The following is a 144179-nucleotide window of genomic DNA, read 5'->3' on the forward strand; positions in this document are numbered from 1 at the left end:
CAGTTTATCTCTACACCCAAAAACAGAACTCTGGCAAACTGTGTCGAACTACAAGCACGATACAGAACTCCAATAAGCTGCATCTGCCACATTCAGCATACAGAAAACCCGCGTATAGCGAATACATGCCCATAGGCTACAGAATTCTTGGAAACAGCTTGTCCCTACATTCTGATACAGAACTTCGGTAAACTGCGTCTCTCTAATTCTAGGTTACAGATCTCCCATAAGCTGCGTCGGCTACACTCAGGCTACAGGAATCCCATATACAGCGTATGCCTACTCTCAGACTACAGAACTCTTGGAAACAGCTTCTCTCTACATTCAACATACAGAACTACTGGAAACTGCATCTCTCTACACTTAGGGTATAGAACTCCCGAATGCTGCATCTGCTACAACGCAGTATACAGAATACCCACATATAGCGAATGCCTAATTCCAGGACACAGAACTCCTGGAAACAGCTCCGCTCTACAACAAGGATAAGGAACTCCGGTAAACTGATTCTCTCTCTATCCAGGTAGCAGAGCTCCCAGAAGCGCCGTCACCTACACTCAGCATAGAGAAAACCCGCATATAGCGAATGCCTCATTCCAGGCTACAGAAATCCAGTAAACAGCTGCTTTCTACACAAAGCATAGAGAACTCCAGTAAACTGGTTCTATCTATATCCAGGTAGCAGAGCTCCCACAAGCGGCGTCTCCTACACTCAGCATACAGAAAACCCGCATATATGTAATGCCTCATTCCAGGCTACAAAACACCAGTAAACAGCTGCTCTCTACACAAAGCATAGAGAACTCTGGTAAACTGCTTCTCTCTATATCCAGGTAGCGGAGCTCCCATAAGCGGCGTCTCCCACACTCAGGATACAGAAATCCCAATGACTGCGTATGCCTCTTGCCAGGCTACAGAACTCTTGGAAACAGTTTCTCTCTACACCCATATACAGAACTCTGGCAAACTGTGTCTCACTACATTCAAGATACAGAACTTCCATAAGCTGCGTCTGCCACACTCAGCATACAGAAAACCCGCATATAGCGAATACCTGCTCATACGCCGCAGAATTCTTGGAAACAGCTTCTCCCTACACTCTGATACAGAACTTCGCTAAAATGTAACTTTCTAATTCAGGGTTACAGAACTCCCATAAGCTGAATCGGCTACACTCAGGCTACTGGAATCCCATATAGAGCGTATGCCTACTCTCAGACTACAGAACTCTTGGAAACAGCTTCTCTCTACATTCAACATACAGAACTACTGGAAACTGCATCTCTCTACACTTAGGGTATAGAATTCCCAAAAGCTGCATCTGCTACACTCAGCATAGAGAAAACCCGCATATAGCGAATGCCTCATTCCATGCTACAGAACTCCAGTAAACAGCTGCTTTCTACACAAAGGATAGAGAACTCCGGTACACTGCTTCTATCTATATCCAGGTAGCGGAGCTGCCATAAGCGGCGTCTCCTACACTCAGGATATAGAAATCCCAATTACTGCGTATGCCTTATGCCAGGCTACAGAACTCCTAGAAACAGTTTCTCTCTACACCCAAAAACAGAACTCTGGCAAACTGTGTCGAACTACAAGCATGATACAGAACTCCAATAAGCTGCATCTGCCACATTCAGCATACAGAAAACCCGCGTATAGCGAATACATGCCCATAGGCTACAGAATTCTTGGAAACAGCTTGTCCTACATTCTGATACAGAACTTCGGTAAACTGCGTCTCTCTAATTCTAGGTTACAGATCTCCCATAAGCTGCGTCGGCTACACTCAGGCTACAGGAATCCCATATACAGCGTATGCCTACTCTCAGACTACAGAACACTTGGAAACAGCTTCTCTCTACATTCAACATACAGAACTAATGGAAACTGCATCTCTCTACACTTAGGGTATAGAACTCCCGAATGCTGCATCTGCTACACGCAGTATACAGAATACCCACATATAGCGAATGCCTAATTCCAGGACACAGAACACCTGGAAACAGCTCCGCTCTACAACAAGGATAAGGAATTCCGGTAAATTGATTCTCTCTCTATCCAGGTAGCAGAGCTCCCATAAGCGGCGTCTCCTACACTCAGCATAGAGAAAACCCGCATATAGCGAATGCCTCATTCCAGGCTACAGAAATCCAGTAAACAGCTGCTTTCTACACAAAGCATAGAGAACTCCAGTAAACTGCTTCTATCTATATCCAGGTAGCAGAGCTCCCACAAGCGGCGTCTCCTACACTCAGCATACAGAAAACCCGCATATATGTAATGCCTCATTCCAGGCTACAAAACACCAGTAAACAGCTGCTCTCTACACAAAGCATAGAGAACTCTGGTAAACTGCTTCTCTCTATATCCAGGTAGCGGAGCTCCCATAAGCGGCGTCTCCCACACTCAGGATACAGAAATCCCAATGACTGCGTATGCCTCTTGCCAGGCTACAGAACTCTTGGAAACAGTTTCTCTCTACACCCATATACAGAACTCTGGCAAACTGTGTCTCACTACATTCAAGATACAGAACTTCCATAAGCTGCATCTGCTACACTCAGCATACAGAAAACCCGCATATAGCGAATACCTGCTCATACGCTGCAGAATTCTTGGAAACAGCTTCTCCCTACACTCTGATACAGAACTTCGCTAAAATGTAACTTTCTAATTCAGGGTTACAGAACTCCCATAAGCTGAATCGGCTACACTCAGGCTACTGGAATCCCATATACAGCGTATGCCTACTCTCAGACTACAGAACTCTTGGAAACAGCTTCTCTCTACATTCAACATACAGAACTCCTGGAAACTGCATCTCTCTACACTTAGATGACAGAACTCCAGAAAGCTGCATGTGCTACACTCAGCATACAGAATACCCACATACAGCGAATGCCTAATTCCAGGATATAGAACTCCTGGAATCAGCTCCTCTCTACAACAAGGATAGGGAACTCCGGTAAAATGCTTCTCTCTATATCCAGGTAGCAGAGCTTCCATAAGCGCCGTCTCCTACACTCAGCATAGAGAAAACCTGCATATAGCGAATGCCTCATTCCATGCTACAGAACTCCAGTAAACAGCTGCTTTCTACACAAAGGATAGAGAACTCCGGTAAACTGCTTCTATCTACATCCACGTAGCGGAGCTGCCATAAGCGGCGTCTCCTACACTCAGGATATAGAAATCCCAATTACTGCGTATGCCTTATGCCAGGCTACAGAACTCCTAGAAACAGTTTCTCTCTACACCCAAAAACAGAACTCTGGCAAACTGTGTCGAACTACAAGCATGATACAGAACTCCAATAAGCTGCATCTGCCACATTCAGCATACAGAAAACCCGCGTATAGCGAATACATGCCCATAGGCTACAGAATTCTTGGAAACAGCTTGTCCTACATTCTGATACAGAACTTCGGTAAACTGCGTCTCTCTAATTCTAGGTTACAGATCTCCCATAAGCTGCGTCGGCTACACTCAGGCTACAGGAATCCCATATACAGCGTATGCCTACTCTCAGACTACAGAACACTTGGAAACAGCTTCTCTCTACATTCAACATACAGAACTAATGGAAACTGCATCTCTCTACACTTAGGGTATAGAACTCCCGAATGCTGCATCTGCTACACGCAGTATACAGAATACCCACATATAGCGAATGCCTAATTCCAGGACACAGAACACCTGGAAACAGCTCCGCTCTACAACAAGGATAAGGAATTCCGGTAAATTGATTCTCTCTCTATCCAGGTAGCAGAGCTCCCATAAGCGGCGTCTCCTACACTCAGCATAGAGAAAACCCGCATATAGCGAATGCCTCATTCCAGGCTACAGAAATCCAGTAAACAGCTGCTTTCTACACAAAGCATAGAGAACTCCAGTAAACTGCTTCTATCTATATCCAGGTAGCAGAGCTCCCACAAGCGGTGTCTCCTACACTCAGCATACAGAAAACCCGCATATATGTAATGCCTCATTCCAGGCTACAAAACACCAGTAAACAGCTGCTCTCTACACAAAGCATAGAGAACTCTGGTAAACTGCTTCTCTCTATATCCAGGTAGCGGAGCTCCCATAAGCGGCGTCTCCCACACTCAGGATACAGAAATCCCAATGACTGCGTATGCCTCTTGCCAGGCTACAGAACTCTTGGAAACAGTTTCTCTCTACACCCATATACAGAACTCTGGCAAACTGTGTCTCACTACATTCAAGATACAGAACTTCCATAAGCTGCATCTGCTACACTCAGCATACAGAAAACCCGCATATAGCGAATACCTGCTCATACGCTGCAGAATTCTTGGAAACAGCTTCTCCCTACACTCTGATACAGAACTTCGCTAAAATGTAACTTTCTAATTCAGGGTTACAGAACTCCCATAAGCTGAATCGGCTACACTCAGGCTACTGGAATCCCATATACAGCGTATGCCTACTCTCAGACTACAGAACTCTTGGAAACAGCTTCTCTCTACATTCAACATACAGAACTCCTGGAAACTGCATCTCTCTACACTTAGATGACAGAACTCCAGAAAGCTGCATGTGCTACACTCAGCATACAGAATACCCACATACAGCGAATGCCTAATTCCAGGATATAGAACTCCTGGAATCAGCTCCTCTCTACAACAAGGATAGGGAACTCCGGTAAAACGCTTCTCTCTATATCCAGGTAGCAGAGCTTCCATAAGCGCCGTCTCCTACACTCAGCATAGAGAAAACCTGCATATAGCGAATGCCTCATTCCATGCTACAGAACTCCAGTAAACAGCTGCTTTCTACACAAAGGATAGAGAACTCCGGTAAACTGCTTCTATCTACATCCACGTAGCGGAGCTGCCATAAGCGGCGTCTCCTACACTCAGCATAGAGAAAACCTGCATATAGCGAATGCCTCATTCCATGCTACAGAACTCCAGTAAACAGCTGCTTTCTACACAAAGGATAGAGAACTCCGGTAAACTGCTTCTATCTACATCCACGTAGCGGAGCTGCCATAAGCGGCGTCTCCTACACTCAGGATATAGAAATCCCAATTACTGCGTATGCCTTATGCCAGGCTACAGAACTCCTAGAAACAGTTTATCTCTACACCCAAAAACAGAACTCTGGCAAACTGTGTCGAACTACAAGCACGATACAGAACTCCAATAAGCTGCATCTGCCACATTCAGCATACAGAAAACCCGCGTATAACGAATACATGCCCATAGGCTACAGAATTCTTGGAAACAGCTTGTCCCTACATTCTGATACAGAACTTCGGTAAACTGCGTCTCTCTAATTCTAGGTTACAGATCTCCCATAAGCTGCGTCGGCTACACTCAGGCTACAGGAATCCCATATACAGCGTATGCCTACTCTCAGACTACAGAACTCTTGGAAACAGCTTCTCTCTACATTCAACATACAGAACTACTGGAAACTGCATCTCTCTACACTTAGGGTATAGAACTCCCGAATGCTGCATCTGCTACACGCAGTATACAGAATACCCACATATAGCGAATGCCTAATTCCAGGACACAGAACTCCTGGAAACAGCTCCGCTCTACAACAAGGATAAGGAACTCCGGTAAACTGATTCTCTCTCTATCCAGGTAGCAGAGCTCCCAGAAGCGCCGTCACCTACACTCAGCATAGAGAAAACCCGCATATAGCGAATGCCTCATTCCAGGCTACAGAAATCCAGTAAACAGCTGCTTTCTACACAAAGCATAGAGAACTCCAGTAAACTGGTTCTATCTATATCCAGGTAGCAGAGCTCCCACAAGCGGCGTCTCCTACACTCAGCATACAGAAAACCCGCATATATGTAATGCCTCATTCCAGGCTACAAAACACCAGTAAACAGCTGCTCTCTACACAAAGCATAGAGAACTCTGGTAAACTGCTTCTCTCTATATCCAGGTAGCGGAGCTCCCATAAGCGGCGTCTCCCACACTCAGGATACAGAAATCCCAATGACTGCGTATGCCTCTTGCCAGGCTACAGAACTCTTGGAAACAGTTTCTCTCTACACCCATATACAGAACTCTGGCAAACTGTGTCTCACTACATTCAAGATACAGAACTTCCATAAGCTGCGTCTGCCACACTCAGCATACAGAAAACCCGCATATAGCGAATACCTGCTCATACGCCGCAGAATTCTTGGAAACAGCTTCTCCCTACACTCTGATACAGAACTTCGCTAAAATGTAACTTTCTAATTCAGGGTTACAGAACTCCCATAAGCTGAATCGGCTACACTCAGGCTACTGGAATCCCATATAGAGCGTATGCCTACTCTCAGACTACAGAACTCTTGGAAACAGCTTCTCTCTACATTCAACATACAGAACTACTGGAAACTGCATCTCTCTACACTTAGGGTATAGAATTCCCAAAAGCTGCATCTGCTACACTCAGCATAGAGAAAACCCGCATATAGCGAATGCCTCATTCCATGCTACAGAACTCCAGTAAACAGCTGCTTTCTACACAAAGGATAGAGAACTCCGGTACACTGCTTCTATCTATATCCAGGTAGCGGAGCTGCCATAAGCGGCGTCTCCTACACTCAGGATATAGAAATCCCAATTACTGCGTATGCCTTATGCCAGGCTACAGAACTCCTAGAAACAGTTTCTCTCTACACCCAAAAACAGAACTCTGGCAAACTGTGTCGAACTACAAGCATGATACAGAACTCCAATAAGCTGCATCTGGCACATTCAGCATACAGAAAACCCGCGTATAGCGAATACATGCCCATAGGCTACAGAATTCTTGGAAACAGCTTGTCCTACATTCTGATACAGAACTTCGGTAAACTGCGTCTCTCTAATTCTAGGTTACAGATCTCCCATAAGCTGCGTCGGCTACACTCAGGCTACAGGAATCCCATATACAGCGTATGCCTACTCTCAGACTACAGAACACTTGGAAACAGCTTCTCTCTACATTCAACATACAGAACTAATGGAAACTGCATCTCTCTACACTTAGGGTATAGAACTCCCGAATGCTGCATCTGCTACACGCAGTATACAGAATACCCACATATAGCGAATGCCTAATTCCAGGACACAGAACACCTGGAAACAGCTCCGCTCTACAACAAGGATAAGGAATTCCGGTAAATTGATTCTCTCTCTATCCAGGTAGCAGAGCTCCCATAAGCGGCGTCTCCTACACTCAGCATAGAGAAAACCCGCATATAGCGAATGCCTCATTCCAGGCTACAGAAATCCAGTAAACAGCTGCTTTCTACACAAAGCATAGAGAACTCCAGTAAACTGCTTCTATCTATATCCAGGTAGCAGAGCTCCCACAAGCGGCGTCTCCTACACTCAGCATACAGAAAACCCGCATATATGTAATGCCTCATTCCAGGCTACAAAACACCAGTAAACAGCTGCTCTCTACACAAAGCATAGAGAACTCTGGTAAACTGCTTCTCTCTATATCCAGGTAGCGGAGCTCCCATAAGCGGCGTCTCCCACACTCAGGATACAGAAATCCCAATGACTGCGTATGCCTCTTGCCAGGCTACAGAACTCTTGGAAACAGTTTCTCTCTACACCCATATACAGAACTCTGGCAAACTGTGTCTCACTACATTCAAGATACAGAACTTCCATAAGCTGCATCTGCTACACTCAGCATACAGAAAACCCGCATATAGCGAATACCTGCTCATACGCTGCAGAATTCTTGGAAACAGCTTCTCCCTACACTCTGATACAGAACTTCGCTAAAATGTAACTTTCTAATTCAGGGTTACAGAACTCCCATAAGCTGAATCGGCTACACTCAGGCTACTGGAATCCCATATACAGCGTATGCCTACTCTCAGACTACAGAACTCTTGGAAACAGCTTCTCTCTACATTCAACATACAGAACTCCTGGAAACTGCATCTCTCTACACTTAGATGACAGAACTCCAGAAAGCTGCATGTGCTACACTCAGCATACAGAATACCCACATACAGCGAATGCCTAATTCCAGGATATAGAACTCCTGGAATCAGCTCCTCTCTACAACAAGGATAGGGAACTCCGGTAAAATGCTTCTCTCTATATCCAGGTAGCAGAGCTTCCATAAGCGCCGTCTCCTACACTCAGCATAGAGAAAACCTGCATATAGCGAATGCCTCATTCCATGCTACAGAACTCCAGTAAACAGCTGCTTTCTACACAAAGGATAGAGAACTCCGGTAAACTGCTTCTATCTACATCCACGTAGCGGAGCTGCCATAAGCGGCGTCTCCTACACTCAGGATATAGAAATCCCAATTACTGCGTATGCCTTATGCCAGGCTACAGAACTCCTAGAAACAGTTTCTCTCTACACCCAAAAACAGAACTCTGGCAAACTGTGTCGAACTACAAGCACGATACAGAACTCCAATAAGCTGCATCTGCCACATTCAGCATACAGAAAACCCGCGTATAGCGAATACATGCCCATAGGCTACAGAATTCTTGGAAACAGCTTGTCCCTACATTCTGATACAGAACTTCGGTAAACTGCGTCTCTCTAATTCTAGGTTACAGATCTCCCATAAGCTGCGTCGGCTACACTCAGGCTACAGGAATCCCATATACAGCGTATGCCTACTCTCAGACTACAGAACTCTTGGAAACAGCTTCTCTCTACATTCAACATACAGAACTACTGGAAACTGCATCTCTCTACACTTAGGGTATAGAACTCCCGAATGCTGCATCTGCTACACGCAGTATACAGAATACCCACATATAGCGAATGCCTAATTCCAGGACACAGAACTCCTGGAAACAGCTCCGCTCTACAACAAGGATAAGGAACTCCGGTAAACTGATTCTCTCTCTATCCAGGTAGCAGAGCTCCCAGAAGCGCCGTCACCTACACTCAGCATAGAGAAAACCCGCATATAGCGAATGCCTCATTCCAGGCTACAGAAATCCAGTAAACAGCTGCTTTCTACACAAAGCATAGAGAACTCCAGTAAACTGCTTCTATCTATATCCAGGTAGCAGAGCTCCCACAAGCGGCGTCTCCTACACTCAGCATACAGAAAACCCGCATATATGTAATGCCTCATTCCAGGCTACAAAACACCAGTAAACAGCTGCTCTCTACACAAAGCATAGAGAACTCTGGTAAACTGCTTCTCTCTATATCCAGGTAGCGGAGCTCCCATAAGCGGCGTCTCCCACACTCAGGATACAGAAATCCCAATGACTGCGTATGCCTCTTGCCAGGCTACAGAACTCTTGGAAACAGTTTCTCTCTACACCCATATACAGAACTCTGGCAAACTGTGTCTCACTACATTCAAGATACAGAACTTCCATAAGCTGCGTCTGCCACATTCAGCATACAGAAAACCCGCATATAGCGAATACCTGCTCATACGCCGCAGAATTCTTGGAAACAGCTTCTCCCTACACTCTGATACAGAACTTCGCTAAAATGTAACTTTCTAATTCAGGGTTACAGAACTCCCATAAGCTGAATCGGCTACACTCAGGCTACTGGAATCCCATATAGAGCGTATGCCTACTCTCAGTCTACAGAACTCTTGGAAACAGCTTCTCTCTACATTCAACATACAGAACTACTGGAAACTGCATCTCTCTACACTTAGGGTATAGAATTCCCAAAAGCTGCATCTGCTACACTCAGCATAGAGAAAACCCGCATATAGCGAATGCCTCATTCCATGCTACAGAACTCCAGTAAACAGCTGCTTTCTACACAAAGGATAGAGAACTCCGGTACACTGCTTCTATCTATATCCAGGTAGCGGAGCTGCCATAAGCGGCGTCTCCTACACTCAGGATATAGAAATCCCAATTACTGCGTATGCCTTATGCCAGGCTACAGAACTCCTAGAAACAGTTTCTCTCTACACCCAAAAACAGAACTCTGGCAAACTGTGTCGAACTACAAGCATGATACAGAACTCCAATAAGCTGCATCTGCCACATTCAGCATACAGAAAACCCGCGTATAGCGAATACATGCCCATAGGCTACAGAATTCTTGGAAACAGCTTGTCCTACATTCTGATACAGAACTTCGGTAAACTGCGTCTCTCTAATTCTAGGTTACAGATCTCCCATAAGCTGCGTCGGCTACACTCAGGCTACAGGAATCCCATATACAGCGTATGCCTACTCTCAGACTACAGAACTCTTGGAAACAGCTTCTCTCTACATTCAACATACAGAACTACTGGAAACTGCATCTCTCTACACTTAGGGTCTAGAACTCCCGAATGCTGCATCTGCTACACGCAGTATACAGAATACCCACATATAGCGAATGCCTAATTCCAGGACACAGAACTCCTGGAAACAGCTCCGCTCTACAACAAGGATAAGGAATTCCGGTAAATTGATTCTCTCTCTATCCAGGTAGCAGAGCTCCCATAAGCGGCGTCTCCTACACTCAGCATACAGAAAACCCGCATATAGCGAATGCCTCATTCCAGGCTACAGAAATCCAGTAAACAGCTGCTTTCTACACAAAGCATAGAGAACTCCAGTAAACTGCTTCTATCTATATCCAGGTAGCAGAGCTCCCACAAGCGGCGTCTCCTACACTCAGCATACAGAAAACCCGCATATATGTAATGCCTCATTCCAGGCTACAAAACACCAGTAAACAGCTGCTCTCTACACAAAGCATAGAGAACTCTGGTAAACTGCTTCTCTCTATATCCAGGTAGTGGAGCTCCCATAAGCGGCGTCTCCCACACTCAGGATACAGAAATCCCAATGACTGCGTATGCCTCTTGCCAGGCTACAGAACTCTTGGAAACAGTTTCTCTCTACACCCATATACAGAACTCTGGCAAACTGTGTCTCACTACATTCAAGATACAGAACTTCCATAAGCTGCATCTGCTACACTCAGCATACAGAAAACCCGCATATAGCGAATACCTGCTCATACGCTGCAGAATTCTTGGAAACAGCTTCTCCCTACACTCTGATACAGAACTTCGCTAAAATGTAACTTTCTAATTCAGGGTTACAGAACTCCCATAAGCTGAATCGGCTACACTCAGGCTACTGGAATCCCATATACAGCGTATGCCTACTCTCAGACTACAGAACTCTTGGAAACAGCTTCTCTCTACATTCAACATACAGAACTCCTGGAAACTGCATCTCTCTACACTTAGATGACAGAACTCCAGAAAGCTGCATGTGCTACACTCAGCATACAGAATACCCACATACAGCGAATGCCTAATTCCAGGATATAGAACTCCTGGAATCAGCTCCTCTCTACAACAAGGATAGGGAACTCCGGTAAAACGCTTCTCTCTATATCCAGGTAGCAGAGCTTCCATAAGCGCCGTCTCCTACACTCAGCATAGAGAAAACCTGCATATAGCGAATGCCTCATTCCATGCTACAGAACTCCAGTAAACAGCTGCTTTCTACACAAAGCATAGAGAACTCCAGTAAACTGCTTCTATCTATATCCAGGTAGCAGAGCTCCCACAAGCGGCGTCTCCTACACTCAGCATACAGAAAACCCGCATATATGTAATGCCTCATTCCAGGCTACAAAACACCAGTAAACAGCTGCTCTCTACACAAAGCATAGAGAACTCTGGTAAACTGCTTCTCTCTATATCCAGGTAGCGGAGCTCCCATAAGCGGCGTCTCCCACACTCAGGATACAGAAATCCCAATGACTGCGTATGCCTCTTGCCAGGCTACAGAACTCTTGGAAACAGTTTCTCTCTACACCCATATACAGAACTCTGGCAAACTGTGTCTCACTACATTCAAGATACAGAACTTCCATAAGCTGCATCTGCTACACTCAGCATACAGAAAACCCGCATATAGCGAATACCTGCTCATACGCTGCAGAATTCTTGGAAACAGCTTCTCCCTACACTCTGATACAGAACTTCGCTAAAATGTAACTTTCTAATTCAGGGTTACAGAACTCCCATAAGCTGAATCGGCTACACTCAGGCTACTGGAATCCCATATACAGCGTATGCCTACTCTCAGACTACAGAACTCTTGGAAACAGCTTCTCTCTACATTCAACATACAGAACTACTGGAAACTGCATCTCTCTACACTTAGATGACAGAACTCCAGAAAGCTGCATGTGCTACACTCAGCATACAGAATACCCACATACAGCGAATGCCTAATTCCAGGATATAGAACTCCTGGAATCAGCTCCTCTCTACAACAAGGATAGGGAACTCCGGTAAAACGCTTCTCTCTATATCCAGGTAGCAGAGCTTCCATAAGCGCCGTCTCCTACACTCAGCATAGAGAAAACCTGCATATAGCGAATGCCTCATTCCATGCTACAGAACTCCAGTAAACAGCTGCTTTCTGCACAAAGGATAGAGAACTCCGGTAAACTGCTTCTATCTACATCCACGTAGCGGAGCTGCCATAAGCGGCGTCTCCTACACTCAGGATATAGAAATCCCAATTACTGCATATGCCTTATGCCAGGCTACAGAACTCCTAGAAACAGTTTATCTCTACACCCAAAAACAGAACCCTGGCAAACTGTGTCGAACTACAAGCATGATACAGAACTCCAATAAGCTGCATCTGGCACATTCAGCATACAGAAAACCCGCGTATAGCGAATACATGCCCATAGGCTACAGAATTCTTGGAAACAGCTTGTCCCTACATTCTGATACAGAACTTCGGTAAACTGCGTCTCTCTAATTCTAGGTTACAGATCTCCCATAAGCTGCGTCGGCTACACTCAGGCTACAGGAATCCCATATACAGCGTATGCCTACTCTCAGACTACAGAACTCTTGGAAACAGCTTCTCTCTACATTCAACATACAGAACTACTGGAAACTGCATCTCTCTACACTTAGGGTCTAGAACTCCCGAATGCTGCATCTGCTACACGCAGTATACAGAATACCCACATATAGCGAATGCCTAATTCCAGGACACAGAACTCCTGGAAACAGCTCCGCTCTACAACAAGGATAAGGAATTCCGGTAAATTGATTCTCTCTCTATCCAGGTAGCAGAGCTCCCATAAGCGGCGTCTCCTACACTCAGCATACAGAAAACCCGCATATAGTGAATGCCTCATTCCAGGCTACAGAAATCCAGTAAACAGCTGCTTTCTACACAAAGCATAGAGAACTCCAGTAAACTGGTTCTATCTATATCCAGGTAGCAGAGCTCCCACAAGCGGCGTCTCCTACACTCAGCATACAGAAAACCCGCATATATGTAATGCCTCATTCCAGGCTACAAAACACCAGTAAACAGCTGCTCTCTACACAAAGCATAGAGAACTCTGGTAAACTGCTTCTCTCTATATCCAGGTAGCGGAGCTCCCATAAGCGGCGTCTCCCACACTCAGGATACAGAAATCCCAATGACTGCGTATGCCTCTTGCCAGGCTACAGAACTCTTGGAAACAGTTTCTCTCTACACCCATATACAGAACTCTGGCAAACTGTGTCTCACTACATTCAAGATACAGAACTTCCATAAGCTGCATCTGCTACACTCAGCATACAGAAAACCCGCATATAGCGAATACCTGCTCATACGCTGCAGAATTCTTGGAAACAGCTTCTCCCTACACTCTGATACAGAACTTCGCTAAAATGTAACTTTCTAATTCAGGGTTACAGAACTCCCATAAGCTGAATCGGCTACACTCAGGCTACTGGAATCCCATATACAGCGTATGCCTACTCTCAGACTACAGAACTCTTGGAAACAGCTTCTCTCTACATTCAACATACAGAACTCCTGGAAACTGCATCTCTCTACACTTAGATGACAGAACTCCAGAAAGCTGCATGTGCTACACTCAGCATACAGAATACCCACATACAGCGAATGCCTAATTCCAGGATATAGAACTCCTGGAATCAGCTCCTCTCTACAACAAGGATAGGGAACTCCGGTAAAACGCTTCTCTCTATATCCAGGTAGCAGAGCTTCCATAAGCGCCGTCTCCTACACTCAGCATAGAGAAAACCTGCATATAGCGAATGCCTCATTCCATGCTACAGAACTCCAGTAAACAGCTGCTTTCTACACAAAGGATAGAGAACTCCGGTAAACTGCTTCTATCTACATCCACGTAGCGGAGCTGCCATAAGCGGCGTCTCCTACACTCAGCATAGAGAAAACCTGCATATAGCGAATGCCTCATTCCATGCTACAGAACTCCAGTAAACAGCTGCTTTCTACACAAAGGATAGAGAACTCCGGTAAACTGCTTCTATCTACATCCACGTAGCGGAGCTGCCATAAGCGGCGTCTCCTACACTCAGGATATAGAAATCCCAATTACTGCATATGCCTTATGCCAGGCTACAGAACTCCTAGAAACAGTTTATCTCTACACCCAAAAACAGAACCCTGGCAAACTGTGTCGAACTACAAGCATGATACAGAACTCCAATAAGCTGCATCTGGCACATTCAGCATACAGAAAACCCGCGTATAGTGAATACATGCCCATAGGCTACAGAATTCTTGGAAACAGCTTGTCCCTACATTCTGATACAGAACTTCGGTAAACTGCGTCTCTCTAATTCTAGGTTACAGATCTCCCATAAGCTGCGTCGGCTACACTCAGGCTACAGGAATCCCATATACAGCGTATGCCTACTCTCAGACTACAGAACTCTTGGAAACAGCTTCTCCCTACATTCTGATACAGAACTTCGGTAAACTGCGTCTCTCTAATTCTAGGTTACAGATCTCCCATAAGCTGCGTCGGCTACACTCAGGCTACAGGAATCCCATATACAGCGTATGCCTACTCTCAGACTACAGAACACTTGGAAACAGCTTCTCTCTACATTCAACATACAGAACTAATGGAAACTGCATCTCTCTACACTTAGGGTATAGAACTCCCGAATGCTGCATCTGCTACACGCAGTATACAGAATACCCACATATAGCGAATGCCTAATTCCAGGACACAGAACACCTGGAAACAGCTCCGCTCTACAACAAGGATAAGGAATTCCGGTAAATTGATTCTCTCTCTATCCAGGTAGCAGAGCTCCCATAAGCGGCGTCTCCTACACTCAGCATAGAGAAAACCCGCATATAGCGAATGCCTCATTCCAGGCTACAGAAATCCAGTAAACAGCTGCTTTCTACACAAAGCATAGAGAACTCCAGTAAACTGCTTCTATCTATATCCAGGTAGCAGAGCTCCCACAAGCGGCGTCTCCTACACTCAGCATACAGAAAACCCGCATATATGTAATGCCTCATTCCAGGCTACAAAACACCAGTAAACAGCTGCTCTCTACACAAAGCATAGAGAACTCTGGTAAACTGCTTCTCTCTATATCCAGGTAGCGGAGCTCCCATAAGCGGCGTCTCCCACACTCAGGATACAGAAATCCCAATGACTGCGTATGCCTCTTGCCAGGCTACAGAACTCTTGGAAACAGTTTCTCTCTACACCCATATACAGAACTCTGGCAAACTGTGTCTCACTACATTCAAGATACAGAACTTCCATAAGCTGCATCTGCTACACTCAGCATACAGAAAACCCGCATATAGCGAATACCTGCTCATACGCTGCAGAATTCTTGGAAACAGCTTCTCCCTACACTCTGATACAGAACTTCGCTAAAATGTAACTTTCTAATTCAGGGTTACAGAACTCCCATAAGCTGAATCGGCTACACTCAGGCTACTGGAATCCCATATACAGCGTATGCCTACTCTCAGACTACAGAACTCTTGGAAACAGCTTCTCTCTACATTCAACATACAGAACTCCTGGAAACTGCATCTCTCTACACTTAGATGACAGAACTCCAGAAAGCTGCATGTGCTACACTCAGCATACAGAATACCCACATACAGCGAATGCCTAATTCCAGGATATAGAACTCCTGGAATCAGCTCCTCTCTACAACAAGGATAGGGAACTCCGGTAAAATGCTTCTCTCTATATCCAGGTAGCAGAGCTTCCATAAGCGCCGTCTCCTACACTCAGCATAGAGAAAACCTGCATATAGCGAATGCCTCATTCCATGCTACAGAACTCCAGTAAACAGCTGCTTTCTACACAAAGGATAGAGAACTCCGGTAAACTGCTTCTATCTACATCCACGTAGCGGAGCTGCCATAAGCGGCGTCTCCTACACTCAGGATATAGAAATCCCAATTACTGCGTATGCCTTATGCCAGGCTACAGAACTCCTAGAAACAGTTTCTCTCTACACCCAAAAACAGAACTCTGGCAAACTGTGTCGAACTACAAGCACGATACAGAACTCCAATAAGCTGCATCTGCCACATTCAGCATACAGAAAACCCGCGTATAGCGAATACATGCCCATAGGCTACAGAATTCTTGGAAACAGCTTGTCCCTACATTCTGATACAGAACTTCGGTAAACTGCGTCTCTCTAATTCTAGGTTACAGATCTCCCATAAGCTGCGTCGGCTACACTCAGGCTACAGGAATCCCATATACAGCGTATGCCTACTCTCAGACTACAGAACTCTTGGAAACAGCTTCTCTCTACATTCAACATACAGAACTACTGGAAACTGCATCTCTCTACACTTAGGGTATAGAACTCCCGAATGCTGCATCTGCTACACGCAGTATACAGAATACCCACATATAGCGAATGCCTAATTCCAGGACACAGAACTCCTGGAAACAGCTCCGCTCTACAACAAGGATAAGGAACTCCGGTAAACTGATTCTCTCTCTATCCAGGTAGCAGAGCTCCCAGAAGCGCCGTCACCTACACTCAGCATAGAGAAAACCCGCATATAGCGAATGCCTCATTCCAGGCTACAGAAATCCAGTAAACAGCTGCTTTCTACACAAAGCATAGAGAACTCCAGTAAACTGGTTCTATCTATATCCAGGTAGCAGAGCTCCCACAAGCGGCGTCTCCTACACTCAGCATACAGAAAACCCGCATATATGTAATGCCTCATTCCAGGCTACAAAACACCAGTAAACAGCTGCTCTCTACACAAAGCATAGAGAACTCTGGTAAACTGCTTCTCTCTATATCCAGGTAGCGGAGCTCCCATAAGCGGCGTCTCCCACACTCAGGATACAGAAATCCCAATGACTGCGTATGCCTCTTGCCAGGCTACAGAACTCTTGGAAACAGTTTCTCTCTACACCCATATACAGAACTCTGGCAAACTGTGTCTCACTACATTCAAGATACAGAACTTCCATAAGCTGCGTCTGCCACACTCAGCATACAGAAAACCCGCATATAGCGAATACCTGCTCATACGCCGCAGAATTCTTGGAAACAGCTTCTCCCTACACTCTGATACAGAACTTCGCTAAAATGTAACTTTCTAATTCAGGGTTACAGAACTCCCATAAGCTGAATCGGCTACACTCAGGCTACTGGAATCCCATATACAGCGTATGCCTACTCTCAGACTACAGAACTCTTGGAAACAGCTTCTCTCTACATTCAACATACAGAACTACTGGAAACTGCATCTCTCTACACTTAGGGTATAGAATTCCCAAAAGCTGCATCTGCTACACTCAGCATAGAGAAAACCCGCATATAGCGAATGCCTCATTCCATGCTACAGAACTCCAGTAAACAGCTGCTTTCTACACAAAGGATAGAGAACTCCGGTACACTGCTTCTATCTATATCCAGGTAGCGGAGCTGCCATAAGCGGCGTCTCCTACACTCAGGATATAGAAATCCCAATTACTGCGTATGCCTTATGCCAGGCTACAGAACTCCTAGAAACAGTTTCTCTCTACACCCAAAAACAGAACTCTGGCAAACTGTGTCGAACTACAAGCATGATACAGAACTCCAATAAGCTGCATCTGCCACATTCAGCATACAGAAAACCCGCGTATAGCGAATACATGCCCATAGGCTACAGAATTCTTGGAAACAGCTTGTCCTACATTCTGATACAGAACTTCGGTAAACTGCGTCTCTCTAATTCTAGGTTACAGATCTCCCATAAGCTGCGTCGGCTACACTCAGGCTACAGGAATCCCATATACAGCGTATGCCTACTCTCAGACTACAGAACACTTGGAAACAGCTTCTCTCTACATTCAACATACAGAACTAATGGAAACTGCATCTCTCTACACTTAGGGTATAGAACTCCCGAATGCTGCATCTGCTACACGCAGTATACAGAATACCCACATATAGCGAATGCCTAATTCCAGGACACAGAACACCTGGAAACAGCTCCGCTCTACAACAAGGATAAGGAATTCCGGTAAATTGATTCTCTCTCTATCCAGGTAGCAGAGCTCCCATAAGCGGCGTCTCCTACACTCAGCATAGAGAAAACCCGCATATAGCGAATGCCTCATTCCAGGCTACAGAAATCCAGTAAACAGCTGCTTTCTACACAAAGCATAGAGAACTCCAGTAAACTGCTTCTATCTATATCCAGGTAGCAGAGCTCCCACAAGCGGTGTCTCCTACACTCAGCATACAGAAAACCCGCATATATGTAATGCCTCATTCCAGGCTACAAAACACCAGTAAACAGCTGCTCTCTACACAAAGCATAGAGAACTCTGGTAAACTGCTTCTCTCTATATCCAGGTAGCGGAGCTCCCATAAGCGGCGTCTCCCACACTCAGGATACAGAAATCCCAATGACTGCGTATGCCTCTTGCCAGGCTACAGAACTCTTGGAAACAGTTTCTCTCTACACCCATATACAGAACTCTGGCAAACTGTGTCTCACTACATTCAAGATACAGAACTTCCATAAGCTGCATCTGCTACACTCAGCATACAGAAAACCCGCATATAGCGAATACCTGCTCATACGCTGCAGAATTCTTGGAAACAGCTTCTCCCTACACTCTGATACAGAACTTCGCTAAAATGTAACTTTCTAATTCAGGGTTACAGAACTCCCATAAGCTGAATCGGCTACACTCAGGCTACTGGAATCCCATATACAGCGTATGCCTACTCTCAGACTACAGAACTCTTGGAAACAGCTTCTCTCTACATTCAACATACAGAACTCCTGGAAACTGCATCTCTCTACACTTAGATGACAGAACTCCAGAAAGCTGCATGTGCTACACTCAGCATACAGAATACCCACATACAGCGAATGCCTAATTCCAGGATATAGAACTCCTGGAATCAGCTCCTCTCTACAACAAGGATAGGGAACTCCGGTAAAACGCTTCTCTCTATATCCAGGTAGCAGAGCTTCCATAAGCGCCGTCTCCTACACTCAGCATAGAGAAAACCTGCATATAGCGAATGCCTCATTCCATGCTACAGAACTCCAGTAAACAGCTGCTTTCTACACAAAGGATAGAGAACTCCGGTAAACTGCTTCTATCTACATCCACGTAGCGGAGCTGCCATAAGCGGCGTCTCCTACACTCAGGATATAGAAATCCCAATTACTGCGTATGCCTTATGCCAGGCTACAGAACTCCTAGAAACAGTTTCTCTCTACACCCAAAAACAGAACTCTGGCAAACTGTGTCGAACGACAAGCACGATACAGAACTCCAATAAGCTGCATCTGCCACATTCAGCATACAGAAAACCCGCGTATAGCGAATACATAGGCTACAGAATTCTTGGAAGCAGCTTGTCCTACATTCTGATACAGAACTTCGGTAAACTGCGTCTCTCTAATTCTAGGTTACAGATCTCCCATAAGCTGCGTCGGCTACACTCAGGCTACAGGAATCCCATATACAGCGTATGCCTACTCTCAGACTACAGAACTCTTGGAAACAGCTTCTCTCTACATTCAACATACAGAACTACTGGAAACTGCATCTCTCTACACTTAGGGTCTAGAACCCCCGAATGCTGCATCTGCTACACGCAGTATACAGAATACCCACATATAGCGAATGCCTAATTCCAGGACACAGAACTCCTGGAAACAGCTCCGCTCTACAACAAGGATAAGGAATTCCGGTAAATTGATTCTCTCTCTATCCAGGTAGCAGAGCTCCCATAAGCGGCGTCTCCTACACTCAGCATACAGAAAACCCGCATATAGCGAATGCCTCATTCCAGGCTACAGAAATCCAGTAAACAGCTGCTTTCTACACAAAGCATAGAGAACTCCAGTAAACTGCTTCTATCTATATCCAGGTAGCAGAGCTCCCACAAGCGGCGTCTCCTACACTCAGCATACAGAAAACCCGCATATATGTAATGCCTCATTCCAGGCTACAAAACACCAGTAAACAGCTGCTCTCTACACAAAGCATAGAGAACTCTGGTAAACTGCTTCTCTCTATATCCAGGTAGTGGAGCTCCCATAAGCGGCGTCTCCCACACTCAGGATACAGAAATCCCAATGACTGCGTATGCCTCTTGCCAGGCTACAGAACTCTTGGAAACAGTTTCTCTCTACACCCATATACAGAACTCTGGCAAACTGTGTCTCACTACATTCAAGATACAGAACTTCCATAAGCTGCATCTGCTACACTCAGCATACAGAAAACCCGCATATAGCGAATACCTGCTCATACGCTGCAGAATTCTTGGAAACAGCTTCTCCCTACACTCTGATACAGAACTTCGCTAAAATGTAACTTTCTAATTCAGGGTTACAGAACTCCCATAAGCTGAATCGGCTACACTCAGGCTACTGGAATCCCATATACAGCGTATGCCTACTCTCAGACTACAGAACTCTTGGAAACAGCTTCTCTCTACATTCAACATACAGAACTCCTGGAAACTGCATCTCTCTACACTTAGATGACAGAACTCCAGAAAGCTGCATGTGCTACACTCAGCATACAGAATACCCACATACAGCGAATGCCTAATTCCAGGATATAGAACTCCTGGAATCAGCTCCTCTCTACAACAAGGATAGGGAACTCCGGTAAAACGCTTCACTCTATATCCAGGTAGCAGAGCTTCCATAAGCGCCGTCTCCTACACTCAGCATAGAGAAAACCTGCATATAGCGAATGCCTCATTCCATGCTACAGAACTCCAGTAAACAGCTGCTTTCTACACAAAGCATAGAGAACTCCAGTAAACTGCTTCTATCTATATCCAGGTAGCAGAGCTCCCACAAGCGGCGTCTCCTACACTCAGCATATAGAAAACCCGCATATATGTAATGCCACATTCCAGGCTACAAAACACCAGTAAACAGCTGCTCTCTACACAAAGCATAGAGAACTCTGGTAAACTGCTTCTCTCTATATCCAGGTAGCGGAGCTCCCATAAGCGGCGTCTCCCACACTCAGGATACAGAAATCCCAATGACTGCGTATGCCTCTTGCCAGGCTACAGAACTCTTGGAAACAGTTTCTCTCTACACCCATATACAGAACTCTGGCAAACTGTGTCTCACTACATTCAAGATACAGAACTTCCATAAGCTGCATCTGCTACACTCAGCATACAGAAAACCCGCATATAGCGAATACCTGCTCATACGCTGCAGAATTCTTGGAAACAGCTTCTCCCTACACTCTGATACAGAACTTCGCTAAAATGTAACTTTCTAATTCAGGGTTACAGAACTCCCATAAGCTGAATCGGCTACACTCAGGCTACTGGAATCCCATATACAGCGTATGCCTACTCTCAGACTACAGAACTCTTGGAAACAGCTTCTCTCTACATTCAACATACAGAACTCCTGGAAACTGCAATTCTCTACACTTAGATGACAGAACTCCAGAAAGCTGCATGTGCTACACTCAGCATACAGAATACCCACATACAGCGAATGCCTAATTCCAGGATATAGAACTCCTGGAATCAGCTCCTCTCTACAACAAGGATAGGGAACTCCGGTAAAACGCTTCTCTCTATATCCAGGTAGCAGAGCTTCCATAAGCGCCGTCTCCTACACTCAGCATAGAGAAAACCTGCATATAGCGAATGCCTCATTCCATGCTACAGAACTCCAGTAAACAGCTGCTTTCTACACAAAGGATAGAGAACTCCGGTAAACTGCTTCTATCTACATCCACGTAGCGGAGCTGCCATAAGCGGCGTCTCCTACACTCAGCATAGAGAAAACCTGCATATAGCGAATGCCTCATTCCATGCTACAGAACTCCAGTAAACAGCTGCTTTCTACACAAAGGATAGAGAACTCCGGTAAACTGCTTCTATCTACATCCACGTAGCGGAGCTGCCATAAGCGGCGTCTCCTACACTCAGGATATAGAAATCCCAATTACTGCATATGCCTTATGCCAGGCTACAGAACTCCTAGAAACAGTTTATCTCTACACCCAAAAACAGAACCCTGGCAAACTGTGTCGAACTACAAGCATGATACAGAACTCCAATAAGCTGCATCTGGCACATTCAGCATACAGAAAACCCGCGTATAGTGAATACATGCCCATAGGCTACAGAATTCTTGGAAACAGCTTGTCCCTACATTCTGATACAGAACTTCGGTAAACTGCGTCTCTCTAATTCTAGGTTACAGATCTCCCATAAGCTGCGTCGGCTACACTCAGGCTACAGGAATCCCATATACAGCGTATGCCTACTCTCAGACTACAGAACTCTTGGAAACAGCTTCTCTCTACATTCAACATACAGAACTACTGGAAACTGCATCTCTCTACACTTAGGGTCTAGAACTCCCGAATGCTGCATCTGCTACACGCAGTATACAGAATACCCACATATAGCGAATGCCTAATTCCAGGACACAGAACTCCTGGAAACAGCTCCGCTCTACAACAAGGATAAGGAATTCCGGTAAATTGATTCTCTCTCTATCCAGGTAGCAGAGCTCCCATAAGCGGCGTCTCCTACACTCAGCATACAGAAAACCCGCATATAGCGAATGCCTCATTCCAGGCTACAGAAATCCAGTAAACAGCTGCTTTCTACACAAAGCATAGAGAACTCCAGGAAACTGCTTCTATCTATATCCAGGTAGCAGAGCTCCCACAAGCGGCGTCTCCTACACTCAGCATACAGAAAACCCGCATATATGTAATGCCTCATTCCAGGCTACAAAACACCAGTAAACAGCTGCTCTCTACACAAAGCATAGAGAACTCTGGTAAACTGCTTCTCTCTATATCCAGGTAGCGGAGCTCCCATAAGCGGCGTCTCCCACACTCAGGATACAGAAATCCCAATGACTGCGTATGCCTCTTGCCAGGCTACAGAACTCTTGGAAACAGTTTCTCTCTACACCCATATACAGAACTCTGGCAAACTGTGTCTCACTACATTCAAGATACAGAACTTCCATAAGCTGCATCTGCTACACTCAGCATACAGAAAACCCGCATATAGCGAATACCTGCTCATACGCTGCAGAATTCTTGGAAACAGCTTCTCCCTACACTCTGATACAGAACTTCGCTAAAATGTAACTTTCTAATTCAGGGTTACAGAACTCCCATAAGCTGAATCGGCTACACTCAGGCTACTGGAATCCCATATACAGCGTATGCCTACTCTCAGACTACAGAACTCTTGGAAACAGCTTCTCTCTACATTCAACATACAGAACTCCTGGAAACTGCATCTCTCTACACTTAGATGACAGAACTCCAGAAAGCTGCATGTGCTACACTCAGCATACAGAATACCCACATACAGCGAATGCCTAATTCCAGGATATAGAACTCCTGGAATCAGCTCCTCTCTACAACAAGGATAGGGAACTCCGGTAAAACGCTTCTCTCTATATCCAGGTAGCAGAGCTTCCATAAGCGCCGTCTCCTACACTCAGCATAGAGAAAACCTGCATATAGCGAATGCCTCATTCCATGCTACAGAACTCCAGTAAACAGCTGCTTTCTACACAAAGGATAGAGAACTCCGGTAAACTGCTTCTATCTACATCCACGTAGCGGAGCTGCCATAAGCGGCGTCTCCTACACTCAGGATATAGAAATCCCAATTACTGCGTATGCCTTATGCCAGGCTACAGAACTCCTAGAAACAGTTTCTCTCTACACCCAAAAACAGAACTCTGGCAAACTGTGTCGAACTACAAGCACGATACAGAACTCCAATAAGCTGCATCTGCCACATTCAGCATACAGAAAACCCGCGTATAGCGAATACATGCCCATAGGCTACAGAATTCTTGGAAACAGCTTGTCCCTACATTCTGATACAGAACTTCGGTAAACTGCGTCTCTCTAATTCTAGGTTACAGATCTCCCATAAGCTGCGTCGGCTACACTCAGGCTACAGGAATCCCATATACAGCGTATGCCTACTCTCAGACTACAGAACTCTTGGAAACAGCTTCTCTCTACATTCAACATACAGAACTACTGGAAACTGCATCTCTCTACACTTAGGGTATAGAACTCCTGAATGCTGCATCTGCTACACGCAGTATACAGAATACCCACATATAGCGAATGCCTAATTCCAGGACACAGAACTCCTGGAAACAGCTCCGCTCTACAACAAGGATAAGGAACTCCGGTAAACTGATTCTCTCTCTATCCAGGTAGCAGAGCTTCCAGAAGCGCCGTCACCTACACTCAGCATAGAGAAAACCCGCATATAGCGAATGCCTCATTCCAGGCTACAGAAATCCAGTAAACAGCTGCTTTCTACACAAAGCATAGAGAACTCCAGTAAACTGCTTCTATCTATATCCAGGTAGCAGAGCTCCCACAAGCGGCGTCTCCTACACTCAGCATACAGAAAACCCGCATATATGTAATGCCTCATTCCAGGCTACAAAACACCAGTAAACAGCTGCTCTCTACACAAAGCATAGAGAACTCTGGTAAACTGCTTCTCTCTATATCCAGGTAGCGGAGCTCCCATAAGCGGCGTCTCCCACACTCAGGATACAGAAATCCCAATGACTGCGTATGCCTCTTGCCAGGCTACAGAACTCTTGGAAACAGTTTCTCTCTACACCCATATACAGAACTCTGGCAAACTGTGTCTCACTACATTCAAGATACAGAACTTCCATAAGCTGCGTCTGCCACACTCAGCATACAGAAAACCCGCATATATCGAATACCTGCTCATACGCCGCAGAATTCTTGGAAACAGCTTCTCCCTACACTCTGATACAGAACTTCGCTAAAATGTAACTTTCTAATTCAGGGTTACAGAACTCCCATAAGCTGAATCGGCTACACTCAGGCTACTGGAATCCCATATAGAGCGTATGCCTACTCTCAGACTACAGAACTCTTGGAAACAGCTTCTCTCTACATTCAACATACAGAACTACTGGAAACTGCATCTCTCTACACTTAGGGTATAGAATTCCCAAAAGCTGCATCTGCTACACTCAGCATAGAGAAAACCCGCATATAGCGAATGCCTCATTCCATGCTACAGAACTCCAGTAAACAGCTGCTTTCTACACAAAGGATAGAGAACTCCGGTAAACTGCTTCTATCTATATCCAGGTAGCGGAGCTGCCATAAGCGGCGTCTCCTACACTCAGGATATAGAAATCCCAATTACTGCGTATGCCTTATGCCAGGCTACAGAACTCCTAGAAACAGTTTCTCTCTACACCCAAAAACAGAACTCTGGCAAACTGTGTCGAACTACAAGCATGATACAGAACTCCAATAAGCTGCATCTGCCACATTCAGCATACAGAAAACCCGCGTATAGCGAATACATGCCCATAGGCTACAGAATTCTTGGAAACAGCTTGTCCTACATTCTGATACAGAACTTCGGTAAACTGCGTCTCTCTAATTCTAGGTTACAGATCTCCCATAAGCTGCGTCGGCTACACTCAGGCTACAGGAATCCCATATACAGCGTATGCCTACTCTCAGACTACAGAACACTTGGAAACAGCTTCTCTCTACATTCAACATACAGAACTAATGGAAACTGCATCTCTCTACACTTAGGGTATAGAACTCCCGAATGCTGCATCTGCTACACGCAGTATACAGAATACCCACATATAGCGAATGCCTAATTCCAGGACACAGAACTCCTGGAAACAGCTCCGCTCTACAACAAGGATAAGGAATTCCGGTAAATTGATTCTCTCTCTATCCAGGTAGCAGAGCTCCCATAAGCGGCGTCTCCTACACTCAGCATAGAGAAAACCCGCATATAGCGAATGCCTCATTCCAGGCTACAGAAATCCAGTAAACAGCTGCTTTCTACACAAAGCATAGAGAACTCCAGTAAACTGCTTCTATCTATATCCAGGTAGCAGAGCTCCCACAAGCGGTGTCTCCTACACTCAGCATACAGAAAACCCGCATATATGTAATGCCTCATTCCAGGCTACAAAACACCAGTAAACAGCTGCTCTCTACACAAAGCATAGAGAACTCTGGTAAACTGCTTCTCTCTATATCCAGGTAGCGGAGCTCCCATAAGCGGCGTCTCCCACACTCAGGATACAGAAATCCCAATGACTGCGTATGCCTCTTGCCAGGCTACAGAACTCTTGGAAACAGTTTCTCTCTACACCCATATACAGAACTCTGGCAAACTGTGTCTCACTACATTCAAGATACAGAACTTCCGTAAGCTGCGTCTGCCACACTCAGCATACAGAAAACCCGCATATAGCGAATACCTGCTCATACGCTGCAGAATTCTTGGAAACAGCTTCTCCCTACACTCTGATACAGAACTTCGCTAAAATGTAACTTTCTAATTCAGGGTTACAGAACTCCCATAAGCTGAATCGGCTACACTCAGGCTACTGGAATCCCATATACAGCGTATGCCTACTCTCAGACTACAGAACTCTTGGAAACAGCTTCTCTCTACATTCAACATACAGAACTACTGGAAACTGCATCTCTCTACACTTAGATGACAGAACTCCAGAAAGCTGCATGTGCTACACTCAGCATACAGAATACCCACATACAGCGAATGCCTAATTCCAGGATATAGAACTCCTGGAATCAGCTCCTCTCTACAACAAGGATAGGGAACTCCGGTAAAACGCTTCTCTCTATATCCAGGTAGCAGAGCTTCCATAAGCGCCGTCTCCTACACTCAGCATAGAGAAAACCTGCATATAGCGAATGCCTCATTCCATGCTACAGAACTCCAGTAAACAGCTGCTTTCTACACAAAGGATAGAGAACTCCGGTAAACTGCTTCTATCTACATCCACGTAGCGGAGCTGCCATAAGCGGCGTCTCCTACACTCAGGATATAGAAATCCCAATTACTGCGTATGCCTTATGCCAGGCTACAGAACTCCTAGAAACAGTTTCTCTCTACACCCAAAAACAGAACTCTGGCAAACTGTGTCGAACGACAAGCATGATACAGAACTCCAATAAGCTGCATCTGCCACATTCAGCATACAGAAAACCCGCGTATAGCGAATACATGCCCATAGGCTACAGAATTCTTGGAAACAGCTTGTCCCTACATTCTGATACAGAACTTCGGTAAACTGCGTCTCTCTAATTCTAGGTTACAGATCTCCCATAAGCTGCGTCGGCTACACTCAGGCTACAGGAATCCCATATACAGCGTATGCCTACTCTCAGACTACAGAACTCTTGGAAACAGCTTCTCTCTACATTCAACATACAGAACTACTGGAAACTGCATCTCTCTACACTTAGGGTATAGAACTCCCGAATGCTGCATCTGCTACACGCAGTATACAGAATACCCGCATATAGCGAATGCCTCATTCCATGCTACAGAACTCCAGTAAACAGCTGCTTTCTACACAAAGGATAGAGAACTCCGGTACACTGCTTCTATCTATATCCAGGTAGCGGAGCTGCCATAAGCGGCGTCTCCTACACTCAGGATATAGAAATCCCAATTACTGCGTATGCCTTATGCCAGGCTACAGAACTCCTAGAAACAGTTTCTCTCTACACCCAAAAACAGAACTCTGGCAAACTGTGTCGAACTACAAGCACGATACAGAACTCCAATAAGCTGCATCTGCCACATTCAGCATACAGAAAACCCGCATATAGCGAATACATGCCCAAAGGCTACAGAATTCTTGGAAACAGCTTGTCCCTACATTCTGATACAGAACTTCGTTAAACTGCGTCTCTCTAATTCTAGGTTACAGATCTCCCATAAGCTGCGTCGGCTACACTCAGGCTACAGGAATCCCATATACAGCGTATGCCTACTCTCAGACTACAGAACTCTTGGAAACAGCTTCTCTCTACATTCAACATACAGAACTACTGGAAACTGCATCTCTCTACACTTAGGGTCTAGAACTCCTGAATGCTGCATCTGCTACACGCAGTATACAGAATACCCACATATAGCGAATGCCTAATTCCAGGACACAGAACTCCTGGAAACAGCTCCGCTCTACAACAAGGATAAGGAATTCCGGTAAATTGATTCTCTCTCTATCCAGGTAGCAGAGCTCCCATAAGCGGCGTCTCCTACACTCAGCATAGAGAAAACCCGCATATAGCGAATGCCTCATTCCAGGCTACAGAAATCCAGTAAACAGCTGCTTTCTACACAAAGCATAGAGAACTCCAGTAAACTGCTTCTATCTATATCCAGGTAGCAGAGCTCCCACAAGCGGAGTCTCCTACACTCAGCATACAGAAAACCCGCATATATGTAATGCCTCATTCCAGGCTACAAAACACCAGTAAACAGCTGCTCTCTACACAAAGCATAGAGAACTCTGGTAAACTGCTTCTCTCTATATCCAGGTAGCGGAGCTCCCATAAGCGGCGTCTCCCACACTCAGGATACAGAAATCCCAATGACTGCGTATGCCTCTTGCCAGGCTACAGAACTCTTGGAAACAGTTTCTCTCTACACCCATATACAGAACTCTGGCAAACTGTGTCTCACTACATTCAAGATACAGAACTTCCATAAGCTGCATCTGCTACACTCAGCATACAGAAAACCCGCATATAGCGAATACCTGCTCATACGCTGCAGAATTCTTGGAAACAGCTTCTCCCTACACTCTGATACAGAACTTCGCTAAAATGTAACTTTCTAATTCAGGGTTACAGAACTCCCATAAGCTGAATCGGCTACACTCAGGCTACTGGAATCCCATATACAGCGTATGCCTACTCTCAGACTACAGAACTCTTGGAAACAGCTTCTCTCTACATTCAACATACAGAACTCCTGGAAACTGCATCTCTCTACACTTAGATGACAGAACTCCAGAAAGCTGCATGTGCTACACTCAGCATACAGAATACCCACATACAGCGAATGCCTAATTCCAGGATATAGAACTCCTGGAATCAGCTCCTCTCTACAACAAGGATAGGGAACTCCGGTAAAACGCTTCTCTCTATATCCAGGTAGCAGAGCTTCCATAAGCGCCGTCTCCTACACTCAGCATAGAGAAAACCTGCATATAGCGAATGCCTCATTCCATGCTACAGAACTCCAGTAAACAGCTGCTTTCTACACAAAGGATAGAGAACTCCGGTAAACTGCTTCTATCTACATCCACGTAGCGGAGCTGCCATAAGCGGCGTCTCCTACACTCAGGATATAGAAATCCCAATTACTGCGTATGCCTTATGCCAGGCTACAGAACTCCTAGAAACAGTTTCTCTCTACACCCAAAAACAGAACTCTGGCAAACTGTGTCGAACTACAAGCATGATACAGAACTCCAATAAGCTGCATCTGCCACATTCAGCATACAGAAAACCCGCGTATAGCGAATACATGCCCATAGGCTACAGAATTCTTGGAAACAGCTTGTCCCTACATTCTGATACAGAACTTCGGTAAACTGCGTCTCTCTAATTCTAGGTTACAGATCTCCCATAAGCTGCGTCGGCTACACTCAGGCTACAGGAATCCCATATACAGCGTATGCCTACTCTCAGACTACAGAACTCTTGGAAACAGCTTCTCTCTACATTCAACATACAGAACTACTGGAAACTGCATCTCTCTACACTTAGGGTATAGAACTCCCGAATGCTGCATCTGCTACACGCAGTATACAGAATACCCGCATATAGCGAATGCCTCATTCCATGCTACAGAACTCCAGTAAACAGCTGCTTTCTACACAAAGGATAGAGAACTCCGGTACACTGCTTCTATCTATATCCAGGTAGCGGAGCTGCCATAAGCGGCGTCTCCTACACTCAGGATATAGAAATCCCAATTACTGCGTATGCCTTATGCCAGGCTACAGAACTCCTAGAAACAGTTTCTCTCTACACCCAAAAACAGAACTCTGGCAAACTGTGTCGAACTACAAGCATGATACAGAACTCCAATAAGCTGCATCTGCCACATTCAGCATACAGAAAACCCGCGTATAGCGAATACATGCCCATAGGCTACAGAATTCTTGGAAACAGCTTGTCCTACATTCTGATACAGAACTTCGGTAAACTGCGTCTCTCTAATTCTAGGTTACAGATCTCCCATAAGCTGCGTCGGCTACACTCAGGCTACAGGAATCCCATATACAGCGTATGCCTACTCTCAGACTACAGAACACTTGGAAACAGCTTCTCTCTACATTCAACATACAGAACTAATGGAAACTGCATCTCTCTACACTTAGGGTATAGAACTCCCGAATGCTGCATCTGCTACACGCAGTATACAGAATACCCACATATAGCGAATGCCTAATTCCAGGACACAGAACACCTGGAAACAGCTCCGCTCTACAACAAGGATAAGGAATTCCGGTAAATTGATTCTCTCTCTATCCAGGTAGCAGAGCTCCCATAAGCGGCGTCTCCTACACTCAGCATAGAGAAAACCCGCATATAGCGAATGCCTCATTCCAGGCTACAGAAATCCAGTAAACAGCTGCTTTCTACACAAAGCATAGAGAACTCCAGTAAACTGCTTCTATCTATATCCAGGTAGCAGAGCTCCCACAAGCGGTGTCTCCTACACTCAGCATACAGAAAACCCACATATATGTAATGCCTCATTCCAGGCTACAAAACACCAGTAAACAGCTGCTCTCTACACAAAGCATAGAGAACTCTGGTAAACTGCTTCTCTCTATATCCAGGTAGCGGAGCTCCCATAAGCGGCGTATCCCACACTCAGGATACAGAAATCCCAATGACTGCGTATGCCTCTTGCCAGGCTACAGAACTCTTGGAAACAGTTTCTCTCTACACCCATATACAGAACTCTGGCAAACTGTGTCTCACTACATTCAAGATACAGAACTTCCGTAAGCTGCGTCTGCCACACTCAGCATACAGAAAACCCGCATATAGCGAATACCTGCTCATACGCTGCAGAATTCTTGGAAACAGCTTCTCCCTACACTCTGATACAGAACTTCGCTAAAATGTAACTTTCTAATTCAGGGTTACAGAACTCCCATAAGCTGAATCGGCTACACTCAGGCTACTGGAATCCCATATACAGCGTATGCCTACTCTCAGACTACAGAACTCTTGGAAACAGCTTCTCTCTACATTCAACATACAGAACTACTGGAAACTGCATCTCTCTACACTTAGATGACAGAACTCCAGAAAGCTGCATGTGCTACACTCAGCATACAGAATACCCACATACAGTGAATGCCTAATTCCAGGATATAGAACTCCTGGAATCAGCTCCTCTCTACAACAAGGATAGGGAACTCCGGTAAAACGCTTCTCTCTATATCCAGGTAGCAGAGCTTCCATAAGCGCCGTCTCCTACACTCAGCATAGAGAAAACCTGCATATAGCGAATGCCTCATTCCATGCTACAGAACTCCAGTAAACAGCTGCTTTCTACACAAAGGATAGAGAACTCCGGTAAACTGCTTCTATCTACATCCACGTAGCGGAGCTGCCATAAGCGGCGTCTCCTACACTCAGGATATAGAAATCCCAATTACTGCGTATGCCTTATGCCAGGCTACAGAACTCCTAGAAACAGTTTCTCTCTTCACCCAAAAACAGAACTCTGGCAAACTGTGTCGAACGACAAGCATGATACAGAACTCCAATAAGCTGCATCTGCCACATTCAGCATACAGAAAACCCGCGTATAGCGAATACATGCCCATAGGCTACAGAATTCTTGGAAACAGCTTGTCCCTACATTCTGATACAGAACTTCGGTAAACTGCGTCTCTCTAATTCTAGGTTACAGATCTCCCATAAGCTGCGTCGGCTACACTCAGGCTACAGGAATCCCATATACAGCGTATGCCTACTCTCAGACTACAGAACTCTTGGAAACAGCTTCTCTCTACATTCAACATACAGAACTACTGGAAACTGCATCTCTCTACACTTAGGGTATAGAACTCCCGAATGCTGCATCTGCTACACGCAGTATACAGAATACCCGCATATAGCGAATGCCTCATTCCATGCTACAGAACTCCAGTAAACAGCTGCTTTCTACACAAAGGATAGAGAACTCCGGTACACTGCTTCTATCTATATCCAGGTAGCGGAGCTGCCATAAGCGGCGTCTCCTACACTCAGGATATAGAAATCCCAATTACTGCGTATGCCTTATGCCAGGCTACAGAACTCCTAGAAACAGTTTCTCTCTACACCCAAAAACAGAACTCTGGCAAACTGTGTCGAACTACAAGCATGATACAGAACTCCAATAAGCTGCATCTGCCACATTCAGCATACAGAAAACCCGCGTATAGCGAATACATGCCCATAGGCTACAGAATTCTTGGAAACAGCTTGTCCTACATTCTGATACAGAACTTCGGTAAACTGCGTCTCTCTAATTCTAGGTTACAGATCTCCCATAAGCTGCGTCGGCTACACTCAGGCTACAGGAATCCCATATACAGCGTATGCCTACTCTCAGACTACAGAACACTTGGAAACAGCTTCTCTCTACATTCAACATACAGAACTAATGGAAACTGCATCTCTCTACACTTAGGGTATAGAACTCCCGAATGCTGCATCTGCTACACGCAGTATACAGAATACCCACATATAGCGAATGCCTAATTCCAGGACACAGAACACCTGGAAACAGCTCCGCTCTACAACAAGGATAAGGAATTCCGGTAAATTGATTCTCTCTCTATCCAGGTAGCAGAGCTCCCATAAGCGGCGTCTCCTACACTCAGCATAGAGAAAACCCACATATAGCGAATGCCTCATTCCAGGCTACAGAAATCCAGTAAACAGCTGCTTTCTACACAAAGCATAGAGAACTCCAGTAAACTGCTTCTATCTATATCCAGGTAGCAGAGCTCCCACAAGCGGTGTCTCCTACACTCAGCATACAGAAAACCCGCATATATGTAATGCCTCATTCCAGGCTACAAAACACCAGTAAACAGCTGCTCTCTACACAAAGCATAGAGAACTCTGGTAAACTGCTTCTCTCTATATCCAGGTAGCGGAGCTCCCATAAGCGGCGTCTCCCACACTCAGGATACAGAAATCCCAATGACTGCGTATGCCTCTTGCCAGGCTACAGAACTCTTGGAAACAGTTTCTCTCTACACCCATATACAGAACTCTGGCAAACTGTGTCTCACTACATTCAAGATACAGAACTTCCGTAAGCTGCGTCTGCCACACTCAGCATACAGAAAACCCGCATATAGCGAATACCTGCTCATACGCTGCAGAATTCTTGGAAACAGCTTCTCCCTACACTCTGATACAGAACTTCGCTAAAATGTAACTTTCTAATTCAGGGTTACAGAACTCCCATAAGCTGAATCGGCTACACTCAGGCTACTGGAATCCCATATACAGCGTATGCCTACTCTCAGACTACAGAACTCTTGGAAACAGCTTCTCTCTACATTCAACATACAGAACTACTGGAAACTGCATCTCTCTACACTTAGATGACAGAACTCCAGAAAGCTGCATGTGCTACACTCAGCATACAGAATACCCACATACAGCGAATGCCTAATTCCAGGATATAGAACTCCTGGAATCAGCTCCTCTCTACAACAAGGATAGGGAACTCCGGTAAAACGCTTCTCTCTATATCCAGGTAGCAGAGCTTCCATAAGCGCCGTCTCCTACACTCAGCATAGAGAAAACCTGCATATAGCGAATGCCTCATTCCATGCTACAGAACTCCAGTAAACAGCTGCTTTCTACACAAAGGATAGAGAACTCCGGTAAACTGCTTCTATCTACATCCACGTAGCGGAGCTGCCATAAGCGGCGTCTCCTACACTCAGGATATAGAAATCCCAATTACTGCGTATGCCTTATGCCAGGCTACAGAACTCCTAGAAACAGTTTCTCTCTACACCCAAAAACAGAACTCTGGCAAACTGTGTCGAACTACAAGCATGATACAGAACTCCAATAAGCTGCATCTGCCACATTCAGCATACAGAAAACCCGCGTATAGTGAATACATGCCCATAGGCTACAGAATTCTTGGAAACAGCTTGTCCTACATTCTGATACAGAACTTCGGTAAACTGCGTCTCTCTAATTCTAGGTTACAGATCTCCCATAAGCTGCGTCGGCTACACTCAGGCTACAGGAATCCCATATACAGCGTATGCCTACTCTCAGACTACAGAACTCTTGGAAACAGCTTCTCTCTACATTCAACATACAGAACTAATGGAAACTGCATCTCTCTACACTTAGGGTCTAGAACTCCCGAATGCTGCATCTGCTACACGCAGTATACAGAATACCCACATATAGCGAATGCCTAATTCCAGGACACAGAACTCCTGGAAACAGCTCCGCTCTACAACAAGGATAAGGAATTCCGGTAAATTGATTCTCTCTCTATCCAGGTAGCAGAGCTCCCATAAGCGGCGTCTCCTACACTCAGCATAGAGAAAACCCGCATATAGCGAATGCCTCATTCCAGGCTACAGAAATCCAGTAAACAGCTGCTTTCTACACAAAACATAGAGAACTCCAGTAAACTGCTTCTATCTATATCCAGGTAGCAGAGCTCCCACAAGCGGTGTCTCCTACACTCAGCATACAGAAAACCCGCATATATGTAATGCCTCATTCCAGGCTACAAAACACCAGTAAACAGCTGCTCTCTACACAAAGCATAGAGAACTCTGGTAAACTGCTTCTCTCTATATCCAGGTAGCGGAGCTCCCATAAGCGGCGTCTCCCACACTCAGGATACAGAAATCCCAATGACTGCGTATGCCTCTTGCCAGGCTACAGAACTCTTGGAAACAGTTTCTCTCTACACCCATATACAGAACTCTGGCAAACTGTGTCTCACTACATTCAAGATACAGAACTTCCATAAGCTGCATCTGCTACACTCAGCATACAGAAAACCCGCATATAGCGAATACCTGCTCATACGCTGCAGAATTCTTGGAAACAGCTTCTCCCTACACTCTGATACAGAACTTCGCTAAAATGTAACTTTCTAATTCAGGGTTACAGAACTCCCATAAGCTGAATCGGCTACACTCAGGCTACTGGAATCCCATATACAGCGTATGCCTACTCTCAGACTACAGAACTCTTGGAAACAGCTTCTCTCTACATTCAACATACAGAACTACTGGAAACTGCATCTCTCTACACTTAGATGACAGAACTCCAGAAAGCTGCATGTGCTACACTCAGCATACAGAATACCCACATACAGCGAATGCCTAATTCCAGGATATAGAACTCCTGGAATCAGCTCCTCTCTACAACAAGGATAGGGAACTCCGGTAAAACGCTTCTCTCTCTATCCAGGTAGCAGAGCTTCCATAAGCGCCGTCTCCTACACTCAGCATAGAGAAAACCTGCATATAGCGAATGCCTCATTCCATGCTACAGAACTCCAGTAAACAGCTGCTTTCTACACAAAGGATAGAGAACTCCGGTAAACTGCTTCTATCTACATCCACGTAGCGGAGCTGCCATAAGCGGCGTCTCCTACACTCAGGATATAGAAATCCCAATTACTGCGTATGCCTTATGCCAGGCTACAGAACTCCTAGAAACAGTTTCACTCTACACCCAAAAACAGAACTCTGGCAAACTGTGTCGAACTACAAGCATGATACAGAACTCCAATAAGCTGCATCTGCCACATTCAGCATACAGAAAACCCGCGTATAGCGAATACATGCCCATAGGCTACAGAATTCTTGGAAACAGCTTGTCCCTACATTCTGATACAGAACTTCGGTAAACTGCGTCTCTCTAATTCTAGGTTACAGATCTCCCATAAGCTGCGTCGGCTACACTCAGGCTACAGGAATCCCATATACAGCGTATGCCTACTCTCAGACTACAGAACTCTTGGAAACAGCTTCTCTCTACATTCAACATACAGAACTAATGGAAACTGCATCTCTCTACACTTAGGGTCTAGAACTCCCGAATGCTGCATCTGCTACACGCAGTATACAGAATACCCACATATAGCGAATGCCTAATTCCAGGACACAGAACTCCTGGAAACAGCTCCGCTCTACAACAAGGATAAGGAACTCCGGTAAACTGATTCTCTCTCTATCCAGGTAGCAGAGCTCCCAGAAGCGCCGTCACCTACACTCAGCATAGAGAAAACCCGCATATAGCGAATGCCTCATTCCAGGCTACAGAAATCCAGTAAACAGCTGCTTTCTACACAAAGCATAGAGAACTCCAGTAAACTGGTTCTATCTATATCCAGGTAGCAGAGCTCCCACAAGCGGCGTCTCCTACACTCAGCATACAGAAAACCCGCATATATGTAATGCCTCATTCCAGGCTACAAAACACCAGTAAACAGCTGCTCTCTACACAAAGCATAGAGAACTCTGGTAAACTGCTTCTCTCTATATCCAGGTAGCGGAGCTCCCATAAGCGGCGTCTCCCACACTCAGGATACAGAAATCCCAATGACTGCGTATGCCTCTTGCCAGGCTACAGAACTCTTGGAAACAGTTTCTCTCTACACCCATATACAGAACTCTGGCAAACTGTGTCTCACTACATTCAAGATACAGAAATTCCATAAGCTGCGTCTGCCACACTCAGCATACAGAAAACCCGCATATAGCGAATACCTGCTCATACGCCGCAGAATTCTTGGAAACAGCTTCTCCCTACACTCTGATACAGAACTTCGCTAAAATGTAACTTTCTAATTCAGGGTTACAGAACTCCCATAAGCTGAATCGGCTACACTCAGGCTACTGGAATCCCATATAGAGCGTATGCCTACTCTCAGACTACAGAACTCTTGGAAACAGCTTCTCTCTACATTCAACATACAGAACTACTGGAAACTGCATCTCTCTACACTTAGGGTATAGAATTCCCAAAAGCTGCATCTGCTACACTCAGCATAGAGAAAACCCGCATATAGCGAATGCCTCATTCCATGCTACAGAACTCCAGTAAACAGCTGCTTTCTACACAAAGGATAGAGAACTCCGGTAAACTGCTTCTATCTACATCCACGTAGCGGAGCTGCCATAAGCGGCGTCTCCTACACTCAGGATATAGAAATCCCAATTACTGCGTATGCCTTATGCCAGGCTACAGAACTCCTAGAAACAGTTTCTCTCTACACCCAAAAACAGAACTCTGGCAAACTGTGTCGAACTACAAGCATGATACAGAACTCCAATAAGCTGCATCTGCCACATTCAGCATACAGAAAACCCGCGTATAGCGAATACATGCCCATAGGCTACAGAATTCTTGGAAACAGCTTGTCCTACATTCTGATACAGAACTTCGGTAAACTGCGTCTCTCTAATTCTAGGTTACAGATCTCCCATAAGCTGCGTCGGCTACACTCAGGCTACAGGAATCCCATATACAGCGTATGCCTACTCTCAGACTACAGAACACTTGGAAACAGCTTCTCTCTACATTCAACATACAGAACTAATGGAAACTGCATCTCTCTACACTTAGGGTATAGAACTCCCGAATGCTGCATCTGCTACACGCAGTATACAGAATACCCACATATAGCGAATGCCTAATTCCAGGACACAGAACTCCTGGAAACAGCTCCGCTCTACAACAAGGATAAGGAATTCCGGTAAATTGATTCTCTCTCTATCCAGGTAGCAGAGCTCCCATAAGCGGCGTCTCCTACACTCAGCATAGAGAAAACCCGCATATAGCGAATGCCTCATTCCAGGCTACAGAAATCCAGTAAACAGCTGCTTTCTACACAAAGCATAGAGAACTCCAGTAAACTGCTTCTATCTATATCCAGGTAGCAGAGCTCCCACAAGCGGTGTCTCCTACACTCAGCATACAGAAAACCCGCATATATGTAATGCCTCATTCCAGGCTACAAAACACCAGTAAACAGCTGCTCTCTACACAAAGCATAGAGAACTCTGGTAAACTGCTTCTCTCTATATCCAGGTAGCGGAGCTCCCATAAGCGGCGTCTCCCACACTCAGGATACAGAAATCCCAATGACTGCGTATGCCTCTTGCCAGGCTACAGAACTCTTGGAAACAGTTTCTCTCTACACCCATATACAGAACTCTGGCAAACTGTGTCTCACTACATTCAAGATACAGAACTTCCATAAGCTGCATCTGCTACACTCAGCATACAGAAAACCCGCATATAGCGAATACCTGCTCATACGCTGCAGAATTCTTGGAAACAGCTTCTCCCTACACTCTGATACAGAACTTCGCTAAAATGTAACTTTCTAATTCAGGGTTACAGAACTCCCATAAGCTGAATCGGCTACACTCAGGCTACTTGAATCCCATATACAGCGTATGCCTACTCTCAGACTACAGAACTCTTGGAAACAGCTTCTCTCTACATTCAACATACAGAACTACTGGAAACTGCATCTCTCTACACTTAGATGACAGAACTCCAGAAAGCTGCATGTGCTACACTCAGCATACAGAATACCCACATACAGCGAATGCCTAATTCCAGGATATAGAACTCCTGGAATCAGCTCCTCTCTACAACAAGGATAGGGAACTCCGGTAAAATGCTTCTCTCTATATCCAGGTAGCAGAGCTTCCATAAGCGCCGTCTCCTACACTCAGCATAGAGAAAACCTGCATATAGCGAATGCCTCATTCCATGCTACAGAACTCCAGTAAACAGCTGCTTTCTACACAAAGGATAGAGAACTCCGGTAAACTGCTTCTATCTACATCCACGTAGCGGAGCTGCCATAAGCGGCGTCTCCTACACTCAGGATATAGAAATCCCAATTACTGCGTATGCCTTATGCCAGGCTACAGAACTCCTAGAAACAGTTTCTCTCTACACCCAAAAACAGAACTCTGGCAAACTGTGTTGAACTACAAGCATGATACAGAACTCCAATAAGCTGCATCTGCCACATTCAGCATACAGAAAACCCGCGTATAGCGAATACATGCCCATAGGCTACAGAATTCTTGGAAACAGCTTGTCCCTACATTCTGATACAGAACTTCGGTAAACTGCGTCTCTCTAATTCTAGGTTACAGATCTCCCATAAGCTGCGTTGGCTACACTCAGGCTACAGGAATCCCATATACAGCGTATGCCTACTCTCAGACTACAGAACTCTTGGAAACAGCTTCTCTCTACATTCAACATACAGAACTAATGGAAACTGCATCTCTCTACACTTAGGGTCTAGAACTCCCGAATGCTGCATCTGCTACACGCAGTATACAGAATACCCACATATAGCGAATGCCTAATTCCAGGACACAGAACTCCTGGAAACAGCTCCGCTCTACAACAAGGATAAGGAACTCCGGTAAACTGATTCTCTCTCTATCCAGGTAGCAGAGCTCCCAGAAGCGGCGTCTCCTACACTCAGCATAGAGAAAACCCGCATATAGCGAATGCCTCATTCCAGGCTACAGAAATCCAGTAAACAGCTGCTTTCTACACAAAGCATAGAGAACTCCAGTAAACTGGTTCTATCTATATCCAGGTAGCAGAGCTCCCACAAGCGGCGTCTCCTACACTCAGCATACAGAAAACCCGCATATATGTAATGCCTCATTCCAGGCTACAAAACACCAGTAAACAGCTGCTCTCTACACAAAGCATAGAGAACTCTGGTAAACTGCTTCTCTCTATATCCAGGTAGCGGAGCTCCCATAAGCGGCGTCTCCCACACTCAGGATACAGAAATCCCAATGACTGCGTATGCCTCTTGCCAGGCTACAGAACTCTTGGAAACAGTTTCTCTCTACACCCATATACAGAACTCTGGCAAACTGTGTCTCACTACATTCAAGATACAGAACTTCCATAAGCTGCGTCTGCCACACTCAGCATACAGAAAACCCGCATATAGCGAATACCTGCTCATACGCCGCAGAATTCTTGGAAACAGCTTCTCCCTACACTCTGATACAGAACTTCGCTAAAATGTAACTTTCTAATTCAGGGTTACAGAACTCCCATAAGCTGAATCGGCTACACTCAGGCTACTGGAATCCCATATAGAGCGTATGCCTACTCTCAGACTACAGAACTCTTGGAAACAGCTTCTCTCTACATTCAACATACAGAACTACTGGAAACTGCATCTCTCTACACTTAGGGTATAGAATTCCCAAAAGCTGCATCTGCTACACTCAGCATAGAGAAAACCCGCATATAGCGAATGCCTCATTCCATGCTACAGAACTCCAGTAAACAGCTGCTTTCTACACAAAGGGTAGAGAACTCCGGTACACTGCTTCTATCTATATCCAGGTAGCGGAGCTGCCATAAGCGGCGTCTCCTACACTCAGGATATAGAAATCCCAATTACTGCGTATGCCTTATGCCAGGCTACAGAACTCCTAGAAACAGTTTCTCTCTACACCCAAAAACAGAACTCTGGCAAACTGTGTCGAACTACAAGCACGATACAGAACTCCAATAAGCTGCATCTGCCACATTCAGCATACAGAAAACCCGCGTATAGCGAATACATGCCCATAGGCTACAGAATTCTTGGAAACAGCTTGTCCTACATTCTGATACAGAACTTCGGTAAACTGCGTCTCTCTAATTCTAGGTTACAGATCTCCCATAAGCTGCGTCGGCTACACTCAGGCTACAGGAATCCCATATACAGCGTATGCCTACTCTCAGACTACAGAACACTTGGAAACAGCTTCTCTCTACATTCAACATACAGAACTAATGGAAACTGCATCTCTCTACACTTAGGGTATAGAACTCCCGAATGCTGCATCTGCTACACGCAGTATACAGAATACCCACATATAGCGAATGCCTAATTCCAGGACACAGAACTCCTGGAAACAGCTCCGCTCTACAACAAGGATAAGGAATTCCGGTAAATTGATTCTCTCTCTATCCAGGTAGCAGAGCTCCCATAAGCGGCGTCTCCTACACTCAGCATAGAGAAAACCCGCATATAGCGAATGCCTCATTCCAGGCTACAGAAATCCAGTAAACAGCTGCTTTCTACACAAAGCATAGAGAACTCCAGTAAACTGCTTCTATCTATATCCAGGTAGCAGAGCTCCCACAAGCGGTGTCTCCTACACTCAGCATACAGAAAACCCGCATATATGTAATGCCTCATTCCAGGCTACAAAACACCAGTAAACAGCTGCTCTCTACACAAAGCATAGAGAACTCTGGTAAACTGCTTCTCTCTATATCCAGGTAGCGGAGCTCCCATAAGCGGCGTCTCCCACACTCAGGATACAGAAATCCCAATGACTGCGTATGCCTCTTGCCAGGCTACAGAACTCTTGGAAACAGTTTCTCTCTACACCCATATACAGAACTCTGGCAAACTGTGTCTCACTACATTCAAGATACAGAACTTCCATAAGCTGCATCTGCTACACTCAGCATACAGAAAACCCGCATATAGCGAATACCTGCTCATACGCTGCAGAATTCTTGGAAACAGCTTCTCCCTACACTCTGATACAGAACTTCGCTAAAATGTAACTTTCTAATTCAGGGTTACAGAACTCCCATAAGCTGAATCGGCTACACTCAGGCTACTTGAATCCCATATACAGCGTATGCCTACTCTCAGACTACAGAACTCTTGGAAACAGCTTCTCTCTACATTCAACATACAGAACTACTGGAAACTGCATCTCTCTACACTTAGATGACAGAACTCCAGAAAGCTGCATGTGCTACACTCAGCATACAGAATACCCACATACAGCGAATGCCTAATTCCAGGATATAGAACTCCTGGAATCAGCTCCTCTCTACAACAAGGATAGGGAACTCCGGTAAAATGCTTCTCTCTATATCCAGGTAGCAGAGCTTCCATAAGCGCCGTCTCCTACACTCAGCATAGAGAAAACCTGCATATAGCGAATGCCTCATTCCATGCTACAGAACTCCAGTAAACAGCTGCTTTCTACACAAAGGATAGAGAACTCCGGTAAACTGCTTCTATCTACATCCACGTAGCGGAGCTGCCATAAGCGGCGTCTCCTACACTCAGGATATAGAAATCCCAATTACTGCGTATGCCTTATGCCAGGCTACAGAACTCCTAGAAACAGTTTCTCTCTACACCCAAAAACAGAACTCTGGCAAACTGTGTCGAACTACAAGCACGATACAGAACTCCAATAAGCTGCATCTGCCACATTCAGCATACAGAAAACCCGCATATAGCGAATACATGCCCATAGGCTACAGAATTCTTGGAAACAGCTTGTCCCTACATTCTGATACAGAACTTCGGTAAACTGCGTCTCTCTAATTCTAGGTTACAGATCTCCCATAAGCTGCGTTGGCTACACTCAGGCTACAGGAATCCCATATACAGCGTATGCCTACTCTCAGACTACAGAACTCTTGGAAACAGCTTCTCTCTACATTCAACATACAGAACTAATGGAAACTGCATCTCTCTACACTTAGGGTCTAGAACTCCCGAATGCTGCATCTGCTACACGCAGTATACAGAATACCCACATATAGCGAATGCCTAATTCCAGGACACAGAACTCCTGGAAACAGCTCCGCTCTACAACAAGGATAAGGAATTCCGGTAAATTGATTCTCTCTCTATCCAGGTAGCAGAGCTCCCATAAGCGGCGTCTCCTACACTCAGCATAGAGAAAACCCGCATATAGCGAATGCCTCATTCCAGGCTACAGAAATCCAGTAAACAGCTGCTTTCTACACAAAGCATAGAGAACTCCAGTAAACTGCTTCTATCTATATCCAGGTAGCAGAGCTCCCACAAGCGGTGTCTCCTACACTCAGCATACAGAAAACCCGCATATATGTAATGCCTCATTCCAGGCTACAAAACACCAGTAAACAGCTGCTCTCTACACAAAGCATAGAGAACTCTGGTAAACTGCTTCTCTCTATATCCAGGTAGCGGAGCTCCCATAAGCGGCGTCTCCCACACTCAGGATACAGAAATCCCAATGACTGCGTATGCCTCTTGCCAGGCTACAGAACTCTTGGAAACAGTTTCTCTCTACACCCATATACAGAACTCTGGCAAACTGTGTCTCACTACATTCAAGATACAGAACTTCCATAAGCTGCATCTGCTACACTCAGCATACAGAAAACCCGCATATAGCGAATACCTGCTCATACGCTGCAGAATTCTTGGAAACAGCTTCTCCCTACACTCTGATACAGAACTTCGCTAAAATGTAACTTTCTAATTCAGGGTTACAGAACTCCCATAAGCTGAATCGGCTACACTCAGGCTACTTGAATCCCATATACAGCGTATGCCTACTCTCAGACTACAGAACTCTTGGAAACAGCTTCTCTCTACATTCAACATACAGAACTACTGGAAACTGCATCTCTCTACACTTAGATGACAGAACTCCAGAAAGCTGCATGTGCTACACTCAGCATACAGAATACCCACATACAGCGAATGCCTAATTCCAGGATATAGAACTCCTGGAATCAGCTCCTCTCTACAACAAGGATAGGGAACTCCGGTAAAATGCTTCTCTCTATATCCAGGTAGCAGAGCTTCCATAAGCGCCGTCTCCTACACTCAGCATAGAGAAAACCTGCATATAGCGAATGCCTCATTCCATGCTACAGAACTCCAGTAAACAGCTGCTTTCAACACAAAGGATAGAGAACTCCGGTAAACTGCTTCTATCTACATCCACGTAGCGGAGCTGCCATAAGCGGCGTCTCCTACACTCAGGATATAGAAATCCCAATTACTGCGTATGCCTTATGCCAGGCTACAGAACTCCTAGAAACAGTTTCTCTCTACACCCAAAAACAGAACTCTGGCAAACTGTGTTGAACTACAAGCACGATACAGAACTCCAATAAGCTGCATCTGCCACATTCAGCATACAGAAAACCCGCGTATAGCGAATACATGCCCATAGGCTACAGAATTCTTGGAAACAGCTTGTCCCTACATTCTGATACAGAACTTCGGTAAACTGCGTCTCTCTAATTCTAGGTTACAGATCTCCCATAAGCTGCGTTGGCTACACTCAGGCTACAGGAATCCCATATACAGCGTATGCCTACTCTCAGACTACAGAACTCTTGGAAACAGCTTCTCTCTACATTCAACATACAGAACTAATGGAAACTGCATCTCTCTACACTTAGGGTCTAGAACTCCCGAATGCTGCATCTGCTACACGCAGTATACAGAATACCCACATATAGCGAATGCCTAATTCCAGGACACAGAACTCCTGGAAACAGCTCCGCTCTACAACAAGGATAAGGAACTCCGGTAAACTGATTCTCTCTCTATCCAGGTAGCAGAGCTCCCAGAAGCGGCGTCTCCTACACTCAGCATAGAGAAAACCCGCATATAGCGAATGCCTCATTCCAGGCTACAGAAATCCAGTAAACAGCTGCTTTCTACACAAAGCATAGAGAACTCCAGTAAACTGGTTCTATCTATATCCAGGTAGCAGAGCTCCCACAAGCGGCGTCTCCTACACTCAGCATACAGAAAACCCGCATATATGTAATGCCTCATTCCAGGCTACAAAACACCAGTAAACAGCTGCTCTCTACACAAAGCATAGAGAACTCTGGTAAACTGCTTCTCTCTATATCCAGGTAGCGGAGCTCCCATAAGCGGCGTCTCCCACACTCAGGATACAGAAATCCCAATGACTGCGTATGCCTCTTGCCAGGCTACAGAACTCTTGGAAACAGTTTCTCTCTACACCCTTATACAGAACTCTGGCAAACTGTGTCTCACTACATTCAAGATACAGAACTTCCATAAGCTGCGTCTGCCACACTCAGCATACAGAAAACCCGCATATAGCGAATACCTGCTCATACGCCGCAGAATTCTTGGAAACAGCTTCTCCCTACACTCTGATACAGAACTTCGCTAAAATGTAACTTTCTAATTCAGGGTTACAGAACTCCCATAAGCTGAATCGGCTACACTCAGGCTACTGGAATCCCATATAGAGCGTATGCCTACTCTCAGACTACAGAACTCTTGGAAACAGCTTCTCTCTACATTCAACATACAGAACTACTGGAAACTGCATCTCTCTACACTTAGGGTATAGAATTCCCAAAAGCTGCATCTGCTACACTCAGCATAGAGAAAACCCGCATATAGCGAATGCCTCATTCCATGCTACAGAACTCCAGTAAACAGCTGCTTTCTACACAAAGGGTAGAGAACTCCGGTACACTGCTTCTATCTATATCCAGGTAGCGGAGCTGCCATAAGCGGCGTCTCCTACACTCAGGATATAGAAATCCCAATTACTGCGTATGCCTTATGCCAGGCTACAGAACTCCTAGAAACAGTTTCTCTCTACACCCAAAAACAGAACTCTGGCAAACTGTGTCGAACTACAAGCACGATACAGAACTCCAATAAGCTGCATCTGCCACATTCAGCATACAGAAAACCCGCGTATAGCGAATACATGCCCATAGGCTACAGAATTCTTGGAAACAGCTTGTCCTACATTCTGATACAGAACTTCGGTAAACTGCGTCTCTCTAATTCTAGGTTACAGATCTCCCATAAGCTGCGTCGGCTACACTCAGGCTACAGGAATCCCATATACAGCGTATGCCTACTCTCAGACTACAGAACACTTGGAAACAGCTTCTCTCTACATTCAACATACAGAACTAATGGAAACTGCATCTCTCTACACTTAGGGTATAGAACTCCCGAATGCTGCATCTGCTACACGCAGTATACAGAATACCCACATATAGCGAATGCCTAATTCCAGGACACAGAACTCCTGGAAACAGCTCCGCTCTACAACAAGGATAAGGAATTCCGGTAAATTGATTCTCTCTCTATCCAGGTAGCAGAGCTCCCATAAGCGGCGTCTCCTACACTCAGCATAGAGAAAACCCGCATATAGCGAATGCCTCATTCCAGGCTACAGAAATCCAGTAAACAGCTGCTTTCTACACAAAGCATAGAGAACTCCAGTAAACTGCTTCTATCTATATCCAGGTAGCAGAGCTCCCACAAGCGGCGTCTCCTACACTCAGCATACAGAAAACCCGCATATATGTAATGCCTCATTCCAGGCTACAAAACACCAGTAAACAGCTGCTCTCTACACAAAGCATAGAGAACTCTGGTAAACTGCGTCTCTCTATATCCAGGTAGCGGAGCTCCCATAAGCGGCGTCTCCCACACTCAGGATACAGAAATCCCAATGACTGCGTATGCCTCTTGCCAGGCTACAGAACTCTTGGAAACAGTTTCTCTCTACACCCATATACAGAACTCTGGCAAACTGTGTCTCACTACATTCAAGATACAGAACTTCCATAAGCTGCATCTGCTACACTCAGCATACAGAAAACCCGCATATAGCGAATACCTGCTCATACGCTGCAGAATTCTTGGAAACAGCTTCTCCCTACACTCTGATACAGAACTTCGCTAAAATGTAACTTTCTAATTCAGGGTTACAGAACTCCCATAAGCTGAATCGGCTACACTCAGGCTACTTGAATCCCATATACAGCGTATGCCTACTCTCAGACTACAGAACTCTTGGAAACAGCTTCTCTCTACATTCAACATACAGAACTACTGGAAACTGCATCTCTCTACACTTAGATGACAGAACTCCAGAAAGCTGCATGTGCTACACTCAGCATACAGAATACCCACATACAGCGAATGCCTAATTCCAGGATATAGAACTCCTGGAATCAGCTCCTCTCTACAACAAGGATAGGGAACTCCGGTAAAATGCTTCTCTCTATATCCAGGTAGCAGAGCTTCCATAAGCGCCGTCTCCTACACTCAGCATAGAGAAAACCTGCATATAGCGAATGCCTCATTCCATGCTACAGAACTCCAGTAAACAGCTGCTTTCTACACAAAGGATAGAGAACTCCGGTAAACTGCTTCTATCTACATCCACGTAGCGGAGCTGCCATAAGCGGCGTCTCCTACACTCAGGATATAGAAATCCCAATTACTGCGTATGCCTTATGCCAGGCTACAGAACTCCTAGAAACAGTTTCTCTCTACACCCAAAAACAGAACTCTGGCAAACTGTGTTGAACTACAAGCACGATACAGAACTCCAATAAGCTGCATCTGCCACATTCAGCATACAGAAAACCCGCGTATAGCGAATACATGCCCATAGGCTACAGAATTCTTGGAAACAGCTTGTCCCTACATTCTGATACAGAACTTCGGTAAACTGCGTCTCTCTAATTCTAGGTTACAGATCTCCCATAAGCTGCGTTGGCTACACTCAGGCTACAGGAATCCCATATACAGCGTATGCCTACTCTCAGACTACAGAACTCTTGGAAACAGCTTCTCTCTACATTCAACATACAGAACTAATGGAAACTGCATCTCTCTACACTTAGGGTCTAGAACTCCCGAATGCTGCATCTGCTACACGCAGTATACAGAATACCCACATATAGCGAATGCCTAATTCCAGGACACAGAACTCCTGGAAACAGCTCCGCTCTACAACAAGGATAAGGAACTCCGGTAAACTGATTCTCTCTCTATCCAGGTAGCAGAGCTCCCAGAAGCGGCGTCTCCTACACTCAGCATAGAGAAAACCCGCATATAGCGAATGCCTCATTCCAGGCTACAGAAATCCAGTAAACAGCTGCTTTCTACACAAAGCATAGAGAACTCCAGTAAACTGGTTCTATCTATATCCAGGTAGCAGAGCTCCCACAAGCGGCGTCTCCTACACTCAGCATACAGAAAACCCGCATATATGTAATGCCTCATTCCAGGCTACAAAACACCAGTAAACAGCTGCTCTCTACACAAAGCATAGAGAACTCTGGTAAACTGCTTCTCTCTATATCCAGGTAGCGGAGCTCCCATAAGCGGCGTCTCCCACACTCAGGATACAGAAATCCCAATGACTGCGTATGCCTCTTGCCAGGCTACAGAACTCTTGGAAACAGTTTCTCTCTACACCCATATACAGAACTCTGGCAAACTGTGTCTCACTACATTCAAGATACAGAACTTCCATAAGCTGCGTCTGCCACACTCAGCATACAGAAAACCCGCATATAGCGAATACCTGCTCATACGCCGCAGAATTCTTGGAAACAGCTTCTCCCTACACTCTGATACAGAACTTCGCTAAAATGTAACTTTCTAATTCAGGGTTACAGAACTCCCATAAGCTGAATCGGCTACACTCAGGCTACTGGAATCCCATATAGAGCGTATGCCTACTCTCAGACTACAGAACTCTTGGAAACAGCTTCTCTCTACATTCAACATACAGAACTACTGGAAACTGCATCTCTCTACACTTAGGGTATAGAATTCCCAAAAGCTGCATCTGCTACACTCAGCATAGAGAAAACCCGCATATAGCGAATGCCTCATTCCATGCTACAGAACTCCAGTAAACAGCTGCTTTCTACACAAAGGGTAGAGAACTCCGGTACACTGCTTCTATCTATATCCAGGTAGCGGAGCTGCCATAAGCGGCGTCTCCTACACTCAGGATATAGAAATCCCAATTACTGCGTATGCCTTATGCCAGGCTACAGAACTCCTAGAAACAGTTTCTCTCTACACCCAAAAACAGAACTCTGGCAAACTGTGTCGAACTACAAGCATGATACAGAACTCCAATAAGCTGCATCTGCCACATTCAGCATACAGAAAACCCGCGTATAGCGAATACATGCCCATAGGCTACAGAATTCTTGGAAACAGCTTGTCCTACATTCTGATACAGAACTTCGGTAAACTGCGTCTCTCTAATTCTAGGTTACAGATCTCCCATAAGCTGCGTCGGCTACACTCAGGCTACAGGAATCCCATATACAGCGTATGCCTACTCTCAGACTACAGAACACTTGGAGACAGCTTCTCTCTACATTCAACATACAGAACTAATGGAAACTGCATCTCTCTACACTTAGGGTATAGAACTCCCGAATGCTGCATCTGCTACACGCAGTATACAGAATACCCACATATAGCGAATGCCTAATTCCAGGACACAGAACTCCTGGAAACAGCTCCGCTCTACAACAAGGATAAGGAATTCCGGTAAACTGATTCTCTCTCTATCCAGGTAGCAGAGCTCCCATAAGCGGCGTCTCCTACACTCAGCATAGAGAAAACCCGCATATAGCGAATGCCTCATTCCAGGCTACAGAAATCCAGTAAACAGCTGCTTTCTACACAAAGCATAGAGAACTCCAGTAAACTGCTTCTATCTATATCCAGGTAGCAGAGCTCCCACAAGCGGTGTCTCCTACACTCAGCATACAGAAAACCCGCATATATGTAATGCCTCATTCCAGGCTACAAAACACCAGTAAACAGCTGCTCTCTACACAAAGCATAGAGAACTCTGGTAAACTGCTTCTCTCTATATCCAGGTAGCGGAGCTCCCATAAGCGGCGTCTCCCACACTCAGGATACAGAAATCCCAATGACTGCGTATGCCTCTTGCCAGGCTACAGAACTCTTGGAAACAGTTTCTCTCTACACCCATATACAGAACTCTGGCAAACTGTGTCTCACTACATTCAAGATACAGAACTTCCATAAGCTGCATCTGCTACACTCAGCATACAGAAAACCCGCATATAGCGAATACCTGCTCATACGCTGCAGAATTCTTGGAAACAGCTTCTCCCTACACTCTGATACAGAACTTCGCTAAAATGTAACTTTCTAATTCAGGGTTACAGAACTCCCATAAGCTGAATCGGCTACACTCAGGCTACTGGAATCCCATATACAGCGTATGCCTACTCTCAGACTACAGAACACTTGGAAACAGCTTCTCTCTACATTCAACATACAGAACTACTGGAAACTGCATCTCTCTACACTTAGATGACAGAACTCCAGAAAGCTGCATGTGCTACACTCAGCATACAGAATACCCACATACAGCGAATGCCTAATTCCAGGATATAGAACTCCTGGAATCAGCTCCTCTCTACAACAAGGATAGGGAACTCCGGTAAAACGCTTCTCTCTATATCCAGGTAGCAGAGCTTCCATAAGCGCCGTCTCCTACACTCAGCATAGAGAAAACCTGCATATAGCGAATGCCTCATTCCATGCTACAGAACTCCAGTAAACAGCTGCTTTCTACACAAAGGATAGAGAACTCCGGTAAACTGCTTCTATCTACATCCACGTAGCGGAGCTGCCATAAGCGGCGTCTCCTACACTCAGGATATAGAAATCCCAATTACTGCATATGCCTTATGCCAGGCTACAGAACTCCTAGAAACAGTTTCTCTCTACACCCAAAAACAGAACTCTGGCAAACTGTGTCGAACTACAAGCATGATACAGAACTCCAATAAGCTGCATCTGCCACATTCAGCATACAGAAAACCCGCGTATAGTGAATACATGCCCATAGGCTACAGAATTCTTGGAAACAGCTTGTCCTACATTCTGATACAGAACTTCGGTAAACTGCGTCTCTCTAATTCTAGGTTACAGATCTCCCATAAGCTGCGTCGGCTACACTCAGGCTACAGGAATCCCATATACAGCGTATGCCTACTCTCAGACTACAGAACTCTTGGAAACAGCTTCTCTCTACATTCAACATACAGAACTACTGGAAACTGCATCTCTCTACACTTAGGGTCTAGAACTCCCGAATGCTGCATCTGCTACACGCAGTATACAGAATACCCACATATAGCGAATGCCTAATTCCAGGACACAGAACTCCTGGAAACAGCTCCGCTCTACAACAAGGATAAGGAATTCCGGTAAATTGATTCTCTCTCTATCCAGGTAGCAGAGCTCCCATAAGCGGCGTCTCCTACACTCAGCATAGAGAAAACCCGCATATAGCGAATGCCTCATTCCAGGCTACAGAAATCCAGTAAACAGCTGCTTTCTACACAAAGCATAGAGAACTCCAGTAAACTGCTTCTATCTATATCCAGGTAGCAGAGCTCCCACAAGCGGCGTCTCCTACACTCAGCATACAGAAAACCCGCATATATGTAATGCCTCATTCCAGGCTACAAAACACCAGTAAACAGCTGCTCTCTACACAAAGCATAGAGAACTCTGGTAAACTGCTTCTCTCTATATCCAGGTAGCGGAGCTCCCATAAGCGGCGTCTCCCACACTCAGGATACAGAAATCCCAATGACTGCGTATGCCTCTTGCCAGGCTACAGAACTCTTGGAAACAGTTTCTCTCTACACCCATATACAGAACTCTGGCAAACTGTGTCTCACTACATTCAAGATACAGAACTTCCATAAGCTGCATCTGCTACACTCAGCATACAGAAAACCCGCATATAGCGAATACCTGCTCATACGCTGCAGAATTCTTGGAAACAGCTTCTCCCTACACTCTGATACAGAACTTCGCTAAAATGTAACTTTCTAATTCAGGGTTACAGAACTCCCATAAGCTGAATCGGCTACACTCAGGCTACTGGAATCCCATATACAGCGTATGCCTACTCTCAGACTACAGAACTCTTGGAAACAGCTTCTCTCTACATTCAACATACAGAACTCCTGGAAACTGCATCTCTCTACACTTAGATGACAGAACTCCAGAAAGCTGCATGTGCTACACTCAGCATACAGAATACCCACATACAGCGAATGCCTAATTCCAGGATATAGAACTCCTGGAATCAGCTCCTCTCTACAACAAGGATAGGGAACTCCGGTAAAACGCTTCTCTCTATATCCAGGTAGCAGAGCTTCCATAAGCGCCGTCTCCTACACTCAGCATAGAGAAAACCTGCATATAGCGAATGCCTCATTCCATGCTACAGAACTCCAGTAAACAGCTGCTTTCTACACAAAGGATAGAGAACTCCGGTAAACTGCTTCTATCTACATCCACGTAGCGGAGCTGCCATAAGCGGCGTCTCCTACACTCAGGATATAGAAATCCCAATTACTGCGTATGCCTTATGCCAGGCTACAGAACTCCTAGAAACAGTTTCTCTCTACACCCAAAAACAGAACTCTGGCAAACTGTGTCGAACTACAAGCACGATACAGAATTCCAATAAGCTGCATCTGCCACATTCAGCATACAGAAAACCCGCGTATAGCGAATACATGCCCATAGGCTACAGAATTCTTGGAAACAGCTTGTCCCTACATTCTGATACAGAACTTCGGTAAACTGCGTCTCTCTAATTCTAGGTTACAGATCTCCCATAAGCTGCGTCGGCTACACTCAGGCTACAGGAATCCCATATACAGCGTATGCCTACTCTCAGACTACAGAACTCTTGGAAACAGCTTCTCTCTACATTCAACATACAGAACTACTGGAAACTGCATCTCTCTACACTTAGGGTCTAGAACTCCTGAATGCTGCATCTGCTACACGTAGTATACAGAATACCCACATATAGCGAATGCCTAATTCCAGGACACAGAACTCCTGGAAACAGCTCCGCTCTACAACAAGGATAAGGAACTCCGGTAAACTGATTCTCTCTCTATCCAGGTAGCAGAGCTCCCAGAAGCGCCGTCACCTACACTCAGCATAGAGAAAACCCGCATATAGCGAATGCCTCATTCCAGGCTACAGAAATCCAGTAAACAGCTGCTTTCTACACAAAGCATAGAGAACTCCAGTAAACTGCTTCTATCTATATCCAGGTAGCAGAGCTCCCACAAGCGGCGTCTCCTACACTCAGCATACAGAAAACCCGCATATATGTAATGCCTCATTCCAGGCTACAAAACACCAGTAAACAGCTGCTCTCTACACAAAGCATAGAGAACTCTGGTAAACTGCTTCTCTCTATATCCAGGTAGCGGAGCTCCCATAAGCGGCGTCTCCCACACTCAGGATACAGAAATCCCAATGACTGCGTATGCCTCTTGCCAGGCTACAAAACTCTTGGAAACAGTTTCTCTCTACACCCATATACAGAACTCTGGCAAACTGTGTCTCACTACATTCAAGATACAGAACTTCCATAAGCTGCATCTGCCACACTCAGCATACAGAAAACCCGCATATATCGAATACCTGCTCATACGCCGCAGAATTCTTGGAAACAGCTTCTCCCTACACTCTGATACAGAACTTCGCTAAAATGTAACTTTCTAATTCAGGGTTACAGAACTCCCATAAGCTGAATCGGCTACACTCAGGCTACTGGAATCCCATATAGAGCGTATGCCTACTCTCAGACTACAGAACTCTTGGAAACAGCTTCTCTCTACATTCAACATACAGAACTACTGGAAACTGCATCTCTCTACACTTAGGGTATAGAATTCCCAAAAGCTGCATCTGCTACACTCAGCATAGAGAAAACCCGCATATAGCGAATGCCTCATTCCATGCTACAGAACTCCAGTAAACAGCTGCTTTCTACACAAAGGATAGAGAACTCCGGTACATTGCTTCTATCTATATCCAGGTAGCGGAGCTGCCATAAGCGGCGTCTCCTACACTCAGGATATAGAAATCCCAATTACTGCGTATGCCTTATGCCAGGCTACAGAACTCCTAGAAACAGTTTCTCTCTACACCCAAAAACAGAACTCTGGCAAACTGTGTCGAACTACAAGCATGATACAGAACTCCAATAAGCTGCATCTGGCACATTCAGCATACAGAAAACCCGCGTATAGCGAATACATGCCCATAGGCTACAGAATTCTTGGAAACAGCTTGTCCTACATTCTGATACAGAACTTCGGTAAACTGCGTCTCTCTAATTCTAGGTTACAGATCTCCCATAAGCTGCGTCGGCTACACTCAGGCTACAGGAATCCCATATACAGCGTATGCCTACTCTCAGACTACAGAACTCTTGGAAACAGCTTCTCTCTACATTCAACATACAGAACTAATGGAAACTGCATCTCTCTACACTTAGGGTATAGAACTCCCGAATGCTGCATCTGCTACACGCAGTATACAGAATACCCACATATAGCGAATGCCTAATTCCAGGACACAGAACTCCTGGAAACAGCTCCGCTCTACAACAAGGATAAGGAATTCCGGTAAACTGATTCTCTCTCTATCCAGGTAGCAGAGCTCCCATAAGCGGCGTCTCCTACACTCAGCATAGAGAATACCCGCATATAGCGAATGCCTCATTCCAGGCTACAGAAATCCAGTAAACAGCTGCTTTCTACACAAAGCATAGAGAACTCCAGTAAACTGCTTCTATCTATATCCAGGTAGCAGAGCTCCCACAAGCGGTGTCTCCTACACTCAGCATACAGAAAACCCGCATATATGTAATGCCTCATTCCAGGCTACAAAACACCAGTAAACAGCTGCTCTCTACACAAAGCATAGAGAACTCTGGTAAACTGCTTCTCTCTATATCCAGGTAGCGGAGCTCCCATAAGCGGCGTCTCCCACACTCAGGATACAGAAATCCCAATGACTGCGTATGCCTCTTGCCAGGCTACAGAACTCTTGGAAACAGTTTCTCTCTACACCCATATACAGAACTCTGGCAAACTGTGTCTCACTACATTCAAGATACAGAACTTCCATAAGCTGCATCTGCTACACTCAGCATACAGAAAACCCGCATATAGCGAATACCTGCTCATACGCTGCAGAATTCTTGGAAACAGCTTCTCCCTACACTCTGATACAGAACTTCGCTAAAATGTAACTTTCTAATTCAGGGTTACAGAACTCCCATAAGCTGAATCGGCTACACTCAGGCTACTGGAATCCCATATACAGCGTATGCCTACTCTCAGACTACAGAACTCTTGGAAACAGCTTCTCTCTACATTCAACATACAGAACTACTGGAAACTGCATCTCTCTACACTTAGATGACAGAACTCCAGAAAGCTGCATGTGCTACACTCAGCATACAGAATACCCACATACAGCGAATGCCTAATTCCAGGATATAGAACTCCTGGAATCAGCTCCTCTCTACAACAAGGATAGGGAACTCCGGTAAAACGCTTCTCTCTATATCCAGGTAGCAGAGCTTCCATAAGCGCCGTCTCCTACACTCAGCATAGAGAAAACCTGCATATAGCGAATGCCTCATTCCATGCTACAGAACTCCAGTAAACAGCTGCTTTCTACACAAAGGATAGAGAACTCCGGTAAACTGCTTCTATCTACATCCACGTAGCGGAGCTGCCATAAGCGGCGTCTCCTACACTCAGGATATAGAAATCCCAATTACTGCATATGCCTTATGCCAGGCTACAGAACTCCTAGAAACAGTTTCTCTCTACACCCAAAAACAGAACTCTGGCAAACTGTGTCGAACTACAAGCATGATACAGAACTCCAATAAGCTGCATCTGCCACATTCAGCATACAGAAAACCCGCGTATAGCGAATACATGCCCATAGGCTACAGAATTCTTGGAAACAGCTTGTCCCTACATTCTGATACAGAACTTCGGTAAACTGCGTCTCTCTAATTCTAGGTTACAGATCTCCCATAAGCTGCGTCGGCTACACTCAGGCTACAGGAATCCCATATACAGCGTATGCCTACTCTCAGACTACAGAACTCTTGGAAACAGCTTCTCTCTACATTCAACATACAGAACTACTGGAAACTGCATCTCTCTACACTTAGGGTATAGAACTCCCGAATGCTGCATCTGCTACACGCAGTATACAGAATACCCACATATAGCGAATGCCTAATTCCAGGACACAGAACTCCTGGAAACAGCTCCGCTCTACAACAAGGATAAGGAATTCCGGTAAATTGATTCTCTCTCTATCCAGGTAGCAGAGCTCCCATAAGCGGCGTCTCCTACACTCAGCATAGAGAAAACCCGCATATAGCGAATGCCTCATTCCAGGCTACAGAAATCCAGTAAACAGCTGCTTTCTACACAAAGCATAGAGAACTCCAGTAAACTGCTTCTATCTATATCCAGGTAGCAGAGCTCCCACAAGCGGTGTCTCCTACACTCAGCATACAGAAAACCCGCATATATGTAATGCCTCATTCCAGGCTACAAAACACCAGTAAACAGCTGCTCTCTACACAAAGCATAGAGAACTCTGGTAAACTGCTTCTCTCTATATCCAGGTAGCGGAGCTCCCATAAGCGGCGTCTCCCACACTCAGGATACAGAAATCCCAATGACTGCGTATGCCTCTTGCCAGGCTACAGAACTCTTGGAAACAGTTTCTCTCTACACCCATATACAGAACTCTGGCAAACTGTGTCTCACTACATTCAAGATACAGAACTTCCATAAGCTGCATCTGCTACACTCAGCATACAGAAAACCCGCATATAGCGAATACCTGCTCATACGCTGCAGAATTCTTGGAAACAGCTTCTCCCTACACTCTGATACAGAACTTCGCTAAAATGTAACTTTCTAATTCAGGGTTACAGAACTCCCATAAGCTGAATCGGCTACACTCAGGCTACTTGAATCCCATATACAGCGTATGCCTACTCTCAGACTACAGAACTCTTGGAAACAGCTTCTCTCTACATTCAACATACAGAACTACTGGAAACTGCATCTCTCTACACTTAGATGACAGAACTCCAGAAAGCTGCATGTGCTACACTCAGCATACAGAATACCCACATACAGCGAATGCCTAATTCCAGGATATAGAACTCCTGGAATCAGCTCCTCTCTACAACAAGGATAGGGAACTCCGGTAAAACGCTTCTCTCTATATCCAGGTAGCAGAGCTTCCATAAGCGCCGTCTCCTACACTCAGCATAGAGAAAACCTGCATATAGCGAATGCCTCATTCCATGCTACAGAACTCCAGTAAACAGCTGCTTTCTACACAAAGGATAGAGAACTCCGGTAAACTGCTTCTATCTACATCCACGTAGCGGAGCTGCCATAAGCGGCGTCTCCTACACTCAGGATATAGAAATCCCAATTACTGCGTATGCCTTATGCCAGGCTACAGAACTCCTAGAAACAGTTTCTCTCTACACCCAAAAACAGAACTCTGGCAAACTGTGTCGAACTACAAGCACGATACAGAATTCCAATAAGCTGCATCTGCCACATTCAGCATACAGAAAACCCGCGTATAGCGAATACATGCCCATAGGCTACAGAATTCTTGGAAACAGCTTGTCCCTACATTCTGATACAGAACTTCGGTAAACTGCGTCTCTCTAATTCTAGGTTACAGATCTCCCATAAGCTGCGTTGGCTACACTCAGGCTACAGGAATCCCATATACAGCGTATGCCTACTCTCAGACTACAGAACTGTTGGAAACAGCTTCTCTCTACATTCAACATACAGAACTAATGGAAACTGCATCTCTCTACACTTAGGGTCTAGAACTCCCGAATGCTGCATCTGCTACACGCAGTATACAGAATACCCACATATAGCGAATGCCTAATTCCAGGACACAGAACTCCTGGAAACAGCTCCGCTCTACAACAAGGATAAGGAACTCCGGTAAACTGATTCTCTCTCTATCCAGGTAGCAGAGCTCCCAGAAGCGCCGTCACCTACACTCAGCATAGAGAAAACCCGCATATAGCGAATGCCTCATTCCAGGCTACAGAAATCCAGTAAACAGCTGCTTTCTACACAAAGCATAGAGAACTCCAGTAAACTGGTTCTATCTATATCCAGGTAGCAGAGCTCCCACAAGCGGCGTCTCCTACACTCAGCATACAGAAAACCCGCATATATGTAATGCCTCATTCCAGGCTACAAAACACCAGTAAACAGCTGCTCTCTACACAAAGCATAGAGAACTCTGGTAAACTGCTTCTCTCTATATCCAGGTAGCGGAGCTCCCATAAGCGGCGTCTCCCACACTCAGGATACAGAAATCCCAATGACTGCGTATGCCTCTTGCCAGGCTACAGAACTCTTGGAAACAGTTTCTCTCTACACCCATATACAGAACTCTGGCAAACTGTGTCTCACTACATTCAAGATACAGAACTTCCATAAGCTGCGTCTGCCACACTCAGCATACAGAAAACCCGCATATAGCGAATACCTGCTCATACGCTGCAGAATTCTTGGAAACAGCTTCTCCCTACACTCTGATACAGAACTTCGCTAAAATGTAACTTTCTAATTCAGGGTTACAGAACTCCCATAAGCTGAATCGGCTACACTCAGGCTACTGGAATCCCATATACAGCGTATGCCTACTCTCAGACTACAGAACTCTTGGAAACAGCTTCTCTCTACATTCAACATACAGAACTCCTGGAAACTGCATCTCTCTACACTTAGATGACAGAACTCCAGAAAGCTGCATGTGCTACACTCAGCATACAGAATACCCACATACAGCGAATGCCTAATTCCAGGATATAGAACTCCTGGAATCAGCTCCTCTCTACAACAAGGATAGGGAACTCCGGTAAAACGCTTCTCTCTATATCCAGGTAGCAGAGCTTCCATAAGCGCCGTCTCCTACACTCAGCATAGAGAAAACCTGCATATAGCGAATGCCTCATTCCATGCTACAGAACTCCAGTAAACAGCTGCTTTCTACACAAAGGATAGAGAACTCCGGTAAACTGCTTCTATCTACATCCACGTAGCGGAGCTGCCATAAGCGGCGTCTCCTACACTCAGGATATAGAAATCCCAATTACTGCGTATGCCTTATGCCAGGCTACAGAACTCCTAGAAACAGTTTCTCTCTACACCCAAAAACAGAACTCTGGCAAACTGTGTCGAACTACAAGCACGATACAGAATTCCAATAAGCTGCATCTGCCACATTCAGCATACAGAAAACCCGCGTATAGCGAATACATGCCCATAGGCTACAGAATTCTTGGAAACAGCTTGTCCCTACATTCTGATACAGAACTTCGGTAAACTGCGTCTCTCTAATTCTAGGTTACAGATCTCCCATAAGCTGCGTCGGCTACACTCAGGCTACAGGAATCCCATATACAGCGTATGCCTACTCTCAGACTACAGAACTCTTGGAAACAGCTTCTCTCTACATTCAACATACAGAACTACTGGAAACTGCATCTCTCTACACTTAGGGTCTAGAACTCCTGAATGCTGCATCTGCTACACGTAGTATACAGAATACCCACATATAGCGAATGCCTAATTCCAGGACACAGAACTCCTGGAAACAGCTCCGCTCTACAACAAGGATAAGGAACTCCGGTAAACTGATTCTCTCTCTATCCAGGTAGCAGAGCTCCCAGAAGCGCCGTCACCTACACTCAGCATAGAGAAAACCCGCATATAGCGAATGCCTCATTCCAGGCTACAGAAATCCAGTAAACAGCTGCTTTCTACACAAAGCATAGAGAACTCCAGTAAACTGCTTCTATCTATATCCAGGTAGCAGAGCTCCCACAAGCGGCGTCTCCTACACTCAGCATACAGAAAACCCGCATATATGTAATGCCTCATTCCAGGCTACAAAACACCAGTAAACAGCTGCTCTCTACACAAAGCATAGAGAACTCTGGTAAACTGCTTCTCTCTATATCCAGGTAGCGGAGCTCCCATAAGCGGCGTCTCCCACACTCAGGATACAGAAATCCCAATGACTGCGTATGCCTCTTGCCAGGCTACAGAACTCTTGGAAACAGTTTCTCTCTACACCCATATACAGAACTCTGGCAAACTGTGTCTCACTACATTGAAGATACAGAACTTCCATAAGCTGCATCTGCCACACTCAGCATACAGAAAACCCGCATATAGCGAATACCTGCTCATACGCCGCAGAATTCTTGGAAACAGCTTCTCCCTACACTCTGATACAGAACTTCGCTAAAATGTAACTTTCTAATTCAGGGTTACAGAACTCCCATAAGCTGAATCGGCTACACTCAGGCTACTGGAATCCCATATAGAGCGTATGCCTACTCTCAGACTACAGAACTCTTGGAAACAGCTTCTCTCTACATTCAACATACAGAACTACTGGAAACTGCATCTCTCTACACTTAGGGTATAGAATTCCCAAAAGCTGCATCTGCTACACTCAGCATAGAGAAAACCCGCATATAGCGAATGCCTCATTCCATGCTACAGAACTCCAGTAAACAGCTGCTTTCTACACAAAGGATAGAGAACTCCGGTACATTGCTTCTATCTATATCCAGGTAGCGGAGCTGCCATAAGCGGCGTCTCCTACACTCAGGATATAGAAATCCCAATTACTGCGTATGCCTTATGCCAGGCTACAGAACTCCTAGAAACAGTTTCTCTCTACACCCAAAAACAGAACTCTGGCAAACTGTGTCGAACTACAAGCATGATACAGAACTCCAATAAGCTGCATCTGCCACATTCAGCATACAGAAAACCCGCGTATAGCGAATACATGCCCATAGGCTACAGAATTCTTGGAAACAGCTTGTCCTACATTCTGATACAGAACTTCGGTAAACTGCGTCTCTCTAATTCTAGGTTACAGATCTCCCATAAGCTGCGTCGGCTACACTCAGGCTACAGGAATCCCATATACAGCGTATGCCTACTCTCAGACTACAGAACACTTGGAAACAGCTTCTCTCTACATTCAACATACAGAACTAATGGAAACTGCATCTCTCTACACTTAGGGTCTAGAACTCCCGAATGCTGCATCTGCTACACGCAGTATACAGAATACCCACATATAGCGAATGCCTAATTCCAGGACACAGAACACCTGGAAACAGCTCCGCTCTACAACAAGGATAAGGAATTCCGGTAAATTGATTCTCTCTCTATCCAGGTAGCAGAGCTCCCATAAGCGGCGTCTCCTACACTCAGCATAGAGAAAACCCGCATATAGCGAATGCCTCATTCCAGGCTACAGAAATCCAGTAAACAGCTGCTTTCTACACAAAGCATAGAGAACTCCAGTAAACTGCTTCTATCTATATCCAGGTAGCAGAGCTCCCACAAGCGGTGTCTCCTACACTCAGCATACAGAAAACCCGCATATATGTAATGCCTCATTCCAGGCTACAAAACACCAGTAAACAGCTGCTCTCTACACAAAGCATAGAGAACTCTGGTAAACTGCTTCTCTCTATATCCAGGTAGCGGAGCTCCCATAAGCGGCGTCTCCCACACTCAGGATACAGAAATCCCAATGACTGCGTATGCCTCTTGCCAGGCTACAGAACTCTTGGAAACAGTTTCTCTCTACACCCATATACAGAACTCTGGCAAACTGTGTCTCACTACATTCAAGATACAGAACTTCCATAAGCTGCATCTGCTACACTCAGCATACAGAAAACCCGCATATAGCGAATACCTGCTCATACGCTGCAGAATTCTTGGAAACAGCTTCTCCCTACACTCTGATACAGAACTTCGCTAAAATGTAACTTTCTAATTCAGGGTTACAGAACTCCCATAAGCTGAATCGGCTACACTCAGGCTACTGGAATCCCATATACAGCGTATGCCTACTCTCAGACTACAGAACTCTTGGAAACAGCTTCTCTCTACATTCAACATACAGAACTCCTGGAAACTGCATCTCTCTACACTTAGATGACAGAACTCCAGAAAGCTGCATGTGCTACACTCAGCATACAGAATACCCACATACAGCGAATGCCTAATTCCAGGATATAGAACTCCTGGAATCAGCTCCTCTCTACAACAAGGATAGGGAACTCCGGTAAAACGCTTCTCTCTATATCCAGGTAGCAGAGCTTCCATAAGCGCCGTCTCCTACACTCAGCATAGAGAAAACCTGCATATAGCGAATGCCTCATTCCATGCTACAGAACTCCAGTAAACAGCTGCTTTCTACACAAAGGATAGAGAACTCCGGTAAACTGCTTCTATCTACATCCACGTAGCAGAGCTGCCATAAGCGGCGTCTCCTACACTCAGGATATAGAAATCCCAATTACTGCGTATGCCTTATGCCAGGCTACAGAACTCCTAGAAACAGTTTCTCTCTACACCCAAAAACAGAACTCTGGCAAACTGTGTCGAACTACAAGCATGATACAGAACTCCAATAAGCTGCATCTGCCACATTCAGCATACAGAAAACCCGCGTATAGCGAATACATGCCCATAGGCTACAGAATTCTTGGAAACAGCTTGTCCCTACATTCTGATACAGAACTTCGGTAAACTGCGTCTCTCTAATTCTAGGTTACAGATCTCCCATAAGCTGCGTCGGCTACACTCAGGCTACAGGAATCCCATATACAGCGTATGCCTACTCTCAGACTACAGAACTCTTGGAAACAGCTTCTCTCTACATTCAACATACAGAACTACTGGAAACTGCATCACTCTACACTTAGGGTATAGAACTCCCGAATGCTGCATCTGCTACACACAGTATACAGAATACCCGCATATAGCGAATGCCTCATTCCATGCTACAGAACTCCAGTAAACAGCTGCTTTCTACACAAAGGATAGAGAACTCCGGTACACTGCTTCTATCTATATCCAGGTAGCGGAGCTGCCATAAGCGGCGTCTCCTACACTCAGGATATAGAAATCCCAATTACTGCGTATGCCTTATGCCAGGCTACAGAACTCCTAGAAACAGTTTCTCTCTACACCCAAAAACAGAACTCTGGCAAACTGTGTCGAACTACAAGCACGATACAGAACTCCAATAAGCTGCATCTGCCACATTCAGCATACAGAAAACCCGCGTATAGCGAATACATGCCCATAGGCTACAGAATTCTTGGAAACAGCTTGTCCCTACATTCTGATACAGAACTTCGTTAAACTGCGTCTCTCTAATTCTAGGTTACAGATCTCCCATAAGCTGCGTCGGCTACACTCAGGCTACAGGAATCCCATATACAGCGTATGCCTACTCTCAGACTACAGAACTCTTGGAAACAGCTTCTCTCTACATTCAACATACAGAACTACTGGAAACTGCATCTCTCTACACTTAGGGTATAGAACTCCCGAATGCTGCACCTGCTACACGCAGTATACAGAATACCCACATATAGCGAATGCCTAATTCCAGGACACAGAACTCCTGGAAACAGCTCCGCTCTACAACAAGGATAAGGAATTCCGGTAAATTGATTCTCTCTCTATCCAGGTAGCAGAGCTCCCATAAGCGGCGTCTCCTACACTCAGCATAGAGAAAACCCGCATATAGCGAATGCCTCATTCCAGGCTACAGAAATCCAGTAAACAGCTGCTTTCTACACAAAGCATAGAGAACTCCAGTAAACTGCTTCTATCTATATCCAGGTAGCAGAGCTCCCACAAGCGGCGTCTCCTACACTCAGCATACAGAAAACCCGCATATATGTAATGCCTCATTCCAGGCTACAAAACACCAGTAAACAGCTGCTCTCTACACAAAGCATAGAGAACTCTGGTAAACTGCTTCTCTCTATATCCAGGTAGCGGAGCTCCCATAAGCGGCGTCTCCCACACTCAGGATACAGAAATCCCAATGACTGCGTATGCCTCTTGCCAGGCTACAGAACTCTTGGAAACAGTTTCTCTCTACACCCATATACAGAACTCTGGCAAACTGTGTCTCACTACATTCAAGATACAGAACTTCCATAAGCTGCGTCTGCCACACTCAGCATACAGAAAACCCGCATATATCGAATACCTGCTCATACGCCGCAGAATTCTTGGAAACAGCTTCTCCCTACACTCTGATACAGAACTTCGCTAAAATGTAACTTTCTAATTCAGGGTTACAGAACTCCCATAAGCTGAATCGGCTACACTCAGGCTACTGGAATCCCATATACAGCGTATGCCTACTCTCAGACTACAGAACTCTTGGAAACAGCTTCTCTCTACATTCAACATACAGAACTACTGGAAACTGCATCTCTCTACACTTAGGGTATAGAATTCCCAAAAGCTGCATCTGCTACACTCAGCATAGAGAAAACCCGCATATAGCGAATGCCTCATTCCATGCTACAGAACTCCAGTAAACAGCTGCTTTCTACACAAAGGGTAGAGAACTCCGGTACATTGCTTCTATCTATATCCACGTAGCGGAGCTGCCATAAGCGGCGTCTCCTACACTCAGGATATAGAAATCCCAATTACTGCGTATGCCTTATGCCAGGCTACAGAACTCCTAGAAACAGTTTCTCTCTACACCCAAAAACAGAACTCTCTCAAACTGTGTCGAACTACAAGCATGATACAGAACTCCAATAAGCTGCATCTGCCACATTCAGCATACAGAAAACCCGCGTATAGCGAATACATGCCCATAGGCTACAGAATTCTTGGAAACAGCTTGTCCTACATTCTGATACAGAACTTCGGTAAACTGCGTCTCTCTAATTCTAGGTTACAGATCTCCAATAAGCTGCGTCGGCTACACTCAGGCTACAGGAATCCCATATACAGCGTATGCCTACTCTCAGACTACAGAACACTTGGAAACAGCTTCTCTCTACATTCAACATACAGAACTAATGGAAACTGCATCTCTCTACACTTAGGGTATAGAACTCCCGAATGCTGCATCTGCTACACGCAGTATACAGAATACCCACATATAGCGAATGCCTAATTCCAGGACACAGAACACCTGGAAACAGCTCCGCTCTACAACAAGGATAAGGAATTCCGGTAAATTGATTCTCTCTCTATCCAGGTAGCAGAGCTCCCATAAGCGGCGTCTCCTACACTCAGCATAGAGAAAACCCGCATATAGCGAATGCCTCATTCCAGGCTACAGAAATCCAGTAAACAGCTGCTTTCTACACAAAGCATAGAGAACTCCAGTAAACTGCTTCTATCTATATCCAGGTAGCAGAGCTCCCACAAGCGGTGTCTCCTACACTCAGCATACAGAAAACCCGCAAATATGTAATGCCTCATTCCAGGCTACAAAACACCAGTAAACAGCTGCTCTCTACACAAAGCATAGAGAACTCTGGTAAACTGCTTCTCTCTATATCCAGGTAGCGGAGCTCCCATAAGCGGCGTCTCCCACACTCAGGATACAGAAATCCCAATGACTGCGTATGCCTCTTGCCAGGCTACAGAACTCTTGGAAACAGTTTCTCTCTACACCCATATACAGAACTCTGGCAAACTGTGTCTCACTACATTCAAGATACAGAACTTCCATAAGCTGCATCTGCTACACTCAGCATACAGAAAACCCGCATATAGCGAATACCTGCTCATACGCTGCAGAATTCTTGGAAACAGCTTCTCCCTACACTCTGATACAGAACTTCGCTAAAATGTAACTTTCTAATTCAGGGTTACAGAACTCCCATAAGCTGAATCGGCTACACTCAGGCTACTGGAATCCCATATAGAGCGTATGCCTACTCTCAGACTACAGAACTCTTGGAAACAGCTTCTCTCTACATTCAACATACAGAACTACTGGAAACTGCATCTCTCTACACTTAGATGACAGAACTCCAGAAAGCTGCATGTGCTACACTCAGCATACAGAATACCCACATACAGCGAATGCCTAATTCCAGGATATAGAACTCCTGGAATCAGCTCCTCTCTACAACAAGGATAGGGAACTCCGGTAAAACGCTTCTCTCTATATCCAGGTAGCAGAGCTTCCATAAGCGCCGTCTCCTACACTCAGCATAGAGAAAACCTGCATATAGCGAATGCCTCATTCCATGCTACAGAACTCCAGTAAACAGCTGCTTTCTACACAAAGGATAGAGAACTCCGGTAAACTGCTTCTATCTACATCCACGTAGCGGAGCTGCCATAAGCGGCGTCTCCTACACTCAGGATATAGAAATCCCAATTACTGCATATGCCTTATGCCAGGCTACAGAACTCCTAGAAACAGTTTCTCTCTACACCCAAAAACAGAACTCTGGCAAACTGTGTCGAACTACAAGCATGATACAGAACTCCAATAAGCTGCATCTGCCACATTCAGCATACAGAAAACCCGCGTATAGTGAATACATGCCCATAGGCTACAGAATTCTTGGAAACAGCTTGTCCTACATTCTGATACAGAACTTCGGTAAACTGCGTCTCTCTAATTCTAGGTTACAGATCTCCCATAAGCTGCGTCGGCTACACTCAGGCTACAGGAATCCCATATACAGCGTATGCCTACTCTCAGACTACAGAACTCTTGGAAACAGCTTCTCTCTACATTCAACATACAGAACTACTGGAAACTGCATCTCTCTACACTTAGGGTCTAGTACTCCCGAATGCTGCATCTGCTACAGGCAGTATACAGAATACCCACATATAGCGAATGCCTAATTCCAGGACACAGAACTCCTGGAAACAGCTCCGCTCTACAACAAGGATAAGGAATTCCGGTAAATTGATTCTCTCTCTATCCAGGTAGCAGAGCTCCCATAAGCGGCGTCTCCTACACTCAGCATAGAGAAAACCCGCATATAGCGAATGCCTCATTCCATGCTACAGAACTCCAGTAAACAGCTGCTTTCTACACAAAGGATAGAGAACTCCGGTAAACTGCTTCTATCTACATCCACGTAGCGGAGCTGCCATAAGCGGCGTCTCCTACACTCAGGATATAGAAATCCCAATTACTGCGTATGCCTTATGCCAGGCTACAGAACTCCTAGAAACAGTTTCTCTCTACACCCAAAAACAGAACTCTGGCAAACTGTGTCGAACTACAAGCACGATACAGAACTCCAATAAGCTGCATCTGCCACATTCAGCATACAGAAAACCCGCGTATAGCGAATACATGCCCATAGGCTACAGAATTCTTGGAAACAGCTTGTCCTACATTCTGATACAGAACTTCGTTAAACTGCGTCTCTCTAACTCTAGGTTACAGATCTCCCATAAGCTGCGTCGGCTACACTCAGGCTACAGGAATCCCATATACAGCGTATGCCTACTCTCAGACTACAGAACTCTTGGAAACAGCTTCTCTCTACATTCAACATACAGAACTACTGGAAACTGCATCTCTCTACACTTAGGGTATAGAACTCCCGAATGCTGCACCTGCTACACGCAGTATACAGAATACCCACATATAGCGAATGCCTAATTCCAGGACACAGAACTCCTGGAAACAGCTCCGCTCTACAACAAGGATAAGGAATTCCGGTAAATTGATTCTCTCTCTATCCAGGTAGCAGAGCTCCCATAAGCGGCGTCTCCTACACTCAGCATAGAGAAAACCCGCATATAGCGAATGCCTCATTCCAGGCTACAGAAATCCAGTAAACAGCTGCTTTCTACACAAAGCATAGAGAACTCCAGTAAACTGCTTCTATCTATATCCAGGTAGCAGAGCTCCCACAAGCGGCGTCTCCTACACTCAGCATACAGAAAACCCGCATATATGTAATGCCTCATTCCAGGCTACAAAACACCAGTAAACAGCTGCTCTCTACACAAAGCATAGAGAACTCTGGTAAACTGCTTCTCTCTATATCCAGGTAGCGGAGCTCCCATAAGCGGCGTCTCCCACACTCAGGATACAGAAATCCCAATGACTGCGTATGCCTCTTGCCAGGCTACAGAACTCTTGGAAACAGTTTCTCTCTACACCCATATACAGAACTCTGGCAAACTGTGTCTCACTACATTCAAGATACAGAACTTCCATAAGCTGCGTCTGCCACACTCAGCATACAGAAAACCCGCATATATCGAATACCTGCTCATACGCCGCAGAATTCTTGGAAACAGCTTCTCCCTACACTCTGATACAGAACTTCGCTAAAATGTAACTTTCTAATTCAGGGTTACAGAACTCCCATAAGCTGAATCGGCTACACTCAGGCTACTGGAATCCCATATAGAGCGTATGCCTACTCTCAGACTACAGAACTCTTGGAAACAGCTTCTCTCTACATTCAACATACAGAACTACTGGAAACTGCATCTCTCTACACTTAGGGTATAGAATTCCCAAAAGCTGCATCTGCTACACTCAGCATAGAGAAAACCCGCATATAGCGAATGCCTCATTCCATGCTACAGAACTCCAGTAAACAGCTGCTTTCTACACAAAGGATAGAGAACTCCGGTACATTGCTTCTATCTATATCCAGGTAGCGGAGCTGCCATAAGCGGCGTCTCCTACACTCAGGATATAGAAATCCCAATTACTGCGTATGCCTTATGCCAGGCTACAGAACTCCTAGAAACAGTTTCTCTCTACACCCAAAAACAGAACTCTGGCAAACTGTGTCGAACTACAAGCACGATACAGAACTCCAATAAGCTGCATCTGCCACATTCAGCATACAGAAAACCCGCGTATAGCGAATACATGCCCATAGGCTACAGAATTCTTGGAAACAGCTTGTCCCTACATTCTGATACAGAACTTCGTTAAACTGCGTCTCTCTAACTCTAGGTTACAGATCTCCCATAAGCTGCGTCGGCTACACTCAGGCTACAGGAATCCCATATACAGCGTATGCCTACTCTCAGACTACAGAACTCTTGGAAACAGCTTCTCTCTACATTCAACATACAGAACTACTGGAAACTGCATCTCTCTACACTTAGGGTATAGAACTCCCGAATGCTGCACCTGCTACACGCAGTATACAGAATACCCACATATAGCGAATGCCTAATTCCAGGACACAGAACTCCTGGAAACAGCTCCGCTCTACAACAAGGATAAGGAATTCCGGTAAATTGATTCTCTCTCTATCCAGGTAGCAGAGCTCCCATAAGCGGCGTCTCCTACACTCAGCATAGAGAAAACCCGCATATAGCGAATGCCTCATTCCAGGCTACAGAAATCCAGTAAACAGCTGCTTTCTACACAAAGCATAGAGAACTCCAGTAAACTGCTTCTATCTATATCCAGGTAGCAGAGCTCCCACAAGCGGCGTCTCCTACACTCAGCATACAGAAAACCCGCATATATGTAATGCCTCATTCCAGGCTACAAAACACCAGTAAACAGCTGCTCTCTACACAAAGCATAGAGAACTCTGGTAAACTGCTTCTCTCTATATCCAGGTAGCGGAGCTCCCATAAGCGGCGTCTCCCACACTCAGGATACAGAAATCCCAATGACTGCGTATGCCTCTTGCCAGGCTACAGAACTCTTGGAAACAGTTTCTCTCTACACCCATATACAGAACTCTGGCAAACTGTGTCTCACTACATTCAAGATACAGAACTTCCATAAGCTGCGTCTGCCACACTCAGCATACAGAAAACCCGCATATATCGAATACCTGCTCATACGCCGCAGAATTCTTGGAAACAGCTTCTCCCTACACTCTGATACAGAACTTCGCTAAAATGTAACTTTCTAATTCAGGGTTACAGAACTCCCATAAGCTGAATCGGCTACACTCAGGCTACTGGAATCCCATAGAGAGCGTATGCCTACTCTCAGACTACAGAACTCTTGGAAACAGCTTCTCTCTACATTCAACATACAGAACTACTGGAAACTGCATCTCTCTACACTTAGGGTATAGAATTCCCAAAAGCTGCATCTGCTACACTCAGCATAGAGAAAACCCGCATATAGCGAATGCCTCATTCCATGCTACAGAACTCCAGTAAACAGCTGCTTTCTACACAAAGGATAGAGAACTCCGGTACATTGCTTCTATCTATATCCAGGTAGCGGAGCTGCCATAAGCGGCGTCTCCTACACTCAGGATATAGAAATCCCAATTACTGCGTATGCCTTATGCCAGGCTACAGAACTCCTAGAAACAGTTTCTCTCTACACCCAAAAACAGAACTCTGGCAAACTGTGTCGAACTACAAGCATGATACAGAACTCCAATAAGCTGCATCTGCCACATTCAGCATACAGAAAACCCGCGTATAGCGAATACATGCCCATAGGCTACAGAATTCTTGGAAACAGCTTGTCCTACATTCTGATACAGAACTTCGGTAAACTGCGTCTCTCTAATTCTAGGTTACAGATCTCCCATAAGCTGCGTCGGCTACACTCAGGCTACAGGAATCCCATATACAGCGTATGCCTACTCTCAGACTACAGAACACTTGGAAACAGCTTCTCTCTACATTCAACATACAGAACTAATGGAAACTGCATCTCTCTACACTTAGGGTATAGAACTCCCGAATGCTGCATCTGCTACACGCAGTATACAGAATACCCACATATAGCGAATGCCTAATTCCAGGACACAGAACTCCTGGAAACAGCTCCGCTCTACAACAAGGATAAGGAATTCCGGTAAATTGATTCTCTCTCTATCCAGGTAGCAGAGCTCCCATAAGCGGCGTCTCCTACACTCAGCATAGAGAAAACCCGCATATAGCGAATGCCTCATTCCATGCTACAGAACTCCAGTAAACAGCTGCTTTCTACACAAAGGATAGAGAACTCCGGTAAACTGCTTCTATCTACATCCACGTAGCGGAGCTGCCATAAGCGGCGTCTCCTACACTCAGGATATAGAAATCCCAATTACTGCGTATGCCTTATGCCAGGCTACAGAACTCCTAGAAACAGTTTCTCTCTACACCCAAAAACAGAACTCTGGCAAACTGTGTCGAACTACAAGCACGATACAGAACTCCAATAAGCTGCATCTGCCACATTCAGCATACAGAAAACCCGCGTATAGCGAATACATGCCCATAGGCTACAGAATTCTTGGAAACAGCTTGTCCTACATTCTGATACAGAACTTCGTTAAACTGCGTCTCTCTAACTCTAGGTTACAGATCTCCCATAAGCTGCGTCGGCTACACTCAGGCTACAGGAATCCCATATACAGCGTATGCCTACTCTCAGACTACAGAACTCTTGGAAACAGCTTCTCTCTACATTCAACATACAGAACTACTGGAAACTGCATCTCTCTACACTTAGGGTATAGAACTCCCGAATGCTGCACCTGCTACACGCAGTATACAGAATACCCACATATAGCGAATGCCTAATTCCAGGACACAGAACTCCTGGAAACAGCTCCGCTCTACAACAAGGATAAGGAATTCCGGTAAATTGATTCTCTCTCTATCCAGGTAGCAGAGCTCCCATAAGCGGCGTCTCCTACACTCAGCATAGAGAAAACCCGCATATAGCGAATGCCTCATTCCAGGCTACAGAAATCCAGTAAACAGCTGCTTTCTACACAAAGCATAGAGAACTCCAGTAAACTGCTTCTATCTATATCCAGGTAGCAGAGCTCCCACAAGCGGCGTCTCCTACACTCAGCATACAGAAAACCCGCATATATGTAATGCCTCATTCCAGGCTACAAAACACCAGTAAACAGCTGCTCTCTACACAAAGCATAGAGAACTCTGGTAAACTGCTTCTCTCTATATCCAGGTAGCGGAGCTCCCATAAGCGGCGTCTCCCACACTCAGGATACAGAAATCCCAATGACTGCGTATGCCTCTTGCCAGGCTACAGAACTCTTGGAAACAGTTTCTCTCTACACCCATATACAGAACTCTGGCAAACTGTGTCTCACTACATTCAAGATACAGAACTTCCATAAGCTGCGTCTGCCACACTCAGCATACAGAAAACCCGCATATAGCGAATACCTGCTCATACGCCGCAGAATTCTTGGAAACAGCTTCTCCCTACACTCTGATACAGAACTTCGCTAAAATGTAACTTTCTAATTCAGGGTTACAGAACTCCCATAAGCTGAATCGGCTACACTCAGGCTACTGGAATCCCATATAGAGCGTATGCCTACTCTCAGACTACAGAACTCTTGGAAACAGCTTCTCTCTACATTCAACATACAGAACTACTGGAAACTGCATCTCTCTACACTTAGGGTATAGAATTCCCAAAAGCTGCATCTGCTACACTCAGCATAGAGAAAACCCGCATATAGCGAATGCCTCATTCCATGCTACAGAACTCCAGTAAACAGCTGCTTTCTACACAAAGGATAGAGAACTCCGGTACATTGCTTCTATCTATATCCAGGTAGCGGAGCTGCCATAAGCGGCGTCTCCTACACTCAGGATATAGAAATCCCAATTACTGCGTATGCCTTATGCCAGGCTACAGAACTCCTAGAAACAGTTTCTCTCTACACCCAAAAACAGAACTCTGGCAAACTGTGTCGAACTACAAGCACGATACAGAACTCCAATAAGCTGCATCTGCCACATTCAGCATACAGAAAACCCGCGTATAGCGAATACATGCCCATAGGCTACAGAATTCTTGGAAACAGCTTGTCCCTACATTCTGATACAGAACTTCGTTAAACTGCGTCTCTCTAACTCTAGGTTACAGATCTCCCATAAGCTGCGTCGGCTACACTCAGGCTACAGGAATCCCATATACAGCGTATGCCTACTCTCAGACTACAGAACTCTTGGAAACAGCTTCTCTCTACATTCAACATACAGAACTACTGGAAACTGCATCTCTCTACACTTAGGGTATAGAACTCCCGAATGCTGCACCTGCTACACGCAGTATACAGAATACCCACATATAGCGAATGCCTAATTCCAGGACACAGAACTCCTGGAAACAGCTCCGCTCTACAACAAGGATAAGGAATTCCGGTAAATTGATTCTCTCTCTATCCAGGTAGCAGAGCTCCCATAAGCGGCGTCTCCTACACTCAGCATAGAGAAAACCCGCATATAGCGAATGCCTCATTCCAGGCTACAGAAATCCAGTAAACAGCTGCTTTCTACACAAAGCATAGAGAACTCCAGTAAACTGCTTCTATCTATATCCAGGTAGCAGAGCTCCCACAAGCGGCGTCTCCTACACTCAGCATACAGAAAACCCGCATATATGTAATGCCTCATTCCAGGCTACAAAACACCAGTAAACAGCTGCTCTCTACACAAAGCATAGAGAACTCTGGTAAACTGCTTCTCTCTATATCCAGGTAGCGGAGCTCCCATAAGCGGCGTCTCCCACACTCAGGATACAGAAATCCCAATGACTGCGTATGCCTCTTGCCAGGCTACAGAACTCTTGGAAACAGTTTCTCTCTACACCCATATACAGAACTCTGGCAAACTGTGTCTCACTACATTCAAGATACAGAACTTCCATAAGCTGCGTCTGCCACACTCAGCATACAGAAAACCCGCATATATCGAATACCTGCTCATACGCCGCAGAATTCTTGGAAACAGCTTCTCCCTACACTCTGATACAGAACTTCGCTAAAATGTAACTTTCTAATTCAGGGTTACAGAACTCCCATAAGCTGAATCGGCTACACTCAGGCTACTGGAATCCCATATAGAGCGTATGCCTACTCTCAGACTACAGAACTCTTGGAAACAGCTTCTCTCTACATTCAACATACAGAACTACTGGAAACTGCATCTCTCTACACTTAGGGTATAGAATTCCCAAAAGCTGCATCTGCTACACTCAGCATAGAGAAAACCCGCATATAGCGAATGCCTCATTCCATGCTACAGAACTCCAGTAAACAGCTGCTTTCTACACAAAGGATAGAGAACTCCGGTACATTGCTTCTATCTATATCCAGGTAGCGGAGCTGCCATAAGCGGCGTCTCCTACACTCAGGATATAGAAATCCCAATTACTGCGTATGCCTTATGCCAGGCTACAGAACTCCTAGAAACAGTTTCTCTCTACACCCAAAAACAGAACTCTGGCAAACTGTGTCGAACTACAAGCATGATACAGAACTCCAATAAGCTGCATCTGCCACATTCAGCATACAGAAAACCCGCGTATAGCGAATACATGCCCATAGGCTACAGAATTCTTGGAAACAGCTTGTCCTACATTCTGATACAGAACTTCGGTAAACTGCGTCTCTCTAATTCTAGGTTACAGATCTCCCATAAGCTGCGTCGGCTACACTCAGGCTACAGGAATCCCATATACAGCGTATGCCTACTCTCAGACTACAGAACACTTGGAAACAGCTTCTCTCTACATTCAACATACAGAACTAATGGAAACTGCATCTCTCTACACTTAGGGTATAGAACTCCCGAATGCTGCATCTGCTACACGCAGTATACAGAATACCCACATATAGCGAATGCCTAATTCCAGGACACAGAACTCCTGGAAACAGCTCCGCTCTACAACAAGGATAAGGAATTCCGGTAAATTGATTCTCTCTCTATCCAGGTAGCAGAGCTCCCATAAGCGGCGTCTCCTACACTCAGCATAGAGAAAACCCGCATATAGCGAATGCCTCATTCCAGGCTACAGAAATCCAGTAAACAGCTGCTTTCTACACAAAGCATAGAGAACTCCAGTAAACTGCTTCTATCTATATCCAGGTAGCAGAGCTCCCACAAGCGGTGTCTCCTACACTCAGCATACAGAAAACCCGCATATATGTAATGCCTCATTCCAGGCTACAAAACACCAGTAAACAGCTGCTCTCTACACAAAGCATAGAGAACTCTGGTAAACTGCTTCTCTCTATATCCAGGTAGCGGAGCTCCCATAAGCGGCGTCTCCCACACTCAGGATACAGAAATCCCAATGACTGCGTATGCCTCTTGCCAGGCTACAGAACTCTTGGAAACAGTTTCTCTCTACACCCATATACAGAACTCTGGCACTCTGTGTCTCACTACATTCAAGATACAGAACTTCCATAAGCTGCATCTGCTACACTCAGCATACAGAAAACCCGCATATAGCGAATACCTGCTCATACGCTGCAGAATTCTTGGAAACAGCTTCTCCCTACACTCTGATACAGAACTTCGCTAAAATGTAACTTTCTAATTCAGGGTTACAGAACTCCCATAAGCTGAATCGGCTACACTCAGGCTACTGGAATCCCATATACAGCGTATGCCTACTCTCAGACTACAGAACTCTTGGAAACAGCTTCTCTCTACATTCAACATACAGAACTACTGGAAACTGCATCTCTCTACACTTAGATGACAGAACTCCAGAAAGCTGCATGTGCTACACTCAGCATACAGAATACCCACATACAGCGAATGCCTAATTCCAGGATATAGAACTCCTGGAATCAGCTCCTCTCTACAACAAGGATAGGGAACTCCGGTAAAACGCTTCTCTCTCTATCCAGGTAGCAGAGCTTCCATAAGCGCCGTCTCCTACACTCAGCATAGAGAAAACCTGCATATAGCGAATGCCTCATTCCATGCTACAGAACTCCAGTAAACAGCTGCTTTCTACACAAAGGATAGAGAACTCCGGTAAACTGCTTCTATCTACATCCACGTAGCGGAGCTGCCATAAGCGGCGTCTCCTACACTCAGGATATAGAAATCCCAATTACTGCGTATGCCTTATGCCAGGCTACAGAACTCCTAGAAACAGTTTCTCTCTACACCCAAAAACAGAACTCTGGCAAACTGTGTCGAACTACAAGCATGATACAGAACTCCAATAAGCTGCATCTGCCACATTCAGCATACAGAAAACCCGCGTATAGCGAATACATGCCCATAGGCTACAGAATTCTTGGAAACAGCTTGTCCCTACATTCTGATACAGAACTTCGGTAAACTGCGTCTCTCTAATTCTAGGTTACAGATCTCCCATAAGCTGCGTCGGCTACACTCAGGCTACAGGAATCCCATATACAGCGTATGCCTACTCTCAGACTACAGAACTCTTGGAAACAGCTTCTCTCTACATTCAACATACAGAACTACTGGAAACTGCATCTCACTACACTTAGGGTATAGAACTCCCGAATGCTGCATCTGCTACACGCAGTATACAGAATACCCGCATATAGCGAATGCCTCATTCCATGCTACAGAACTCCAGTAAACAGCTGCTTTCTACACAAAGGATAGAGAACTCCGGTACACTGCTTCTATCTATATCCAGGTAGCGGAGCTGCCATAAGCGGCGTCTCCTACACTCAGGATATAGAAATCCCAATTACTGCGTATGCCTTATGCCAGGCTACAGAACTCCTAGAAACAGTTTCTCTCTACACCCAAAAACAGAACTCTGGCAAACTGTGTCGAACTACAAGCACGATACAGAACTCCAATAAGCTGCATCTGCCACATTCAGCATACAGAAAACCCGCGTATAGCGAATACATGCCCATAGGCTACAGAATTCTTGGAAACAGCTTGTCCCTACATTCTGATACAGAACTTCGTTAAACTGCGTCTCTCTAATTCTAGGTTACAGATCTCCCATAAGCTGCGTCGGCTACACTCAGGCTACAGGAATCCCATATACAGCGTATGCCTACTCTCAGACTACAGAACTCTTGGAAACAGCTTCTCTCTACATTCAACATACAGAACTAATGGAAACTGCATCTCTCTACACTTAGGGTATAGAACTCCCGAATGCTGCACCTGCTACACGCAGTATACAGAATACCCACATATAGCGAATGCCTAATTCCAGGACACAGAACTCCTGGAAACAGCTCCGCTCTACAACAAGGATAAGGAATTCCGGTAAATTGATTCTCTCTCTATCCAGGTAGCAGAGCTCCCATAAGCGGCGTCTCCTACACTCAGCATAGAGAAAACCCGCATATAGCGAATGCCTCATTCCAGGCTACAGAAATCCAGTAAACAGCTGCTTTCTACACAAAGCATAGAGAACTCCAGTAAACTGCTTCTATCTATATCCAGGTAGCAGAGCTCCCACAAGCGGCGTCTCCTACACTCAGCATACAGAAAACCCGCATATATGTAATGCCTCATTCCAGGCTACAAAACACCAGTAAAGAGCTGCTCTCTACACAAAGCATAGAGAACTCTGGTAAACTGCTTCTCTCTATATCCAGGTAGCGGAGCTCCCATAAGCGGCGTCTCCCACACTCAGGATACAGAAATCCCAATGACTGCGTATGCCTCTTGCCAGGCTACAGAACTCTTGGAAACAGTTTCTCTCTACACCCATATACAGAACTCTGGCAAACTGTGTCTCACTACATTCAAGATACAGAACTTCCATAAGCTGCGTCTGCCACACTCAGCATACAGAAAACCCGCATATATCGAATACCTGCTCATACTCCGCAGAATTCTTGGAAACAGCTTCTCCCTACACTCTGATACAGAACTTCGCTAAAATGTAACTTTCTAATTCAGGGTTACAGAACTCCCATAAGCTGAATCGGCTACACTCAGGCTACTGGAATCCCATATAGAGCGTATGCCTACTCTCAGACTACAGAACTCTTGGAAACAGCTTCTCTCTACATTCAACATACAGAACTACTGGAAACTGCATCTCTCTACACTTAGGGTATAGAATTCCCAAAAGCTGCATCTGCTACACTCAGCATAGAGAAAACCCGCATATAGCGAATGCCTCATTCCATGCTACAGAACTCCAGTAAACAGCTGCTTTCTACACAAAGGATAGAGAACTCCGGTACATTGCTTCTATCTATATCCAGGTAGCGGAGCTGCCATAAGCGGCGTCTCCTACACTCAGGATATAGAAATCCCAATTACTGCGTATGCCTTATGCCAGGCTACAGAACTCCTAGAAACAGTTTCTCTCTACACCCAAAAACAGAACTCTGGCAAACTGTGTCGAACTACAAGCATGATACAGAACTCCAATAAGCTGCATCTGCCACATTCAGCATACAGAAAACCCGCGTATAGCGAATACATGCCCATAGGCTACAGAATTCTTGGAAACAGCTTGTCCTACATTCTGATACAGAACTTCGGTAAACTGCGTCTCTCTAATTCTAGGTTACAGATCTCCCATAAGCTGCGTCGGCTACACTCAGGCTACAGGAATCCCATATACAGCGTATGCCTACTCTCAGACTACAGAACACTTGGAAACAGCTTCTCTCTACATTCAACATACAGAACTAATGGAAACTGCATCTCTCTACACTTAGGGTATAGAACTCCCGAATGCTGCATCTGCTACACGCAGTATACAGAATACCCACATATAGCGAATGCCTAATTCCAGGACACAGAACTCCTGGAAACAGCTCCGCTCTACAACAAGGATAAGGAATTCCGGTAAATTGATTCTCTCTCTATCCAGGTAGCAGAGCTCCCATAAGCGGCGTCTCCTACACTCAGCATAGAGAAAACCCGCATATAGCGAATGCCTCATTCCAGGCTACAGAAATCCAGTAAACAGCTGCTTTCTACACAAAGCATAGAGAACTCCAGTAAACTGCTTCTATCTATATCCAGGTAGCAGAGCTCCCACAAGCGGTGTCTCCTACACTCAGCATACAGAAAACCCGCATATATGTAATGCCTCATTCCAGGCTACAAAACACCAGTAAACAGCTGCTCTCTACACAAAGCATAGAGAACTCTGGTAAACTGCTTCTCTCTATATCCAGGTAGCGGAGCTCCCATAAGCGGCGTCTCCCACACTCAGGATACAGAAATCCCAATGACTGCGTATGCCTCTTGCCAGGCTACAGAACTCTTGGAAACAGTTTCTCTCTACACCCATATACAGAACTCTGGCACTCTGTGTCTCACTACATTCAAGATACAGAACTTCCATAAGCTGCATCTGCTACACTCAGCATACAGAAAACCCGCATATAGCGAATACCTGCTCATACGCTGCAGAATTCTTGGAAACAGCTTCTCCCTACACTCTGATACAGAACTTCGCTAAAATGTAACTTTCTAATTCAGGGTTACAGAACTCCCATAAGCTGAATCGGCTACACTCAGGCTACTGGAATCCCATATACAGCGTATGCCTACTCTCAGACTACAGAACTCTTGGAAACAGCTTCTCTCTACATTCAACATACAGAACTACTGGAAACTGCATCTCTCTACACTTAGATGACAGAACTCCAGAAAGCTGCATGTGCTACACTCAGCATACAGAATACCCACATACAGCGAATGCCTAATTCCAGGATATAGAACTCCTGGAATCAGCTCCTCTCTACAACAAGGATAGGGAACTCCGGTAAAACGCTTCTCTCTCTATCCAGGTAGCAGAGCTTCCATAAGCGCCGTCTCCTACACTCAGCATAGAGAAAACCTGCATATAGCGAATGCCTCATTCCATGCTACAGAACTCCAGTAAACAGCTGCTTTCTACACAAAGGATAGAGAACTCCGGTAAACTGCTTCTATCTACATCCACGTAGCGGAGCTGCCATAAGCGGCGTCTCCTACACTCAGGATATAGAAATCCCAATTACTGCGTATGCCTTATGCCAGGCTACAGAACTCCTAGAAACAGTTTCTCTCTACACCCAAAAACAGAACTCTGGCAAACTGTGTCGAACTACAAGCATGATACAGAACTCCAATAAGCTGCATCTGCCACATTCAGCATACAGAAAACCCGCGTATAGCGAATACATGCCCATAGGCTACAGAATTCTTGGAAACAGCTTGTCCCTACATTCTGATACAGAACTTCGGTAAACTGCGTCTCTCTAATTCTAGGTTACAGATCTCCCATAAGCTGCGTCGGCTACACTCAGGCTACAGGAATCCCATATACAGCGTATGCCTACTCTCAGACTACAGAACTCTTGGAAACAGCTTCTCTCTACATTCAACATACAGAACTACTGGAAACTGCATCTCTCTACACTTAGGGTATAGAACTCCCGAATGCTGCATCTGCTACACGCAGTATACAGAATACCCGCATATAGCGAATGCCTCATTCCATGCTACAGAACTCCAGTAAACAGCTGCTTTCTACACAAAGGATAGAGAACTCCGGTACACTGCTTCTATCTATATCCAGGTAGCGGAGCTGCCATAAGCGGCGTCTCCTACACTCAGGATATAGAAATCCCAATTACTGCGTATGCCTTATGCCAGGCTACAGAACTCCTAGAAACAGTTTCTCTCTACACCCAAAAACAGAACTCTGGCAAACTGTGTCGAACTACAAGCACGATACAGAACTCCAATAAGCTGCATCTGCCACATTCAGCATACAGAAAACCCGCGTATAGCGAATACATGCCCATAGGCTACAGAATTCTTGGAAACAGCTTGTCCCTACATTCTGATACAGAACTTCGTTAAACTGCGTCTCTCTAATTCTAGGTTACAGATCTCCCATAAGCTGCGTCGGCTACACTCAGGCTACAGGAATCCCATATACAGCGTATGCCTACTCTCAGACTACAGAACTCTTGGAAACAGCTTCTCTCTACATTCAACATACAGAACTAATGGAAACTGCATCTCTCTACACTTAGGGTATAGAACTCCCGAATGCTGCACCTGCTACACGCAGTATACAGAATACCCACATATAGCGAATGCCTAATTCCAGGACACAGAACTCCTGGAAACAGCTCCGCTCTACAACAAGGATAAGGAATTCCGGTAAATTGATTCTCTCTCTATCCAGGTAGCAGAGCTCCCATAAGCGGCGTCTCCTACACTCAGCATAGAGAAAACCCGCATATAGCGAATGCCTCATTCCAGGCTACAGAAATCCAGTAAACAGCTGCTTTCTACACAAAGCATAGAGAACTCCAGTAAACTGCTTCTATCTATATCCAGGTAGCAGAGCTCCCACAAGCGGCGTCTCCTACACTCAGCATACAGAAAACCCGCATATATGTAATGCCTCATTCCAGGCTACAAAACACCAGTAAACAGCTGCTCTCTACACAAAGCATAGAGAACTCTGGTAAACTGCTTCTCTCTATATCCAGGTAGCGGAGCTCCCATAAGCGGCGTCTCCCACACTCAGGATACAGAAATCCCAATGACTGCGTATGCCTCTTGCCAGGCTACAGAACTCTTGGAAACAGTTTCTCTCTACACCCATATACAGAACTCTGGCAAACTGTGTCTCACTACATTCAAGATACAGAACTTCCATAAGCTGCGTCTGCCACACTCAGCATACAGAAAACCCGCATATATCGAATACCTGCTCATACGCCGCAGAATTCTTGGAAACAGCTTCTCCCTACACTCTGATACAGAACTTCGCTAAAATGTAACTTTCTAATTCAGGGTTACAGAACTCCCATAAGCTGAATCGGCTACACTCAGGCTACTGGAATCCCATAGAGAGCGTATGCCTACTCTCAGACTACAGAACTCTTGGAAACAGCTTCTCTCTACATTCAACATACAGAACTACTGGAAACTGCATCTCTCTACACTTAGGGTATAGAATTCCCAAAAGCTGCATCTGCTACACTCAGCATAGAGAAAACCCGCATATAGCGAATGCCTCATTCCATGCTACAGAACTCCAGTAAACAGCTGCTTTCTACACAAAGGATAGAGAACTCCGGTAAACTGCTTCTATCTATATCCAGGTAGCGGAGCTGCCATAAGCGGCGTCTCCTACACTCAGGATATAGAAATCCCAATTACTGCGTATGCCTTATGCCAGGCTACAGAACTCCTAGAAACAGTTTCTCTCTACACCCAAAAACAGAACTCTGGCAAACTGTGTCGAACTACAAGCATGATACAGAACTCCAATAAGCTGCATCTGCCACATTCAGCATACAGAAAACCCGCGTATAGCGAATACATGCCCATAGGCTACAGAATTCTTGGAAACAGCTTGTCCTACATTCTGATACAGAACTTCGGTAAACTGCGTCTCTCTAATTCTAGGTTACAGATCTCCCATAAGCTGCGTCGGCTACACTCAGGCTACAGGAATCCCATATACAGCGTATGCCTACTCTCAGACTACAGAACACTTGGAAACAGCTTCTCTCTACATTCAACATACAGAACTAATGGAAACTGCATCTCTCTACACTTAGGGTATAGAACTCCCGAATGCTGCATCTGCTACACGCAGTATACAGAATACCCACATATAGCGAATGCCTAATTCCAGGACACAGAACTCCTGGAAACAGCTCCGCTCTACAACAAGGATAAGGAATTCCGGTAAATTGATTCTCTCTCTATCCAGGTAGCAGAGCTCCCAGAAGCGCCGTCACCTACACTCAGCATAGAGAAAACCCGCATATAGCGAATGCCTCATTCCAGGCTACAGAAATCCAGTAAACAGCTGCTTTCTACACAAAGCATAGAGAACTCCAGTAAACTGCTTCTATCTATATCCAGGTAGCAGAGCTCCCACAAGCGGTGTCTCCTACACTCAGCATACAGAAAACCCGCATATATGTAATGCCTCATTCCAGGCTACAAAACACCAGTAAACAGCTGCTCTCTACACAAAGCATAGAGAACTCTGGTAAACTGCTTCTCTCTATATCCAGGTAGCGGAGCTCCCATAAGCGGCGTCTCCCACACTCAGGATACAGAAATCCCAATGACTGCGTATGCCTCTTGCCAGGCTACAGAACTCTTGGAAACAGTTTCTCTCTACACCCATATACAGAACTCTGGCACTCTGTGTCTCACTACATTCAAGATACAGAACTTCCATAAGCTGCATCTGCTACACTCAGCATACAGAAAACCCGCATATAGCGAATACCTGCTCATACGCTGCAGAATTCTTGGAAACAGCTTCTCCCTACACTCTGATACAGAACTTCGCTAAAATGTAACTTTCTAATTCAGGGTTACAGAACTCCCATAAGCTGAATCGGCTACACTCAGGCTACTGGAATCCCATATAGAGCGTATGCCTACTCTCAGACTACAGAACTCTTGGAAACAGCTTCTCTCTACATTCAACATACAGAACTACTGGAAACTGCATCTCTCTACACTTAGATGACAGAACTCCAGAAAGCTGCATGTGCTACACTCAGCATACAGAATACCCACATACAGCGAATGCCTAATTCCAGGATATAGAACTCCTGGAATCAGCTCCTCTCTACAACAAGGATAGGGAACTCCGGTAAAACGCTTCTCTCTCTATCCAGGTAGCAGAGCTTCCATAAGCGCCGTCTCCTACACTCAGCATAGAGAAAACCTGCATATAGCGAATGCCTCATTCCATGCTACAGAACTCCAGTAAACAGCTGCTTTCTACACAAAGGATAGAGAACTCCGGTAAACTGCTTCTATCTACATCCACGTAGCGGAGCTGCCATAAGCGGCGTCTCCTACACTCAGGATATAGAAATCCCAATTACTGCGTATGCCTTATGCCAGGCTACAGAACTCCTAGAAACAGTTTCTCTCTACACCCAAAAACAGAACTCTGGCAAACTGTGTCGAACTACAAGCATGATACAGAACTCCAATAAGCTGCATCTGCCACATTCAGCATACAGAAAACCCGCGTATAGCGAATACATGCCCATAGGCTACAGAATTCTTGGAAACAGCTTGTCCCTACATTCTGATACAGAACTTCGGTAAACTGCGTCTCTCTAATTCTAGGTTACAGATCTCCCATAAGCTGCGTCGGCTACACTCAGGCTACAGGAATCCCATATACAGCGTATGCCTACTCTCAGACTACAGAACTCTTGGAAACAGCTTCTCTCTACATTCAACATACAGAACTACTGGAAACTGCATCTCTCTACACTTAGGGTATAGAACTCCCGAATGCTGCATCTGCTACACGCAGTATACAGAATACCCGCATATAGCGAATGCCTCATTCCATGCTACAGAACTCCAGTAAACAGCTGCTTTCTACACAAAGGATAGAGAACTCCGGTACACTGCTTCTATCTATATCCAGGTAGCGGAGCTGCCATAAGCGGCGTCTCCTACACTCAGGATATAGAAATCCCAATTACTGCGTATGCCTTATGCCAGGCTACAGAACTCCTAGAAACAGTTTCTCTCTACACCCAAAAACAGAACTCTGGCAAACTGTGTCGAACTACAAGCACGATACAGAACTCCAATAAGCTGCATCTGCCACATTCAGCATACAGAAAACCCGCGTATAGCGAATACATGCCCATAGGCTACAGAATTCTTGGAAACAGCTTGTCCCTACATTCTGATACAGAACTTCGTTAAACTGCGTCTCTCTAATTCTAGGTTACAGATCTCCCATAAGCTGCGTCGGCTACACTCAGGCTACAGGAATCCCATATACAGCGTATGCCTACTCTCAGACTACAGAACTCTTGGAAACAGCTTCTCTCTACATTCAACATACAGAACTAATGGAAACTGCATCTCTCTACACTTAGGGTATAGAACTCCCGAATGCTGCACCTGCTACACGCAGTATACAGAATACCCACATATAGCGAATGCCTAATTCCAGGACACAGAACTCCTGGAAACAGCTCCGCTCTACAACAAGGATAAGGAATTCCGGTAAATTGATTCTCTCTCTATCCAGGTAGCAGAGCTCCCATAAGCGGCGTCTCCTACACTCAGCATAGAGAAAACCCGCATATAGCGAATGCCTCATTCCAGGCTACAGAAATCCAGTAAACAGCTGCTTTCTACACAAAGCATAGAGAACTCCAGTAAACTGCTTCTATCTATATCCAGGTAGCAGAGCTCCCACAAGCGGCGTCTCCTACACTCAGCATACAGAAAACCCGCATATATGTAATGCCTCATTCCAGGCTACAAAACACCAGTAAACAGCTGCTCTCTACACAAAGCATAGAGAACTCTGGTAAACTGCTTCTCTCTATATCCAGGTAGCGGAGCTCCCATAAGCGGCGTCTCCCACACTCAGGATACAGAAATCCCAATGACTGCGTATGCCTCTTGCCAGGCTACAGAACTCTTGGAAACAGTTTCTCTCTACACCCATATACAGAACTCTGGCAAACTGTGTCTCACTACATTCAAGATACAGAACTTCCATAAGCTGCGTCTGCCACACTCAGCATACAGAAAACCCGCATATATCGAATACCTGCTCATACGCCGCAGAATTCTTGGAAACAGCTTCTCCCTACACTCTGATACAGAACTTCGCTAAAATGTAACTTTCTAATTCAGGGTTACAGAACTCCCATAAGCTGAATCGGCTACACTCAGGCTACTGGAATCCCATAGAGAGCGTATGCCTACTCTCAGACTACAGAACTCTTGGAAACAGCTTCTCTCTACATTCAACATACAGAACTACTGGAAACTGCATCTCTCTACACTTAGGGTATAGAATTCCCAAAAGCTGCATCTGCTACACTCAGCATAGGGAAAACCCGCATATAGCGAATGCCTCATTCCATGCTACAGAACTCCAGTAAACAGCTGCTTTCTACACAAAGGATAGAGAACTCCGGTACATTGCTTCTATCTATATCCAGGTAGCGGAGCTGCCATAAGCGGCGTCTCCTACACTCAGGATATAGAAATCCCAATTACTGCGTATGCCTTATGCCAGGCTACAGAACTCCTAGAAACAGTTTCTCTCTACACCCAAAAACAGAACTCTGGCAAACTGTGTCGAACTACAAGCATGATACAGAACTCCAATAAGCTGCATCTGCCACATTCAGCATACAGAAAACCCGCGTATAGCGAATACATGCCCATAGGCTACAGAATTCTTGGAAACAGCTTGTCCTACATTCTGATACAGAACTTCGGTAAACTGCGTCTCTCTAATTCTAGGTTACAGATCTCCCATAAGCTGCGTCGGCTACACTCAGGCTACAGGAATCCCATATACAGCGTATGCCTACTCTCAGACTACAGAACACTTGGAAACAGCTTCTCTCTACATTCAACATACAGAACTAATGGAAACTGCATCTCTCTACACTTAGGGTATAGAACTCCCGAATGCTGCACCTGCTACACGCAGTATACAGAATACCCACATATAGCGAATGCCTAATTCCAGGACACAGAACTCCTGGAAACAGCTCCGCTCTACAACAAGGATAAGGAATTCCGGTAAATTGATTCTCTCTCTATCCAGGTAGCAGAGCTCCCAGAAGCGGCGTCTCCTACACTCAGCATAGAGAAAACCCGCATATAGCGAATGCCTCATTCCAGGCTACAGAAATCCAGTAAACAGCTGCTTTCTACACAAAGCATAGAGAACTCCAGTAAACTGCTTCTATCTATATCCAGGTAGCAGAGCTCCCACAAGCGGCGTCTCCTACACTCAGCATACAGAAAACCCGCATATATGTAATGCCTCATTCCAGGCTACAAAACACCAGTAAACAGCTGCTCTCTACACAAAGCATAGAGAACTCTGGTAAACTGCTTCTCTCTATATCCAGGTAGCGGAGCTCCCATAAGCGGCGTCTCCCACACTCAGGATACAGAAATCCCAATGACTGCGTATGCCTCTTGCCAGGCTACAGAACTCTTGGAAACAGTTTCTCTCTACACCCATATACAGAACTCTGGCAAACTGTGTCTCACTACATTCAAGATACAGAACTTCCATAAGCTGCATCTGCTACACTCAGCATACAGAAAACCCGCATATAGCGAATACCTGCTCATACGCTGCAGAATTCTTGGAAACAGCTTCTCCCTACACTCTGATACAGAACTTCGCTAAAATGTAACTTTCTAATTCAGGGTTACAGAACTCCCATAAGCTGAATCGGCTACACTCAGGCTACTGGAATCCCATATACAGCGTATGCCTACTCTCAGACTACAGAACTCTTGGAAACAGCTTCTCTCTACATTCAACATACAGAACTACTGGAAACTGCATCTCTCTACACTTAGATGACAGAACTCCAGAAAGCTGCATGTGCTACACTCAGCATACAGAATACCCACATACAGCGAATGCCTAATTCCAGGATATAGAACTCCTGGAATCAGCTCCTCTCTACAACAAGGATAGGGAACTCCGGTAAAACGCTTCTCTCTATATCCAGGTAGCAGAGCTTCCATAAGCGCCGTCTCCTACACTCAGCATAGAGAAAACCTGCATATAGCGAATGCCTCATTCCATGCTACAGAACTCCAGTAAACAGCTGCTTTCTACACAAAGGATAGAGAACTCCGGTAAACTGCTTCTATCTACATCCACGTAGCGGAGCTGCCATAAGCGGCGTCTCCTACACTCAGGATATAGAAATCCCAATTACTGCGTATGCCTTATGCCAGGCTACAGAACTCCTAGAAACAGTTTCTCTCTACATCCAAAAACAGAACTCTGGCAAACTGTGTCGAACTACAAGCATGATACAGAACTCCAATAAGCTGCATCTGCCACATTCAGCATACAGAAAACCCGCGTATAGCGAATACATGCCCATAGGCTACAGAATTCTTGGAAACAGCTTGTCCCTACATTCTGATACAGAACTTCGGTAAACTGCGTCTCTCTAATTCTAGGTTACAGATCTCCCATAAGCTGCGTCGGCTACACTCAGGCTACAGGAATCCCATATACAGCGTATGCCTACTCTCAGACTACAGAACTCTTGGAAACAGCTTCTCTCTACATTCAACATACAGAACTACTGGAAACTGCATCTCTCTACACTTAGGGTATAGAACTCCCGAATGCTGCATCTGCTACACGCAGTATACAGAATACCCGCATATAGCGAATGCCTCATTCCATGCTACAGAACTCCAGTAAACAGCTGCTTTCTACACAAAGGATAGAGAACTCCGGTACACTGCTTCTATCTATATCCAGGTAGCGGAGCTGCCATAAGCGGCGTCTCCTACACTCAGGATATAGAAATCCCAATTACTGCGTATGCCTTATGCCAGGCTACAGAACTCCTAGAAACAGTTTCTCTCTACACCCAAAAACAGAACTCTGGCAAACTGTGTCGAACTACAAGCACGATACAGAACTCCAATAAGCTGCATCTGCCACATTCAGCATACAGAAAACCCGCGTATAGCGAATACATGCCCATAGGCTACAGAATTCTTGGAAACAGCTTGTCCTACATTCTGATACAGAACTTCGGTAAACTGCGTCTCTCTAATTCTAGGTTACAGATCTCCCATAAGCTGCGTCGGCTACACTCAGGCTACAGGAATCCCATATACAGCGTATGCCTACTCTCAGACTACAGAACACTTGGAAACAGCTTCTCTCTACATTCAACATACAGAACTAATGGAAACTGCATCTCTCTACACTTAGGGTATAGAACTCCCGAATGCTGCATCTGCTACACGCAGTATACAGAATACCCACATATAGCGAATGCCTAATTCCAGGACACAGAACTCCTGGAAACAGCTCCGCTCTACAACAAGGATAAGGAATTCCGGTAAATTGATTCTCTCTCTATCCAGGTAGCAGAGCTCCCATAAGCGGCGTCTCCTACACTCAGCATAGAGAAAACCCGCATATAGCGAATGCCTCATTCCAGGCTACAGAAATCCAGTAAACAGCTGCTTTCTACACAAAGCATAGAGAACTCCAGTAAACTGCTTCTATCTATATCCAGGTAGCAGAGCTCCCACAAGCGGCGTCTCCTACACTCAGCATACAGAAAACCCGCATATATGTAATGCCTCATTCCAGGCTACAAAACACCAGTAAACAGCTGCTCTCTACACAAAGCATAGAGAACTCTGGTAAACTGCTTCTCTCTATATCCAGGTAGCGGAGCTCCCATAAGCGGCGTCTCCCACACTCAGGATACAGAAATCCCAATGACTGCGTATGCCTCTTGCCAGGCTACAGAACTCTTGGAAACAGTTTCTCTCTACACCCATATACAGAACTCTGGCAAACTGTGTCTCACTACATTCAAGATACAGAACTTCCATAAGCTGCATCTGCTACACTCAACATACAGAAAACCCGCATATAGCGAATACCTGCTCATACGCTGCAGAATTCTTGGAAACAGCTTCTCCCTACACTCTGATACAGAACTTCGCTAAAATGTAACTTTCTAATTCAGGGTTACAGAACTCCCATAAGCTGAATCGGCTACACTCAGGCTACTGGAATCCCATAGAGAGCGTATGCCTACTCTCAGACTACAGAACTCTTGGAAACAGCTTCTCTCTACATTCAACATACAGAACTACTGGAAACTGCATCTCTCTACACTTAGATGACAGAACTCCAGAAAGCTGCATGTGCTACACTCAGCATACAGAATACCCACATACAGCGAATGCCTAATTCCAGGATATAGAACTCCTGGAATCAGCTCCTCTCTACAACAAGGATAGGGAACTCCGGTAAAACGCTTCTCTCTATATCCAGGTAGCAGAGCTTCCATAAGCGCCGTCTCCTACACTCAGCATAGAGAAAACCTGCATATAGCGAATGCCTCATTCCATGCTACAGAACTCCAGTAAACAGCTGCTTTCTACACAAAGGATAGAGAACTCCGGTACACTGCTTCTATCTACATCCACGTAGCGGAGCTGCCATAAGCGGCGTCTCCTACACTCAGGATATAGAAATCCCAATTACTGCGTATGCCTTATGCCAGGCTACAGAACTCCTAGAAACAGTTTCTCTCTACACCCAAAAACAGAACTCTGGCAAACTGTGTCGAACTACAAGCATGATACAGAACTCCAATAAGCTGCATCTGCCACATTCAGCATACAGAAAACCCGCGTATAGCGAATACATGCCCATAGGCTACAGAATTCTTGGAAACAGCTTGTCCCTACATTCTGATACAGAACTTCGGTAAACTGCGTCTCTCTAATTCTAGGTTACAGATCTCCCATAAGCTGCGTCGGCTACACTCAGGCTACAGGAATCCCATATACAGCGTATGCCTACTCTCAGACTACAGAACTCTTGGAAACAGCTTCTCTCTACATTCAACATACAGAACTACTGGAAACTGCATCTCTCTACACTTAGGGTATAGAACTCCCGAATGCTGCATCTGCTACACGCAGTATACAGAATACCCGCATATAGCGAATGCCTCATTCCATGCTACAGAACTCCAGTAAACAGCTGCTTTCTACACAAAGGATAGAGAACTCCGGTACACTGCTTCTATCTATATCCAGGTAGCGGAGCTGCCATAAGCGGCGTCTCCTACACTCAGGATATAGAAATCCCAATTACTGCGTATGCCTTATGCCAGGCTACAGAACTCCTAGAAACAGTTTCTCTCTACACCCAAAAACAGAACTCTGGCAAACTGTGTCAAACTACAAGCACGATACAGAACTCCAATAAGCTGCATCTGCCACATTCAGCATACAGAAAACCCGCGTATAGCGAATACATAGGCTACAGAATTCTTGGAAACAGCTTGTCCTACATTCTGATACAGAACTTCGGTAAACTGCGTCTCTCTAATTCTAGGTTACAGATCTCCCATAAGCTGTGTCGGCTACACTCAGGCTACAGGAATCCCATATACAGCGTATGCCTACTCTCAGACTACAGAACACTTGGAAACAGCTTCTCTCTACATTCAACATACAGAACTAATGGAAACTGCATCTCTCTACACTTAGGGTATAGAACTCCCGAATGCTGCATCTGCTACACGCAGTATACAGAATACCCACATATAGCGAATGCCTAATTCCAGGACACAGAACTCCTGGAAACAGCTCTGCTCTACAACAAGGATAAGGAATTCCGGTAAATTGATTCTCTCTCTATCCAGGTAGCAGAGCTCCCATAAGCGGCGTCTCCTACACTCAGCATAGAGAAAACCCGCATATAGCGAATGCCTCATTCCAGGCTACAGAAATCCAGTAAACAGCTGCTTTCTACACAAAGCATAGAGAACTCCAGTAAACTGCTTCTATCTATATCCAGGTAGCAGAGCTCCCACAAGCGGTGTCTCCTACACTCAGCATACAGAAAACCCGCATATATGTAATGCCTCATTCCAGGCTACAAAACACCAGTAAACAGCTGCTCTCTACACAAAGCATAGAGAACTCTGGTAAACTGCTTCTCTCTATATCCAGGTAGCGGAGCTCCCATAAGCGGCGTCTCCCACACTCAGGATACAGAAATCCCAATGACTGCGTATGCCTCTTGCCAGGCTACAGAACTCTTGGAAACAGTTTCTCTCTACACCCATATACAGAACTCTGGCAAACTGTGTCTCACTACATTCAAGATACAGAACTTCCATAAGCTGCATCTGCTACACTCAACATACAGAAAACCCGCATATAGCGAATACCTGCTCATACGCTGCAGAATTCTTGGAAACAGCTTCTCCCTACACTCTGATACAGAACTTCGCTAAAATGTAACTTTCTAATTCAGGGTTACAGAACTCCCATAAGCTGAATCGGCTACACTCAGGCTACTGGAATCCCATATACAGCGTATGCCTACTCTCAGACTACAGAACTCTTGGAAACAGCTTCTCTCTACATTCAACATACAGAACTACTGGAAACTGCATCTCTCTACACTTAGATGACAGAACTCCAGAAAGCTGCATGTGCTACACTCAGCATACAGAATACCCACATACAGCGAATGCCTAATTCCAGGATATAGAACTCCTGGAATCAGCTCCTCTCTACAACAAGGATAGGGAACTCCGGTAAAACGCTTCTCTCTATATCCAGGTAGCAGAGCTTCCATAAGCACCGTCTCCTACACTCAGCATAGAGAAAACCTGCATATAGCGAATGCCTCATTCCATGCTACAGAACTCCAGTAAACAGCTGCTTTCTACACAAAGGATAGAGAACTCCGGTAAACTGCTTCTATCTACATCCACGTAGCGGAGCTGCCATAAGCGGCGTCTCCTACACTCAGGATATAGAAATCCCAATTACTGCGTATGCCTTATGCCAGGCTACAGAACTCCTAGAAACAGTTTCTCTCTACACCCAAAAACAGAACTCTGGCAAACTGTGTCAAACTACAAGCACGATACAGAACTCCAATAAGCTGCATCTGCCACATTCAGCATACAGAAAACCCGCGTATAGCGAATACATAGGCTACAGAATTCTTGGAAACAGCTTGTCCTACATTCTGATACAGAACTTCGGTAAACTGCGTCTCTCTAATTCTAGGTTACAGATCTCCCATAAGCTGCGTCGGCTACACTCAGGCTACAGGAATCCCATATACAGCGTATGCCTACTCTCAGACTACAGAACTCTTGGAAACAGCTTCTCTCTACATTCAACATACAGAACTAATGGAAACTGCATCTCTCTACACTTAGGGTCTAGAACTCCCGAATGCTGCATCTGCTACACGCAGTATACAGAATACCCACATCTAGCGAATGCCTAATTCCAGGACACAGAACTCCTGGAAACAGCTCCGCTCTACAACAAGGATAAGGAATTCCGGTAAATTGATTCTCTCTCTATCCAGGTAGCAGAGCTCCCATAAGCGGCGTCTCCTACACTCAGCATAGAGAAAACCCGCATATAGCGAATGCCTCATTCCAGGCTACAGAAATCCAGTAAACAGCTGCTTTCTACACAAAGCATAGAGAACTCCAGTAAACTGCTTCTATCTATATCCAGGTAGCAGAGCTCCCACAAGCGGTGTCTCCTACACTCAGCATACAGAAAACCCGCATATATGTAATGCCTCATTCCAGGCTACAAAACACCAGTAAACAGCTGCTCTCTACACAAAGCATAGAGAACTCTGGTAAACTGCTTCTCTCTATATCCAGGTAGCGGAGCTCCCATAAGCGGCGTCTCCCACACTCAGGATACAGAAATCCCAATGACTGCGTATGCCTCTTGCCAGGCTACAGAACTCTTGGAAACAGTTTCTCTCTACACCCATATACAGAACTCTGGCAAACTGTGTCTCACTACATTCAAGATACAGAACTTCCATAAGCTGCATCTGCTACACTCAGCATACAGAAAACCCGCATATAGCGAATACCTGCTCATACGCTGCAGAATTCTTGGAAACAGCTTCTCCCTACACTCTGATACAGAACTTCGCTAAAATGTAACTTTCTAATTCAGGGTTACAGAACTCCCATAAGCTGAATCGGCTACACTCAGGCTACTGGAATCCCATATACAGCGTATGCCTACTCTCAGACTACAGAACTCTTGGAAACAGCTTCTCTCTACATTCAACATACAGAACTACTGGAAACTGCATCTCTCTACACTTAGATGACAGAACTCCAGAAAGCTGCATGTGCTACACTCAGCATACAGAATACCCACATACAGCGAATGCCTAATTCCAGGATATAGAACTCCTGGAATCAGCTCCTCTCTACAACAAGGATAGGGAACTCCGGTAAAACGCTTCTCTCTATATCCAGGTAGCAGAGCTTCCATAAGCGCCGTCTCCTACACTCAGCATAGAGAAAACCTGCATATAGCGAATGCCTCATTCCATGCTACAGAACTCCAGTAAACAGCTGCTTTCTACACAAAGGATAGAGAACTCCGGTAAACTGCTTCTATCTACATCCACGTAGCGGAGCTGCCATAAGCGGCGTCTCCTACACTCAGGATATAGAAATCCCAATTACTGCGTATGCCTTATGCCAGGCTACAGAACTCCTAGAAACAGTTTCTCTCTACACCCAAAAACAGAACTCTGGCAAACTGTGTCGAACTACAAGCATGATACAGAACTCCAATAAGCTGCATCTGCCACATTCAGCATACAGAAAACCCGCGTATAGCGAATACATGCCCATAGGCTACAGAATTCTTGGAAACAGCTTGTCCCTACATTCTGATACAGAACTTCGGTAAACTGCGTCTCTCTAATTCTAGGTTACAGATCTCCCATAAGCTGCGTCGGCTACACTCAGGCTACAGGAATCCCATATACAGCGTATGCCTACTCTCAGACTACAGAACTCTTGGAAACAGCTTCTCTCTACATTCAACATACAGAACTACTGGAAACTGCATCTCTCTACACTTAGGGTCTAGAACTCCCGAATGCTGCATCTGCTACACGCAGTATACAGAATACCCACATATAGCGAATGCCTAATTCCAGGACACAGAACTCCTGGAAACAGCTCCGCTCTACAACAAGGATAAGGAATTCCGGTAAATTGATTCTCTCTCTATCCAGGTAGCAGAGCTCCCATAAGCGGCGTCTCCTACACTCAGCATAGAGAAAACCCGCATATAGCGAATGCCCCATTCCAGGCTACAGAAATCCAGTAAACAGCTGCTTTCTACACAAAGCATAGAGAACTCCAGTAAACTGCTTCTATCTATATCCAGGTAGCAGAGCTCCCACAAGCGGTGTCTCCTACACTCAGCATACAGAAAACCCGCATATATGTAATGCCTCATTCCAGGCTACAAAACACCAGTAAACAGCTGCTCTCTACACAAAGCATAGAGAACTCTGGTAAACTGCTTCTCTCTATATCCAGGTAGCGGAGCTCCCATAAGCGGCGTCTCCCACACTCAGGATACAGAAATCCCAATGACTGCGTATGCCTCTTGCCAGGCTACAGAACTCTTGGAAACAGTTTCTCTCTACACCCATATACAGAACTCTGGCAAACTGTGTCTCACTACATTCAAGATACAGAACTTCCATAAGCTGCGTCTGCCACACTCAGCATACAGAAAACCCGCATATAGCGAATACCTGCTCATACGCCGCAGAATTCTTGGAAACAGCTTCTCCCTACACTCTGATACAGAACTTCGCTAAAATGTAACTTTCTAATTCAGGGTTACAGAACTCCCATAAGCTGAATCGGCTACACTCAGGCTACTGGAATCCCATATAGAGCGTATGCCTACTCTCAGACTACAGAACTCTTGGAAACAGCTTCTCTCTACATTCAACATACAGAACTACTGGAAACTGCATCTCTCTACACTTAGATGACAGAACTCCAGAAAGCTGCATGTGCTACACTCAGCATACAGAATACCCACATACAGCGAATGCCTAATTCCAGGATATAGAACTCCTGGAATCAGCTCCTCTCTACAACAAGGATAGGGAACTCCGGTAAAACGCTTCTCTCTATATCCAGGTAGCAGAGCTTCCATAAGCGCCGTCTCCTACACTCAGCATAGAGAAAACCTGCATATAGCGAATGCCTCATTCCATGCTACAGAACTCCAGTAAACAGCTGCTTTCTACACAAAGGATAGAGAACTCCGGTAAACTGCTTCTATCTACATCCACGTAGCGGAGCTGCCATAAGCGGCGTCTCCTACACTCAGGATATAGAAATCCCAATTACTGCGTATGCCTTATGCCAGGCTACAGAACTCCTAGAAACAGTTTCTCTCTACACCCAAAAACAGAACTCTGGCAAACTGTGTCGAACTACAAGCATGATACAGAACTCCAATAAGCTGCATCTGCCACATTCAGCATACAGAAAACCCGCGTATAGCGAATACATGCCCATAGGCTACAGAATTCTTGGAAACAGCTTGTCCCTACATTCTGATACAGAACTTCGGTAAACTGCGTCTCTCTAATTCTAGGTTACAGATCTCCCATAAGCTGCGTCGGCTACACTCAGGCTACAGGAATCCCATATACAGCGTATGCCTACTCTCAGACTACAGAACTCTTGGAAACAGCTTCTCTCTACATTCAACATACAGAACTACTGGAAACTGCATCTCTCTACACTTAGGGTCTAGAACTCCCGAATGCTGCATCTGCTACACGCAGTATACAGAATACCCACATATAGCGAATGCCTAATTCCAGGACACAGAACTCCTGGAAACAGCTCCGCTCTACAACAAGGATAAGGAATTCCGGTAAATTGATTCTCTCTCTATCCAGGTAGCAGAGCTCCCATAAGCGGCGTCTCCTACACTCAGCATAGAGAAAACCCGCATATAGCGAATGCCCCATTCCAGGCTACAGAAATCCAGTAAACAGCTGCTTTCTACACAAAGCATAGAGAACTCCAGTAAACTGCTTCTATCTATATCCAGGTAGCAGAGCTCCCACAAGCGGTGTCTCCTACACTCAGCATACAGAAAACCCGCATATATGTAATGCCTCATTCCAGGCTACAAAACACCAGTAAACAGCTGCTCTCTACACAAAGCATAGAGAACTCTGGTAAACTGCTTCTCTCTATATCCAGGTAGCGGAGCTCCCATAAGCGGCGTCTCCCACACTCAGGATACAGAAATCCCAATGACTGCGTATGCCTCTTGCCAGGCTACAGAACTCTTGGAAACAGTTTCTCTCTACACCCATATACAGAACTCTGGCAAACTGTGTCTCACTACATTCAAGATACAGAACTTCCATAAGCTGCGTCTGCCACACTCAGCATACAGAAAACCCGCATATAGCGAATACCTGCTCATACGCCGCAGAATTCTTGGAAACAGCTTCTCCCTACACTCTGATACAGAACTTCGCTAAAATGTAACTTTCTAATTCAGGGTTACAGAACTCCCATAAGCTGAATCGGCTACACTCAGGCTACTGGAATCCCATATAGAGCGTATGCCTACTCTCAGACTACAGAACTCTTGGAAACAGCTTCTCTCTACATTCAACATACAGAACTACTGGAAACTGCATCTCTCTACACTTAGATGACAGAACTCCAGAAAGCTGCATGTGCTACACTCAGCATACAGAATACCCACATACAGCGAATGCCTAATTCCAGGATATAGAACTCCTGGAATCAGCTCCTCTCTACAACAAGGATAGGGAACTCCGGTAAAACGCTTCTCTCTATATCCAGGTAGCAGAGCTTCCATAAGCGCCGTCTCCTACACTCAGCATAGAGAAAACCTGCATATAGCGAATGCCTCATTCCATGCTACAGAACTCCAGTAAACAGCTGCTTTCTACACAAAGGATAGAGAACTCCGGTAAACTGCTTCTATCTACATCCACGTAGCGGAGCTGCCATAAGCGGCGTCTCCTACACTCAGGATATAGAAATCCCAATTACTGCGTATGCCTTATGCCAGGCTACAGAACTCCTAGAAACAGTTTCTCTCTACACCCAAAAACAGAACTCTGGCAAACTGTGTCGAACTACAAGCATGATACAGAACTCCAATAAGCTGCATCTGCCACATTCAGCATACAGAAAACCCGCGTATAGCGAATACATGCCCATAGGCTACAGAATTCTTGGAAACAGCTTGTCCCTACATTCTGATACAGAACTTCGGTAAACTGCGTCTCTCTAATTCTAGGTTACAGATCTCCCATAAGCTGCGTCGGCTACACTCAGGCTACAGGAATCCCATATACAGCGTATGCCTACTCTCAGACTACAGAACTCTTGGAAACAGCTTCTCTCTACATTCAACATACAGAACTACTGGAAACTGCATCTCTCTACACTTAGGGTATAGAATTCCCAAAAGCTGCATCTGCTACACTCAGCATAGAGAAAACCCGCATATAGCGAATGCCTCATTCCATGCTACAGAACTCCAGTAAACAGCTGCTTTCTACACAAAGGATAGAGAACTCCGGTACACTGCTTCTATCTATATCCAGGTAGCGGAGCTGCCATAAGCGGCGTCTCCTACACTCAGGATATAGAAATCCCAATTACTGCGTATGCCTTATGCCAGGCTACAGAACTCCTAGAAACAGTTTCTCTCTACACCCAAAAACAGAACTCTGGCAAACTGTGTCGAACTACAAGCATGATACAGAACTCCAATAAGCTGCATCTGCCACATTCAGCATACAGAAAACCCGCGTATAGCGAATACATGCCCATAGGCTACAGAATTCTTGGAAACAGCTTGTCCTACATTCTGATACAGAACTTCGGTAAACTGCGTCTCTCTAATTCTAGGTTACAGATCTCCCATAAGCTGCGTCGGCTGCACTCAGGCTACAGGAATCCCATATACAGCGTATGCCTACTCTCAGACTACAGAACACTTGGAAACAGCTTCTCTCTACATTCAACATACAGAACTACTGGAAACTGCATCTCTCTACACTTAGGGTCTAGAACTCCCGAATGCTGCATCTGCTACACGCAGTATACAGAATACCCACATATAGCGAATGCCTAATTCCAGGACACAGAACTCCTGGAAACAGCTCCGCTCTACAACAAGGATAAGGAATTCCGGTAAATTGATTCTCTCTCTATCCAGGTAGCAGAGCTCCCATAAGCGGCGTCTCCTACACTCAGCATACAGAAAACCCGCATATATGTAATGCCTCATTCCAGGCTACAAAACACCAGTAAACAGCTGCTCTCTACACAAAGCATAGAGAACTCTGGTAAACTGCTTCTCTCTATATCCAGGTAGCGGAGCTCCCATAAGCGGCGTCTCCCACACTCAGGATACAGAAATCCCAATGACTGCGTATGCCTCTTGCCAGGCTACAGAACTCTTGGAAACAGTTTCTCTCTACACCCATATACAGAACTCTGGCAAACTGTGTCGAACTACATTCAAGATACAGAACTTCCATAAGCTGCATCTGCTACACTCAGCATACAGAAAACCCGCATATAGCGAATACCTGCTCATACGCTGCAGAATTCTTGGAAACAGCTTCTCCCTACACTCTGATACAGAACTTCGCTAAAATGTAACTTTCTAATTCAGGGTTACAGAACTCCCATAAGCTGAATCGGCTACACTCAGGCTACTGGAATCCCATATAGAGCGTATGCCTACTCTCAGACTACAGAACTCTTGGAAACAGCTTCTCTCTACATTCAACATACAGAACTACTGGAAACTGCATCTCTCTACACTTAGATGACAGAACTCCAGAAAGCTGCATGTGCTACACTCAGCATACAGAATACCCACATACAGCGAATGCCTAATTCCAGGATATAGAACTCCTGGAATCAGCTCCTCTCTACAACAAGGATAGGGAACTCCGGTAAAACGCTTCTCTCTATATCCAGGTAGCAGAGCTTCCATAAGCGCCGTCTCCTACACTCAGCATAGAGAAAACCTGCATATAGCGAATGCCTCATTCCATGCTACAGAACTCCAGTAAACAGCTGCTTTCTACACAAAGGATAGAGAACTCCGGTAAACTGCTTCTATCTACATCCACGTAGCGGAGCTGCCATAAGCGGCGTCTCCTACACTCAGGATATAGAAATCCCAATTACTGCGTATACCTTATGCCAGGCTACAGAACTCCTAGAAACAGTTTCTCTCTACACCCAAAAACAGAACTCTGGCAAACTGTGTCGAACTACAAGCATGATACAGAACTCCAATAAGCTGCATCTGCCACATTCAGCATACAGAAAACCCGCGTATAGCGAATACATGCCCATAGGCTACAGAATTCTTGGAAACAGCTTGTCCCTACATTCTGATACAGAACTTCGGTAAACTGCGTCTCTCTAATTCTAGGTTACAGATCTCCCATAAGCTGCGTCGGCTACACTCAGGCTACAGGAATCCCATATACAGCGTATGCCTACTCTCAGACTACAGAACTCTTGGAAACAGCTTCTCTCTACATTCAACATACAGAACTACTGGAAACTGCATCTCTCTACACTTAGGGTATAGAACTCCCGAATGCTGCATCTGCTACACGCAGTATACAGAATACCCGCATATAGCGAATGCCTCATTCCATGCTACAGAACTCCAGTAAACAGCTGCTTTCTACACAAAGGATAGAGAACTCCGGTACACTGCTTCTATCTATATCCAGGTAGTGGAGCTGCCATAAGCGGCGTCTCCTACACTCAGGATATAGAAATCCCAATTACTGCGTATGCCTTATGCCAGGCTACAGAACTCCTAGAAACAGTTTCTCTCTACACCCAAAAACAGAACTCTGGCAAACTGTGTCAAACTACAAGCACGATACAGAACTCCAATAAGCTGCATCTGCCACATTCAGCATACAGAAAACCCGCGTATAGCGAATACATGCCCATAGGCTACAGAATTCTTGGAAACAGCTTGTCCCTACATTCTGATACAGAACTTCGGTAAACTGCGTCTCTCTAATTCTGGTTACAGATCTCCCATAAGCTGCGTCGGCTACACTCAGGCTACAGGAATCCCATATACAGCGTATGCCTACTCTCAGACTACAGAACTCTTGGAAACAGCTTCTCTCTACATTCAACATACAGAACTACTGGAAACTGCATCTCTCTACACTTAGGGTATAGAACTCCCGAATGCTGCATCTGCTACACGCAGTATACAGAATACCCGCATATAGCGAATGCCTCATTCCATGCTACAGAACTCCAGTAAACAGCTGCTTTCTACACAAAGGATAGAGAACTCCGGTACACTGCTTCTATCTATATCCAGGTAGCGGAGCTGCCATAAGCGGCGTCTCCTACACTCAGGATATAGAAATCCCAATTACTGCGTATGCCTTATGCCAGGCTACAGAACTCCTAGAAACAGTTTCTCTCTACACCCAAAAACAGAACTCTGGCAAACTGTGTCAAACTACAAGCACGATACAGAACTCCAATAAGCTGCATCTGCCACATTCAGCATACAGAAAAACCGCGTATAGCGAATACATAGGCTACAGAATTCTTGGAAACAGCTTGTCCTACATTCTGATACAGAACTTCGGTAAACTGCGTCTCTCTAATTCTAGGTTACAGATCTCCCATAAGCTGCGTCGGCTACACTCAGGCTACAGGAATCCCATATACAGCGTATGCCTACTCTCAGACTACAGAACTCTTGGAAACAGCTTCTCTCTACATTCAACATACAGAACTAATGGAAACTGCATCTCTCTACACTTAGGGTCTAGAACTCCCGAATGCTGCATCTGCTACACGCAGTATACAGAATACCCACATCTAGCGAATGCCTAATTCCAGGACACAGAACTCCTGGAAACAGCTCCGCTCTACAACAAGGATAAGGAATTCCGGTAAATTGATTCTCTCTCTATCCAGGTAGCAGAGCTCCCATAAGCGGCGTCTCCTACACTCAGCATAGAGAAAACCCGCATATAGCGAATGCCTCATTCCAGGCTACAGAAATCCAGTAAACAGCTGCTTTCTACACAAAGCATAGAGAACTCCAGTAAACTGCTTCTATCTATATCCAGGTAGCAGAGCTCCCACAAGCGGCGTCTCCTACACTCAGCATACAGAAAACCCGCATATATGTAATGCCTCATTCCAGGCTACAAAACACCAGTAAACAGCTGCTCTCTACACAAAGCATAGAGAACTCTGGTAAACTGCTTCTCTCTATATCCAGGTAGCGGAGCTCCCATAAGCGGCGTCTCCCACACTCAGGATACAGAAATCCCAATGACTGCGTATGCCTCTTGCCAGGCTACAGAACTCTTGGAAACAGTTTCTCTCTACACCCATATACAGAACTCTGGCAAACTGTGTCTCACTACATTCAAGATACAGAACTTCCATAAGCTGCATCTGCTACACTCAGCATACAGAAAACCCGCATATAGCGAATACCTGCTCATACGCTGCAGAATTCTTGGAAACAGCTTCTCCCTACACTCTGATACAGAACTTCGCTAAAATGTAACTTTCTAATTCAGGGTTACAGAACTCCCATAAGCTGAATCGGCTACACTCAGGCTACTGGAATCCCATATAGAGCGTATGCCTACTCTCAGACTACAGAACTCTTGGAAACAGCTTCTCTCTACATTCAACATACAGAACTACTGGAAACTGCATCTCTCTACACTTAGATGACAGAACTCCAGAAAGCTGCATGTGCTACACTCAGCATACAGAATACCCACATACAGCGAATGCCTAATTCCAGGATATAGAACTCCTGGAATCAGCTCCTCTCTACAACAAGGATAGGGAACTCCGGTAAAACGCTTCTCTCTCTATCCAGGTAGCAGAGCTTCCATAAGCGCCGTCTCCTACACTCAGCATAGAGAAAACCTGCATATAGCGAATGCCTCATTCCATGCTACAGAACTCCAGTAAACAGCTGCTTTCTACACAAAGGATAGAGAACTCCGGTAAACTGCTTCTATCTACATCCACGTAGCGGAGCTGCCATAAGCGGCGTCTCCTACACTCAGGATATAGAAATCCCAATTACTGCGTATGCCTTATGCCAGGCTACAGAACTCCTAGAAACAGTTTCTCTCTACACCCAAAAACAGAACTCTGGCAAACTGTGTCGAACTACAAGCATGATACAGAACTCCAATAAGCTGCATCTGCCACATTCAGCATACAGAAAACCCGCGTATAGCGAATACATGCCCATAGGCTACAGAATTCTTGGAAACAGCTTGTCCCTACATTCTGATACAGAACTTCGGTAAACTGCGTCTCTCTAATTCTAGGTTACAGATCTCCCATAAGCTGCGTCGGCTACACTCAGGCTACAGGAATCCCATATACAGCGTATGCCTACTCTCAGACTACAGAACTCTTGGAAACAGCTTCTCTCTACATTCAACATACAGAACTACTGGAAACTGCATCTCTCTACACTTAGGGTATAGAACTCCCGAATGCTGCATCTGCTACACGCAGTATACAGAATACCCGCATATAGCGAATGCCTCATTCCATGCTACAGAACTCCAGTAAACAGCTGCTTTCTACACAAAGGATAGAGAACTCCGGTACACTGCTTCTATCTATATCCAGGTAGCGGAGCTGCCATAAGCGGCGTCTCCTACACTCAGGATATAGAAATCCCAATTACTGCGTATGCCTTATGCCAGGCTACAGAACTCCTAGAAACAGTTTCTCTCTACACCCAAAAACAGAACTCTGGCAAACTGTGTCGAACTACAAGCACGATACAGAACTCCAATAAGCTGCATCTGCCACATTCAGCATACAGAAAACCCGCGTATAGCGAATACATGCCCATAGGCTACAGAATTCTTGGAAACAGCTTGTCCCTACATTCTGATACAGAACTTCGTTAAACTGCGTCTCTCTAATTCTAGGTTACAGATCTCCCATAAGCTGCGTCGGCTACACTCAGGCTACAGGAATCCCATATACAGCGTATGCCTACTCTCAGACTACAGAACTCTTGGAAACAGCTTCTCTCTACATTCAACATACAGAACTAATGGAAACTGCATCTCTCTACACTTAGGGTATAGAACTCCCGAATGCTGCACCTGCTACACGCAGTATACAGAATACCCACATCTAGCGAATGCCTAATTCCAGGACACAGAACTCCTGGAAACAGCTCCGCTCTACAACAAGGATAAGGAATTCCGGTAAATTGATTCTCTCTCTATCCAGGTAGCAGAGCTCCCATAAGCGGCGTCTCCTACACTCAGCATAGAGAAAACCCGCATATAGCGAATGCCTCATTCCAGGCTACAGAAATCCAGTAAACAGCTGCTTTCTACACAAAGCATAGAGAACTCCAGTAAACTGCTTCTATCTATATCCAGGTAGCAGAGCTCCCACAAGCGGCGTCTCCTACACTCAGCATACAGAAAACCCGCATATATGTAATGCCTCATTCCAGGCTACAAAACACCAGTAAACAGCTGCTCTCTACACAAAGCATAGAGAACTCTGGTAAACTGCGTCTCTCTATATCCAGGTAGCGGAGCTCCCATAAGCGGCGTCTCCCACACTCAGGATACAGAAATCCCAATGACTGCGTATGCCTCTTGCCAGGCTACAGAACTCTTGGAAACAGTTTCTCTCTACACCCATATACAGAACTCTGGCAAACTGTGTCTCACTACATTCAAGATACAGAACTTCCATAAGCTGCGTCTGCCACACTCAGCATACAGAAAACCCGCATATATCGAATACCTGCTCATACGCCGCAGAATTCTTGGAAACAGCTTCTCCCTACACTCTGATACAGAACTTCGCTAAAATGTAACTTTCTAATTCAGGGTTACAGAACTCCCATAAGCTGAATCGGCTACACTCAGGCTACTGGAATCCCATAGAGAGCGTATGCCTACTCTCAGACTACAGAACTCTTGGAAACAGCTTCTCTCTACATTCAACATACAGAACTACTGGAAACTGCATCTCTCTACACTTAGGGTATAGAATTCCCAAAAGCTGCATCTGCTACACTCAGCATAGAGAAAACCCGCATATAGCGAATGCCTCATTCCATGCTACAGAACTCCAGTAAACAGCTGCTTTCTACACAAAGGATAGAGAACTCCGGTACATTGCTTCTATCTATATCCAGGTAGCGGAGCTGCCATAAGCGGCGTCTCCTACACTCAGGATATAGAAATCCCAATTACTGCGTATGCCTTATGCCAGGCTACAGAACTCCTAGAAACAGTTTCTCTCTACACCCAAAAACAGAACTCTGGCAAACTGTGTCGAACTACAAGCATGATACAGAACTCCAATAAGCTGCATCTGCCACATTCAGCATACAGAAAACCCGCGTATAGCGAATACATGCCCATAGGCTACAGAATTCTTGGAAACAGCTTGTCCTACATTCTGATACAGAACTTCGGTAAACTGCGTCTCTCTAATTCTAGGTTACAGATCTCCCATAAGCTGCGTCGGCTACACTCAGGCTACAGGAATCCCATATACAGCGTATGCCTACTCTCAGACTACAGAACACTTGGAAACAGCTTCTCTCTACATTCAACATACAGAACTAATGGAAACTGCATCTCTCTACACTTAGGGTATAGAACTCCCGAATGCTGCATCTGCTACACGCAGTATACAGAATACCCACATATAGCGAATGCCTAATTCCAGGACACAGAACTCCTGGAAACAGCTCCGCTCTACAACAAGGATAAGGAATTCCGGTAAATTGATTCTCTCTCTATCCAGGTAGCAGAGCTCCCAGAAGCGGCGTCTCCTACACTCAGCATAGAGAAAACCCGCATATAGCGAATGCCTCATTCCAGGCTACAGAAATCCAGTAAACAGCTGCTTTCTACACAAAGCATAGAGAACTCCAGTAAACTGCTTCTATCTATATCCAGGTAGCAGAGCTCCCACAAGCGGTGTCTCCTACACTCAGCATACAGAAAACCCGCATATATGTAATGCCTCATTCCAGGCTACAAAACACCAGTAAACAGCTGCTCTCTACACAAAGCATAGAGAACTCTGGTAAACTGCTTCTCTCTATATCCAGGTAGCGGAGCTCCCATAAGCGGCGTCTCCCACACTCAGGATACAGAAATCCCAATGACTGCGTATGCCTCTTGCCAGGCTACAGAACTCTTGGAAACAGTTTCTCTCTACACCCATATACAGAACTCTGGCAAACTGTGTCTCACTACATTCAAGATACAGAACTTCCATAAGCTGCATCTGCTACACTCAGCATACAGAAAACCCGCATATAGCGAATACCTGCTCATACGCTGCAGAATTCTTGGAAACAGCTTCTCCCTACACTCTGATACAGAACTTCGCTAAAATGTAACTTTCTAATTCAGGGTTACAGAACTCCCATAAGCTGAATCGGCTACACTCAGGCTACTGGAATCCCATATAGAGCGTATGCCTACTCTCAGACTACAGAACTCTTGGAAACAGCTTCTCTCTACATTCAACATACAGAACTACTGGAAACTGCATCTCTCTACACTTAGATGACAGAACTCCAGAAAGCTGCATGTGCTACACTCAGCATACAGAATACCCACATACAGCGAATGCCTAATTCCAGGATATAGAACTCCTGGAATCAGCTCCTCTCTACAACAAGGATAGGGAACTCCGGTAAAACGCTTCTCTCTCTATCCAGGTAGCAGAGCTTCCATAAGCGCCGTCTCCTACACTCAGCATAGAGAAAACCTGCATATAGCGAATGCCTCATTCCATGCTACAGAACTCCAGTAAACAGCTGCTTTCTACACAAAGGATAGAGAACTCCGGTAAACTGCTTCTATCTACATCCACGTAGCGGAGCTGCCATAAGCGGCGTCTCCTACACTCAGGATATAGAAATCCCAATTACTGCGTATGCCTTATGCCAGGCTACAGAACTCCTAGAAACAGTTTCTCTCTACACCCAAAAACAGAACTCTGGCAAACTGTGTCGAACTACAAGCATGATACAGAACTCCAATAAGCTGCATCTGCCACATTCAGCATACAGAAAACCCGCGTATAGCGAATACATGCCCATAGGCTACAGAATTCTTGGAAACAGCTTGTCCCTACATTCTGATACAGAACTTCGGTAAACTGCGTCTCTCTAATTCTAGGTTACAGATCTCCCATAAGCTGCGTCGGCTACACTCAGGCTACAGGAATCCCATATACAGCGTATGCCTACTCTCAGACTACAGAACTCTTGGAAACAGCTTCTCTCTACATTCAACATACAGAACTACTGGAAACTGCATCTCTCTACACTTAGGGTATAGAACTCCCGAATGCTGCATCTGCTACACGCAGTATACAGAATACCCGCATATAGCGAATGCCTCATTCCATGCTACAGAACTCCAGTAAACAGCTGCTTTCTACACAAAGGATAGAGAACTCCGGTACACTGCTTCTATCTATATCCAGGTAGCGGAGCTGCCATAAGCGGCGTCTCCTACACTCAGGATATAGAAATCCCAATTACTGCGTATGCCTTATGCCAGGCTACAGAACTCCTAGAAACAGTTTCTCTCTACACCCAAAAACAGAACTCTGGCAAACTGTGTCGAACTACAAGCACGATACAGAACTCCAATAAGCTGCATCTGCCACATTCAGCATACAGAAAACCCGCGTATAGCGAATACATGCCCATAGGCTACAGAATTCTTGGAAACAGCTTGTCCTACATTCTGATACAGAACTTCGGTAAACTGCGTCTCTCTAATTCTAGGTTACAGATCTCCCATAAGCTGCGTCGGCTACACTCAGGCTACAGGAATCCCATATACAGCGTATGCCTACTCTCAGACTACAGAACACTTGGAAACAGCTTCTCTCTACATTCAACATACAGAACTAATGGAAACTGCATCTCTCTACACTTAGGGTCTAGAACTCCCGAATGCTGCATCTGCTACACGCAGTATACAGAATACCCACATCTAGCGAATGCCTAATTCCAGGACACAGAACTCCTGGAAACAGCTCCGCTCTACAACAAGGATAAGGAATTCCGGTAAATTGATTCTCTCTCTATCCAGGTAGCAGAGCTCCCATAAGCGGCGTCTCCTACACTCAGCATAGAGAAAACCCGCATATAGCGAATGCCTCATTCCAGGCTACAGAAATCCAGTAAACAGCTGCTTTCTACACAAAGCATAGAGAACTCCAGTAAACTGCTTCTATCTATATCCAGGTAGCAGAGCTCCCACAAGCGGCGTCTCCTACACTCAGCATACAGAAAACCCGCATATATGTAATGCCTCATTCCAGGCTACAAAACACCAGTAAACAGCTGCTCTCTACACAAAGCATAGAGAACTCTGGTAAACTGCTTCTCTCTATATCCAGGTAGCGGAGCTCCCATAAGCGGCGTCTCCCACACTCAGGATACAGAAATCCCAATGACTGCGTATGCCTCTTGCCAGGCTACAGAACTCTTGGAAACAGTTTCTCTCTACACCCATATACAGAACTCTGGCAAACTGTGTCTCACTACATTCAAGATACAGAACTTCCATAAGCTGCATCTGCTACACTCAACATACAGAAAACCCGCATATAGCGAATACCTGCTCATACGCTGCAGAATTCTTGGAAACAGCTTCTCCCTACACTCTGATACAGAACTTCGCTAAAATGTAACTTTCTAATTCAGGGTTACAGAACTCCCATAAGCTGAATCGGCTACACTCAGGCTACTGGAATCCCATAGAGAGCGTATGCCTACTCTCAGACTACAGAACTCTTGGAAACAGCTTCTCTCTACATTCAACATACAGAACTACTGGAAACTGCATCTCTCTACACTTAGATGACAGAACTCCAGAAAGCTGCATGTGCTACACTCAGCATACAGAATACCCACATACAGCGAATGCTAATTCCAGGATATAGAACTCCTGGAATCAGCTCCTCTCTACAACAAGGATAGGGAACTCCGGTAAAACGCTTCTCTCTATATCCAGGTAGCAGAGCTTCCATAAGCGCCGTCTCCTACACTCAGCATAGAGAAAACCTGCATATAGCGAATGCCTCATTCCATGCTACAGAACTCCAGTAAACAGCTGCTTTCTACACAAAGGATAGAGAACTCCGGTAAACTGCTTCTATCTACATCCACGTAGCGGAGCTGCCATAAGCGGCGTCTCCTACACTCAGGATATAGAAATCCCAATTACTGCGTATGCCTTATGCCAGGCTACAGAACTCCTAGAAACAGTTTCTCTCTACACCCAAAAACAGAACTCTGGCAAACTGTGTCGAACTACAAGCATGATACAGAACTCCAATAAGCTGCATCTGCCACATTCAGCATACAGAAAACCCGCGTATAGCGAATACATGCCCATAGGCTACAGAATTCTTGGAAACAGCTTGTCCCTACATTCTGATACAGAACTTCGGTAAACTGCGTCTCTCTAATTCTAGGTTACAGATCTCCCATAAGCTGCGTCGGCTACACTCAGGCTACAGGAATCCCATATACAGCGTATGCCTACTCTCAGACTACAGAACTCTTGGAAACAGCTTCTCTCTACATTCAACATACAGAACTACTGGAAACTGCATCTCTCTACACTTAGGGTATAGAACTCCCGAATGCTGCATCTGCTACACGCAGTATACAGAATACCCGCATATAGCGAATGCCTCATTCCATGCTACAGAACTCCAGTAAACAGCTGCTTTCTACACAAAGGATAGAGAACTCCGGTACACTGCTTCTATCTATATCCAGGTAGCGGAGCTGCCATAAGCGGCGTCTCCTACACTCAGGATATAGAAATCCCAATTACTGCGTATGCCTTATGCCAGGCTACAGAACTCCTAGAAACAGTTTCTCTCTACACCCAAAAACAGAACTCTGGCAAACTGTGTCAAACTACAAGCACGATACAGAACTCCAATAAGCTGCATCTGCCACATTCAGCATACAGAAAACCCGCGTATAGCGAATACATAGGCTACAGAATTCTTGGAAACAGCTTGTCCTACATTCTGATACAGAACTTCGGTAAACTGCGTCTCTCTAATTCTAGGTTACAGATCTCCCATAAGCTGTGTCGGCTACACTCAGGCTACAGGAATCCCATATACAGCGTATGCCTACTCTCAGACTACAGAACACTTTGAAACAGCTTCTCTCTACATTCAACATACAGAACTAATGGAAACTGCATCTCTCTACACTTAGGGTATAGAACTCCCGAATGCTGCATCTGCTACACGCAGTATACAGAATACCCACATATAGCGAATGCCTAATTCCAGGACACAGAACTCCTGGAAACAGCTCTGCTCTACAACAAGGATAAGGAATTCCGGTAAATTGATTCTCTCTCTATCCAGGTAGCAGAGCTCCCATAAGCGGCGTCTCCTACACTCAGCATAGAGAAAACCCGCATATAGCGAATGCCTCATTCCAGGCTACAGAAATCCAGTAAACAGCTGCTTTCTACACAAAGCATAGAGAACTCCAGTAAACTGCTTCTATCTATATCCAGGTAGCAGAGCTCCCACAAGCGGTGTCTCCTACACTCAGCATACAGAAAACCCGCATATATGTAATGCCTCATTCCAGGCTACAAAACACCAGTAAACAGCTGCTCTCTACACAAAGCATAGAGAACTCTGGTAAACTGCTTCTCTCTATATCCAGGTAGCGGAGCTCCCATAAGCGGCGTCTCCCACACTCAGGATACAGAAATCCCAATGACTGCGTATGCCTCTTGCCAGGCTACAGAACTCTTGGAAACAGTTTCTCTCTACACCCATATACAGAACTCTGGCAAACTGTGTCTCACTACATTCAAGATACAGAACTTCCATAAGCTGCATCTGCTACACTCAACATACAGAAAACCCGCATATAGCGAATACCTGCTCATACGCTGCAGAATTCTTGGAAACAGCTTCTCCCTACACTCTGATACAGAACTTCGCTAAAATGTAACTTTCTAATTCAGGGTTACAGAACTCCCATAAGCTGAATCGGCTACACTCAGGCTACTGGAATCCCATATACAGCGTATGCCTACTCTCAGACTACAGAACTCTTGGAAACAGCTTCTCTCTACATTCAACATACAGAACTACTGGAAACTGCATCTCTCTACACTTAGATGACAGAACTCCAGAAAGCTGCATGTGCTACACTCAGCATACAGAATACCCACATACAGCGAATGCCTAATTCCAGGATATAGAACTCCTGGAATCAGCTCCTCTCTACAACAAGGATAGGGAACTCCGGTAAAACGATTCTCTCTATATCCAGGTAGCAGAGCTTCCATAAGCACCGTCTCCTACACTCAGCATAGAGAAAACCTGCATATAGCGAATGCCTCATTCCATGCTACAGAACTCCAGTAAACAGCTGCTTTCTACACAAAGGATAGAGAACTCCGGTAAACTGCTTCTATCTACATCCACGTAGCGGAGCTGCCATAAGCGGCGTCTCCTACACTCAGGATATAGAAATCCCAATTACTGCGTATGCCTTATGCCAGGCTACAGAACTCCTAGAAACAGTTTCTCTCTACACCCAAAAACAGAACTCTGGCAAACTGTGTCAAACTACAAGCACGATACAGAACTCCAATAAGCTGCATCTGCCACATTCAGCATACAGAAAAACCGCGTATAGCGAATACATAGGCTACAGAATTCTTGGAAACAGCTTGTCCTACATTCTGATACAGAACTTCGGTAAACTGCGTCTCTCTAATTCTAGGTTACAGATCTCCCATAAGCTGCGTCGGCTACACTCAGGCTACAGGAATCCCATATACAGCGTATGCCTACTCTCAGACTACAGAACTCTTGGAAACAGCTTCTCTCTACATTCAACATACAGAACTAATGGAAACTGCATCTCTCTACACTTAGGGTCTAGAACTCCCGAATGCTGCATCTGCTACACGCAGTATACAGAATACCCACATCTAGCGAATGCCTAATTCCAGGACACAGAACTCCTGGAAACAGCTCCGCTCTACAACAAGGATAAGGAATTCCGGTAAATTGATTCTCTCTCTATCCAGGTAGCAGAGCTCCCATAAGCGGCGTCTCCTACACTCAGCATAGAGAAAACCCGCATATAGCGAATGCCTCATTCCAGGCTACAGAAATCCAGTAAACAGCTGCTTTCTACACAAAGCATAGAGAACTCCAGTAAACTGCTTCTATCTATATCCAGGTAGCAGAGCTCCCACAAGCGGTGTCTCCTACACTCAGCATACAGAAAACCCGCATATATGTAATGCCTCATTCCAGGCTACAAAACACCAGTAAACAGCTGCTCTCTACACAAAGCATAGAGAACTCTGGTAAACTGCTTCTCTCTATATCCAGGTAGCGGAGCTCCCATAAGCGGCGTCTCCCACACTCAGGATACAGAAATCCCAATGACTGCGTATGCCTCTTGCCAGGCTACAGAACTCTTGGAAACAGTTTCTCTCTACACCCATATACAGAACTCTGGCAAACTGTGTCGAACTACATTCAAGATACAGAACTTCCATAAGCTGCATCTGCTACACTCAGCATACAGAAAACCCGCATATGGCGAATACCTGCTCATACGCTGCAGAATTCTTGGAAACAGCTTCTCCCTACACTCTGATACAGAACTTCGCTAAAATGTAACTTTCTAATTCAGGGTTACAGAACTCCCATAAGCTGAATCGGCTACACTCAGGCTACTGGAATCCCATATACAGCGTATGCCTACTCTCAGACTACAGAACTCTTGGAAACAGCTTCTCTCTACATTCAACATACAGAACTACTGGAAACTGCATCTCTCTACACTTAGATGACAGAACTCCAGAAAGCTGCATGTGCTACACTCAGCATACAGAATACCCACATACAGCGAATGCCTAATTCCAGGATATAGAACTCCTGGAATCAGCTCCTCTCTACAACAAGGATAGGGAACTCCGGTAAAACGCTTCTCTCTATATCCAGGTAGCAGAGCTTCCATAAGCGCCGTCTCCTACACTCAGCATAGAGAAAACCTGCATATAGCGAATGCCTCATTCCATGCTACAGAACTCCAGTAAACAGCTGCTTTCTACACAAAGGATAGAGAACTCCGGTAAACTGCTTCTATCTACATCCACGTAGCGGAGCTGCCATAAGCGGCGTCTCCTACACTCAGGATATAGAAATCCCAATTACTGCGTATGCCTTATGCCAGGCTTCAGAACTCCTAGAAACAGTTTCTCTCTACACCCAAAAACAGAACTCTGGCAAACTGTGTCGAACTACAAGCATGATACAGAACTCCAATAAGCTGCATCTGCCACATTCAGCATACAGAAAACCCGCGTATAGCGAATACATGCCCATAGGCTACAGAATTCTTGGAAACAGCTTGTCCCTACATTCTGATACAGAACTTCGGTAAACTGCGTCTCTCTAATTCTAGGTTACAGATCTCCCATAAGCTGCGTCGGCTACACTCAGGCTACAGGAATCCCATATACAGCGTATGCCTACTCTCAGACTACAGAACTCTTGGAAACAGCTTCTCTCTACATTCAACATACAGAACTACTGGAAACTGCATCTCTCTACACTTAGGGTATAGAACTCCCGAATGCTGCATCTGCTACACGCAGTATACAGAATACCCACATATAGCGAATGCCTAATTCCAGGACACAGAACTCCTGGAAACAGCTCCGCTCTACAACAAGGATAAGGAATTCCGGTAAATTGATTCTCTCTCTATCCAGGTAGCAGAGCTCCCATAAGCGGCGTCTCCTACACTCAGCATAGAGAAAACCCGCATATAGCGAATGCCCCATTCCAGGCTACAGAAATCCAGTAAACAGCTGCTTTCTACACAAAGCATAGAGAACTCCAGTAAACTGCTTCTATCTATATCCAGGTAGCAGAGCTCCCACAAGCGGTGTCTCCTACACTCAGCATACAGAAAACCCGCATATATGTAATGCCTCATTCCAGGCTACAAAACACCAGTAAACAGCTGCTCTCTACACAAAGCATAGAGAACTCTGGTAAACTGCTTCTCTCTATATCCAGGTAGCGGAGCTCCCATAAGCGGCGTCTCCCACACTCAGGATACAGAAATCCCAATGACTGCGTATGCCTCTTGCCAGGCTACAGAACTCTTGGAAACAGTTTCTCTCTACACCCATATACAGAACTCTGGCAAACTGTGTCTCACTACATTCAAGATACAGAACTTCCATAAGCTGCGTCTGCCACACTCAGCATACAGAAAACCCGCATATAGCGAATACCTGCTCATACGCCGCAGAATTCTTGGAAACAGCTTCTCCCTACACTCTGATACAGAACTTCGCTAAAATGTAACTTTCTAATTCAGGGTTACAGAACTCCCATAAGCTGAATCGGCTACACTCAGGCTACTGGAATCCCATATAGAGCGTATGCCTACTCTCAGACTACAGAACTCTTGGAAACAGCTTCTCTCTACATTCAACATACAGAACTACTGGAAACTGCATCTCTCTACACTTAGATGACAGAACTCCAGAAAGCTGCATGTGCTACACTCAGCATACAGAATACCCACATACAGCGAATGCCTAATTCCAGGATATAGAACTCCTGGAATCAGCTCCTCTCTACAACAAGGATAGGGAACTCCGGTAAAACGCTTCTCTCTATATCCAGGTAGCAGAGCTTCCATAAGCGCCGTCTCCTACACTCAGCATAGAGAAAACCTGCATATAGCGAATGCCTCATTCCATGCTACAGAACTCCAGTAAACAGCTGCTTTCTACACAAAGGATAGAGAACTCCGGTAAACTGCTTCTATCTACATCCACGTAGCGGAGCTGCCATAAGCGGCGTCTCCTACACTCAGGATATAGAAATCCCAATTACTGCGTATGCCTTATGCCAGGCTACAGAACTCCTAGAAACAGTTTCTCTCTACACCCAAAAACAGAACTCTGGCAAACTGTGTCGAACTACAAGCATGATACAGAACTCCAATAAGCTGCATCTGCCACATTCAGCATACAGAAAACCCGCGTATAGCGAATACATGCCCATAGGCTACAGAATTCTTGGAAACAGCTTGTCCCTACATTCTGATACAGAACTTCGGTAAACTGCGTCTCTCTAATTCTAGGTTACAGATCTCCCATAAGCTGCGTCGGCTACACTCAGGCTACAGGAATCCCATATACAGCGTATGCCTACTCTCAGACTACAGAACTCTTGGAAACAGCTTCTCTCTACATTCAACATACAGAACTACTGGAAACTGCATCTCTCTACACTTAGGGTATAGAATTCCCAAAAGCTGCATCTGCTACACTCAGCATAGAGAAAACCCGCATATAGCGAATGCCTCATTCCATGCTACAGAACTCCAGTAAACAGCTGCTTTCTACACAAAGGATAGAGAACTCCGGTACACTGCTTCTATCTATATCCAGGTAGCGGAGCTGCCATAAGCGGCGTCTCCTACAATCAGGATATAGAAATCCCAATTACTGCGTATGCCTTATGCCAGGCTACAGAACTCCTAGAAACAGTTTCTCTCTACACCCAAAAACAGAACTCTGGCAAACTGTGTCGAACTACAAGCATGATACAGAACTCCAATAAGCTGCATCTGCCACATTCAGCATACAGAAAACCCGCGTATAGCGAATACATGCCCATAGGCTACAGAATTCTTGGAAACAGCTTGTCCTACATTCTGATACAGAACTTCGGTAAACTGCGTCTCTCTAATTCTAGGTTACAGATCTCCCATAAGCTGCGTCGGCTGCACTCAGGCTACAGGAATCCCATATACAGCGTATGCCTACTCTCAGACTACAGAACACTTGGAAACAGCTTCTCTCTACATTCAACATACAGAACTACTGGAAACTGCATCTCTCTACACTTAGGGTCTAGAACTCCCGAATGCTGCATCTGCTACACGCAGTATACAGAATACCCACATATAGCGAATGCCTAATTCCAGGACACAGAACTCCTGGAAACAGCTCCGCTCTACAACAAGGATAAGGAATTCCGGTAAATTGATTCTCTCTCTATCCAGGTAGCAGAGCTCCCATAAGCGGCGTCTCCTACACTCAGCATACAGAAAACCCGCATATATGTAATGCCTCATTCCAGGCTACAAAACACCAGTAAACAGCTGCTCTCTACACAAAGCATAGAGAACTCTGGTAAACTGCTTCTCTCTATATCCAGGTAGCGGAGCTCCCATAAGCGGCGTCTCCCACACTCAGGATACAGAAATCCCAATGACTGCGCATGCCTCTTGCCAGGCTACAGAACTCTTGGAAACAGTTTCTCTCTACACCCATATACAGAACTCTGGCAAACTGTGTCGAACTACATTCAAGATACAGAACTTCCATAAGCTGCATCTGCTACACTCAGCATACAGAAAACCCGCATATAGCGAATACCTGCTCATACGCTGCAGAATTCTTGGAAACAGCTTCTCCCTACACTCTGATACAGAACTTCGCTAAAATGTAACTTTCTAATTCAGGGTTACAGAACTCCCATAAGCTGAATCGGCTACACTCAGGCTACTGGAATCCCATATACAGCGTATGCCTACTCTCAGACTACAGAACTCTTGGAAACAGCTTCTCTCTACATTCAACATACAGAACTACTGGAAACTGCATCTCTCTACACTTAGATGACAGAACTCCAGAAAGCTGCATGTGCTACACTCAGCATACAGAATACCCACATACAGCGAATGCCTAATTCCAGGATATAGAACTCCTGGAATCAGCTCCTCTCTACAACAAGGATAGGGAACTCCGGTAAAACGCTTCTCTCTATATCCAGGTAGCAGAGCTTCCATAAGCGCCGTCTCCTACACTCAGCATAGAGAAAACCTGCATATAGCGAATGCCTCATTCCATGCTACAGAACTCCAGTAAACAGCTGCTTTCTACACAAAGGATAGAGAACTCCGGTACACTGCTTCTATCTACATCCACGTAGCGGAGCTGCCATAAGCGGCGTCTCCTACACTCAGGATATAGAAATCCCAATTACTGCGTATGCCTTATGCCAGGCTACAGAACTCCTAGAAACAGTTTCTCTCTACACCCAAAAACAGAACTCTGGCAAACTGTGTCGAACTACAAGCATGATACAGAACTCCAATAAGCTGCATCTGCCACATTCAGCATACAGAAAACCCGCGTATAGCGAATACATGCCCATAGGCTACAGAATTCTTGGAAACAGCTTGTCCCTACATTCTGATACAGAACTTCGGTAAACTGCGTCTCTCTAATTCTAGGTTACAGATCTCCCATAAGCTGTGTCGGCTACACTCAGGCTACAGGAATCCCATATACAGCGTATGCCTACTCTCAGACTACAGAACTCTTGGAAACAGCTTCTCTCTACATTCAACATACAGAACTACTGGAAACTGCATCTCTCTACACTTAGGGTATAGAACTCCCGAATGCTGCATCTGCTACACGCAGTATACAGAATACCCGCATATAGCGAATGCCTCATTCCATGCTACAGAACTCCAGTAAACAGCTGCTTTCTACACAAAGGATAGAGAACTCCGGTACACTGCTTCTATCTATATCCAGGTAGTGGAGCTGCCATAAGCGGCGTCTCCTACACTCAGGATATAGAAATCCCAATTACTGCGTATGCCTTATGCCAGGCTACAGAACTCCTAGAAACAGTTTCTCTCTACACCCAAAAACAGAACTCTGGCAAACTGTGTCAAACAACAAGCACGATACAGAACTCCAATAAGCTGCATCTGCCACATTCAGCATACAGAAAACCCGCGTATAGCGAATACATGCCCATAGGCTACAGAATTCTTGGAAACAGCTTGTCCCTACATTCTGATACAGAACTTCGGTAAACTGCGTCTCTCTAATTCTGGTTACAGATCTCCCATAAACTGCGTCGGCTACACTCAGGCTACAGGAATCCCATATACAGCGTATGCCTACTCTCAGACTACAGAACTCTTGGAAACAGCTTCTCTCTACATTCAACATGCAGAACTACTGGAAACTGCATCTCTCTACACTTAGGGTATAGAACTCCCGAATGCTGCATCTGCTACACGCAGTATACAGAATACCCGCATATAGCGAATGCCTCATTCCATGCTACAGAACTCCAGTAAACAGCTGCTTTCTACACAAAGGATAGAGAACTCCGGTACACTGCTTCTATCTATATCCAGGTAGCGGAGCTGCCATAAGCGGCGTCTCCTACACTCAGGATATAGAAATCCCAATTACTGCGTATGCCTTATGCCAGGCTACAGAACTCCTAGAAACAGTTTCTCTCTACACCCAAAAACAGAACTCTGGCAAACTGTGTCAAACTACAAGCACGATACAGAACTCCAATAAGCTGCATCTGCCACATTCAGCATACAGAAAAACCGCGTATAGCGAATACATAGGCTACAGAATTCTTGGAAACAGCTTGTCCTACATTCTGATACAGAACTTCGGTAAACTGCGTCTCTCTAATTCTAGGTTACAGATCTCCCATAAGCTGCGTCGGCTACACTCAGGCTACAGGAATCCCATATACAGCGTATGCCTACTCTCAGACTACAGAACTCTTGGAAACAGCTTCTCTCTACATTCAACATACAGAACTACTGGAAACTGCATCTCTCTACACTTAGGGTATAGAACTCCCGAATGCTGCATCTGCTACACGCAGTATACAGAATACCCACATATAGCGAATGCCTAATTCCAGGACACAGAACTCCTGGAAACAGCTCCGCTCTACAACAAGGATAAGGAACTCCGGTAAACTGATTCTCTCTCTATCCAGGTAGCAGAGCTCCCAGAAGCGCCGTCACCTACACTCAGCATAGAGAAAACCCGCATATAGCGAATGCCTCATTCCAGGCTACAGAAATCCAGTAAACAGCTGCTTTCTACACAAAGCATAGAGAACTCCAGTAAACTGCTTCTATCTATATCCAGGTAGCAGAGCTCCCACAAGCGGCGTCTCCTACACTCAGCATACAGAAAACCCGCATATATGTAATGCCTCATTCCAGGCTACAAAACACCAGTAAACAGCTGCTCTCTACACAAAGCATAGAGAACTCTGGTAAACTGCTTCTCTCTATATCCAGGTAGCGGAGCTCCCATAAGCGGCGTCTCCCACACTCAGGATACAGAAATCCCAATGACTGCGTATGCCTCTTGCCAGGCTACAGAACTCTTGGAAACAGTTTCTCTCTACACCCATATACAGAACTCTGGCAAACTGTGTCTCACTACATTCAAGATACAGAACTTCCATAAGCTGCGTCTGCCACACTCAGCATACAGAAAACCCGCATATAGCGAATACCTGCTCATACGCCGCAGAATTCTTGGAAACAGCTTCTCCCTACACTCTGATACAGAACTTCGCTAAAATGTAACTTTCTAATTCAGGGTTACAGAACTCCCATAAGCTGAATCGGCTACACTCAGGCTACTGGAATCCCATATAGAGTGTATGCCTACTCTCAGACTACAGAACTCTTGGAAACAGCTTCTCTCTACATTCAACATACAGAACTACTGGAAACTGCATCTCTCTACACTTAGGGTATAGAATTCCCAAAAGCTGCATCTGCTACACTCAGCATAGAGAAAACCCGCATATAGCGAATGCCTCATTCCATGCTACAGAACTCCAGTAAACAGCTGCTTTCTACACAAAGGATAGAGAGCTCCGGTACACTGCTTCTATCTATATCCAGGTAGCGGAGCTGCCATAAGCGGCGTCTCCTACACTCAGGATATAGAAATCCCAATTACTGCGTATGCCTTATGCCAGGCTACAGAACTCCTAGAAACAGTTTCTCTCTACACCCAAAAACAGAACTCTGGCAAACTGTGTCGAACTACAAGCATGATACAGAACTCCAATAAGCTGCATCTGCCACATTCAGCATACAGAAAACCCGCGTACAGCGAATACATGCCCATAGGCTACAGAATTCTTGGAAACAGCTTGTCCTACATTCTGATACAGAACTTCGGTAAACTGCGTCTCTCTAATTCTAGGTTACAGATCTCCCATAAGCTGCGTCGGCTACACTCAGGCTACAGGAATCCCATATACAGCGTATGCCTACTCTCAGACTAGAGAACACTTGGAAACAGCTTCTCTCTACATTCAACATACAGAACTAATGGAAACTGCATCTCTCTACACTTAGGGTATAGAACTCCCGAATGCTGCATCTGCTACACGCAGTATACAGAATACCCACATATAGCGAATGCCTAATTCCAGGACACAGAACACCTGGAAACAGCTCCGCTCTACAACAAGGATAAGGAATTCCGGTAAATTGATTCTCTCTCTATCCAGGTAGCAGAGCTCCCATAAGCGGCGTCTCCTACACGCAGCATAGAGAAAACCCGCATATAGCGAATGCCTCATTCCAGGCTACAGAAATCCAGTAAACAGCTGCTTTCTACACAAAGCATAGAGAACTCCAGTAAACTGCTTCTATCTATATCCAGGTAGCAGAGCTCCCACAAGCGGCGTCTCCTACACTCAGCATACAGAAAACCCGCATATATGTAATGCCTCATTCCAGGCTACAAAACACCAGTAAACAGCTGCTCTCTACACAAAGCATAGAGAACTCTGGTAAACTGCTTCTCTCTATATCCAGGTAGCGGAGCTCCCATAAGCGGCGTCTCCCACACTCAGGATACAGAAATCCCAATGACTGCGTATGCCTCTTGCCAGGCTACAGAACTCTTGGAAACAGTTTCTCTCTACACCCATATACAGAACTCTGGCAAACTGTGTCTCACTACATTCAAGATACAGAACTTCCATAAGCTGCGTCTGCCACACTCAGCATACAGAAAACCCGCATATAGCGAATACCTGCTCATACGCTGCAGAATTCTTGGAAACAGCTTCTCCCTACACTCTGATACAGAACTTCGCTAAAATGTAACTTTCTAATTCAGGGTTACAGAACTCCCATAAGCTGAATCGGCTACACTCAGGCTACTGGAATCCCATATAGAGCGTATGCCTACTCTCACACTACAGAACTCTTGGAAACAGCTTCTCTCTACATTCAACATACAGAACTACTGGAAACTGCATCTCTCTACACTTAGGGTATAGAATTCCCAAAAGCTGCATCTGCTACACTCAGCATAGAGAAAACCCGCATATAGCGAATGCCTCATTCCATGCTACAGAACTCCAGTAAACAGCTGCTTTCTACACAAAGGATAGAGAACTCCGGTACACTGCTTCTATCTATATCCAGGTAGCGGAGCTGCCATAAGCGGCGTCTCCTACACTCAGGATATAGAAATCCCAATTACTGCATATGCCTTATGCCAGGCTACAGAACTCCTAGAAACAGTTTCTCTCTACACCCAAAAACAGAACTCTGGCAAACTGTGTCGAACTACAAGCATGATACAGAACTCCAATAAGCTGCATCTGCCACATTCAGCATACAGAAAACCCGCGTACAGCGAATACATGCCCATAGGCTACAGAATTCTTGGAAACAGCTTGTCCTACATTCTGATACAGAACTTCGGTAAACTGCGTCTCTCTAATTCTAGGTTACAGATCTCCCATAAGCTGCGTCGGCTACACTCAGGCTACAGGAATCCCATATACAGCGTATGCCTACTCTCAGACTACAGAACACTTGGAAACAGCTTCTCTCTACATTCAACATACATAACTAATGGAAACTGCATCTCTCTACACTTAGGGTCTAGAACTCCCGAATGCTGCATCTGCTACACGCAGTATACAGAATACCCACATATAGCGAATGCCTAATTCCAGGACACAGAACACCTGGAAACAGCTCCGCTCTACAACAAGGATAAGGAATTCCGGTAAATTGATTCTCTCTCTATCCAGGTAGCAGAGCTCCCAGAAGCGGCGTCTCCTACACGCAGCATAGAGAAAACCCGCATATAGCGAATGCCTCATTCCAGGCTACAGAAATCCAGTAAACAGCTGCTTTCTACACAAAGCATAGAGAACTCCAGTAAACTGCTTCTATCTATATCCAGGTAGCAGAGCTCCCACAAGCGGTGTCTCCTACACTCAGCATACAGAAAACCCGCATATATGTAATGCCTCATTCCAGGCTACAAAACACCAGTAAACAGCTGCTCTCTACACAAAGCATAGAGAACTCTGGTAAACTGCTTCTCTCTATATCCAGGTAGCGGAGCTCCCATAAGCGGCGTCTCCCACACTCAGGATACAGAAATCCCAATGACTGCGTATGCCTCTTGCCAGGCTACAGAACTCTTGGAAACAGTTTCTCTCTACACCCATATACAGAACTCTGGCAAACTGTGTCTCACTACATTCAAGATACAGAACTTCCATAAGCTGCATCTGCTACACTCAGCATACAGAAAACCCGCATATAGCGAATACCTGCTCATACGCTGCAGAATTCTTGGAAACAGCTTCTCCCTACACTCTGATACAGAACTTCGCTAAAATGTAACTTTCTAATTCAGGGTTACAGAACTCCCATAAGCTGAATCGGCTACACTCAGGCTACTGGAATCCCATATACAGCGTATGCCTACTCTCAGACTACAGAACTCTTGGAAACAGCTTCTCTCTACATTCAACATACAGAACTACTGGAAACTGCATCTCTCTACACTTAGATGACAGAACTCCAGAAAGCTGCATGTGCTACACTCAGCATACAGAATACCCACATACAGCGAATGCCTAATTCCAGGATATAGAACTCCTGGAATCAGCTCCTCTCTACAACAAGGATAGGGAACTCCGGTAAAACGCTTCTCTCTATATCCAGGTAGCAGAGCTTCCATAAGCGCCGTCTCCTACACTCAGCATAGAGAAAACCTGCATATAGCGAATGCCTCATTCCATGCTACAGAACTCCAGTAAACAGCTGCTTTCTACACAAAGGATAGAGAACTCCGGTAAACTGCTTCTATCTACATCCACGTAGCGGAGCTGCCATAAGCGGCGTCTCCTACACTCAGGATATAGAAATCCCAATTACTGCGTATGCCTTATGCCAGGCTACAGAACTCCTAGAAACAGTTTCTCTCTACACCCAAAAACAGAACTCTGGCAAACTGTGTCGAACTACAAGCACGATACAGAACTCCAATAAGCTGCATCTGCCACATTCAGCATACAGAAAACCCGCGTATAGCGAATACATGCCCATAGGCTACAGAATTCTTGGAAACAGCTTGTCCCTACATTCTGATACAGAACTTCGTTAAACTGCGTCTCTCTAATTCTAGGTTACAGATCTCCCATAAGCTGCGTCGGCTACACTCAGGCTACAGGAATCCCATATACAGCGTATGCCTACTCTCAGACTACAGAACTCTTGGAAACAGCTTCTCTCTACATTCAACATACAGAACTAATGGAAACTGCATCTCTCTACACTTAGGGTATAGAACTCCCGAATGCTGCATCTGCTACACGCAGTATACAGAATACCCACATATGGCGAATGCCTAATTCCAGGACACAGAACTCCTGGAAACAGCTCCGCTCTACAACAAGGATAAGGAACTCCGGTAAACTGATTCTCTCTCTATCCAGGTAGCAGAGCTCCCAGAAGCGCCGTCACCTACACTCAGCATAGAGAAAACCCGCATATAGCGAATGCCTCATTCCAGGCTACAGAAATCCAGTAAACAGCTGCTTTCTACACAAAGCATAGAGAACTCCAGTAAACTGCTTCTATCTATATCCAGGTAGCAGAGCTCCCACAAGCGGCGTCTCCTACACTCAGCATACAGAAAACCCGCATATATGTAATGCCTCATTCCAGGCTACAAAACACCAGTAAACAGCTGCTCTCTACACACAGCATAGAGAACTCTGGTAAACTGCTTCTCTCTATATCCAGGTAGCGGAGCTCCCATAAGCGGCGTCTCCCACACTCAGGATACAGAAATCCCAATGACTGCGTATGCCTCTTGCCAGGCTACAGAACTCTTGGAAACAGTTTCTCTCTACACCCATATACAGAACTCTGGCAAACTGTGTCTCACTACATTCAAGATACAGAACTTCCATAAGCTGCGTCTGCCACACTCAGCATACAGAAAACCCGCATATAGCGAATACCTGCTCATACGCCGCAGAATTCTTGGAAACAGCTTCTCCCTACACTCTGATACAGAACTTCGCTAAAATGTAACTTTCTAATTCAGGGTTACAGAACTCCCATAAGCTGAATCGGCTACACTCAGGCTACTGGAATCCCATATAGAGCGTATGCCTACTCTCAGATTACAGAACTCTTGGAAACAGCTTCTCTCTACATTCAACATACAGAACTACTGGAAACTGCATCTCTCTACACTTAGGGTATAGAATTCCCAAAAGCTGCATCTGCTACACTCAGCATAGAGAAAACCCGCATATAGCGAATGCCTCATTCCATGCTACAGAACTCCAGTAAACAGCTGCTTTCTACACAAAGGATAGAGAACTCCGGTACACTGCTTCTATCTATATCCAGGTAGCGGAGCTGCCATAAGCGGCGTCTCCTACACTCAGGATATAGAAATCCCAATTACTGCATATGCCTTATGCCAGGCTACAGAACTCCTAGAAACAGTTTCTCTCTACACCCAAAAACAGAACTCTGGCAAACTGTGTCGAACTACAAGCATGATACAGAACTCCAATAAGCTGCATCTGCCACATTCAGCATACAGAAAACCGGCGTACAGCGAATACATGCCCATAGGCTACAGAATTCTTGGAAACAGCTTGTCCTACATTCTGATACAGAACTTCGGTAAACTGCGTCTCTCTAATTCTAGGTTACAGATCTCCCATAAGCTGCGTCGGCTACACTCAGGCTACAGGAATCCCATATACAGCGTATGCCTACTCTCAGACTAGAGAACACTTGGAAACAGCTTCTCTCTACATTCAACATACAGAACTAATGGAAACTGCATCTCTCTACACTTAGGGTATAGAACTCCCGAATGCTGCATCTGCTACACGCAGTATACAGAATACCCACATATAGCGAATGCCTAATTCCAGGACACAGAACACCTGGAAACAGCTCCGCTCTACAACAAGGATAAGGAATTCCGGTAAATTGATTCTCTCTCTATCCAGGTAGCAGAGCTCCCATAAGCGGCGTCTCCTACACTCAGCATAGAGAAAACCCGCATATAGCGAATGCCTCATTCCAGGCTACAGAAATCCAGTAAACAGCTGCTTTCTACACAAAGCATAGAGAACTCCAGTAAACTGCTTCTATCTATATCCAGGTAGCAGAGCTCCCACAAGCGGCGTCTCCTACACTCAGCATACAGAAAACCCGCATATATGTAATGCCTCATTCCAGGCTACAAAACACCAGTAAACAGCTGCTCTCTACACAAAGCATAGAGAACTCTGGTAAACTGCTTCTCTCTATATCCAGGTAGCGGAGCTCCCATAAGCGGCGTCTCCCACACTCAGGATACAGAAATCCCAATGACTGCGTATGCCTCTTGCCAGGCTACAGAACTCTTGGAAACAGTTTCTCTCTACACCCATATACAGAACTCTGGCAAACTGTGTCTCACTACATTCAAGATACAGAACTTCCATAAGCTGCGTCTGCCACACTCAGCATACAGAAAACCCGCATATAGCGAATACCTGCTCATACGCCGCAGAATTCTTGGAAACAGCTTCTCCCTACACTCTGATACAGAACTTCGCTAAAATGTAACTTTCTAATTCAGGGTTACAGAACTCCCATAAGCTGAATCGGCTACACTCAGGCTACTGGAATCCCATATAGAGCGTATGCCTACTCTCAGACTACAGAACTCTTGGAAACAGCTTCTCTCTACATTCAACATACAGAACTACTGGAAACTGCATCTCTCTACACTTAGGGTATAGAATTCCCAAAAGCTGCATCTGCTACACTCAGCATAGAGAAAACCCGCATATAGCGAATGCCTCATTCCATGCTACAGAACTCCAGTAAACAGCTGCTTTCTACACAAAGGATAGAGAACTCCGGTACACTGCTTCTATCTATATCCAGGTAGCGGAGCTGCCATAAGCGGCGTCTCCTACACTCAGGATATAGAAATCCCAATTACTGCGTATGCCTTATGCCAGGCTACAGAACTCCTAGAAACAGTTTCTCTCTACACCCAAAAACAGAACTCTGGCAAACTGTGTCGAACTACAAGCATGATACAGAACTCCAATAAGCTGCATCTGCCACATTCAGCATACAGAAAACCCGCGTACAGCGAATACATGCCCATAGGCTACAGAATTCTTGGAAACAGCTTGTCCTACATTCTGATACAGAACTTCGGTAAACTGCGTCTCTCTAATTCTAGGTTACAGATCTCCCATAAGCTGAATCGGCTACACTCAGGCTACAGGAATCCCATATACAGCGTATGCCTACTCTCAGACTAGAGAACACTTGGAAACAGCTTCTCTCTACATTCAACATACAGAACTAATGGAAACTGCATCTCTCTACACTTAGGGTATAGAACTCCCGAATGCTGCATCTGCTACACGCAGTATACAGAATACCCACATATAGCGAATGCCTAATTCCAGGACACAGAACACCTGGAAACAGCTCCGCTCTACAACAAGGATAAGGAATTCCGGTAAATTGATTCTCTCTCTATCCAGGTAGCAGAGCTCCCATAAGCGGCGTCTCCTACACGCAGCATAGAGAAAACCCGCATATAGCGAATGCCTCATTCCAGGCTACAGAAATCCAGTAAACAGCTGCTTTCTACACAAAGCATAGAGAACTCCAGTAAACTGCTTCTATCTATATCCAGGTAGCAGAGCTCCCACAAGCGGTGTCTCCTACACTCAGCATACAGAAAACCCGCATATATGTAATGCCTCATTCCAGGCTACAAAACACCAGTAAACAGCTGCTCTCTACACAAAGCATAGAGAACTCTGGTAAACTGCTTCTCTCTATATCCAGGTAGCGGAGCTCCCATAAGCGGCGTCTCCCACACTCAGGATACAGAAATCCCAATGACTGCTTATGCCTCTTGCCAGGCTACAGAACTCCTAGAAACAGTTTCTCTCTACACCCAAAAACAGAACTCTGGCAAACTGTGTCTCACTACATTCAAGATACAGAACTTCCATAAGCTGCATCTGCTACACTCAGCATACAGAAAACCCGCATATAGCGAATACCTGCTCATACGCTGCAGAATTCTTGGAAACAGCTTCTCCCTACACTCTGATACAGAACTTCGCTAAAATGTAACTTTCTAATTCAGGGTTACAGAACTCCCATAAGCTGAATCGGCTACACTCAGGCTACTGGAATCCCATATAGAGCGTATGCCTACTCTCAGACTACAGAACTCTTGGAAACAGCTTCTCTCTACATTCAACATACAGAACTACTGGAAACTGCATCTCTCTACACTTAGATGACAGAACTCCAGAAAGCTGCATGTGCTACACTCAGCATACAGAATACCCACATACAGCGAATGCCTAATTCCAGGATATAGAACTCCTGGAATCAGCTCCTCTCTACAACAAGGATAGGGAACTCCGGTAAAACGCTTCTCTCTATATCCAGGTAGCAGAGCTTCCATAAGCGCCGTCTCCTACACTCAGCATAGAGAAAACCTGCATATAGCGAATGCCTCATTCCATGCTACAGAACTCCAGTAAACAGCTGCTTTCTACACAAAGGATAGAGAACTCCGGTACACTGCTTCTATCTACATCCACGTAGCGGAGCTGCCATAAGCGGCGTCTCCTACACTCAGGATATAGAAATCCCAATTACTGCGTATGCCTTATGCCAGGCTACAGAACTCCTAGAAACAGTTTCTCTCTACACCCAAAAACAGAACTCTGGCAAACTGTGTCGAACTACAAGCACGATACAGAACCCAATAAGCTGCATCTGCCACATTCAGCATACAGAAAACCCGCGTATAGCGAATACATGCCCATAGGCTACAGAATTCTTGGAAACAGCTTGTCCCTACATTCTGATACAGAACTTCGGTAAACTGCGTCTCTCTAATTCTAGGTTACAGATCTCCCATAAGCTGCGTCGGCTACACTCAGGCTACAGGAATCCCATATACAGCGTATGCCTACTCTCAGACTACAGAACTCTTGGAAACAGCTTCTCTCTACATTCAACATACAGAACTACTGGAAACTGCATCTCTCTACACTTAGGGTCTAGAACTCCCGAATGCTGCATCTGCTACACGCAGTATACAGAATACCCACATATAGCGAATGCCTAATTCCAGGACACAGAACTCCTGGAAACAGCTCCGCTCTACAACAAGGATAAGGAACTCCGGTAAACTGATTCTCTCTCTATCCAGGTAGCAGAGCTCCCAGAAGCGCCGTCACCTACACTCAGCATAGAGAAAACCCGCATATAGCGAATGCCTCATTCCAGGCTACAGAAATCCAGTAAACAGCTGCTTTCTACACAAAGCATAGAGAACTCCAGTAAACTGCTTCTATCTATATCCAGGTAGCAGAGCTCCCACAAGCGGCGTCTCCTACACTCAGCATACAGAAAACCCGCATATATGTAATGCCTCATTCCAGGCTACAAAACACCAGTAAACAGCTGCTCTCTACACAAAGCATAGAGAACTCTGGTAAACTGCTTCTCTCTATATCCAGGTAGCGGAGCTCCCATAAGCGGCGTCTCCCACACTCAGGATACAGAAATCCCAATGACTGCGTATGCCTCTTGCCAGGCTACAGAACTCTTGGAAACAGTTTCTCTCTACACCCATATACAGAACTCTGGCAAACTGTGTCTCACTACATTCAAGATACAGAACTTCCATAAGCTGCGTCTGCCACACTCAGCATACAGAAAACCCGCATATAGCGAATACCTGCTCATACGCCGCAGAATTCTTGGAAACAGCTTCTCCCTACACTCTGATACAGAACTTCGCTAAAATGTAACTTTCTAATTCAGGGTTACAGAACTCCCATAAGCTGAATCGGCTACACTCAGGCTACTGGAATCCCATATAGAGCGTATGCCTACTCTCAGACTACAGAACTCTTGGAAACAGCTTCTCTCTACATTCAACATACAGAACTACTGGAAACTGCATCTCTCTACACTTAGGGTATAGAATTCCCAAAAGCTGCATCTGCTACACTCAGCATAGAGAAAACCCGCATATAGCGAATGCCTCATTCCATGCTACAGAACTCCAGTAAACAGCTGCTTTCTACACAAAGGATAGAGAACTCCGGTACACTGCTTCTATCTATATCCAGGTAGCGGAGCTGCCATAAGCGGCGTCTCCTACACTCAGGATATAGAAATCCCAATTACTGCGTATGCCTTATGCCAGGCTACAGAACTCCTAGAAACAGTTTCTCTCTACACCCAAAAACAGAACTCTGGCAAACTGTGTCGAACTACAAGCATGATACAGAACTCCAATAAGCTGCATCTGCCACATTCAGCATACAGAAAACCCGCGTATAGCGAATACATGCCCATAGGCTACAGAATTCTTGGAAACAGCTTGTCCTACATTCTGATACAGAACTTCGGTAAACTGCGTCTCTCTAATTCTAGGTTACAGATCTCCCATAAGCTGCGTCGGCTACACTCAGGCTACAGGAATCCCATATACAGCGTATGCCTACTCTCAGACTACAGAACACTTGGAAACAGCTTCTCTCTACATTCAACATACAGAACTACTGGAAACTGCATCTCTCTACACTTAGGGTCTAGAACTCCCGAATGCTGCATCTGCTACACGCAGTATACAGAATACCCACATATAGCGAATGCCTAATTCCAGGACACAGAACACCTGGAAACAGCTCCGCTCTACAACAAGGATAAGGAATTCCGGTAAATTGATTCTCTCTCTATCCAGGTAGCAGAGCTCCCATAAGCGGCGTCTCCTACACTCAGCATAGAGAAAACCCGCATATAGCGAATGCCTCATTCCAGGCTACAGAAATCCAGTAAACAGCTGCTTTCTACACAAAGCATAGAGAACTCCAGTAAACTGCTTCTATCTATATCCAGGTAGCAGAGCTCCCACAAGCGGTGTCTCCTACACTCAGCATACAGAAAACCCGCATATATGTAATGCCTCATTCCAGGCTACAAAACACCAGTAAACAGCTGCTCTCTACACAAAGCATAGAGAACTCTGGTAAACTGCTTCTCTCTATATCCAGGTAGCGGAGCTCCCATAAGCGGCGTCTCCCACACTCAGGATACAGAAATCCCAATGACTGCGTATGCCTCTTGCCAGGCTACAGAACTCTTGGAAACAGTTTCTCTCTACACCCATATACAGAACTCTGGCAAACTGTGTCTCACTACATTCAAGATACAGAACTTCCATAAGCTGCATCTGCTACACTCAGCATACAGAAAACCCGCATATAGCGAATACCTGCTCATACGCTGCAGAATTCTTGGAAACAGCTTCTCCCTACACTCTGATACAGAACTTCGCTAAAATGTAACTTTCTAATTCAGGGTTACAGAACTCCCATAAGCTGAATCGGCTACACTCAGGCTACTGGAATCCCATATACAGCGTATGCCTACTCTCAGACTACAGAAATCTTGGAAACAGCTTCTCTCTACATTCAACATACAGAACTACTGGAAACTGCATCTCTCTACACTTAGATGACAGAACTCCAGAAAGCTGCATGTGCTACACTCAGCATAAAGAATACCCACATACAGCGAATGCCTAATTCCAGGATATAGAACTCCTGGAATCAGCTCCTCTCTACAACAAGGATAGGGAACTCCGGTAAAACGCTTCTCTCTCTATCCAGGTAGCAGAGCTTCCATAAGCGCCGTCTCCTACACTCAGCATAGAGAAAACCTGCATATAGCGAATGCCTCATTCCATGCTACAGAACTCCAGTAAACAGCTGCTTTCTACACAAAGGATAGAGAACTCCGGTAAACTGCTTCTATCTACATCCACGTAGCGGAGCTGCCATAAGCGGCGTCTCCTACACTCAGGATATAGAAATCCCAATTACTGCGTATGCCTTATGCCAGGCTACAGAACTCCTAGAAACAGTTTCTCTCTACACCCAAAAACAGAACTCTGGCAAACTGTGTCAAACTACAAGCACGATACAGAACTCCAATAAGCTGCATCTGCCACATTCAGCATACAGAAAACCCGCGTATAGCGAATACATGCCCATAGGCTACAGAATTCTTGGAAACAGCTTGTCCCTACATTCTGATACAGAACTTCGGTAAACTGCGTCTCTCTAATTCTAGGTTACAGATCTCCCATAAGCTGCGTCGGCTACACTCAGGCTACAGGAATCCCATATACAGCGTATGCCTACTCTCAGACTACAGAACTCTTGGAAACAGCTTCTCTCTACATTCAACATACAGAACTACTGGAAACTGCATCTCTCTACACTTAGGGTATAGAACTCCCGAATGCTGCATCTGCTACACGCAGTATACAGAATACCCGCATATAGCGAATGCCTCATTCCATGCTACAGAACTCCAGTAAACAGCTGCTTTCTACACAAAGGATAGAGAACTCCGGTACACTGCTTCTATCTATATCCAGGTAGCGGAGCTCCCATAAGCGGCGTCTCCCACACTCAGGATACAGAAATCCCAATGACTGCGTATGCCTCTTGCCAGGCTACAGAACTCTTGGAAACAGTTTCTCTCTACACCCATATACAGAACTCTGGCAAACTGTGTCTCACTACATTCAAGATACAGAACTTCCATAAGCTGCGTCTGCCACACTCAGCATACAGAAAACCCGCATATAGCGAATACCTGCTCATACGCCGCAGAATTCTTGGAAACAGCTTCTCCCTACACTCTGATACAGAACTTCGCTAAAATGTAACTTTCTAATTCAGGGTTACAGAACTCCCATAAGCTGAATCGGCTACACTCAGGCTACTGGAATCCCATATAGAGCGTATGCCTACTCTCAGACTACAGAACTCTTGGAAACAGCTTCTCTCTACATTCAACATACAGAACTACTGGAAACTGCATCTCTCTACACTTAGGGTATAGAATTCCCAAAAGCTGCATCTGCTACACTCAGCATAGAGAAAACCCGCATATAGCGAATGCCTCATTCCATGCTACAGAACTCCAGTAAACAGCTGCTTTCTACACAAAGGATAGAGAACTCCGGTACACTGCTTCTATCTATATCCAGGTAGCGGAGCTGCCATAAGCGGCGTCTCCTACACTCAGGATATAGAAATCCCAATTACTGCGTATGCCTTATGCCAGGCTACAGAACTCCTAGAAACAGTTTCTCTCTACACCCAAAAACAGAACTCTGGCAAACTGTGTCGAACTACAAGCATGATACAGAACTCCAATAAGCTGCATCTGCCACATTCAGCATACAGAAAACCCGCGTACAGCGAATACATGCCCATAGGCTACAGAATTCTTGGAAACAGCTTGTCCTACATTCTGATACAGAACTTCGGTAAACTGCGTCTCTCTAATTCTAGGTTACAGATCTCCCATAAGCTGCGTCAGCTACACTCAGGCTACAGGAATCCCATATACAGCGTATGCCTACTCTCAGACTAGAGAACACTTGGAAACAGCTTCTCTCTACATTCAACATACAGAACTAATGGAAACTGCATCTCTCTACACTTAGGGTATAGAACTCCCGAATGCTGCATCTGCTACACGCAGTATACAGAATACCCACATATAGCGAATGCCTAATTCCAGGACACAGAACACCTGGAAACAGCTCCGCTCTACAACAAGGATAAGGAATTCCGGTAAATTGATTCTCTCTCTATCCAGGTAGCAGAGCTCCCATAAGCGGCGTCTCCTACACGCAGCATAGAGAAAACCCGCATATAGCGAATGCCTCATTCCAGGCTACAGAAATCCAGTAAACAGCTGCTTTCTACACAAAGCATAGAGAACTCCAGTAAACTGCTTCTATCTATATCCAGGTAGCAGAGCTCCCACAAGCGGTGTCTCCTACACTCAGCATACAGAAAACCCGCATATATGTAATGCCTCATTCCAGGCTACAAAACACCAGTAAACAGCTGCTCTCTACACAAAGCATAGAGAACTCTGGTAAACTGCTTCTCTCTATATCCAGGTAGCGGAGCTCCCATAAGCGGCGTCTCCCACACTCAGGATACAGAAATCCCAATGACTGCTTATGCCTCTTGCCAGGCTACAGAACTCCTAGAAACAGTTTCTCTCTACACCCAAAAACAGAACTCTGGCAAACTGTGTCTCACTACATTCAAGATACATAACTTCCATAAGCTGCATCTGCTACACTCAGCATACAGAAAACCCGCATATAGCGAATACCTGCTCATACGCTGCAGAATTCTTGGAAACAGCTTCTCCCTACACTCTGATACAGAACTTCGCTAAAATGTAACTTTCTAATTCAGGGTTACAGAACTCCCATAAGCTGAATCGGCTACACTCAGGCTACTGGAATCCCATATAGAGCGTATGCCTACTCTCAGACTACAGAACTCTTGGAAACAGCTTCTCTCTACATTCAACATACAGAACTACTGGAAACTGCATCTCTCTACACTTAGATGACAGAACTCCAGAAAGCTGCATGTGCTACACTCAGCATACAGAATACCCACATACAGCGAATGCCTAATTCCAGGATATAGAACTCCTGGAATCAGCTCCTCTCTACAACAAGGATAGGGAACTCCGGTAAAACGCTTCTCTCTATATCCAGGTAGCAGAGCTTCCATAAGCGCCGTCTCCTACACTCAGCATAGAGAAAACCTGCATATAGCGAATGCCTCATTCCATGCTACAGAACTCCAGTAAACAGCTGCTTTCTACACAAAGGATAGAGAACTCCGGTACACTGCTTCTATCTACATCCACGTAGCGGAGCTGCCATAAGCGGCGTCTCCTACACTCAGGATATAGAAATCCCAATTACTGCGTATGCCTTATGCCAGGCTACAGAACTCCTAGAAACAGTTTCTCTCTACACCCAAAAACAGAACTCTGGCAAACTGTGTCGAACTACAAGCACGATACAGAACCCAATAAGCTGCATCTGCCACATTCAGCATACAGAAAACCCGCGTATAGCGAATACATGCCCATAGGCTACAGAATTCTTGGAAACAGCTTGTCCCTACATTCTGATACAGAACTTCGGTAAACTGCGTCTCTCTAATTCTAGGTTACAGATCTCCCATAAGCTGCGTCGGCTACACTCAGGCTACAGGAATCCCATATACAGCGTATGCCTACTCTCAGACTACAGAACACTTGGAAACAGCTTCTCTCTACATTCAACATACAGAACTACTGGAAACTGCATCTCTCTACACTTAGGGTCTAGAACTCCCGAATGCTGCATCTGCTACACGCAGTATACAGAATACCCACATATAGCGAATGCCTAATTCCAGGACACAGAACTCCTGGAAACAGCTCCGCTCTACAACAAGGATAAGGAACTCCGGTAAACTGATTCTCTCTCTATCCAGGTAGCAGAGCTCCCAGAAGCGCCGTCACCTACACTCAGCATAGAGAAAACCCGCATATAGCGAATGCCTCATTCCAGGCTACAGAAATCCAGTAAACAGCTGCTTTCTACACAAAGCATAGAGAACTCCAGTAAACTGCTTCTATCTATATCCAGGTAGCAGAGCTCCCACAAGCGGCGTCTCCTACACTCAGCATACAGAAAACCCGCATATATGTAATGCCTCATTCCAGGCTACAAAACACCAGTAAACAGCTGCTCTCTACACAAAGCATAGAGAACTCTGGTAAACTGCTTCTCTCTATATCCAGGTAGCGGAGCTCCCATAAGCGGCGTCTCCCACACTCAGGATACAGAAATCCCAATGACTGCGTATGCCTCTTGCCAGGCTACAGAACTCTTGGAAACAGTTTCTCTCTACACCCATATACAGAACTCTGGCAAACTGTGTCTCACTACATTCAAGATACAGAACTTCCATAAGCTGCGTCTGCCACACTCAGCATACAGAAAACCCGCATATAGCGAATACCTGCTCATACGCCGCAGAATTCTTGGAAACAGCTTCTCCCTACACTCTGATACAGAACTTCGCTAAAATGTAACTTTCTAATTCAGGGTTACAGAACTCCCATAAGCTGAATCGGCTACACTCAGGCTACTGGAATCCCATATAGAGCGTATGCCTACTCTCAGACTACAGAACTCTTGGAAACAGCTTCTCTCTACATTCAACATACAGAACTACTGGAAACTGCATCTCTCTACACTTAGGGTATAGAATTCCCAAAAGCTGCATCTGCTACACTCAGCATAGAGAAAACCCGCATATAGCGAATGCCTCATTCCATGCTACAGAACTCCAGTAAACAGCTGCTTTCTACACAAAGGATAGAGAACTCCGGTACACTGCTTCTATCTATATCCAGGTAGCGGAGCTGCCATAAGCGGCGTCTCCTACACTCAGGATATAGAAATCCCAATTACTGCGTATGCCTTATGCCAGGCTACAGAACTCCTAGAAACAGTTTCTCTCTACACCCAAAAACAGAACTCTGGCAAACTGTGTCGAACTACAAGCATGATACAGAACTCCAATAAGCTGCATCTGCCACATTCAGCATACAGAAAACCCGCGTATAGCGAATACATGCCCATAGGCTACAGAATTCTTGGAAACAGCTTGTCCTACATTCTGATACAGAACTTCGGTAAACTGCGTCTCTCTAATTCTAGGTTACAGATCTCCCATAAGCTGCGTCGGCTACACTCAGGCTACAGGAATCCCATATACAGCGTATGCCTACTCTCAGACTACAGAACACTTGGAAACAGCTTCTCTCTACATTCAACATACAGAACTACTGGAAACTGCATCTCTCTACACTTAGGGTCTAGAACTCCCGAATGCTGCATCTGCTACACGCAGTATACAGAATACCCACATATAGCGAATGCCTAATTCCAGGACACAGAACACCTGGAAACAGCTCCGCTCTACAACAAGGATAAGGAATTCCGGTAAATTGATTCTCTCTCTATCCAGGTAGCAGAGCTCCCATAAGCGGCGTCTCCTACACTCAGCATAGAGAAAACCCGCATATAGCGAATGCCTCATTCCAGGCTACAGAAATCCAGTAAACAGCTGCTTTCTACACAAAGCATAGAGAACTCCAGTAAACTGCTTCTATCTATATCCAGGTAGCAGAGCTCCCACAAGCGGTGTCTCCTACACTCAGCATACAGAAAACCCGCATATATGTAATGCCTCATTCCAGGCTACAAAACACCAGTAAACAGCTGCTCTCTACACAAAGCATAGAGAACTCTGGTAAACTGCTTCTCTCTATATCCAGGTAGCGGAGCTCCCATAAGCGGCGTCTCCCACACTCAGGATACAGAAATCCCAATGACTGCGTATGCCTCTTGCCAGGCTACAGAACTCTTGGAAACAGTTTCTCTCTACACCCATATACAGAACTCTGGCAAACTGTGTCTCACTACATTCAAGATACAGAACTTCCATAAGCTGCATCTGCTACACTCAGCATACAGAAAACCCGCATATAGCGAATACCTGCTCATACGCTGCAGAATTCTTGGAAACAGCTTCTCCCTACACTCTGATACAGAACTTCGCTAAAATGTAACTTTCTAATTCAGGGTTACAGAACTCCCATAAGCTGAATCGGCTACACTCAGGCTACTGGAATCCCATATACAGCGTATGCCTACTCTCAGACTACAGAACTCTTGGAAACAGCTTCTCTCTACATTCAACATACAGAACTACTGGAAACTGCATCTCTCTACACTTAGATGACAGAACTCCAGAAAGCTGCATGTGCTACACTCAGCATAAAGAATACCCACATACAGCGAATGCCTAATTCCAGGATATAGAACTCCTGGAATCAGCTCCTCTCTACAACAAGGATAGGGAACTCCGGTAAAACGCTTCTCTCTCTATCCAGGTAGCAGAGCTTCCATAAGCGCCGTCTCCTACACTCAGCATAGAGAAAACCTGCATATAGCGAATGCCTCATTCCATGCTACAGAACTCCAGTAAACAGCTGCTTTCTACACAAAGGATAGAGAACTCCGGTAAACTGCTTCTATCTATATCCACGTAGCGGAGCTGCCATAAGCGGCGTCTCCTACACTCAGGATATAGAAATCCCAATTACTGCGTATGCCTTATGCCAGGCTACAGAACTCCTAGAAACAGTTTCTCTCTACACCCAAAAACAGAACTCTGGCAAACTGTGTCAAACTACAAGCACGATACAGAACTCCAATAAGCTGCATCTGCCACATTCAGCATACAGAAAACCCGCGTATAGCGAATACATGCCCATAGGCTACAGAATTCTTGGAAACAGCTTGTCCCTACATTCTGATACAGAACTTCGGTAAACTGCGTCTCTCTAATTCTAGGTTACAGATCTCCCATAAGCTGCGTCGGCTACACTCAGGCTACAGGAATCCCATATACAGCGTATGCCTACTCTCAGACTACAGAACTCTTGGAAACAGCTTCTCTCTACATTCAACATACAGAACTACTGGAAACTGCATCTCTCTACACTTAGGGTATAGAACTCCCGAATGCTGCATCTGCTACACGCAGTATACAGAATACCCGCATATAGCGAATGCCTCATTCCATGCTACAGAACTCCAGTAAACAGCTGCTTTCTACACAAAGGATAGAGAACTCCGGTACACTGCTTCTATCTATATCCAGGTAGCGGAGCTGCCATAAGCGGCGTCTCCTACACTCAGGATATAGAAATCCCAATTACTGCGTATGCCTTATGCCAGGCTACAGAACTCCTAGAAACAGTTTCTCTCTACACCCAAAAACAGAACTCTGGCAAACTGTGTCGAACTACAAGCACGATACAGAACTCCAATAAGCTGCATCTGCCACATTCAGCATACAGAAAACCCGCGTATAGCGAATACATAGGCTACAGAATTCTTGGAAACAGCTTGTCCTACATTCTGATACAGAACTTCGGTAAACTGCGTCTCTCTAATTCTAGGTTACAGATCTCCCATAAGCTGCGTCGGCTACACTCAGGCTACAGGAATCCCATATACAGCGTATGCCTACTCTCAGACTACAGAACTCTTGGAAACAGCTTCTCTCTACATTCAACATACAGAACTACTGGAAACTGCATCTCTCTACACTTAGGGTCTAGAACTCCCGAATGCTGCATCTGCTACACGCAGTATACAGAATACCCACATATAGCGAATGCCTAATTCCAGGACACAGAACTCCTGGAAACAGCTCCGCTCTACAACAAGGATAAGGAATTCCGGTAAATTGATTCTCTCTCTATCCAGGTAGCAGAGCTCCCATAAGCGGCGTCTCCTACACTCAGCATAGAGAAAACCCGCATATAGCGAATGCCTCATTCCAGGCTACAGAAATCCAGTAAACAGCTGCTTTCTACACAAAGCATAGAGAACTCCAGTAAACTGCTTCTATCTATATCCAGGTAGCAGAGCTCCCACAAGCGGCGTCTCCTACACTCAGCATACAGAAAACCCGCATATATGTAATGCCTCATTCCAGGCTACAAAACACCAGTAAACAGCTGCTCTCTACACAAAGCATAGAGAACTCTGGTAAACTGCTTCTCTCTATATCCAGGTAGCGGAGCTCCCATAAGCGGCGTCTCCCACACTCAGGATACAGAAATCCCAATGACTGCGTATGCCTCTTGCCAGGCTACAGAACTCTTGGAAACAGTTTCTCTCTACACCCATATACAGAACTCTGGCAAACTGTGTCTCACTACATTCAAGATACAGAACTTCCATAAGCTGCATCTGCTACACTCAGCATACAGAAAACCCGCATATAGCGAATACCTGCTCATACGCTGCAGAATTCTTGGAAACAGCTTCTCCCTACACTCTGATACAGAACTTCGCTAAAATGTAACTTTCTAATTCAGGGTTACAGAACTCCCATAAGCTGAATCGGCTACACTCAGGCTACTGGAATCCCATATACAGCGTATGCCTACTCTCAGACTACAGAACTCTTGGAAACAGCTTCTCTCTACATTCAACATACAGAACTCCTGGAAACTGCATCTCTCTACACTTAGATGACAGAACTCCAGAAAGCTGCATGTGCTACACTCAGCATACAGAATACCCACATACAGCGAATGCCTAATTCCAGGATATAGAACTCCTGGAATCAGCTCCTCTCTACAACAAGGATAGGGAACTCCGGTAAAACGCTTCTCTCTCTATCCAGGTAGCAGAGCTTCCATAAGCGCCGTCTCCTACACTCAGCATAGAGAAAACCTGCATATAGCGAATGCCTCATTCCATGCTACAGAACTCCAGTAAACAGCTGCTTTCTACACAAAGGATAGAGAACTCCGGTAAACTGCTTCTATCTACATCCACGTAGCGGAGCTGCCATAAGCGGCGTCTCCTACACTCAGGATATAGAAATCCCAATTACTGCGTATGCCTTATGCCAGGCTACAGAACTCCTAGAAACAGTTTCTCTCTACACCCAAAAACAGAACTCTGGCAAACTGTGTCGAACTACAAGCACGATACAGAACTCCAATAAGCTGCATCTGCCACATTCAGCATACAGAAAACCCGCGTATAGCGAATACATGCCCATAGGCTACAGAATTCTTGGAAACAGCTTGTCCCTACATTCTGATACAGAACTTCGGTAAACTGCGTCTCTCTAATTCTAGGTTACAGATCTCCCATAAGCTGCGTCGGCTACACTCAGGCTACAGGAATCCCATATACAGCGTATGCCTACTCTCAGACTACAGAACTCTTGGAAACAGCTTCTCTCTACATTCAACATACAGAACTAATGGAAACTGCATCTCTCTACACTTAGGGTATAGAACTCCTGAATGCTGCATCTGCTACACGCAGTATACAGAATACCCACATATAGCGAATGCCTAATTCCAGGACACAGAACTCCTGGAAACAGCTCCGCTCTACAACAAGGATAAGGAACTCCGGTAAACTGATTCTCTCTCTATCCAGGTAGCAGAGCTCCCATAAGCGGCGTCTCCTACACTCAGCATAGAGAAAACCCGCATATAGCGAATGCCTCATTCCAGGCTACAGAAATCCAGTAAACAGCTGCTTTCTACACAAAGCATAGAGAACTCCAGTAAACTGCTTCTATCTATATCCAGGTAGCAGAGCTCCCACAAGCGGCGTCTCCTACACTCAGCATACAGAAAACCCGCATATATGTAATGCCTCATTCCAGGCTACAAAACACCAGTAAACAGCTGCTCTCTACAGAAAGCATAGAGAACTCTGGTAAACTGCTTCTCTCTATATCCAGGTAGCGGAGCTCCCATAAGCGGCGTCTCCCACACTCAGGATACAGAAATCCCAATGACTGCGTATGCCTCTTGCCAGGCTACAGAACTCTTGGAAACAGTTTCTCTCTACACCCATATACAGAACTCTGGCAAACTGTGTCTCACTACATTCAAGATACAGAACTTCCATAAGCTGCATCTGCTACACTCAGCATACAGAAAACCCGCATATAGCGAATACCTGCTCATACGCTGCAGAATTCTTGGAAACAGCTTCTCCCTACACTCTGATACAGAACTTCGCTAAAATGTAACTTTCTAATTCAGGGATACAGAACTCCCATAAGCTGAATCGGCTACACTCAGGCTACTGGAATCCCATATACAGCGTATGCCTACTCTCAGACTACAGAACTCTTGGAAACAGCTTCTCTCTACATTCAACATACAGAACTACTGGAAACTGCATCTCTCTACACTTAGATGACAGAACTCCAGAAAGCTGCATGTGCTACACTCAGCATACAGAATACCCACATACAGCGAATGCCTAATTCCAGGATATAGAACTCCTGGAATCAGCTCCTCTCTACAACAAGGATAGGGAACTCCGGTAAAACGCTTCTCTCTCTATCCAGGTAGCAGAGCTTCCATAAGCGCCGTCTCCTACACTCAGCATAGAGAAAACCTGCATATAGCGAATGCCTCATTCCATGCTACAGAACTCCAGTAAACAGCTGCTTTCTACACAAAGGATAGAGAACTCCGGTAAACTGCTTCTATCTACATCCACGTAGCGGAGCTGCCATAAGCGGCGTCTCCTACACTCAGGATATAGAAATCCCAATTACTGCGTATGCCTTATGCCAGGCTACAGAACTCCTAGAAACAGTTTCTCTCTACACCCAAAAACAGAACTCTGGCAAACTGTGTCGAACTACAAGCACGATACAGAACTCCAATAAGCTGCATCTGCCACATTCAGCATACAGAAAACCCGCGTATAGCGAATACATGCCCATAGGCTACAGAATTCTTGGAAACAGCTTGTCCCTACATTCTGATACAGAACTTCGGTAAACTGCGTCTCTCTAATTCTAGGTTACAGATCTCCCATAAGCTGCGTCGGCTACACTCAGGCTACAGGAATCCCATATACAGCGTATGCCTACTCTCAGACTACAGAACTCTTGGAAACAGCTTCTCTCTACATTCAACATACAGAACTACTGGAAACTGCATCTCTCTACACTTAGGGTATAGAACTCCTGAATGCTGCATCTGCTACACGCAGTATACAGAATACCCACATATAGCGAATGCCTAATTCCAGGACACAGAACTCCTGGAAACAGCTCCGCTCTACAACAAGGATAAGGAACTCCGGTAAACTGATTCTCTCTCTATCCAGGTAGCAGAGCTCCCATAAGCGGCGTCTCCTACACTCAGCATAGAGAAAACCCGCATATAGCGAATGCCTCATTCCAGGCTACAGAAATCCAGTAAACAGCTGCTTTCTACACAAAGCATAGAGAACTCCAGTAAACTGCTTCTATCTATATCCAGGTAGCAGAGCTCCCACAAGCGGCGTCTCCTACACTCAGCATACAGAAAACCCGCATATATGTAATGCCTCATTCCAGGCTACAAAACACCAGTAAACAGCTGCTCTCTACACAAAGCATAGAGAACTCTGGTAAACTGCTTCTCTCTATATCCAGGTAGCGGAGCTCCCATAAGCGGCGTCTCCCACACTCAGGATACAGAAATCCCAATGACTGCGTATGCCTCTTGCCAGGCTACAGAACTCTTGGAAACAGTTTCTCTCTACACCCATATACAGAACTCTGGCAAACTGTGTCTCACTACATTCAAGATACAGAACTTCCATAAGCTGCGTCTGCCACATTCAGCATACAGAAAACCCGCATATAGCGAATACCTGCTCATACGCCGCAGAATTCTTGGAAACAGCTTCTCCCTACACTCTGATACAGAACTTCGCTAAAATGTAACTTTCTAATTCAGGGTTACAGAACTCCCATAAGCTGAATCGGCTACACTCAGGCTACTGGAATCCCATATAGAGCGTATGCCTACTCTCAGACTACAGAACTCTTGGAAACAGCTTCTCTCTACATTCAACATACAGAACTACTGGAAACTGCATCTCTCTACACTTAGGGTATAGAATTCCCAAAAGCTGCATCTGCTACACTCAGCATAGAGAAAACCCGCATATAGCGAATGCCTCATTCCATGCTACAGAACTCCAGTAAACAGCTGCTTTCTACACAAAGGATAGAGAACTCCGGTACACTGCTTCTATCTATATCCAGGTAGCGGAGCTGCCATAAGCGGCGTCTCCTACACTCAGGATATAGAAATCCCAATTACTGCGTATGCCTTATGCCAGGCTACAGAACTCCTAGAAACAGTTTCTCTCTACACCCAAAAACAGAACTCTGGCAAACTGTGTCGAACTACAAGCATGATACAGAACTCCAATAAGCTGCATCTGCCACATTCAGCATACAGAAAACCCGCGTACAGCGAATACATGCCCATAGGCTACAGAATTCTTGGAAACAGCTTGTCCTACATTCTGATACAGAACTTCGGTAAACTGCGTCTCTCTAATTCTAGGTTACAGATCTCCCATAAGCTGCGTCGGCTACACTCAGGCTACAGGAATCCCATATACAGCGTATGCCTACTCTCAGACTACAGAACACTTGGAAACAGCTTCTCTCTACATTCAACATACAGAACTACTGGAAACTGCATCTCTCTACACTTAGGGTCTAGAACTCCCGAATGCTGCATCTGCTACACGCAGTATACAGAATACCCACATATAGCGAATGCCTAATTCCAGGACACAGAACACCTGGAAACAGCTCCGCTCTACAACAAGGATAAGGAATTCCGGTAAATTGATTCTCTCTCTATCCAGGTAGCAGAGCTCCCATAAGCGGCGTCTCCTACACTCAGCATAGAGAAAACCCGCATATAGCGAATGCCTCATTCCAGGCTACAGAAATCCAGTAAACAGCTGCTTTCTACACAAAGCATAGAGAACTCCAGTAAACTGCTTCTATCTATATCCAGGTAGCAGAGCTCCCACAAGCGGTGTCTCCTACACTCAGCATACAGAAAACCCGCATATATGTAATGCCTCATTCCAGGCTACAAAACACCAGTAAACAGCTGCTCTCTACACAAAGCATAGAGAACTCTGGTAAACTGCTTCTCTCTATATCCAGGTAGCGGAGCTCCCATAAGCGGCGTCTCCCACACTCAGGATACAGAAATCCCAATGACTGCGTATGCCTCTTGCCAGGCTACAGAACTCTTGGAAACAGTTTCTCTCTACACCCATATACAGAACTCTGGCAAACTGTGTCTCACTACATTCAAGATACAGAACTTCCATAAGCTGCATCTGCTACACTCAGCATACAGAAAACCCGCATATAGCGAATACCTGCTCATACGCTGCAGAATTCTTGGAAACAGCTTCTCCCTACACTCTGATACAGAACTTCGCTAAAATGTAACTTTCTAATTCAGGGTTACAGAACTCCCATAAGCTGAATCGGCTACACTCAGGCTACTGGAATCCCATATACAGCGTATGCCTACTCTCAGACTACAGAAATCTTGGAAACAGCTTCTCTCTACATTCAACATACAGAACTACTGGAAACTGCATCTCTCTACACTTAGATGACAGAACTCCAGAAAGCTGCATGTGCTACACTCAGCATAAAGAATACCCACATACAGCGAATGCCTAATTCCAGGATATAGAACTCCTGGAATCAGCTCCTCTCTACAACAAGGATAGGGAACTCCGGTAAAACGCTTCTCTCTCTATCCAGGTAGCAGAGCTTCCATAAGCGCCGTCTCCTACACTCAGCATAGAGAAAACCTGCATATAGCGAATGCCTCATTCCATGCTACAGAACTCCAGTAAACAGCTGCTTTCTACACAAAGGATAGAGAACTCCGGTAAACTGCTTCTTTCTACATCCACGTAGCGGAGCTGCCATAAGCGGCGTCTCCTACACTCAGGATATAGAAATCCCAATTACTGCGTATGCCTTATGCCAGGCTACAGAACTCCTAGAAACAGTTTCTCTCTACACCCAAAAACAGAACTCTGGCAAACTGTCTCAAACTACAAGCACGATACAGAACTCCAATAAGCTGCATCTGCCACATTCAGCATACAGAAAACCCGCGTATAGCGAATACATGCCCATAGGCTACAGAATTCTTGGAAACAGCTTGTCCCTACATTCTGATACAGAACTTCGGTAAACTGCGTCTCTCTAATTCTAGGTTACAGATCTCCCATAAGCTGCGTCGGCTACACTCAGGCTACAGGAATCCCATATACAGCGTATGCCTACTCTCAGACTACAGAACTCTTGGAAACAGCTTCTCTCTACATTCAACATACAGAACTACTGGAAACTGCATCTCTCTACACTTAGGGTATAGAACTCCCGAATGCTGCATCTGCTACACGCAGTATACAGAATACCCGCATATAGCGAATGCCTCATTCCATGCTACAGAACTCCAGTAAACAGCTGCTTTCTACACAAAGGATAGAGAACTCCGGTACACTGCTTCTATCTATATCCAGGTAGCGGAGCTGCCATAAGCGGCGTCTCCTACACTCAGGATATAGAAATCCCAATTACTGCGTATGCCTTATGCCAGGCTACAGAACTCCTAGAAACAGTTTCTCTCTACACCCAAAAACAGAACTCTGGCAAACTGTGTCGAACTACAAGCACGATACAGAACTCCAATAAGCTGCATCTGCCACATTCAGCATACAGAAAACCCGCGTATAGCGAATACATAGGCTACAGAATTCTTGGAAACAGCTTGTCCTACATTCTGATACAGAACTT

This window comes from Lepus europaeus, unplaced genomic scaffold (genome assembly GCF_033115175.1).
Source record: "Lepus europaeus isolate LE1 unplaced genomic scaffold, mLepTim1.pri SCAFFOLD_35, whole genome shotgun sequence".
NCBI lineage: Eukaryota > Metazoa > Chordata > Mammalia > Lagomorpha > Leporidae > Lepus > Lepus europaeus.